This window comes from Cheilinus undulatus, linkage group 3, assembly GCF_018320785.1.
Source record: "Cheilinus undulatus linkage group 3, ASM1832078v1, whole genome shotgun sequence".
NCBI lineage: Eukaryota > Metazoa > Chordata > Actinopteri > Labriformes > Labridae > Cheilinus > Cheilinus undulatus.
In genome coordinates, this window is record NC_054867.1 from 55814896 (window position 1) to 55958775 (window position 143880).

Genomic DNA, 143880 nt, shown 5'->3' on the forward strand with positions numbered 1-143880 from the left:
AAACTTATGTGGAGTTTGCGAGGGAGAAAACTGTTTTGTTGGACAAATGGTGCGCTGCGAGTAAAGTGTCTGATTTTGCGCAGCTCCGTGAACTGTTCTTGCTGGAGGAATTTAAATCATGTCTCCCTGACAAAATTGTTGTTTACTTAAACGAACAAAAAGTTGACACATTGTCTAAAGCTGCTGTGCTTGCAGATGAATTTGTTCTAACACATCGTGTCTCTTTTCCTCCAGTGCGCCGTGAAGTTTCCGCTGGCGGTGTGGGAAAAAATCAGCGAACTTCACCCAAAACTCCTCCGCGCACTAACTCCGTGTCTGCTGAGAAACGTGAGTGTTTCTACTGCCATGAGTCTGGGCATTTGATTGCGCACTGTCCAGCTCTGCAGCGCAAAGAACAAAACCACACTCCTAAAAAGCCTAAAAGTGTTGGTTTTGTTCAGCCTGCTCCTGCTCTCTCTCCTGTCAGCGCAGATGACTCTGCTGAGGTGGATGAAGCCTACCGCCCATTCATCCTCAAAGGTTCAGTGTCGCTGACGGGTGAGGAGGAGGATCAGGTTCCAATCACTATTTTGCGGGACACGGGGGCTACACAGTCCCTTATTTTGCAAAGCATTTTTGCCGTTTTCTGATGAATCGTTTTGTGGTTCTGATGCTCTTTTGTGAGGTGTCAAAATGAGCGTGTTACGAGCACCGCTGCACACCGTTTTTCTGCGCTCACCTCTTGTCTCTGGCCCGGTTAAGATTGGCACTCGCTCTCGCTTACCGGTGCGCGGTGTTGCGTTCATTCTAGGTAATGATTTAGCGGGTAAAAAGGTTTTTCCGACGCCCGAAGTGATCGATAATCCTATTTTTTTTGCCCCCGCTGCTGTCAGTGACTCCTCTGTGTTCCCGACTTGTGCCGTTACGCGCGCCCAGGCGCGCAAGTATGGTGATGTAATGGATTTATGTGACTCATTCATGTGTTTTGATGATGATCCTGTGAAAACAGAAAAAACCTGTTGAGAAATCTGACAAATGTGTGACTGAAAACTTGCTACCAACTGATGCTAACCTGTCTTTTGTTGTTGATAGGGCTGAGTTTGTCCTTGCACAGCAGACTGATCCATCTCTGATAAACTGCCTCTCATCTGCTGCCAGCGCAAGCGCCTAAAATCCCTCCGTGTACTGCATTGATAACAGTATTAATGCGTAATTACTCCCCTCGTCCGGTGATCTAGGTTGGAATTCACTTCAACAATTAGTTGTGCCTCAAAAATTTCGTCCCCAAGTTCTTAGCCTTGCGCATGACAACTTTTCTGGTCATTTAGGAATTAAAAAGAGTTACCACCGCATCCTGCGTTGTTTCTTTTGGCCAGGTTTGAAGAGTGACGTATCCAAATTTTGTAGATCTTGTCATGTCTGCCAGCTTAGCGGCAAACCAAATCAGGTTATTCCACCCGCTCCTCTGCAGCCAATCCCGGCTCTCGGTGAGCCATTCGAGCACATAATCCTAGACTGTGTAGGTCCACTTCCTAAAACAAAGTCCGGTCATCAGTACCTCCTAACTCTGATGTGTGCAGCAACTCGGTACCCCGAGGCAATACCGCTGCGCACAATTAAAACCAAAGCAGTCATAAAAGCCCTGGTAAACTTTTTCTCCACATTCGGCATGCCAACATCCACCCAGACAGACCAAGGTACTAATTTCACATCCAAATTGTTCGCCCAGGTTCTCTCCACTCTGTCCATAAAACACCAAAAATCCAGCAGTTTTCACCCAGAGTCTCAAGGTGCTCTCGAACGTTTTCATCAGACGTTAAAGTCGATGATGAGAAAATATTGTCTCGAGTCCGGTAAGGAGTGGGATGAGGGGTTGCCTTTTCTCCTCCTCGCGGCGCGTGAAAGTGTGCAGGAGTCCATAGGCTTTAGTCCCGCGGAGTTAGTGTTTGGTCACACCGTGCGTGGTCCTCTGAGATGGCTCCGTGAAAAATACCTGTCTGATACCCCAGGCCCAACCACACATGTGTTAGATTATGTGAGCTCTTTTAGGGAGCGTCTGCATAAAGCTTGCGATGCCGCGCGCAGCGCTCTCTCGGCATCCCAAAAAAAAAATGAAAAAGAAATTTGACCAAAAAAGTGTGAAAAGAGAATTCCAAAGTGGAGACAAAGTTCTGATTCTCCTTCCGATTCCTGGTTCCTCCCTTCAGGCAAAATTTTGCGGGCCTTATGTTGTTCAAAAACAATTAAGTGAAACTGATTATGTTGTTGGAACCCCAGATAGGAGGAGGAAGACTCGCGTGTGCCACATCAACATGATGAAGGCTTATTTCGATCGTGACTCGGATGTCATTTCGTCGTCTCCAGCCGTGCTCTCCGTTTCTACTGTCCCTCTGTCTCCCTCTCAGTATTTCCCTGAGAGTGATGGCCTTCGTGTCTCTGTTGCTGACCCTTGCGCTCGTCTCCAAAATTCAGAAATCCTGACAGATTTAAAATCCCACCTTCCCCACCTGAGTGACACCGCCAAAAATGACATCTGCAATTTAATCAATAGCCACCGGTCATTATTTTCTGACACTCCCTCCCGCACTACTGTTCTCTCCCATGACATTGATGTCGGTGATCATGCCCCCATTAAACAGCATGCCTACCGTGTAAACCCCACTAAGCGTGCGCTGTTTCAGCAGGAGGTAACATACCTGCTGGAAGATGGTTTGGCAGTCCCTAGCTCCAGCGCGTGGAGCTCTCCGTGCCTGCTCGTGCCGAAGCCAGACAAAACCCCTCGCTTCTGCACCGACTTTAGAAAAGTTAACTCGGCAACAAAGCCTGACTCCTATCCTCTGCCCAGGATGGAGGACTGTGTTGATCGCGTTGGTTCGGCCAAATTTGTGACCAAACTTGATTTGTTGAAGGGCTGCTGGCAGGTCCCTTTAACTCCCCGTGCCTCTGAAATCTCTGCGTTCGTCACTCCCCAGTTTCCTGCAGTACACTGTCATGCCACTTTTCAGCGGCTCATGCACAAAGTCCTGTCTGGCGTCAATAACTGTGAAATTTATTTAAGTGACATTGTTGCTTATTCCAACACGTGGCAGGAGCATGTAAAAACACTTCACGTTATCTTTGACCGGCTACAGAAAGCGTCCCTCACCCTCAACCTGGCCAAATGTGAATTTGGTAGGGCCACTGTTACTTATTTAGGTAAGGAGGTCGGCCAGGGTCAGGTGCGCGCGCTCTCCGCAAAAATTCAGGCCATCCTTGATTACCCCGTGCCTCAGACTCGGCGCCAACTCCGCCGATTCCTCGGTATGGCAGGCTATTACCGAGGCTTCTGTAAAAACTTTGCTGACGTTGTTGCTCCTCTAACTAGTCTCACCAGTGTCTCTCAACCATTCGTTTGGTCCTCAGCATGCCAGAAATCCTTTGAGTCCGCTAAAGCGCTCCTCTGCAGCACACCTGTCCTCTCTACTCCTGATTTTGCGCGCCCCTTTAAGCTGGAGGTCGATGCCAGCGCTCGTGGTGCTGGTGCGGTGCTGCTGCAGGAGGATGAAAATGGTGTTGACCACCCAGTCGCGTACTTTTCAAAAAAATTCAGTAAAAACCAAGTCCAGTACAGCACCATTGAACAGGAGGCTCTGTCGTTGTTGCTCGCCCTGCAACATTTTGAGGTGTATGTTGGGTCCAGCGCGCTGCCCGTTCAGGTCTTTACTGACCACAATCCCCTCGTGTTCCTGGCACAGATGGGTAAAACGAACCGCAGGTTGATGCGATGGTCACTGCTAGTGCAAGATTTTAACATTGACATCAAATATAAAAAAGGAAAAGATAATGTGCTCGCTGATGCTCTGTCGCGCATACATCTCCCTCCCTAAACTGCACACATTAAGGGGGTAATGTTTTGCTCTTTAGGAATGGGGGTGTTACGGCTGTGGCCGTATTTTGTTGAGTTTTTGTATCGCTGTGTTTTGTAGTTTGTTCTGTTTTTTTGGTGTAGGAGTGAGTGCTCTGTTGCTGTGTGGATCTTTGTCTTGTTTCGTGTGAGAGTGAGTCTTCTGTTCGCCCCATGTGTTCGTGAGTGTGTGGTCTGTCGTGTGAGTGGATCTTTGTTGTCTACAGGTGGTCATGCGTAATTGGTCGCTAGGGTGGCGGTAAAGAGACGCGGCGCTGATTGGCTCTCCACTCTTTAAAATACGGCGGCCTGCAGCTGACGAGGAGCCTGACTGACAGCAGCATCCCCTTGTTTGCTCCCAGCCTCCAAAACCTTAGAGTTAACTGTGTTTTTGCATTTCAGAATAGTTTAGCAGTAGCTTTGATTGTGTTTTGTATTCTTAGTTAGTTCCTTCTGGTAACTGTGTTATTTTTTTGGACACATTTTACTTCTGAGTGCTAGATCGCCTCCTTAGTTTGAATCCAGTCTTTTGTTTGAATTTATAGCCTATTGAGTGGCCTGTTTAATTTAAAAAATTGTAAATAAAAATGGTAAAACTTCTTTAGATTCTGACTGTTAGTTTGGGGACTGGGAAGAAACATTTACTTTTTCTACTTATATTATGTTAGGTACCTTCCCCCTAGACGGGTGCGTAACACACATATTAAAGTCTAGATCTAGTTTTTGTAATCATAAAGCAGTGATTTTGATGCAAGATTAATGCTGACAAGACTGAACTCTTAAAATCCACTTTTTCACTTCTGGAGGGAAAATGTGTAAGTCTGTGTAAAGTTTCAGATTGGTTGGGAGATCATTTCTTGCTTTGATAGCTTTAAAAGAAAAGCAGACTGTGCAAAGGCTGAGCCACGCTCAGGGATACTACAGTCTCCACTGGAGGCAGACCTTGAAGATCTGCGAATGTACTCAGAGCGAAGTTTAACAAAGCTCTTCCGTGGTGGAGGAGCCACATTATGGATTATTTTATACACTAAATGAACATCTGAATGCAGGATTAAATTATCAAAGCTAAGCATTTCATATTTAGCGGGTATGTCACAGTGACGATACTGCTGTGATTTTCTGTCTAGGATTTTCAGGGCTTGTTTGTGGAGTGGCCTGATTGGTTTTAGGACAGTCTTGTTTGCTGAGACCAACACGATATACAGTAATGACAATAAGATAAAATCATAGCATTGAAATGTTTTAGAGGATTCAACTCTCAATCAGTTCCTAATATGTCTGAAGATTGCTGTTATATTTCAATGTTTGACACCGTGCTTGTTACACCACATGTCTGATAAGGTGCACAGCTTAATTATTGTGCCATGTTTTTAAAGGTTCACTGTAAAAAAAATTCCGTTAAATTTACGGTAAAACGCTGGCAGCTGTGGTTACCAGAGATTTACTGTAAAAATTACGGTGAGAATGTATGAGAAAAAACGGTGTTTTCATTCTACAACTGTAAATATTACAGTTCAAACCCTTTTTTTTTTAACTGTAAATTTCTGTTAAAAAAATACAATATTGTAACCGTTTATACAAGGATTTGCTGTAAAAATAACAGTTATACTGTAACCATATTTACAGTAATTTGCTGTACAACTTACTGTAATTTGATGTAGAAGTTACAGCTCTATTACAACATTTTCAACAGGGATTGGCTGTAAAAATAACGATAATGAAACAAACCTGTTTACGGTAAATTACTGTAAAAACACCAGAAATCCTGTAAACCTAAATACAATCTATCTCAGTAATAAAAACAGTAGACCCGTATAATGTTAAACGGTATTTTATTATAACTACTTAAATTTTACAGTAAATTACTGGCAGCTGTGGTTACCAGAAATTTACCGTAAAAAATACAGTACAAAACATGAGAAATTACAGCTGATATTTGCAGATTTTACGGTAGTAGCAAAATACTGCCCAACTTTAAATTTTACAGTAAATTACTGGCAGCAAACATGTGAAATTTCAGTTAATTTGCTAGATTTTTGCAGTAGTGCCCTAATACTCCTACTTTTAACAAAAGATTCAAGCTCTCTGATAAACAATAAGAAACTCTGCAGTTATATGTTTGCTATAAAAAACCTTTCAACACATCTGATAACTTGTCTGTATACTCACAAAGCAGTTTAGATCTTGGAAAAAAAAGCTTGTGTCCATATGTATGACAGGTAGTCCTTGGTGTAATGCATAAAGATGAAACATAAAGTCACTTGCCCCTAAATGATTCAAGAGTAATGAGTCCAGTCTTGACTGAAGAAGGCCTTCCACTTGGGAAGCTTCACATGGCCAAGAAACTTCATCTTCTTGAAGACTCGAGCACAGTTCATCAGGTGTTCTACTTTGGACTGGCTCCATCCTCTCTGCAGGAAGTACATATACAAAGCAAAGTTAGAGTGATTCAGTGCTTCAGTTTAATGCCTACACAGATGTAAATTTGAAAAAACTAGGCTCTAATAAGCCATGCTTACAATCAGCACAACAGAATAAAATAAACAGTGTGTACAGTACATACAGATCGCTTCTATAATAGAATGTGGTGAAGAAACGCAAATGTACCCACAAGTGCCAGCTATTAAGTCAGCAATCACCTAACAACAGCCAATTACTTTTTCCGTTATTGATTATAATGAGACAGTTATGACATATTAATTGCAATTTGCTTTTCCTTTATAGTTTAGAGCTGTGGTGCCCAGGCTTGTATCCACTGAGCTCCCCCCTCCTTCACATATCCAAGAAGATATGGACCCACACAAAAAAGTGACATAGCTATTGCTGTAAAAACTAAACATAAATTTGAATTGATGTCATTATTTAAAGCAGTTTTAATTTTGGCAGATATTTTTAATTTTAGTCTTAGTTTTAGTCTTTAAGTGAAATGAATTTTAGTTTCAGTCACATTTTAGTAATTTCTGTCCATTTAGTTTTAGTCCATAAAAAGTCCTCACATTTTAGGTTTTACTTTTAGTCCAAGCATTTATTGTCTTGCTTAAATCTGGTACCAAGTCATAGTGGGATGTTCTCTGCACCCTGCCAAACCTGGGGTCCCTGCTTTCTACAGCTGAGAGACAGAAGAGCTACAGCTGCATTGTTTTTTGACAGAATTACCCACAGTGGAGAGATATCATGGATTTTGAATGTCTGACGAAAACTACATTACATTCTAGTCAAAAACTAAACTTAGTTTTTGTCAGTTTTAGTCATCACAGATCTATTTTTGTTAGTCTTAGTCTAGTTTTTGTCATGGAAAACAAAGCTGTCAATGAACATTTTTAGTCATAGTTTTAGTCGACGAAATTAACACTGGTTTAAAGCTACACACAATAGCCCAAACCACAAGTGTTAGCAAAAGACCTTGGTATGAACCATTCATAAGGGTTATATTGTGATTTTAGGTAGTTGAACCACAAGATAAATATTTGCAAACTATGCTCTTTATTTATATATTTACTTGTAAGACCACCCAAATAAATATAGAATTTGCTTTTACATGTAAATATAATATATAATTTTATATATAATTTCTATATAATTTCCCTTCGGGGATGAATAAAGTTATTATTGTATTGTATTAGGGTAAGCCTACCCATTAAGCCCAGGCACCATTTAAGCCCACTTGCGACTTTGAAGTCAATTTAAAAAAAAAAAAAAGAAGAGGGGCCTGTCTTATGCTATACATTATTTTGTCCAATCACACAATTTCTTAATTATATGTCAGTTTTTGTTTGACACCAATCACATTTGTAGATATTGAAAAAGGCCCGCCTACATTTGTGCAGTCTCAAGAAGGCTCAGATAAAGTCGCCTCAAAACTTTGGTGTTTTGGGACCCCTCAGAAAGAACCTCTTTTCAACCATTTTCAGCCACTGACTTGTTAAGTACATTCATATTATGTAATTTGAGAGATTATTGATTTGTTTTTTTGTGTATAAACAGGTAGTTTTTTGTAATTTCTTACTATTTAGTTTTATGTGAAAAGATGAGTCATGCTAGCTAGGGTAGCAAGCTAATCACTAGTCAATACATGTAGCCCTACTGATAGATACACTGCTTAATGATTAAAAATGATAAGTACACAAACTAAGTGTTTTCTGATTCATTTTACATAAATCTTACATAAAACTTTGAACAAGAATTCCTTGATAATTCAGAAAGTTTGGCAGAAGAGGAATAACTGTGATGGCAAGTTTTGCAGCATATTTAGCCTACAGGCATTTCTTTAAACATTTGTTTAATTTTGGTGAGAACATATTATCTTCATTTCCCTGGTAGTCACTGTAGTACCATTTAAGCCCATCTGATGTGTTTCAATAGAAAAAAATGAAATTTTGAGGTTTGATAGCTTTTCGCTGTAATCCTGTGTTGGATGTTGTTATACTAACTTCATTAACACGAGTACATCACAGATCACACACTGACCAGAAGAATTGTTATGTCAGTTAATTTTGCATAATTATTTGTTTATAGTGAGAAAAATGCCAACAAAAAAGAGGAATTACAGCAACTGTCCTAAAATCATCATTGTTACAGCCAAACATTAAATCCAAGTTCAATAAGATATTGTTGATTTACTGTAATGTCATTTAATACTTTTAAAAACAAACACATTTTTTTTATTTTGTCAATATTGAATCAAATTTTGTCAATATTAAATAAAATGTTCAATGAAATGTTAAATACTGAAGCCAATGAAAATTAGGTTTAGGCCTACTTAGTCATGTTTGTGGTGGTCCATTGTTACAAGCCAAACATTAAAGCCAAGTTCAAAAATAAATTGTGTTTAACATGTATAACATGTTACTGAATTAATATATGTTTACTACTTGAAAAATGTAATAATTTTTTAAATTTCTGTCAATAAACGTGGTTGTGGGCTTATTTGGAACACACGTGGGCTTAAATGGTACTTAGGTACCAATTAAGGCCATGCCAGACTTTTGACTTTATTCATAACATTTCTTTAATTTGTTCTCTAAAATATGCATAAGTAAATAAATATACCTTCAAATGAGGGATTAATCCTTCATTCTAACAAATGATCATGTTTATAAACCATCTTAGTATCTATGAAAAATACGTGAACTTAGATTTTGGTGGGCCTAATGGGTACACTTACCCTAAATGCTACAAAAGGATTTTGCTGTAACAAAGATGATGGGCGCTGAATTTTAAATCAATCATAATGAAAACATATGACTCACACAGAAAACTGTATTGGCCCCATATGGTGTGATCATCAGAACACTGAGAACAAGCTGGACAAAGCAGTGGCATGGCAGTATTCTGGGTATTTCTACATGACCAGATTAATGCAGTGCTTGGTGTAAACTACATAAAATAAACATAAAATGTCTTCATGTTGCTTAAAGAAAGATTAATCTAAAGAATTTATTGAGGTATGTACAAATGCTGTGCAAGGCTTACCATTATTTTCCTTGATAACTGGCGTCTTTTTAGAAGAGTGGAATACCGGAGACAGTATAAAGTAATGGAGTCCTAGTCACCACTAGCAGAAGAAACAGGACCTTAAAAAAGAGTAAGGAAAAATAGAAAGACAAGGTAAAGCACCAAATCATGTCAACTTAGAAGTTTTGAACACTTATGTATGCACTGATTGCAAAGTACTATCCAATTTTTGAATTCACTCAAAAAAGGAGGGGACCCAATCTCTTCTTGTCCCGTGAGCTGAATGTCTTGTCACATCCCTTGTGTTTTGTGGCAGAAGCTACAGCAGACACAAAATGCAGACATACATGTAGAGTGATCCAGCTGTTAAGCAGTTATCAGACGGGTGTTGCTGTGTTTATATGTTCTTCTAAAATCAACACTAAGCTGTGACTGGTGCTACCCTCTCCACTTAGAGTGTGTGTTGATCCCACAGCTCTGTAAGTCATCTTGCTTGCCCTTGCGCTTTTTCTGCTCACAACAGTTTTGGTTTAGAAAAAAATGCTGCACATCTATTTCTTTTTTGTTTTTTAAATTTGAAAATTTGGATACTATCAAACCTAAAAATCTGAACCAGAATCTTTATTGTCATTGTACACAAGTACAATGAAATTTTGCACAGTTCCATTCAGTGCAATTATTATTACCTCTGCCAAGGAGGTTATGTGATCGCAGGGTTTGTTAGTTTGTTTGTTGGCAACATAACCCAAAAAGTTATGGATAGATTCTGATGAAATTTTCAGGGAATGTCAGAAATGGCAAAAGGAAGAACTGATTTGATTTTGGGACTGATCCAGATCATCGTCTGATCTAGGAATTTTTAAAGGACTTTTCACTATTGGGAGATAGGGCTAATGGCGGAGGTCTGCGCTCTCTGAGTGCTTTTCTAGTTTATTATTGCAACTGCTCTGGGATATGTGCTGTTTTTCAGTCTGTTAGTTTTGGCTCTTATTGTTCTGAACCGTCTTCCTCAGGATAGCAATTGTTACAGGTGACGATAACACAGTTATAAAAATAACTGATATTGTATCATATGATGCACACGGCTGGAAGGAAATAAAACATTTTGCCAGCATTACACTATACCATATAACTACCTCTAAAGAGGAAAAATTATTACCTCTGTAGGAACTCCTGAGTGGATCCCAATGCTGGTCAATGCATAGCATGAGCTGCCTTGAAGCCTAGCAAGAGGCTCCTGGGAGGATGATAAAAGTAGAAAAGAATTACAAGCAAATCATCCATTACCACCCAAATGAGTCTTTAAAGTGTTTCTGAGATCCACTTACTACAAAAAACAATACATGGGGCAGGCTTTCCACTGGTACCCCATCTGGCAAGAATGTTTCAACAAGGCAAAAGAGGTTGTCTTCTTTTTGTCAAACAGGAGAGAAGCCCTTTATGTCCTCTGAGCAGCCCTCCAACTGTCCTCTCTGAATCTTGAGCTTTGTGGCATCCTGCAAAAATCAAGTGAGCTATTAAATCTTTAGTGCCATGACACTGACGTGCACATATCCCCATTGTGCATTTAGGAGGTGCTGGAGCCAACAGGTAGTGCCCAGGACCACCACAGTCCACCACCACACTATCCCCCTTATTCCTGGGGCCGCTACTGTAAATGTGAATATGGGCGAAACTTCCGGTGCCAAAACGGAAGTAGGCTACATTAAATACATGTATTCTAGTACAGCAACTAACTATGGATGCTAACAAAGAACAACAGTTGTTTCAATAGGAATTCTTCTGGAATTTGTAAATATTTATATTTTTGTTATCACATGTTCACATTGTTTGTATTATAAGCTGTAGATAAGTAAATAAGGTGGATACCACATTATTCCTGGGGGTCTACTGTAGCTATGAATGGAAGTGGAACTTCCAGTACAGTAACAATAATAGCAAAAACATGATTTTTCCAAAGGCTTACTAAAGTGATTTAGTGTCAACAGTGGCTGTTCTGAAATAAATAAATATTTGCTGTAATAAATACTGCTTCGTTTTTGTTAAATCAATGAGCTGAAATGTTTTAATCATATTTTCTGTAATGCTCAGTACCTGCTGCTATGTTCATGGTACTAATATTATGACAAAGTTAAATATGTCTCTCACAACATGCTGTCCACTGTCTAAGTGCATCAGGGATGTGATTCTTTTAGTATTAATTTATCATTAACTCTTAATACAAAACTTGACATTTACCAAACTGAAGAGCTGGCAACTTGAGTCATGGATAATTTTATAAATATAATTCCCATATTTAAGAGGGATTAGTTTGTAAAATGAGAATTTCAGCAACTCCACAAACTAGAAATGTATCTTTTTATACCGATATAAAGCTACTAAAGTTAGCTAAATATGCCCTTGTAGGTTATCTAAAGTAATGTCATCAATTTGAACTCTCCAGTAGAGGCTAGAGAAATAATAATAATATTATCCCGTCTGAGGTGAAGCAGTCTAACTTTATGTAGTTTGGTATTAAAATTGCTTTAATAGTCACGTTTAGCATCTCGTTTCTATGCAAAGTCCCGTTTAGATAGAACGGAGCGGAAGTTGCGCCCATATTCATGGAAGGGTAGGAATAAGCTGGAGAGCCTGCCTCAGGGGACTCTGAACACAGATATGAATGTGACTCTGAACACAGATATGAATGTGACTCTGAACACAGATATGAATGTGACTCTGAACACAGATATGAATGTGACTCTGAACACAGATATGAATGTGACTCTGAACACAGATATGAATATGACTCTGAACACAGATATGAATGTGACTCTGAAGGGGAAAAATCCTTCACCTTAGGTCGCTCTGAAGCATCAGTGCTGCGGCGGGACTCTCACTTTTTGGCTAGGGGACATCACGGTCCTCACGGTCACTCCCACCTCATCTGGAAAACTCCGTCCTTTTTCTTTCCCTCTTCCCAGTGTTCCCAGTATCCAACCGCCCATTTTTTGTGCATTTTTCAAAAGTCTGAAGTGGGCGGAGTTAGCTCTGAGCTTGGGGTTCACTTATGGACCCCAACACAGCAAGTGTTAAACGTTCTCCACGCTAAAATGACAGCAAAAAATACAAATCAGACAGCAATGTTGGCTGGTCTAGGATTGAAACAAAATGCCTCCTGACCCATTTAACTTCTACCGATAAACACGTGGTGTTACTGAATGAAAAGAACTCAAGAAATATTTGACACTACGACAAAAGAAGTTCTACATACCTTACCAATAGCTCGTAGGCTGATGCTCCGGGTGACGTCGAATTAATACACGCCAATGTCCTGCTTTGTATTCCATCTTCGTTTGCAGCTCGTTCTACGAGCAGACAGCAACTTTATGAAATATTTCCGCGCACACGAGACCACAGAAGACACGAAAACGCTGTAGTTTACCAGGCAGCCGTTGGCGGTTTGATTTTCCAACGAACCACACACGCATGCGTATAAGGTCCTTCTTTCCCCGCGCCTGCGCGAAACCGTATTCGCGCATGGCAATTGACTGCAACCACAGTGCGCAAACGCATTTCGAGAAAGCAGCACTGTTTGTGTACATGGAGGGAGGCGACTGAAAACTGTTCACTCTGTAGTTCGTTTCCAAATTGTTCCATTTTTAAACACCCAAATCGCTGTTCTAGTACAGACAGAATAGAAATCGTTCCTGTGTAGACAGGGTTGAATGGCGACGGGAAACAGTTTTTCAAAATTATTTTTATATATTTATTTTTTATATTGATACAACTTTATTGAACAGATTCCAATAGTTAATACAGCATTGGCACATGAAACAAAACGTATTTACTGGACATAAATAACCCCACATACAGGTAAAGAGAAGTTTAGATTAAATTACATAAGGTATGAGAAGTAAATTAAAATTTCAGAAACTAAACCATGGTTTCATATTGTTTTTTTTTTAAGAATTTTTTTCCCCTTAGAAATCAATTTGATAGACTATATGTACAGTTCCCATTCATTTTTAAAACTGATTATGGAGGGTTTCTTGTCATTCTATTTGCATTCATGTTTAAGTTATTTAACCAGTAAAAATAACTATTGTATTTATATAATGTATATACTATATATTCAACTGTGTTATATACATATTATATATACAGTATGTATCTCTCTCTCTCTCTCTCTTTATGTATATATAAAATAGTTCTTTCCAATTACCTTGTTATATTTCCTATCGGCAATATGTGTCATCCAATTTCAGTTCTGAAAGATTGACTGAAACATTAAAGTACATCAATGTATTTTGTGTTAGATGCATTAAAGGAAGTGGAATGGCTTTACAAATGCAATGGCATTCTTTGTGAGAGCAATTAACATCATTCTTTTCCAATAAATCAGTTAAACTAAAATAATTGACCACTTTCATCCATCAAATTAAGAACAAACAAAATGATTTTTGGTACCATTCTTGTTTCAATAAGGTTTTCATATTAACTGTAACTGTCCGTTTATTTCACAAGGCAGCATCATGTGGTGTAGCACTGAGAAACAAATGTGAACATAACAACAAATTGGTGCTTGTTCACAGGTTTTGCAGGTTGACAGGTTTTTACTGTATTTTCTACAGAACTTTCCTGATCATGCAGTATTTTTAACCTCTTGTCCCTGCTAAAATTACGGTATGTGATTGCAATTTTTTTCACAGATTTTTACTGTGAATTTAAATGTACATGAGAGAAAAGTCTGTAATTTTAACAAAATACTACTGTAATTTTTAGAGTAATTGCCCGTCTTGAAGATTACAGTATTTTTCCTTTATTTTCACAATCTTCTTTCATTTAAACGGTACAGTTTTGTAATTATTACGTACTTTAATTGTAAAAAATTTATGTTTCATACCGTTGCTTGATTTACAGCAATTCTGTGTATTTTATACAGTAATATATGTTTATTTGTTTTACGGTCTTTTACTGTTGCTATTTGACAGTCTTTTGCCGTATTTTCTACGGACATTTTTTACAGTGTTTGGTCAATTATATGAGGAATTGCTTGCCATTTTCATCCTCGGAGCTTTTCAAAAGTATTGAGGTATCAAATATTTTGACAACCTTATGGTTAGAAACAGTCTCAGCTGTCTCTGGGATGTATAATAAAATAACAGCCGCGCTCCTGTTAGACATAATTTTGGATGGAGGAGACGGATCACTAACACAAGGACTGTAAAACACATAGTGAACAACAGGAGACACTGCTTTCCAGTAGTGAATATTGTCCCTTATTGCATTTTTTTCTCATATGGAAAAATGTGGAAATGCCTGTCCTAGTCCTCTGTGTGTGAACGTGCTCTTTATTATTAAACTCTTATGATTCATAGTTGATGTCTGACTAAAGACACTAAATAAAGCACTATCCCTAAGACACCTGGGCTTTGGCAGAGCACAGGTGAAACAGTTCCTGGTCATCTTCCTCTGCTGCTGCTGTTGATTTTCCAGGATCCCAGTCTTCTCATATGGCCCAGCTCATCGTGTCCTGGGAGAGAGTCACAGGTGAACGGCTGAGAGTAGATGAAGGAAGGCTTCTAGTCAGAAATGCAGACTGTGGACAGATGAATAAATAAATGACTCTTAATTATTAGAATCAAATATTCTTTATTCATGGCAGTTAGACCCAGGCTTACTTATAGTTTACTGTAGTATTTATTTACAAACACCTGTCACAAACTACCCATACCCTTATTTTACACTTGTTCTCTTTCCATGACAAGCGCTTTGTGAGGTAATAATGGAGTATAAAAGGTGTGTATAATTAATACAATTTTACTGATTATCATTCAAAAAAAAAAAAAAAAAAATCCTTAATTGAATTGCAGTAAAATATTCACTAAGAGAATTTATTAACAAATAATGGAAAAAAAGGTTTCAAAATTCATATGAATTTCAAGAAGAAAGGTGAATGAGGCAAGAATATCTATAATACAGCCAGCAAAATAGACAGATACATAAAAATGACATGATCCTAGTCGTGATCAATAACAGAAATATTTTACATTAATATCACGGCTAACAGCGGTGTAACACTAAAGTAAACGTTAACCATCTTTCATTAAAAACCTCGCTAGGTTAGCATACATCGATCGCTGGTCGGATTTTGTCAATAAAACTTAAATAAGCTACTTAAAAACTGGCTAAATACTATGAATAACGTCTGTAAATAAACAGAGAACAAAAAGAGCCATACTCTACGTTTGATTAGTTGGAGATAAAATACATATTTTGCTTTGTTTTCTGTCCTGCTGCGTTTCCTGCCCTGACTGTCATTCAAACTTACTGTAGAAACGGAGTCTCCTTAACTTTACCAAAAAAGGTGAAACAGCGCCCCCAAAACTCCATAGTGGACGGAAATATATTACATCCGTAGTGATAAGAACTACCATGGAGAATAAATGGGAAAAGTTAAGTGAATTAAGGACTGCACCGGTTCGAAACCGGACGGAAACATCTTTATTGTTCTCAGAATAGTCACAGTCTTTTAATGTATGTAAAATTGTGCGTTCAAACAGATACAATGATAACCATTATAATGACAGTGACAATAATAATAGAGGCTCAGTAAGAAAGTTCCAATTAATTAACCTATAACATAAATTTAACATGAAAATAGCCACATACTTTTATTATTGATACAGTGAACCTCATTATCTGCACACATAGAAAGTTATGACAAGACTTACAAACTAAATTCACCTGATTATATACATAAATACACAGATACATACTCAATTCCCATAAATACACATACAGCAAAACTTTGAATAATAGCTGGAGTTTTTAATGACTTCAGTCTGTAAAATATCTTTATTTGGGACAGGTTTCAACATAACTTTTTTTTAAAAATCAAAATCTGACAGGAAGCCTATAAATTGTGAAATCACTAATGGATGTTGCTTGAGCCGTAAACACCAGTGTTTCAGCTGTTTAAAGCTTAAATTCAAACTAGATCCGTGCAGCAGCCTTATTTTACTTTCCCCCTAAACTAACATTAAATAAAGTAAAAAATGTATCACTCCAAATTAAAGATATTATAATTATTATTATATCATCATATATGTCCCTCTGTATTTATCAGAAACCCTTAATGATGGGGTTGATTTACCTCCAAGGATGCTTTATCTAAAGTATCCATTGAGCTGTTTCTGTGCACTAATCTCTATGGATGTACCGTATATTAAACTGACTCAAGGTGGCGCTCTAACCAAGGATATTTTTCTGTTGGTTGGTTAAATCTATCTACAGCTGCTGACAGTCCAAGCTGTTACTGCTACTTCTTTTTCTGATGGGTCTTTGACAGGCTCAGAAAAAAGGTTGGGAGTCAATACACTTATTATTATTATTATTATTATTAATATTATTATTATTATTATTATTATCTGTGTTTCTTACACTGGGTTCACATTTTGCATAATCATAGAATGCTCAAAATGTAGACTTGTTTGTAGCGTTTCTATATTAGAATCACTTCCTGTCCCCCGTGGCGAACTCTCTGCTGCTATAGATCAGTGGTTCCCAAAGTGGGGGTCGCAAGACACTGAATGGGGGTCGCTAGATGGCTCCCTAGAAACAGAGAGTATTTTTAAATGGTTTTAAGTTGTATATTTTGCGCATTTCTGTTGAAATGTATATGCATAAAATTGGTTCCATTGAAAATTAAACATGGTAATTTCTTAAGATTTATGCTGAAATCTAAGCAATGTTTGAAAAGCACATCACGATTCTTGAATGTGCATGACTTTGTTCAACTATGGCACAACCAATCTTAGGAACAGTGGGGGTCCCTGGTCTTCGTCACTTCGTCAATTCTCAGTCAATCATGCTGTTACTGCTCGTGCTCCAAACTCTCCCACCTTTCAAACACCATCATCATGACAGCCACATCTAAAAGAACTTCACACCTAGTAGGATCTAGTGTGATATTAAGGTAAGGTCAGAATCATTTTCTACATGTCTGCAAACATGTCAAAGCCCTCCACAGCTCAGACCCTGGTATCAGTCGTGTGTCTTTACGTCAGTGTATTTGGACCTTTAACCTCCTCTGCTGCTGTTTGCTATAGTTTAAATCACTGCACAGTTTAAACAGGAGCTGAATGACACACTTTAGTTTGTTTTGGATCGGCTGCTGCCGTCACTACCGTGGGTTCACTAAACCCTGAAGGGTCCACGTCACCTTCTGACACCAATTCAAATATGCAACATGTAAGATTTAGACTCAGTCTGTTATTATGCATGGAAAATGTATCTTTAGCTGCAGGAGAAGAGGTCCTAAATCAGCACTAATGATGCATCCTGCTCTAGTTTAGCTGTCAAAGTAGATTTAAAATAGAAGTTGTCAAGTGGCAGGTGGTTTAAACCCAGAGTGGCAGGCTAAAGAAATAGATTTATTTAATAGATTCATTCATTTTAGTCTGACACCCTAGTTCGTCATCTCTAGGCCACAAAATCCTCCCTGTGTCATCTTTAGTGTGTCACATTGGCTGAAAGATCCTATGAGCTCTCTCTTTTAACTGTCTGTACTTTATATGTCCGTCCTGTCTTATCTCCGTCTTCTCTTTCTTTAGATAACTGTTCAAACTCTTTCTTCCCCTGACCATAAACAAGATATGCTCAGATATGATAAAGATTGTGCTGAATTCATTCTCACTTTATGAGTTCTGGTGAGTGAGACGCTCCCTAAAGGAGATTACTGAGCTGAAAAACAGCAGAGCTTTCAGCTAAATGTGAACAACGTGCTGAGGTTGGCCGTCTGTTCAGCCTTTCAAATAGGGGCACTTTAATTTGACCATAAACCAACATGTATGAGCTCATGGTGCAGTTAAGTAGGTTTTTTTTTACCTTTCAACACCATGATATAACTTTAGCAGAAACATAAAGTCTTCTTTATCTTAAAAATCCCTTTTAAATCAGGCGCAATCTGAGCATGCAGGTTGAGGATCTTTGCAAAGACTCTGCGTCTGCACAACAACATTTACTGACACGTGCACAGACAAATCGTTTTGGAGTGAGGTAGAGGCTGTTTAAGAGCTGCTACAGATGCAAGCTGGAAGAGAGTCAGCGACTTAAAAATAATAAAACATTTGTTGGAGCCTGCAGGATGGACTCTGCGCCTGAGAATATTACTAAATGTGGTAAGAGAGAAAGGACGCTAACTTAGTTGGTGAGGGTGGATTATTTTAATAATCCTAATGGAAAAATTTAACCAACGGTGTAGAATTTGGAGCGTGAATTTGGAAGCAAAATAGATCTGAACTAATTTATTGGAACTTTGGAGACATCAGCACCAGAGAGATGAATTGGACCATACTTTATCTGCCGTTTGATGAAGGCGAGGAGGAGAGGACCTGTCTGGAGGGGCTCTTGATCGTCCAATTAAAAATCAGATAAATTCAAAAGCACCGACATCACGTGACGGTGGATTCACATGAAGTGATGGACGTGCCAAAAAGAAAACAAAAACTCTGCTTTGCAAAAAGTTAGCAAGAAGCTATAAAAAGGTTAGAAAAATCAAAGTCTTGTACTGGATAAGAAAAAAAATCTAAGTCTGATTGTTTATCAGACTTGGCACAACGCTCGGATCAAGAATGGACCTAGGAGGCCCAAGGAGACTCAACAGAGCTCTCCTCAGTGAGCATCTTCTTGGACTGTCCAGACCTGACCGCTTTCTGATCTGAACCCAACTCACTCTGAACTCTTGTGAGTTCTGAAGTTACTCTTATACAAGAGGGAGGGGTTTTGGTTTTGAAGCCCTCCCAGTGTTTGATTAAATCCACTCCACCAGATCATCAAGTTAATCGGATAATTTAGAGATAACATAAGATGGTTATTGAAACTCTAGAATACTATCAATAAACTATCACACAAACATTAGAAACACAGTTCATTGTTTATACGCACAATTATACATTAGAAAATGTTTCTGCATTTGGGTGTGACGGAACTTGACCACAAGGTGGCAATGTTGATCCAGGGACGATTTTCAGTCTCTGTTCGTCAACTTGGAGAAATACAACTAAATTATATCATAAAACCATAACTCAGTAAGGGAAGATGCCAGAGATTAGTATGACACGTCATTCTGTTCCTTGTAAACAGACTCAACCAAATATGAACATGTCCTGTTGGAAACATAACATTTGAGACAGTTTTTTGATACTTCCAATCCTTGCAGCTTCATGTGGTCGAGATAACACCGGGAATTTACGACATGCGCCTGCTCTGTGCCACGGCTCTGTAGGAAGACAGAGTCCTTAGATTTATGAGGCGTAGTGCAGAGTTCCTTACAACTTTCCGGAAGACAGGATTTAGTCTGAGGAGGTTCACCATTTGGTCGACCAATTTAAAGATTCAGATTTTAAGGTGTTTATCTCTGTTGGGAGCTGTCTTTCATCAAAATGGCAGTTTAAGAGTCCTACTGCCTGAGGAACTCTTGTTTTTCAAACGTGGTTCCCTGATAAGTTGTCAGCCATCGGGGAAAGAGAACCCCCCCACCGAAGGATCTCTGAAGGTGTAGGTTTAGGAGGGAGAAAGGATCTCTCCCCCCTTGTATCATTATCTTTGCTCCTTAGAGGGTGTGATATCAACAGCCTTAGATTGTGATTTCATCTTTAGTTGTTCTGGATAGATTCTTACTACAAATAGTTGGATGGATGGAGCCCTGGCATTTTTAACATCTGGCATCCTGACTGTTTAGAAAATACACAATATGGACAAAAGTATTTGGCCACATGTTAATTATTGAAACCAGGTGTTTCACCTGTTGCCACCGGAGTATAAATCATCACCTAGCCATGCAGTCTCAAACATCTGTGATCCTAAACAGGCCGTTTTGAAGAGCTCTAGCGTGACTCTGTGATGATGACGCCTTTGCAATGAGACGGTTGGTGAAATTTCATCCCAGCTGGATATTCCACAGTCAGCTGTCAGTGGTATTATTATAAAAGTGGAAGAGTTTAGGAACAACAGCAACTCAGCCATGAAGCAGAAGACCAGGTAAAATCACTGAATGGGGTCAACAACTGCTAAGGGTCATGGGTAAAAGTCTCCAAGTCTCTGCTGATTCCATCGCTGAAGAGTTCTGAACTTCCTCTTACATTAATGAACACTACAACTGCAGCAGGAGCTTCATGAATGGGTTTCCATGGTAACAGCTGCATGCAAGCCTCACATCACCAAGTCTGATGTATGCCGACACTGGACTGTGGAGCAGTGGAGACGTGTTCTGTGGAGTGACCAATCATCTTCTCTGTTTACAGTCAGATGGTGAGTCTGGGTGTGGAGGATGCTGGGAGAACATTACCTGTCTGACCGTGGAGTTTGGTGGAGGAGGGATAATGGTATGGGGCTGGTTTTCAGGGTCTGGTCTAGACCACTTATCTCCAGTGAAGGCTGATCTTAATGCTTCAGCAGACCAAGACATTCTGGACAATGCTATGCTTCCAACTGTGTGGCAACAGTTTGGGGAAGGCCCTTTTCTACTGACTGTGGGAAGCCTTCTAAGAAGACTGGAGGCTGTTTTATTATATATTTAATATTAGAATACATGGATCTGAATGCTAAGTCATTACAGTCCCTGTTAGTCTAACAGTAAGGCGGCTGAATACTTATGTCCATTCTGTGGTGATTCATATTGCTAATGGGGTTAAAATGCGTAGCCCCTTTACTGTTGTTGTGCCACAAAGCCGCACAATCTGCAGCCCTCCTGAGCAGATAGGGTATCTCTGTGTGCCAGTTTAACGTGAAGCCCTGGTTTATATTTGACTGGGATGGATATGCTCACGCTGTGGTCATGTATGTTCAGAGGGATCAGAGACATTTTGTCCTAGTAAACCTGTTCTAAACACAACCAGGTCAAAAACATGATCACATGTTTTTCAGATTATTGAGAGGAAATTCACTTTTTTATTGTCGGACAAAAAAAAAAATCAGATGTAGGACAGGAGCAGGTTAACTGCTCAAACAGTCTGAGAGAAAAGTCGGTATTATTTTGAGAATGCATGTGAAAAACTGAGAATATAAAGAGTTTAATTCACATGAAGTATAAACACCAAAAAGGTGGGACACTGTAAAATAGAAAATAAGCAGGACTACAGTGATTTTGAAAATCCTTTTCAACCTGGATTATGTTGCACGCAGCAAATTTAAATTTATGTTAAAACTAATATGCTGTTTTTAAATTATACACATTTTATGAATATGCAGACTTCAGTACTTTCCAAAAACCTGAGACAGGGGCATCAACAAGATATCCCAACTTTTTTGGAACAAGGTTTTGCACTTGTTAATAGTCAGGCAGAAGAATAAGTATTTTTCTATCTAATATATCACTGTTAGCAATGATGACAAAGAAAAAAGAACAGAAAAATAAAAATAAAATAATCTTTACAATGCTTTCCATAACTATAATGATAATTCTGCTCATGCTTATTATTCTAGTGTCAGTTATGGTGTTCATGTCAGTTGAAATAATAATAATACTCATAATAATGACTGTAGACATCAGGGAGAGGGCTGACCACCTCTAGTCAGAACAGAATTTAGTGCTTAAAAGAAAAAACTCACTTTTTCAGCGATATTTACAATATTTTATCCATTATAATCAATATTTCCAGCACTCTCTGGGGGTAAAATATCTGTTATTGTCTCATGAACTACACATATATATCCAACAAATTTGCCAACTGTGAAAAATCCAACATGTCGGGCTGTTTTTCAGGACATTGTGGTTGTTTTGATCTTAAGTTTGGAAGTATACTCGCTGTTATTGCAAATGCATGATGGCTGCCACACAAACCAGTGTCGGTTTGTGCATGACCTCAAAAACAGAGTGGATGCAGACATGAGATGTAGAAAACATGTGTCTGGAAAGAAGAGGCGGTGCAAACACAGAGAGGATGTGACTGCAGAAACAACAATGAAAGGTTCAAACCACAATCTTCCACTTTTTTATGACATTATTGACACAAACGTGTCCGCCAGTCTCGGACTGATAAGGTCTGTGTCAAAGTCGACATTCAAACCTGTAAATATAAGGGAAATAAGATCGGTGTTACAGCTCAAAAAGGGACCGTGTAAACTGGTGACCCTCAGCTCAGTGCCTCTGTAGCTGTTTGAAATATTTTATTGAAAACATATCTGATGAGCAGATTTTGACACTGCTTGTTTTTTAAGCTGCTATAATGATGAATCAACTAACTTATTTAGCTGAAAGTCACCAGCTAGCATAGTTGCTAAATAAAGGTTGACTTTGAAAAACTAAAGTCCATGCATGGGGATGTAGACGGTGTGTTCAGCCACTGGTCAAAGTGATGTTTATTAGTTTAGAGCTCATAATTATCCCCATATTAACTGTCTTCATTTCTGTAGTTTACGGCCTGAGCTCTCTTAGTCCAGCTCAGACCGAGACGACTGAGACGACCAGTTCACACCACTGCAACTAGAGGAGACGATGCATTCTTGCACAATTTATTTACTGCAGATAAATCCGTCTCTGCACCAGGGACAGCTCTGCATACTTTCTGTTTTTCTTGTGTTTTTGCCATCCAATTTTCCAAATTTAGCTCAGCATCAAATTTCTAATGTATTACCTCGGTGCTTCGCAAGTCTGGTCCAGGGTAGTGTCGGTGAGAGGCTTTTTACCTCACATAAAAACTACAAATTTCCATTTTTCTACACAGCTTATCCATTTAGGGGTCACAGGATGCTGGAGCCTATCCCAGCTGTAATTGGGTGAGAGGCGGGGCACACTGGACTGGTCGCCAGTCAACTGCAGGACTAATTCAGAGGCAAACAACCAGGCACTCTCACACCTACAGGTAATTTAGAGTCACCAATTAACCTAATGAGCATGTCTTTGGTGGTGGGAGGAGCCTGGAGTACCCAGAGAGAACCCACGCATGCACCGGGAGAACATGCAAACTGCACAGAAAGGCCCTGATATGAACCAGAGACCTTCCTGCTGTGAGGCAACAGCGCCAACCCCTGTGAAGGGGAAACTAAAATCAAGACCTGAACAATCATAAAATACTTCATAAATGTTAAAATGCCTTTTTTATAGTCCAAAAGTAACAGAAGATATAACGTACATGTCAGCTTTGGAGCGTTTGGTTTTGCAGCACTGGAAATAGACCTGCAGCGTATCCTCACAGAAGCAGAGTGGAGTGGCGCTCCAGAGCCAGACTGGTGTGTGTGTGTGCAGCAAAACTACAACTGACTAGAGTTGGAGCGATTTGTTCTGCAGTGCATCGGTGCAGCTCTTTTACATGGAAGTCGGAGGTTAGACAGTTTATTTTTCCTGTTGTTTGTCCGTTGATTGTTTTTTTAATTTTTAAATTTTTTTTTAAATACTGCTTTTATGTTTGTATTTGTTGTTTTTTTATGGACTTCTATGTCTGCCAATAAAGATGATGATGATGATGATGATTAAATGGGCTCTCGCTCGGCAGATACAGCCGTTTTTGAGGTGACACGAGACTTTTCTTGCCTTTGCACCTCCTCTCACTGACTCCAACTTGTGTTCATCTGTAAGGTGGCCAGTGTTGGGCACGTTACTTTTAAAAAGTAATTAGTTATAGTTACTAGTTACTCCTCCCAAAAAGTAACTGAGTTAGTAACTGAATTACTCTACTATGAAAGTAACTAGTTACCAGGGAAAGTAACTATTGCGTTTCTTTTTTGAAGTTTAAATATGTCTAAGAATTTTTTTCTAAGCAGGTTTCACACCAGTTGCATAGAGCAGACTTGCATAGACAGGTACTTACACAGAACTTTTAATATTTATTGCACCTCAACAGGCCACAACTGGTAGACATACTGTACTTCAAGCATTTTCTTCATCGCAATGATACACAGTTTAACAATATATCACAGTACAACTACGAAGTGCTTTTAACTCTCACATAGCATACCTGCCTATCATTCCAGTCAGTTCAGTCTGTGTCACAAGTTTTTGTGAAGCTGGAGCAGAAAAATCCAGCTTTAGCCGTTTGGACGACATGGCTCTGAGCTCACGTTAGCCACACCTGGCCCGCTATCATCATCAGCAGTGTCAATGTTAGCTATTTTGTTGTTGTAAGGAAATTCAGTGTCCTGTTAATAAACCGGCAGACTTTTATTTCGAAGGAAAATGGGGAAGTGCAATGCAAAGTGTGTTGTTGTAACTTGACAACTGGACTGACTAAAGTTTGGACCGTTTCGGTCGTATACCCTACTGTACGGTGTTGTTTTCTCCGTATATATACAGTTTAAGACAGGATGGCTCGGTTACATCAACAGCGGTGTTTGTGGCCACTAGTTCTGTAGAATCGTGTGCCGTAGAGATGCTTCATTAGATTAGAGTTGCTTACAACGGACGTGGACAAACACTTTGCTGCTGGGACATAATGTTCACTTCACATGTACGTTCTTGGCTTTTACCTCAGGGAGAATAAAGTAGTGTCTGTACTTCCACTTTGAAAACGCTAACTTTTCCTCCAGACTCGCCATTGCTGCAGCTCACCTCAGCTAGTTTGGGTGTGTACTTGTGTGGTTTGTGTGTAAACTCAACACTGCCTCTGATTGGCTTACCATGAAAGCTTACTCTACCTTAGCCAATCATCCTCACTTATGCCATTGTCTTGTCCCGCCCTCCTCCCTCACTGTAGAAAAAAATAAAGAGTTTTGCAGCTCCTGTGGCGGAGAGCCAAGTTGGATGACAAGAGCTTCAACGATGGAAACAGTAATTAGTTAGATTACCCGTTACTGAAAAAAATAATGCCATTAGAAACGGCGTTTATTTTAACGCTGTTATTCCCATCACTGACAGTGAGTCACAACAGACCGCTTACTGACTGGATTCTGATGATTTCCGCCCTTTATCGAGGAAAAATGTGAACAAACTGCTGCGCTGTGGGAAGAAGTTTAGTTTTTACAATGACGTCATACAGCTGATATGGCGCTCCGTCCCGTAACCGAGCGCGGTTGCATTCACATCTTATCCGAAACTATGCCAGAGTCCACTTGAACCGCGCCCAAGACCACCTCCCCAAGTGGGCCCGGTGCCGGGGCGTGGTTCATTTGCATTCTCACTACCAAAACGACCCGGATTTTGGGCTCAAGTGCACTAGGATCTGGGACTGGGCCCCTAGTGTGAAAGCACCCCTAGTTTTGTAAGCACACAATACAGTTTTAGTTAGTTTTCTTTTTTTGTAAAGCTTGGTTTTTATTTAGTTTCATTTAACTAAAATGATTTTTACATTTTAGTTTTAATTATTTAGTTAGTTTAGTAATAACCTTGGCTCCACTGAAGCTTTAGGCCCATGTGTTCCTTTAGGTGAGTGGTTTCCATGGTTTTCTCTGTGTGAGAATGCTCTAAACAGCTCATGGATCTCATTTAGATGTTTTGAATGCAAAGTCAGTATGTTGATATATGGAATGATGCATATGGTTTTAATCATGCTAATACATACTTCCATTTGCACTGGTGTTAGGAAATTTAAGGGCATTTTTATCAAAGAAATGTCATGAATGTCATTCCCCACTTTCCTCTCTTTTCTCTCTGGTTTCCAGCGCTGTCCTCTGAATCAATGCAAAGCCTGCCAAAGCAGCGACATTATTTCACTTCTTTTTGGTGTCCAGGTGGAATAAACTGTCTGTGTTTAGCTCACATCATTCCTCACTCTGACAGTAAAATGTAAGCAGGTCTGAGTGTCTGTGAAGTTTAGCTGCAGGTTAAATATCCTGGGAGTGTTTTTGTTTTATGACCGCTCACAGCCTGTTGTTTCATACAACACCTGAGCACAGGGCGTTACATAACCAGAGGAGCCAGTATTATGCAGATTCCTGTCTTGTCTTGAGTTGTATTAAATCTGACCCCTGTAAAGTTATTGCATGCAGGGGTCACGTCCAGGCGGGACAGGCAACATGTTCTTTAGCAGGCTCAGAGTTCAAAAACATGACTTCTGAAAAAACAACAAGAGCCCTTCTATATTAGCAGAAATTAGATTTTAAATGTATTAAATCAAGGACTAAACTCAGAGTTAGCATCACAGCGATGCAATTATTATAGACAAGTCAGTTCCAGCTCTACCAGCTGGGTCCTGGAAGGACTGGGTCAAGCTCTTGTTTGAGAAACAGTTTCCTTGTCTCTGTTTCTGCAGTCTGAGCTATCAGATGTCAAGTCATTTTCAGTGCACACTCAGGTATGGCCACATTAAGCATTAAAGATGACCACTTGGTATCTGAATGCCAAAAACTGATATAAATCCCTGCACATGCATCGTATAGTTTTAGATCGTATTTTAAAGCAGATTTGGGGAGTTCATCAGAAGAACCAGACTTTTAAGTGTTATTGCACAAATGACAAGCTTCTCAGCTTGCAGTAAGGTACATTTTTTGTCTTTAAAGACCCTGTAAAGTGAAAATAAATCTGTATTTAGGTTTGTTGTATGACAGCTCACTGTGTTATGAACCCCTAAATCAAATTTCAGTCGGATAAAACATCTCTAAGTTTATAAAATTAAACTTCAAAATCATGAAAAATGAGGCAGTAAAATCTGCTCCAGGATGGTGTGGGCGCGTTTCTTTTTACGAGCTGAAGCCACGCCCACTCTGGAGAAATAGCATCTTCTCAGATTTAAAATGTAACAATGTAATTGGAGGAAAGCTGTCATGCTAGCCCCGCCCCTTGACCTTACGTTGACCTCATGATCAGAGCACAGCTGCCTGGCTCTGGTCCAGAGAAGAGCCAAAGTCTGTTTCCTGTCTCAGACCTCTGCTCTGATGCTGTCAGTGATCCATAGACCACTGTGGCTGATAGATTTGGTAAATTTACCTCACAGTGAAGAAAAAACAGCATTTAACTGACTGTTAACTTTAAAAAAGGCAGAGACATCAGCTAACAACAGACTGGACTGAGATGAACTGCTCTGTGATTTTATATTGGAGTGCTAGAGGGGCGGGGCCATTCCCTACTGTGGGCTGGTGACATCATGAGTCCACATATTAACCCCGCCCACATGAAACCAGCCAGGAAAGAGGTGAAAAACTTTCTAACAGTCTAAATCCAGAGTTCAGTCACATGTAGATCTCAGTGTTTTCACATGTTTACAGAAACCAGATTCACACATTTCTAGAGTGTTCAGACAGACTTTGGATTTCTCTTTACAGGGTCTTTAACAGGCTTAAATCGACTGCATCTATAGTGCTAGCTTGTGTATGTTAAGGTGTTGCAGATAGCTTCAGGTGTTTTTTGTCGTCCAAAGAACATCCAGATGCCCGGTGCTGTTGCTGGTGTGGAAACTCTGATTGTCTCTTAGACATCAGGTTGATGTTATTCAGAGCCTCGAAGCTGTCTGTACATTATACCCTGAGATTTTGAGGTTTATATAAGTTTTATGTGAAACTTGAGTAATGTGCGATATCTTTGTAGTTTTCATTGGTAGTCACTTCTCTGTGTTCATGTGGATTGTATTGTATCATATCCCATGGCATTGCATAGCATCAAACTGCATCATATTGCATAGTATAGTGCCATAGTCTATCATGTCACACTCCATTTTATCACTAGGGATGGGACTGATCCGATCCAATATCGGTATTGGGTCCGATATAGACGTAATTAATAGATCAGATATCTGACTGACGGCACCGATCCAAGTGACCGATCCAAATCCATCCTACAGTTATCAGTAGACCATGAACGCACTGCAGTCTAACAGAGACAGTCTGTGAGTAACTGAGCTAGCATTCGTTAGGATGTTCTTAGTGGTATAATTTCCTACTAGATTAATGTAAATCTATATTTAGAAAAGTCAAAACTAGTCTAAAGATGAGAGAACACAAAGAAGAGTGGCCGTGACGTCAGCCTGATATACTCTCTACAGCGTGGCTAGCACTAGCACCGCTAGTGCCTTCGTTCCTCTTTGCAGATTAATATCATGTTTGATATTTGGCCTCGTTTCACTTCGGGTGAGTAGTCATACGTGAGCTTAACCCTCGACAGCCCACATACCACTTTATTTCCATTTACTAGTTTGGAAAACTGTCGTACCATGGTCTTCCTACGCTAACTCCTTAGCCGTTAGCCACCAGTGACCTTCTGATTGTTTACATCCTGTGAAGGTCAGAGAGGAAGGCTGCGGCCATTAAGTGAAGCTACAGCGGGCTCTAGTGGCGGGAGGTTCATTAAAGAGCATTATAGACAGGGATAAAAAATGATAGGTAATTTTTAGTAGTAGTTCAAATAAATTTGTTTGGAATATGTTTAAATTCAATTCATTTTAATAATTTTTTGCTTTGTAATAAGAGGAGCTGGGTGGTTTACTACAGCCTCATGTGACCTCACACATGATACCAACAACAATAATAACTGTAAAAAATAAAAATAAAATAAAATAAAAAATATATAATATATATATATACATATATATATGTATATATATATATATCGGAATCAGTATTGATATCGGCACATATTTATCGGAATTGGATTGGAACTGAAAAAAGTGGATCGGTGCATCCCTATTTATCACATTACAACAAATTGTATTGGCTGCATAGCACTACATCACATTGCACCTTATCACATCACACCACTAAGCATCTTATTACATTAAATAGCACCAAATTTCATAAACCATTTTGCATTTCATTGCTTTGCATCTTATCCCATCACAAAGCACCAAAGTCATCAATGCATCACAACTGCATCTTATTGGATTGCATGGTATGGCATCACAGTGCACAAAATTGCATTGTCTTGCATCGCATCATGTTGCTTTGCAATGCATCACATTGCACCAAGTTCCATCCACCACATCACATTGCACTGCATCACAAAGCACAACTGCATCAAATTGCATTGGCCTCATTGAATTGCATTGCATCCTATCACACAGATCATTGTTCAGGTCCATGAGGTAGATAAAAATGCAGCCACAGGATATGAACTGCTGCCCATATAAGTAACTATCCCAGAAAAATATGTTAATTAAATGTGTTCAATTTTCTTGTTTTTCTTTATCATTTTGTGTTTTACTGGCTGCTTTTTCACTTTCTTAAATGTGGAGTTCTAAAGTTGTTTTTTCTGTTTTATAAAATTCTTTTTCCTGTAAATGATGTGATCATATATAATTTCATCTGCATTTTTGCCCTTGCTGGGTGCTCTTGGTTTTAAAATGTAACATTTTCACTGTTGCTTCCAAATGTGTGAACATTTTTATAAAGGTTGGCTCCATTTAGAAATGAGTAATTATAAAAGACAAACTTCTAGACTAAAATTCTAGAATAAAAAGTAAAATCACACTAGGGCTTGTGTTGCACTTCAGTTTTAATGAGGTTTTAATTTATTTAAAAGTCTAAGAGCCTCATGGAACAAGCTTCTCTGTGTTTTTTTTTTTAATTCTGAATTATATCTGAGCCTTGCTTTATGCTCCGTAATTAAAAGAAGATTGCTCAATTTTGGCTCCGTCAGCTCTCAGCTCTTTTACCTGTAAAGGAAAAATCCACCTTTATCTGTTCAGAGATTCCCTTTAACTGCTGCACAGCCACACTCAGCCCTGTCTGACCTTTGTCCTGGCCTGGGCGAGCCTCCAACCCCTCAGCCAATGAGCTGAAGGCCAACAGAGGCTCTCCCCACGTCACGCCGCGGCCTGACGATGTCGAACCCTGAACTTACATCACTTTTTAAAGTGGGTCAGAGTTCACCGGCTGCTCCCGGAGGACAAGAGGTTTCCACACCAGGAGAGACGAAACAAAGGGACCCGTCACAGGGGAGGCTGTCAGCCTAAACCAGGGACACGAAGAATAAAAAGAAACAGTAAAGGAAGGAAGTACCAGGATTTTGAAGAAATGTGAGAACATAATAAAAAAAGCATCAAACCTGGGCATTGTTTGACTCTCATTCTTTAACTGCAGTTATGACTTTATCCAAGTTACACTCACAAGCATAGAAGCTCTCTGCATCCAAAAAACATGAATGTTTAGAATCAAAATGTGACTTTTTTCTGTGTTACAGAAGTGTGCACGCTGACATTATTGCTATTACCTTTCGTGCATGTTAACTGTTCCAGAGCAGAATAACAGAAATTCACACAATTGTTTGTTTTCTAATAAAAGCTTCAGTGCTGGTTTGATTTGTATGGAAATTAATGCTTTGCTTCTGAACCTTGGAAAATATTACTAACATTTGGTTAAAGCCCCATATTACAAAACGAGTTACACATTAACATGGTAATTCTGTTTTTTTATTTATTGCCACTGGTGTTAAATAAACTGAAATATACACCAGACAATTGTTGTATTTCTTCCTAAGGTTTCATTGCATTTATTTTGTCATGTTTTAGTTGCACAGAATTGAGTGGGCTGAAACATCTGCATCCAAATTCACATCCCCTAAAGGTCCAAAATCATTCAGTAAAGCATGATATAAAAGCATATTTTCACACATTTGTGAGTGAAATCTTTTGATCAGCTGCAGTCTTGATCAAAACAATGAATTATTCCAACATGTTCAGGAGATTTTAACCCTGTAAATGCCAGTTTTAGTACCTGTAACTAAGAAAATGGAGCTTATTGTGGTAAAAACAGTCTTCAGCCTGGCGAAGGAATATCAACAGCACTAATGCTGATGCATCATTAGTTTCTATACCGTGTCAGAGTTAAAATCCACTATCCTACTGAGTCATTAGTGGACCAAAAAATGTCCACAAATGGTATTTATATCTGACTCTCAGTACTGAGTGTAATCATGGATTCATTCAGACGTTTTTGCCATGAAATGACTCATTAGGGGGACAAATGTTAAACTGGAGTCTGCATAAACCTAACATATCAGTCTTAATGTTTATGAAAATATTTGACACTTGACTGCTAGTCGTCATCATTTATTATGAATAAAATTCTTTAAAAAAATAAAAAATAAAAACAGCAGTGTTATAATTTAATCACCTGACATTTAAGTGTTTAAAATCCTCTAAAAAAGGGACAATGTATCAAATCAAGCACCAAGACATGCAGACTGTTTCTACAAACATTTGTGAAAGAATGGCTCGCTCTCAGGAGCTCAGCAGTGGTGAAATTTCCTGGCTCCTAAATATTCCACAGTCAACTGTCAGTGGTATTATAACAAAGTGGAAGCCATTGGGAACCACAGCAACTCAGCCACTAAGTGGTAGGCCACGTAAATGACGGAGCGGGGTCAGAGGATGCTGAGGTCGTAGTGCGCAGAGGTCACCAACTTTCTACAGAGTCAATGGCTACAGACCTCCAAACTTCATGTGGCCTTCAGATTAGCTCAAGAACAGTGGTAGAGAGCTTCATGGATGGGTTTCCATGGCCGGGCAGCTGCATCTAAGCCATACATCACCAAGTACAATGCAAAGCGTCATAAACACACTCCTAAACCTTGTGGAAAGCCTTCCCAGAAGAGTTGAAGCTGTTATAGCTGCAAAGGGTGGACCCATGCCATATTAAACCCTAGGGATTAAGAATGGGATGTCACTAAAGTTCATATGCCAGTCAAGAAAGGTGAGCGAATACTTTTGGCAGTATAGTGTATGTCAGCATCAAGCCTTGATCTAGTTTAACCTCCTGGTGTGTGTTTTAAAACTAAACAAATGAAGTCAAGTCGACCATAAGAAACTAAATTTGATGTCAAAATGAGCCGAACATTGTTGTTTTTCTACAGAGCAAAATTTAACTAAAGGTTTTATTGCATTTATTTTTAATGTTTGCATGGGAATGAGAGATCTGAAACAGAAAATTAGTCATAAGTGTTTTTCCCTGAATGTCTGTGCTAAAGATCTGAATAAATGTCACGTATTCATTTTAATTTTATTAGATTTTTATTTGGTTTTGTTGGTGTTTACTGTATCAAGTTTGCATAGAAATATGTGCTTTAAAACAGAAAATAAACCCAACCACAGGGAGCTTAATTCTATGACAAAAGGAGCTGCAGAGACTCTTCCCTGTTCCCTGAATGCTGACACAGAGAAATAGTTCCACTCAGGACATTTCTGTCAGTGTTTTGGATGTGATCCCACTCTCAGATATCAGCGTTCAGCTGCAGGCAGAAGAAACCGGTTACATGAAGACGACGTTACGTTACTGCTTATTAATGATTCACCGGCGGCTTGTAACACGGTGTTTTTCTGATCTGGAGGGAACAACAGGTTCATGCAAATAGCTGAGAGGACGAGCCTCCTCGTGCACACACCCTCCCTCCTCCCCCCTCCTCCTGTGGGACATCCCAGGGTATAAAAAGAGGAAACCCTCACCACAAAAGATACAACTGACCAAGAAGGAGAAACAGCGAAAAACTCCTGAGAAACCTCGACTGATGAGGCAAAGCTGAAGGCTTTCTGCTCCAAAAAAACTTAAAGGTAACCTGATGCTCTTTCTCTTTTTTCTTAGTGTGAAATGTGAGGAGGGAAACTTGAACTGTCTACAGAGAGGGAGAGTCTGCACCGGGATGCTGTTGCATCACCCAGAGACTGACATAGAGTTTGCTGAAGTTTTATGCAATGCAATGACGATGTTCTTGTGCAAAACTTCTTTAAAGATCAGATCTAGGGGAGAACAATGGAGAACTTTGCAATCTGAAGAGTATGCTTGAAATTTGTGCACATTTTCAGAACAAAACTGAAAGTGCAAAACTGATGTTTATTTCTTGTCTTTTTCTTTTACTCCTCTTTAAATCCCTTCACTCTCCTCTCTTTGCATCTCTTCCTCCATCTTTTGTCCCACTTCATGATCCTTTCCCCCCACTCTCGTCCACGCTCTCCTCTCCTTGCTTCTCCAGGCTAGTCCACTTCTAGACCTCCTCTTGTCTTTCCTCTCTCTATCACCTTACTCTAGCACCAGATTCCTCCACCATGCCTCCTCAGCTTCAGTCCCAGAGCCAGAGTGGTCCCAGGATCCTGCAGGGCGATCTCAGTGCCCTAAGCCCTGCCGTCAGGGAGTTCGTGGATGCGAACGTGACCCTGTGCCAGCCCGACTCCATCCACATCTGTGATGGCTCTGAAGAGGAGAACCGAGCCATCCTGGCCCAGCTGGAGGAGCAGGGGATGATCAAGAAGCTCAGCAAATATGAGAACTGGTAAGCGGAAAGATCTTCTTCAGGGTCTCTTCCTCTTCTTCTTAGATAATAGCCAGATTTCCCTTACACTGACACAAACATGCCTCAAATGTGTTCTGGACTCTCGGTTGTCAAAGCTGAGGGTTTGTGCTTCTGTGATGAAGATTACTGCAACACAATTGGCAGATTTCCCAGCCGTGTTGTTGTTGGGGACAATGTGCATTCGTCAGTCCTAAGCAGCTGTTTGAATGAATAACATACCAGGAAAAGGTCTGCATTCTGACAAACCAGTATGTCCAGCTCGTTTACTCACATTAAAAGAAGTCGTCAGACCGATGGATGCTCACACAGCATTTCTCCAGGTGTAAGGTCAACTTAGAAACTCGTCCTGAGGCAGGAATTTAGCATTTACCTCGCAGGGAAGACGTTTTCTGCAAACAAACAATCAAACATGTCATAAGGCTGAATGACATGGCAAAAACTATTATCAGGATTATCTTTTAGCTTTTTCCATTAAATAATAGAGCTCAATTTTAGCCCAGTTTTAACTGCTCTGGTTCAAGACAATTCTCCCGATTCATATCCATTCTTGAGGAAAGTCACTTGATTGAGAGGAAGCAGAAACATTTATTTACCCAGTAAAACCTCATTGAGATAAAGAAATCTCTCTTTCAGGAGCATCCAGCAGTAGCAGACAAAGAGTAGTCATTCACAGCCACCTTCGTGGAAAATGTGTACTCTAAATGCACAAGAAAGCAAATTTGTTTAGCAAATATTTGCCAAAATCAACCACATGTGAAATTTATTAAAGCATCTTCAGCCAGATGTGTTTGCCTTGAAGGCCTTTAACCCAGTGGTTCTCAATGTTGATAAGAGTGGTAAGAGTGGTTATTTTTCTGGTTAAACCTCTCCCCTATATCCCCCCTTAAGGGCAACCCTTCTAGGTTGTTCATGGCTGTTTAACCTCCTTCAGATACAGTGGGGGTCCCCAGTCTTTTGCACCTTTTTTTTTTGTGGTGGTGGGGGTCCTGGGCTGAAAAGGTTGAGAACCACTTCTTCAACCTATTTCCATTGATGCCACACACTTCAGTATTTTTTTGGACAAATAGTTTTAATGAGACTACTATCGGCCACCTCACCGCCAGTCATTCAGGCTAATCGGGGCCCAAATTTGGGCCCAAAATCTGCAGTGTTTGTGGCAAGATTTCCAGTAAAGAGGCTGTTAGCTGAGCCACCCCTGACATTCAATTCAGTGGTGTAATACTGGCATTTTCTTAGCAGTTTCTTTGTGTATGGACCATGATAGTTCAGTTTAATTTCTCCTTGGGTCCAGAGAATATTCATGCTATTCATGAAGCAATGCTTTTAAATGCAAACTTGGCATGCAATCTGAATCGCACATTATGTGCAAAAGCTGAAAAGATGGCTGTTGTCCTTGGTCGTGAAATTAGTGGTTGGATCAAACCGTGCAGAGAAAAATGCAAATTCCACTGCAGCCCCCAACAAATCACTTGCTTCTGTCTTATCACTGGTGTTTGTAAAATGTACCCAAAATTGTCCAAATTTAAATGTAAATGTGCCAAAGTGAGGGTGCAGGCTAGATCAGGACTCACCACAACATCCTTAATGATAATATGCAACCTAAATTTCTTCCTTTTTTAAATGATAGCCAGAAGTTTGACATGAAAATGCAGGAGTCTGGACTTGAGATGGAACTAAAGATGTGATGGAACAAAGACAATGAGACTCATCTTTCAAAATTAAGGCACATCATAGACTTTCTGTCATAGGCACACATCTGCAACCAACTGAAAATGGCTCTGGGGTCTACTTTAGGGTCCCGACACACCAGATGAGTATCGAGGGCCTGTGGTTAGGTTGCGCCCCATGTAAAAGAATGGCTGGAGTTAAAGTCTAGCCTGTGGCTTCTTTTGTGACATGTCGTTCTCTGCTCTCTCTTCTCTTTAACTTAAAAAAGCCTAAAAATAAATCTTAAGAAAAAGAAGTCCAAAAACTATTTCTTATGAACTTATCATTCCCTCTCTTGCAGCTGGTTGGCCAGGACCGACCCAAGAGACGTGGCTCGTGTGGAGAGCAAGACTGTGATCGTGACTCAGGACCATAGGGACACCGTACCCACACCTGTAGGAGGTGGAATCAGCCAGCTTGGTCGCTGGATGTCCCCTGAAGAGTTTGACAAAGCCATGGGTCAAAGGTTCCCCGGCTGCATGAAAGGTATGAGGTGAAACAGTTCAGACAGTATCTGACATTGAGAACTTCACCAAGGCTAACCTCCAATTCTCCATCCTCAGGTCGCACCATGTATGTGATTCCCTTCAGCATGGGTCCAGTCGGGTCCCCTCTCTCCAAGATTGGAGTGGAGTTGACAGACTCGCCCTACGTGGTCGTCAGTATGAGGGTCATGACCCGTATGGGAACTGCTGTGCTCTCTGCTTTGGGGACTGACGAGTTCGTCCGCTGTCTGCACTCCGTTGGCTGTCCTCTGCCTCTCAAAAGTACATCAACAACTTCGACTCATTCAGTAATCATTCAGTAAAAAAGCAGCAAGGTATTTCTTGAAACGACAGAAGTTTACAGTCACTAATGTACCTTACCATTCCCTCTCCAGAGCCCTTGGTGAACAACTGGCCCTGCAACCCTGAGCAGACTTTGATTGCCCACATCCCGGACCGCAGACAGATCGTGTCATTCGGCAGTGGTTATGGAGGAAACTCCCTGTTGGGGAAGAAGTGCTTTGCTCTGCGGATCGCATCAAGAATTGCCAAGGAGGAGGGCTGGCTGGCAGAGCACATGCTGGTAAGGAGCCAAGCACTATCCTACAGGTATTATAGCTTCTCCTGCAAAGATGTCCCCATTCTTACCCAAGTTTCTCCTCCTCAGATCCTTGGTATTACTAACCCTGCTGGAGAGAAGAAGTACATGGCAGCAGCCTTCCCCAGCGCCTGTGGGAAGACAAACCTGGCCATGCTCTGCCCAACGCTCCCCGGCTGGAAAGTCGAATGTGTAGGAGATGACATCGCCTGGATGAAGTTTGACGACCAAGGCAATCTGCGTGCCATCAACCCTGAGAATGGCTTCTTTGGGGTTGCACCAGGAACCTCAGCCAAAACCAACCCCAATGCAATGGCAACCATCGTCAAGAACACGGTCTTCACCAACGTAGCAGAGACCAGTGATGGTGGAGTTTACTGGGAGGGGATGGACCAGACACTGCCTGAGGGAGTCAGCATCACCTCCTGGAAGAACAAGCCCTGGAGCTCCCAAGATGGTAAGAGTTCCTTCGTTTTTCTTCTTCAGATTTTGTATGGAATAAAAAGGGACTGAGTATTGTGAAGACAAGAAAAGAAGACCTCACTAAGGCAAACAACAATTTTTAAGACTGGGTAGAACTAAAGATGTGTAATACTCTCTTGGCATAATGGAGTTTGAAATAACTAGAAATGTCTGGAGAATGTCAGTGACAATTAAACACATTAAAGACAAGATATTGTTGGTTAAAGCTCACTGATTGTTCCCTTTCCCCCCACAGGTGAACCCTGTGCTCATCCCAACTCCCGTTTCTGCACTCCGGCTGATCAGTGTCCCATCATTGACCCACAGTGGGAATCCCCAGAAGGTGTCCCGATTGAGGCCATCATCTTTGGAGGGCGCAGACCAGAAGGTGACCACAAACTGGCTTGAAAATCCTTGAGCCTCTAGCTCCTGTAGAAAGACAGGCATTAAGTATAGAAAATGATGGATATGGGTGACAATTCCAACCATGCTTCCTTTGCAGGTGTCCCTCTGGTTTATGAGGCTTTCAGCTGGCAGCATGGCGTGTTTGTTGGTGCAGCCATGAGATCAGAAGCCACTGCCGCTGCCGAACACAAAGGTCGGTATCAGAACTTCTTGATCACAAGCATTCAATGAGGTTTCTCTTCAGTTAGAGATTCATTTCCTTGGGAAATCATGAAGTAGTAATGTGCAACTACAACCATATGAAGGACAACTTCACTGGGCGCGAGATTAGACTTGACCCAACACTTAGACCTTCAACTGAGGAAGGCTTTGAGCCTTAAAGTCTGTTTTGACAATGATGAGACCTGGGTGGATATCTTGGGGGAAAGTAGAGGAATGATTGAGTTGTTTTAAATTAAGGCAAGGATGGATCAGTGGATTTTAGAGCTCTAAAATGACTAAAACCTCTTTATTGACCAAAAAATGTAAAACCAAAAAGATATAGTGAATGACATTAAAAGTCCTTGATTCTAGAGATTTCATTGAGAAAGTCTTCTCTGATTGAAATGGATTCAAAGATTGGATATTGAGGATTTAGGCTCAGTTCTCTCTGGCTGTGTTTGGCACAGACCTAGGCTGGCCTGGAAATCCCCCATAGGGAAGCTGTGTTGATGAAATCCACCCATAGTCTTCTAACCAAAACATGCTCAGTATATTTTTCTTCATGATATCTTTTGGGGCCTTTATTATGAGAGGAGGACAGTGGATGGAAAGTTGGGAATGCCATGTGGAAACCCTGGTTGCCTTAGGGCATGGGTTGCAACCTGCTGGGCCATGTGTGCCCCCAAAGATTAAGTCATGAAGCTCACTTTTGCACGTTAATACCCCATTCATAAGAAGAAATTGATCAAACTAACCTCAAGTGTGAAAAAATATGGTTCCTGCAAAGACCCAGCAGCTCTTCTCTTCTCTGTTTTAGTTTTACCATGACTTACCGCCATCTCTTACCTTTCTGTCCACTTTGTTTCTGCAGGGAAGGTAATCATGCACGACCCCTTCGCCATGCGCCCCTTCTTTGGCTACAACTTTGGACAGTACCTCTCTCACTGGCTGAGCATGGCCAACCATCCTAAGGCCAAGCTGCCCAAGATCTTTCACGTCAACTGGTTCCGCAAGAGCCCCACCGCCGGATTCCTCTGGCCCGGCTTTGGCGACAACATCCGGGTGTTGGACTGGATGTTCAGGCGGATAAACGGCGAGGCCGGTGCCATGCCCTCCGCCGTGGGCTACCTGCCCTGCAGCAGCTCCCTGAACCTCCAGGGCCTGCAGCAGAACGTGGACCTTGACGAGCTGTTCTCCCTGGATCAGGAGTTCTGGCAGAGGGAGGTGGAGGAGGTGAGGAAGTACTTCACCACACAGGTGAACGACGACCTGCCCAACGAGGTCGCCCGACAGCTGGATCTCCTGCAGCAGAGAGTGAACCAGATGTGAAGAGGGAGAGTAGAGAAGGAAAGAAAAAAGTTAAAGCATTTCTAATGTTAGTGACTGTAGAACTGCTAGTTTATAATTCTAGACTTCAAGTAGAAGACTAAGGAACTATAAATTATAGTTAAGAATGTACAATTTGGCATTGTTGACCTCCATTTTTAAAAAAGAAATTCTTTATTAAGCCTTTATTTGGCCTTATGGCTTCATCAAAGAGTGAAAATTATCCTTCACTAACTAATTTTAAGGTTAAAATATCTTCTTTTACTTGTTTTTGTCAGCTAAAAATCCTTCTGCCTATTTTGGCTCAGGATATTGACATGAATGTTTCTCTTCTTGCTCTCATAGCACGTCTATTTTATTCAAACTACCATTCAGGAGTCTGAATTCTACTATTTAATAACTTATTATGAGTGCACAGCATACTGTCATCGCCGTTTATGGCACAGAAAGAGTAAAGGAGTCCACTTTAGCTCATCTCCAGTGTTGTTTTTAACCCCAGGAAATTTGGGGAAATTTATGTTTTCTGTTTGTAATGTTATTTTTTGCTTTAATTTATTTTTGTACTCTGTTAGTATCTCTTGGCCCCCAGTAGGGGAGTAAAAACATAATAAAGTATTTAAAGTCATAAATGGCTCTGTATGCTTTATTTTAAGTCTGGTGTTTTTTGGTTAGCATTATCATTTATTTATTTATTTAAATTTTTTAACCAGTTTAAAAAAAAAAAAAAAAAAAAAAACCTCATTGAGATTAAGAATATCATTTACACGAGTGTCCTGGCCGAGACAGGCAGCAGCACAGTCAAAGACACAGACACAAAAAACAAAGCAGTTACAATCACAGTAAAAACCAAACCCAGAGTCTCCTGAAGAAGATTCCAGGCTGCAGGAACAGCGTACCTTAAACACCCTTCACCCATTTCATGACGGACAGAGTAGGACTTCACCATCCTGGGATTAAGCTTATATAACAGGAACAAGTCAGGGTTGTAGCAAAAGGGCACTTTCAAGTGTCAAAAAGTTAGTTTGAATCATCCATTAACTTTATTAACATAGAATGACAAATGAAGACAGAAAGACATTTGGAGATCTGAGTTTTGGATCCATCCATCCATCCATCCAACCATCTCCATCCATCCATCCATCCAACCATCTCCATCCATCCAACCAACATCCATCCATCCACCCATAATCAACTGATCCATTCATCCATCATCCATCCAACCATCCATCCATCCATCCATCCATCCAACCAACATCCATCCATCCACCCATAATCAACTGATCCATTCATCCATCATCCATCCATCCATCCAACCATAATCAACTGATCCATCCACCCATCATCCATCATCCATCCATCCATTCATCCATTCATCCACCCATCATCCACCCATCATCCATCCATCCATCCATTCATCCATCCATTCATCCACCCATCATCCACCCATCATCCACCCATCATCCATCCATTCATCCATCCATTCATCCACCCATCATCCACCCATCATCCACCCATCCATCCATTCATCCATCCATTCATCCACCCATCATCCACCCATCATCCACCCATCATCCACCCATCATCCATCCATTCATCCATCCATTCATCCACCCATCATCCACCCATCATCCATCCATCCATCCATCCATCCATCCATCTTCACCAAGCTTAACAAGTGGACCCAGACATACAACTCCAGCTTTATCTAATGATTTCCAACTTCAGGGTAGATTTCAAGGAATCTTAACCAGCAGTGCAGGGTGTCTGATTCTTGTCTTTTAGGCTCCGTGTCCATAGTCGACTTATTATGGGGTGGCAGTGTTCAGGACTTCATAACCAGAGCACTTCTTGGCAGTGCTTGTTGCTACAGTACAAAAGAACAGAGTAGGAAATATAAGAAAGAAGACATGCAGAAATGAAAAGGAATCCTGTCCAGCAGCTGCTGACCTGAAAACTACCCTTGAAAAAAGATGAAGAGAGATAAGTCAAAACGTTTTTTCCTTTGTCAGAAGTCCCGCCCCTTTTTGATTGTGATTGGCAAGTGAGGGAGAAGTGCCATTGACAAGTGCGGCGCTTTAAGCTGCGACAAAAACAGTTGATGCTTAGAGGTTTTCTTTCCACCCAGGGCACTAAGAGCGCTGGACTACACTGGCACTGGATTAAAAATAAAATGCTGACAATGCTTGAAAAAAAATAGAAAAAATGTCTTTGGACCCCGGCTCTAACTCTTCTGTCCAGGACGTGTATTCATCTTTTTAAGTTGGGAGTCACATTTTGTAAAAATTAGGTATAAATTCATGTATGTGAGATTAAAATCATCATGTAGAAGTAAGATAACTATTATAGTGCAGCGGATAATTGCATATTTCACAAGAATCGTTCAAATAGTGATACAAGCATGAAATTTGGTACATGTACTCTTCAAGGTCTACTCTTTTCAAAAATAACGCTGGCCACGTAAAAATCCAAGATGGCGGTCATTTTTCAAGATGGCTGCCTTGCCTGACCACATTTTGCTTTATTTCATTTTTTAAAATTGTTGCCTCATGATTTTTTTAAGATAAAAATGTTTCTTGATAACCAGCAACATGAGTTTTGTTTTAGGTTAATAATTTAACATAACATAAAATTTGATTACAAAGATGGCATCCAACATGGTCACCATTAGTTTAAAGTATTCATATCTAGGCAACTACTGAACATACAGAGCTTAACTAATGTATTAGAGCACCTGTCATCTCTGTCTCAGAGACCATCCAGCATCATGAAATGCTTTAATGCGGACTCTTTCATTTTCAGTCAGCTCTCCATGTTTTACCATTTTGAACAGGAATGAGGAATTTCAAACTGAATTCACCTTTTTATACCCAAATGTGAGCCGGCTCACTGGGCTTCTCTGAGAAGTCAGAAATGAATCAAGCATAACATTCAACCACTAAAACTCATTTTTCTGTTCAGGAATGACAGTAAATAACTATAATTTGATATAATAATCAAGAAATATTCATTTGCTTTACTATTTTTTCAGTTTTTTGTAAATCAGTAAATTTGAAAATTCATGGATAACAATAATAATTATATTAAAAATATCATTTTGGGGGCCGTGCCAGTACTCGAGTGGTCAAGGCGCACGCCATGTATGCAGGCGACCCGGGTTCGAATCTGGCCCGTGGCACTATTTCCTACATGTCTCTCCCCGCTCTCTTCCCTGTTTCCGACTCTATCCACTGTCCTATCAAATAAAGGCAAAAAGGCCAAAAATAAATCCTAAAAAAAGAAAAAAAAATATATAAATAACATTTGGGTTAGAGAGCTTCTACATATTGGTGTATTAACCATTGCAGAAACATCAAAATGATTTTGGTAATTACCAATGCTGTTAATTTAGGGCAGCTGTGGCAGAAACCTGACTTTGGGTGGTGGTCTAATACATTTGTTAAGCACTATATACAGGATTTTTTTGTGTGCACATTAGGGATGGGGACCGTTAATTTTCATTGATACAGATACCCTTATTGATACTGTTTATTGATCCGAGTCCTTATCGATACCACTATCGATACTTTTGTATAGTTTGGTGGAAAAACAAAATGGAGATGAATATTTACACTGGAGTGGTCTTAGCTGAGTAGTTCTTGAGTTAAAAAGCTATAATTCAGTCTGTCACATCTATTTTACATCCCTCAAATATAAACACATTCTTCATATTCACAACTGTATTTATTAAGGTTTCTCGTCCAAAACTAAATTTTCGGATTTTTTAGCTCGCAAAGTTTGCTAATTAACTTCAAATCTGCCGATTCCACCGTGGACTAGCTTTACTAACGCTTTAGTATTAGACTAGTAGTTTAGTTTAGTGCCCCAGTGCTGTCTAACAGCCCCATATCAGTCAGCTAGTAAAGAGTAGTTGGTAGTTATTAGATATAGTTAGATAGCCGCACTTGAATTGACAGGGTGTGCCAGCGCGGGAGAGCCGAGCCAAGGGTAAGGGGCTCTACATGACTTGCTCATGTAGTTACCTGGATGGTGTACAGATCACACGGGACTTAAGTGACAGCCTTCCGCAACAAGGGCAAGAAAACTGCCTGGCAAACATGGGGCATTTCTCCAGAGGCCTCCCCTGTCTTCTCCAAGCTGAGCCAGTACCCTCTGGAGAAGTTTGTCATACTGATGTATGACAGGTCCAGCACTGCTGCCACTGTAAACGAGGCCAGACTTGACATGTTTGCCAGAAAGCAGAGGCCTTACGGGGCAATTCAACCAACCAGAGCAGCTCTGCTCCAGCACACCAGGGGTGCTGCCTACCAGGCTGGCCGTGTTTGGGCCCAGGGAACCAAGTGTCAGCCAGAAGCAGAGAGTCCTGCTGACTGGGGTTGGCAGGGGGTTGGTGAAGAATGGCAGGTCTTCTGGACAGCCAACGCCCCCACAGCAAAGAGTTGCTAACAGCGGAAACAAATGCAGCTGCAAATCAGGCTGTGGTGGCAGCTGCAAGTGCTACAGGCTGGGCCTCACCTTACAGCTCTGTGCACTTGCAAATGTGAGGTGTGACTCTTTACTCCTCTGAAATTAAAAAAAAAAAATTCTTTATCTTTATTTCTAAACATGGTGCTTATTTGTACATGTACGTGTGTGTTGTTTCCTATGCACCATCAATAAGATCATCTTTCACTTAGAGAAGTTTTAGTGTTTACAGTATGACCTTGGTGGGTTAGTGTGATGAAGAAATGTGTCAGTTCAGTTCATTCTCTTCTTATTACTTGTTTATTTATTTATTTTTTTAATGCCATGGTGTAACAGTCACTATTGTCAGCGTACATTGGGTAACAAAAAGTTCCTTTTGAGTTTTGACTCTGGTGGTTATTTATGATGGTGGGACCTGCGCTATTCTGAAGGGTTACATTAACCGATAAGTCGATGCCACATTCAAAGATCATTGCTGGTTCTGACCGAGACGTTCTTGATTACTTTGACATCCATAAGAAGTACGATGAAATGAACAGTGTACCGTTGCTGAACTTTGGCCTTCTTTTGGAACTAACATGGCAGCTGACAAAATCTTAACTTTAAGTTTCTTATAAAGTTTTCCTTTGAATCACTTAACCTTGAAAATATGGTTTTAAGCCAGGATATGCATAGACCTGTGTATTGGTTCTTTGTTGGATAAATAACTTTGGAGGGCAGGATCAAACAAAATAGGCTTTTTTTTTTTTTTTTTTAAAGATTTGTTTTCGTACCTTTATTTGGATAGAGGAGGACAGTGGATAGACTCAGAAACAGGGGCGAGAGTCGGGGAGAGACATGCGGCAAAGGACTGAGATATGGTGAAATCTGACTTTTGCGGCAGCCATCTTGGTTAAAGCCTGATATGCAACTGCCATGGACAAAATGACTTTCACTTGCCATTTTAGTGTCCAAAAACCTAGACTTGGACAATAATTGTGTTTTTTTTTTTCCAATTCTTTAACCCATTACAATGGGGCTCGTTGTGATGTGTCGGCCATCTTAGAAAATGGTTGCCATCTTGGATTTTTGCGTGGCCAGCGCTATTTTAAAAAAGAGTAGGCCTTGAGGAGCACATGTACCAAATCTCATGCTTGTATCACCATTTGAACGATTATTTCACTTACGTGCTCCAGTTTGTTTTTTCTCATTTTATTGAATTTTTCATCCATAATTGTGACTAACAACATAACTTGACTGCTGCTTTATGAATTAAGTTTTTTTATTTCTTTTACTTTTGGCAAGTTCTGCTGCTTCATTTATGACAATGTGCAGTTTACATTACTACCCCTGAATAATATTTCATAATGCACTAAGTTTTAATAAATTGCACAAAATGAAGTTTCTTATAGTTATTCACTACCTGAGTAGTCTTTAATAAAGTACTTATTTACTCCTACTCAAGTACTTATTTTTATGAGTACTTTTACTTCTACTGGAGTAATTATTATTGTTAAGTAACAGTACTTTTACTTGAGTACTGTAACTGTGTGGTCTACCCACCACTACTGGTTAGACTTTGAAGGTCAAAGGTCACTGCAGCCTTACATACTGTTCGAGAGCTTTACCTTGTGGAGGAGTATCGGTGCCTAGCGGTTGTTCTAGTGATGAGGAAACAGTCATGAATGTCACAGGAAGTCAAAGCCTTTATCTTTTTGTCTTTTAAAGGAACACACATTTTTATCCACACCTAAACACCACACAGATCAGGAAATCATTTATGTTATAAATGCTCCCTCCTTCATCCCACTGCAGCACACCTGAGTGAAATCCTCAATCAGAGTGGAGGAGGGGTATTTAGAAAAGCAGAGTTTTGGTTTGGTGTCTTTTTGAGCCATGCATGTTTAGATTGCTGTGTTCTGCTATTCCAGTGTGGGCTGCAGACTGCTGGTGGTCCTGTTTTGTTATATTTCCCATAAATCCCTCTGGTTTTAACCATGGTTCATTTAGATTCAGTGTGAAGAGGCTGCAGCAGTCGTCCCCATGTTGTTGTCCTGTGGTGTACTGCAGTTGTTGTGTAAGACTTCAGATAGAGACAGACGGAGGTTAATCATCTCTCAGTTGTTTTTGACGCTCTGACTGGACTCTGTTGTGATGTTCTGAAGTGAAGGTTTCTGGGAATGCGGGAACAAAAACAACACTAAGAACTTTCTCCAGGACTAGGGTGACAAACAAGACGGCACATGCTGTCATAAAAACCAGGACTGAGATAAAAACGCTTCTCAAGAGACGATGGAGGAAACACAGAGGTACATCTCTGAGCTGACGTTTCTTCTACAGTCCCGCCTCCAGTCAAAGCTAACGCCTCATGGTTCAGCATCATGGAATATGGGTGAAAGTGTGCATTCAAAGACAGAGTTTGTAGATTTTACTGCTGAGATTAGGTCCTGTCCATTACAAAGTGTCTGCTGCAGCCGGCTGGCCTCTGAGTCTGGATTAACCTTCACTTAGAATAAAAAGCCTTGTAGCTTCTTGGCCGTATGCTGACGTCTGATAGGAAGTTCTCCTTCTCTGAGACAATCATTTACTCCTCGTGTTCTGCCAGCTCTACAAAGCATCTGATTATTCTTGTTTTTCAGTCTTATCTAGGGAAATTATTACCTCTCAGGCGTGCACAGACTTCCCTTACCGTCTTAAACAGGCTGTTTTTCTGCACACTCCTTATCTTTGTTAAGTGTGCAGGTTATTGTTCATCTGTAAAAATACCTCAGAACTTTGACCATCAGCGTCGGATCAGTGACAGCTGTGGAGCGGTGGCAGGGGGTCGTTCTTAGTCTGGGATTTAACCCAGGCCAGTTTCAGGGCCGGTGCAGGGCTAGAGCTTGAGCTGTTACCAGTTAGTTTACCCGTAGGCCGGCTACACTCTACAGGATTTTAAGCCTGGTGTGAGGCAAGAGTCGCCGACGATCATGGGGGCGTATCCTGAGTGGAGCCTTGTCGCAAACGATAATTTGTCTGAATTATCCTCAAGTGTGTGGTGTCAGCTCAATTGTTTTACTGCTCCAAATCGCGTCTTAGCCTTCAAGACCCTGAATCTTAAATATCAAACATGTTTGATATTTAAGATTCTAGGCCGTAGTTCCTCTGACGGAGTACCCACAACAACCAATGAGAGAGCAGAGACGGTAGCATCACCAGCCGGATCATATGAGGGCCGCTCACAACCATAAACACAACTGTAGCTTCATTCCAGCCAGGATTTCATCCTGATTCTTTCCCTTGTTTTATGATTTCTGCAGCACCTCATGCCAGGACTGCCTGATGAGGAGGGACAGCAGAGGGCATCGACCACAACCTTGCACAGCAGATGGATTCGTCTGTTTCCGTGTTTCTCTCTGGTGAATCCATCTTCAAAGCTCCTGTCTGAACCGTTTGGGCCCGGTTAGAAAGTGACAGGACCAATCAGCGATGAGGGGCGGTACTTTCGGGCGTGGTGGAGTTGTGCCGTAAGCAAGCAGCAACAAGAGGCCGGTGTTGATATTTAATATTTTCAATTTGCATCTGAAAATTTTGGCTTTTTATCTCATAATGTGAATTTTTAAATTCCAATCTTAAATTTCAAATCATGATGATTTCAAATTTAATCTCATATTTAGCTCTTTTAAAGTCCCAACCCTCGACTTCTAATCACATATTTTAACTTTTAAAACTTCCAGTTTAGAATTTCATCTCATATTTTGACCTGTTAGATTCACAATCTTAAATTTTAAGTTATGTCTCAGTGTTTTAAACTCAAAAGTTAGTTTTTATCTCATATTGGGACCTTTTCTGCTCCTAATTTTGATTTGTAATCCCATTTTTTGACCTTTTAAACTCACAATTTTTACTTTCTATCTCATATTTGCCTTTTGAAAACATTATTTTGATTTTGTGCTCTGACCTTTTTTACTAATTTTTTGACTTTTTATCTCAGATTTTGAGCCGGTAAACTTTTTAAATCTCAAAATCATTTACCATCAGTTTTCTCCCCCTTCATGAATTACCAGTGAAAATAAGGTTGACAGTTTTGGGTTAAATCTTGACCCTGTTAGACCCTCAGGTTAGACCTAAATTCAGATTTCAGCCTCTGCTGTGACTGAGTTTGACACCCCTGCTTTATACACTCCTCAAGTTTATTTAAAATATTAATAAATGATAAAATGAGGGGAACATGACAAACTGTGCCATGAATATATGAAAATACAATTATTTCAATAATCACTGTTAATCATTAGTCTATACTAGCAAAGCATTAATCTTATAATTGGCTTTACCTTAGCTGTAAAAATATGAATTTCTGAATGCATTTGTTTGGAAAAACAGGTATTTAAGTAAAATATACTACAATAACTATTAATGATTATACTTATTAAACTTTAAGAAGAGTTTAAAGTGGCTTTAACTCTTTTTTAAGCATATATCACAGTAGAAAGTCTGTCCTGAAGAGTTTAGGTTTGATCCACGATGAACAACAGCGGGCGGCTCAATCAGGAAATAACGTCCTGTTATCTGGACCAAAGCCACTCTTTAACCATCTGTAGAGATAAAACCAGAGCTGTTATCAGCCTGCTGAGGTCAGTGTGCTGAAATGTTCCTACAGCTGTCGTTAAATTATAAAGAAATGTGATTTTATTGTGATGAGGAGGACAAATGAAAGGTGGACGGCTCCGTTTGGACCAGCAGAGATCTTCTCTGTCGTAAGGAACGGGACCAGATTCAGGAAAAATGTCTAAGCGCAACAAAGAAATAAAAATAAATTCAGCAGTATCTATCACACTTTATTCAGTCAGGATAAAATAAAGGATGAAATAAAATTAAAGAAAAGAAATGAGCTTCTCCTCCCCCAGTAAAGGGGAATCAATAATGTTAATAAAGTTAGTTTAAGCCAAATAATCATAAAAAACAAGATATTCCAACTAGTTTTTCTTAAAAAATGAGTTTTTGATGATAAATTATGAAGTGTAATCACCTTCGTCTGCACTGTAAGCTTCTTCATGTTTTTAAAAATCAGTTTTCTTATTTCAACAACACATTAGGCCATGCAAATGCATTTTAAGTTTAATTTTTAAAGTTTAATCCCCAAGTTAAAGTCAACATGAAGATAACTGTGAAAAGGGTTTATTTTTGCATTTATAACTGAACATGTTCATCTAAATGAATAAAGAAGCATTTCAGTGAACGCAGACACTCTTAAACAGCGTTACTCAACCAAAGAGCCAAAGTGCTGAAAAATACAATCGCAAGAGCCACAATCTAAGTGGTGAAAAGCAGCAATTAAAATAAGTTAAAGGTGGCAAAAATGGGCAAAAAGCAGCAAACACCGGGAGAAACGTGGCGAAAAAGGGCAGAATGTGGCAAAAATGGGTGGGTAGTGACCAAAAAGTAAGTAAACGGTGGCAAAAAAATGTCCAAAAATGGCAGAAATCAGAAAACAGGTGAGAAAATGGGCAAAAAGTGGCAAAACACTGGGGTAAAGTGGCAAGAATGGGTGAGAATTGGCAAAAAAAAAGAGTAACAGGTGGCAAAAATGGTCAAAAAGTGGCAAAAAAATGAGTGAAAGTTAGTAAAATGGGCAAAAATCAGAAAAAAGGTGGATAATGGGAATAAGGCAGCTTAAATGGGTGAGAAGTGGCAAAAATAGGCAAAAAGGGGCAAAGAATCGCAAAAAGCAGGATAAAAGTCTCAAAATGGGTGAAAAGTGACAAAAAGAAGTGACAAAAATGGGCAGAAAGCAGCAAAAAGGAGGGAAAATGGGCAAAAAGCATCAAAGAGTGGCAAAATGGGAAATAGGTGGCATTTAATTCCAAAAGACAGTTTAAATGGGCGAAAAGTGGCAAAAAGGCCAAAAAAGGGGAAAATTGGAAAAAGCAGGATAAAAGTGTCAAAAAAAATCGGAACAAATGGAAAAAATGTTTCAGATAAAGACATAAAAGAGCCACAGATCATCACAGAAGAGCCACATGTTGAGAAACACTGGTCTAAAACCTCCAAGAGTTTAATCTGTAAGGATGGTTTAAATAAAAAAAATCCACAAAAACACCAAAAAACAACAAATTGATCCATATTCAAAAATGAATGTAGTTTTACACAAACACAAAGCTTCTTCTCATACCTGCAGACAACATTAAATATGAAAAATAAGAAGTAAATATGTGCAGATGTCTGGGTGAGAACAGAGTAAATGTGGAGAGCCTGCTGAAGTTGTGTAACCTCGCTTTCATCAAAGCTGAGCTCTTATCGGCGGCGGAGCTGAGTGAGTCCACACAGCTGCAGGAGGTGACACAGTGACATCACAGAGGGTCCCGCGGACACTCACCCACCGCCAGACGTCAGCGGTGACGTGTACAGACCCTGGACTCTGATTGGTCACAGTCGATGGCTAATACTCTAGGTGAGGTAGAGAAAAGATCCTCTGCCTTATCTGTGTCTGAATTACTCAACAGACTCTCACTGTGTCATCTCTGCGTTCAGCCTTCAGTTAGGTTAGGCCATTCAGTGTTTTATTTTGAAAGAGCATTCACTCTGTTAAAATGAAGGAAAATTATTAGCTTTACTCACTTGTTTCATTTTGGAAACAGAAACAGTAAAACATAACTGTGATGCATGATTCAGGTTTTACTTTTCATTTTTTAAAAGAACAAAACACAATTAAACCAAGATTGAAAACAAAGCTGAATTTGGTTTTATGTATTTTTCGTTTGTCTTTGTGGTTTGGAAAAGGAAGGTCACATGAGCTGAGAGCAACTGAAATAAAACGTACTTCTCACCTTGGCTTTAATTTTGAAAACTTTACTTTTACTCCCACTTCATGGCCCCGCCCTTTTATTTCTTTACCATCTCACCATAAAAAATAAAAACACATCAATGCAAACTGGAGTATTTCTTCCTAAATTTTGTAATTTAACCATTCGAAATGAAAAAATATAAAATAAAATGAAATAATGGGGCAGTGCTTCCATTTTATCTCCTCTGGTACTAAACTGACCATTAATCTAGTCATTCTCTTCGTCTCACGTCTAAATCCCACCGGATGTGTGTTCAGTCTGTCTCTGCTTCGTCACAGAAACAGATCAGATTAGTTACAGTTTTAGCCAATCAGAGAGCCTCCTCGGCTCCGCTGTGGTCCGTCTCGGCTCCAGCGACCCGGAGCCCCTCACAGCAGATTCACAGGAACCACTGCACATCAGTTTAGCACGGAGAAGACTGGGCGAGGCAGGAAGTTTCGCCCTAACCAAATTAAAATACCTGTTTAAATTTCAGAATAAAATACTCTGAGTTGATGCCAGATTATCTAGGTCAGCGTTACTCAACCCTGCTCAACCAAAGAGCCAAATGGTTGGAAAAAAACCTTTGAGAGCCACGATTCAAGTGGTGAAAAGTGGAAAAAAAACAGCTTTAAGTAGCAATAAAAATAAGCTTATGGTGGCAAAAATAGTCAAAACGCAGCAAGAATGGATGAAAATGGGAGACAAAATGATGAAAGGGTCCGAAAGTAGTAAAATGGGTGAGGAGTGAAAAAATAAGTTACAGGTGGCAAAAAATGTGTAAGAAGTGACTGAAAGGGGCAAAAAGCTGTCGAAAGTGGCAAAAAACTCATGAAAAGGGCAAAAATGGGATAAAAGTGGCAAAAAAGTAGCAAAAATGGGAAAAAGGTAAGAAAAAGTGGTATTTAATGGCAAAAGGTAGCTGAAATGGGCAAAAAGGGGCAAAAAAAATAGTGAAAAAGGGCCAAAGTTTCCCTTTTTTTAAGGTTTTCTTGGTGACTAATATTTAAAATTAAGGCTCTAGAGCCACGCGTTGAGTGTCACTGATGTAGATCGTATTCAACCTTACTACATCTGGAGCTAAGAGGTCAGAGGGCCAAGAAGAAAAGGTCGTTTATCTAAACTGTACTGCTAAAATAAATGATAGTCAGCTGATCAAAGGCGTTTTTTCAGAAATGGGTTACTCAGTCATGGCAGAAGCACAAAAATCCAAATAAAAGGACAAAAAAGAGACAAATCCAAGTCCACCGTTCTCCAGCTCCTGCAGCTGAGCGGCAGCATCACGTGTTTCTGTTTTTACAGTCGTTTCTTCTCATACAGTCATGAGTGATTCTGTCATTTACATGTGAGCTCCTCTGTCCAGCAGTGTGGCCGTGCCGCTCCATGCTAAATACTTAAACACAGCCGTGGGGGTTTCCGGACGGCGGGGTGGTGCAGCCATGACAGACTGAGACAGTCCGGCGTTACGGTTCGGCCTCGCTGAATCAGTCTATCTATATAATTTTCTAATCGCAATTAATTGCAATTAATCACCCTTTTGATCCCATGTTAAAATTCCACTGTTTTGAATCCAGAGCTGTTTTTGGTCAGTTTGGATTTTTGTACTTAAACTAAGGGTAGCTAACTTCCTGTTTGGATCCAGACCTGCTTTATAGCTTCATCAAGGATTCTAACATAAGCGTAACCATGGAAACAGGATCTTGTTCTGGGTCTTAGAGGAAATGAGGGGTCAGTAAGACAGTGAGTGTGTGATAATGAGGTTAAGATGACTGTGAGACTTTAACGGTGGACTGATGTCACATCCCCGTGGCTGCAGAGACGCCGTGTAAGCGCCTCTTCCTGTCTCTACCTCAGCTTACTGAAGAGATCATGCAATCACTTCACTCAGGTTCTACTATTACTACTATGATCTGGGCCTGTTCTCTCTAGTGTTTACCCTGTCTGGAATCATAGATGTCAAACATATTTATGATTTAAGGTCAGCGAGGATGGCGGTGAAACGAGCTTAAAGCTGCAGTCTGCTCCGACAAGCCTGGTATCGAGCCAGGCGTCCTGAATCGATGCCCCACATTGAGCCTAAAACGGTCTGGTGTGCAGCTAGATTTATAAAACCTTGACACTTGGACTTGCCTGGAACAACTTGGACTTGTTCGTCCCATGTTCTCTCAGCTCAGGATAGACCGGGGTCAGTGTTCATCAGCTGTGATCTGCCTGATCAGTAGATTTCCATCCACTTGGACCTGGACCAGTTAAATCCCGATGACTCTCTTGTGTTCCTGCCAAGTGTCCAGATAAAAGTCCACTCACCCATCTATCTGACTCCATGCCCACTATCACACCATAACTGCTCTCTTTCTTGCGACACACTTGGCGCTCTTCCCACTGAATAAACACCACAGAGGAGTTTAATGGCTCACTTGGCCGGAGGAGATGCAGTTACATAAGTCACTGATGTGCTGTAATGCTGGTGAAGAAATAAATGTGGGTTAATCACTGAACTCTTACAAAGATCACTCAGACATTTTTAGCACAAAGGCCTTTTCTTGCACTTCTATTATTGCTGGGAGAAAATTTCCACAACTACAAAACCTTTTATAATAATCTAGTCCTTAGCACGATACAGCAGACAGGAAACGGTACGATGCATTAGGACAGGATATGACAGGCCAGTGACAGCTCTGCAGAGCTCTTACAGAACTTGTAAGTGAACTTCCCTGACAACCTTTCCCCTCAGCCTCAGCTTCTCTCTCTGTTTGTCATAGATTAGTCAATATTAGCATGCATATTTTGGGCTGAACATGGTAAACATCAGAGTCAACATTTTTAGGAGCTTTGGTGTGAGGATGTTTGCACGCTGATGAAGGATTTTAGCTCCAAGCACAGATTAAACTCACTCACACTGCATCACTGAACACTGCAATATGAAAATTCCAACTCAAACACATTTAATAATAATTTCTGATGTCTAAACCTGATTCAAAGAGCTGTTTTTTTCTGTGGTATTGAGTTATTTCAGTCCATCTCAATGTCTCAAAAACTCACAGTGCCTATAAACATATTCTTAGATATTTAACTCTTTTATAAATTAATCATAGTCAATATAATTTGGCTTTTTGACCCAAAAAATCTTTAATGTCAAAGTGAAAACAGATTTCTACAAAGTAATGTCACTGTAGTATAAAGACACCTGTTTCTGGAAGGTCCAGTCACTAGTTGGTAAGTATTCGGCTACCATTACACCATAAGGACAAAAGAACACTCCAGAGAAAAGATGATTGAAAAGTCTAAGTCAGAGGATGGAGACAGAAACATTTCCAAGTCTCTGAAGGTGGCAAATAATGGTCAAAAGGCAACAAAAATGGGTGAAAATGGGAGGGAAAAAATCGAAAAGGGGTCAGAAAGTGGCAAAAATTGGGTGAGAAGTGAAAAAACATGATTCACAGTTGGCATAAAATGGTCCAAAAGTGGTAAAAAAATGAGTGAAAAGTGACTAAAATAGGCAAAAAGCAGTCAAAAGTGGCAAAAATGGGTAAAAAAGAGAAAACAAGTTGTTTTTAGTGGCATAAGGTAGCTGAAATGGGTGAAAAGTGGTGAAAAAGGACAAAAACAGGCAAAAAGTAGCAAAAACAGGAAAAAAAGAGAAAACTAGTGGTATTTAATGACAAATGGCAGCTTAAATGGGTGAACAGTGGGAAAAAATGCCAAAAAGGGCAAAAATGGGATAAGAGTGACAAAAACAAGTGACTAAAATGGGCAAAAACTAGAAAAAAAGAGTAATTTAATGACAAAAGTCAGCCTAAATGGATGAAAATGGGGAGAAAAAAGGGTGAAAAAGGGCAAAAATGAGATAAAAGTGGCAGAATGGGCAAAAAAGTAGGGAAAAAGTAGTATTAATGGGCAATAGATAGCCTAAATGGAAATAAAAGTGGCAAAAGAATGGGTAAAAAATTGCAAAAAAGTGTCAAAATGGGCAAAAAATAGGGAAATGTGGTATTAAATGGCAAAAGGTAGCCTACATGTGTGAAAATGGGGAGAAAAAGTGGTAAAAAAGGGCAAAATTGGGATAAAAGTGGCAAAAATGGGTAAAAAAAGTGTCAAAATGGGCAAAAAGTAGGAAAAAAGTGGTATTCAATGGCAAAAGATAGCCAGAAGTGGCAAAAATGGGTAAAAAGTGGCAAAAACTAGGAAAAAAGTGGTATTTAATGACAAAAGTTAGCCTAAATGGGTGAAAATGGGAAGAAAATGGGTGAAAAAGGGCAAAAATGGGAAAAAGTGACAAAAAATGGGTTATAAAAAAAAGGGTCAAAATGGGCAAAAAAGTGGAGAAAAAGTGGTATTCAATAGCAAAAGATAGCCTGAAGTGGCAAAAATGGGTAAAAAGTGGCAAAAATGGCAAAACTAGGGAAAAAGTGGTACTTAATGACAAAAGTTAACCTAAATGTGTGAAAATGGGGAGAAAAAAGGGTGAAAAAGGGCAAAAATGGATAAAAGCGGCAAAAAATGGGAAAAAAATGTCAAAATGGGCAAAAAAGTATAGTGAAAAAAGTGGTATTAATTGGCAAAAGTTAGCCTTAATGGGCAAAAATGGGATAAAAGTGGCAAAAGAATGGGTAAAAAGTAGCAAAAACTGTCAAAATGGGCAAAAAAGTAGAAAAAAAGTGGTATTAAATGGCAAAAGATAGCCTGAAGTGGCAAAAATGGGTAAAAAGTGGCAAAAAATGGGTTATAAAAAAAAGTGTCAAAATGGGCAAAAAAGTGGAGAAAAAGTGGTATTCAATAGCAAAAGATAGCCTGAAGTGGCAAAAATGGGTAAAAAGTGGCAAAAATGGGTATAAAAGTTGGAAAAAGTGGTATTAAATGGCAAAAGGTAGCTTAAATGGGTGAAAAGTGGAATGAAATGGTGAAGAAGGGCAAACAGTTTCCCTTTTTTAAGCTTTTCTGGGGAATGATATTTAAAATTGAGACATAAAGAGCCACACGTTGAGTATCACTGATCTACAGCTTCAGACTGGAATAAGCAGGCAGTGGAGGGTTGGAGCTGGTGTATTCAACATTTATTTTGTCATTTTAAAAACCGTTTGAGGACAATCAAAATATAAATACATCTCTCTCTCATTCACACGCACACACCCAGACACACAACAATCCCCCTCACACACGCACAGACACACAACAATCCCCCTCACACACACCCAGACACACAACAATCCCCCTCACACACGCACAGACACACAACAATCCCCCTCACACACACCCAGACACACAACAATCCCCCTCACACACGCACAGACACACAACAATCCCCCTCGCACACACACAGACACACAACCCCGGCCCCTGATTTCAGAGTCAAAAGGTGCAACAATCAATCTTCAACAACAACGTGATCATCAGAAACGTTCAGAATCAGAGCCTGCATCACCATCACCATCATCATCATCACCATCACCATCATCATCATCATCATCATCATCATCATTCAGATTCCAAGAGCTTTGAAACACAGAGAGAGCAAATAGCAGGTCAGTAAAGGTGTCTTTTTACAGCCATAATACTCCAGATTTTCATGTAAACCTGCAGGAAAAGAGGACGTTTGTGTTCTAACTAACAAGCCTTTAAATTTGTGTGTAAGTCATCCTTCAAACATCCTCTTTAAAGAGCTTTCACCAAGTTTGTCTTCAGATGTTGGACTCCAAGCACCGACCGGTGGCATATTTGAATAAAAGTATGTCAGTAATGGAACAAAACTCTCCAAAGAAAAGGACAAAGTTATCACTCGGTACGTTTACATGCACGGCTAACTGAGCTACATTTAAAGCTCAGTTAGGATATTTAGCTGACTTCTGTCCTCAATACAAGCACCAAAGGAGAACTGACATATCAGTGGAGGTCTGCTAGACAGTGATATACCACCTTTCAGACAGTCAGCTCTGAAGGGTTTTAATGTTTCCCCTCTGTCTCAGTAGGAATGTGTTTGCACCAATGATGAGATTAAAGGATGTTACAGAGCCTGTGAGCAGTATCAATTATTAATTTTTAGGTTTCTTTTTAAAATACAGAACCAGGTTTTTACGTAGCAGGGAGTCTATTACCCTCCTGATTTAGCACAGACCTTATTCATGCTGCAGAGAGAAGTGGAAGTCAGCTTTCATATACAGATGCTGGTAAGATGTGCTCTGAGACAGAGGCAGCCAGTGGAAAATGCAGATGTGGACAATTGTGCTGTCTGACTTCCAGAACAATGCTTGGCTGGAGCATGCTCAGAATGAATGGTCCAGTTTGGGCTTTAGACTTGCACGTTTGTCCCTCACAGCAGGTAGTCTTCCTGCAGATTCCCATCCGTCAGGTGAGGTCAGTGCCAGCAGGGTGTGAACTGATGTTTCTGCTCAGTTCATCCTGATGAAGTCAGGAAGTTTTCAGGAGTTAGTGCAAGTGTGAACAGGTTGATTGTAGACGTTTGGTTTGGTACACTTCCAGACAGACTGACAATAACTCGGCTTTTACTGACGGCATGTAAACGTACTGAGTCTGAAGGTTTGAAAGGTTTCAGAGACAGAAGAGTGGGGAACATCAGGAATTAAATCTCACAAAAAAGCCCCAACATGCTAAAAAACCCTGCTGAATCCAATCCACTGAGCTGTAATCTAAGGAAGTGTAAATCTGTATTACTGAGGTTGTTTTGCATGTTTTAGACCTACATTTGCTGCATTAAATCACACTTTTCATCCAGTTTTCATCTCTGAACATTATCGTATCATTTACTTTGATCATTTTAGGTTTGATTTAAGGATTAAAACAGAAAGTGTATGAAAAGCTTTGCTGGTTTGTGCTTTCAGAAGTAATAAAGAACAGAAAATTGGGAACAAACCTCAAAAGGCACTAAAAAAACTTGAAAGTTGAATTTTCAGGAGTAAATGAAGAAAAAATACAAAGCTATAAAAAGGGCATGACTGATGATGACAGTTTTATAAAAAGTTAAAGAAAATAGAACTTTGACTAAAAAATTAGGTTTGATTGACATTGAAATCGACCAATCACAGCCGGCTGATTCCATGTGATGGAATAAAACAGGTAATTTTCTTTATTTAATCTATGAAAGACAACATTTAAATAGCAGCAAAATCATCTAAAAAAATCAGTAACTGTCCTTTAATTTCAAAATGCAAACAAAATATTTACTTTTTCTAGTTTTAATAATTTAAGGTGGACTAATTTTTGTTGGTGTTGGAAATGTTGTAAATAATTTTATTTTGGATGTCTGAGTGAGCGATTTAATGCACGTTTAAATCAATAAGTCCATTCTTTAAACATGTTTGGATATGAAAGTAGGTCAGAGCATTTACTGTGATTTAAAGATCTAAAACATGCAGAACCTCCGTTAACTCTCCAGAAAACGTCCCTGTAAGCGCCGCCGCCCCGCTCAGACTGTTTCTGTCCGTCTAACACTCTGGAGGTTGAAATAAAGACCGAACTGTGGAGGAACATCTGGCCCTCATACAGAGACTCCACACATGAATCAGGAACATTTCAGCGTGAGGCCACCGTTTCCACGCCGTCTCTCTGCGGTCTGGAGCTTCCTGCGGAGCTCCCTTTCATTTACCGTAGGATGATAACGGCACTTTGAACGTCTCAGAGCTGTTAGCTTCCCTTTAAAGATTCCCCACATCCACAGAGTCAATCATAAAACACCAAACAGAAGCACATGGTCTGACCGCAGTCCTGCAGGGCCGTGGAGTTCTGTTATCCCAGCAGAGAACAGAAGAAGCCCAAAAACAACCACAGATTTATTCTGAGTGTTTCCTTCTGCTCTCTGAAGCTGTGGTGAAGGAGTCTGTGACACCTGGAACCCTCAAACACGTCACAGACCAGAGGTCACAGGTCAGATCACATGAAGAGGTCGCTCTGAGTCACTCCGGGGTCTTCTGGAGCTTCAACTGTTGGAACAGTTCTTAAAGATATCTGTCAGAGGTGAGCTGCATGTATGGACAGAGAGAAAAGAGCTGACTTTGACTTCTTCCTCCTGCTCCGGAGGGAAATGCCGCGTTCAGTGGTGGGTGCAGTTAACGGGCTAAACCATTCCAGTCAGAGCGGCTGGTATCAGCATCAGAATTACTGTCAGTCCATCTAATCCTGCAGATTTCCATCAGCTCATTCCTGCAAACTCTGCCTAACTGAAGTGGATCCATCTGTAGCAGTCCATGCCTACTGCTGGAGGATTCTACAGTCCAGATGTAAACACGCACATTCAATGGAAAACCCTGGAATAATTTAATGAGAGCAGCTCAGTCTGGCAGGATTCTGGTCCAGAAAATGAAGTTCTGGTAACATTAGCCACACTTGGCTAACCCTTTTAGCACGGTGTTCCTGCAGACACTTGTTAGATAAACTCTGATCAGTTTGAACTCTGTATTTTTACTAACATTAGACCTGTCAACTAAATGCAATATTTCATAATGAAATTACTCCAGTGAACACAGATTATACTCTAGAACATTCCCTGTGACCGATCAGGAGGGGCGGGGCTTATGGCTACTATCACACATCCAGAGTGGTCATCAAGCATGATGAAGCTGCCTTCTCCTCCTCTTCTCTCAGATACAACCTTTACACTGCTATGTTGATTCTATTTAACCTCAAACAGCACAGATATGACCGCTAAACACTCATCCCAGTGGCAGGATCACCGCTTCCTCTGTTATTTTGGATTTCTCTCGTCTTTTGTCCTGTGACGTGTGTGAAATGTGACGTCTCCTGTTTTTCATTTTGGATGTGGATGAACTGAAGTGAGGTGCTTTGTATCGACGAGCCTTCGGGCTGATCATTTTGCCTGACAAAAGTCAGATCATAACATGTCCATATAGCAGATTTTATTTTTACAGCACTTTTCCACTTTGTGAAAAAAGAGCAGCAGGAGAAGTCTGAGCTCTGTCTGCAGTTGGTAACCTGACACGCCAGATGGATTAGTTTGAAAAAAAAAAAAAACTCAGAGGGTTATTGGATGAATGTTCTGTCCTCACATCTTTACGGGCCAATCAGAGCAACAAAACACATGACGTAGCCGCGACCAAGGACTAAACTCCATAGAGAGCTGCATAAAGGCCGGCTCAGACTACACAATTTTTTTGGTCGTTCACGGTGGCACCATGACAGACTATGCAACCAAAATCTGGTCCCATCTTGGCTGACAGCCTGGCCACACTACAAGAGTGGTCAGGACTGCTCCCCGTATGCTGACGTCACCACTGTCTCCGCAACTGAGTGCGAGTTCACAGGTCGTCGGGGGGCGGGCCAAAGAGTGTCAATTACTCTGCAACAGAAGTGCTATGTGTGATTATATCGGTCTTTCTGCTAAAAAAAAAAAAAAAGGAAAATAAGAAACAATTATGGATTGGGTTATGGAAATTAAGTATGGATGTATCAAGGGGACAACAATATGGACTGGCTCTTTTTCAGATAGAACTTAAGGTATGCATGTAATAATGTAAATAAAATAAAATGTACATGTTAGTTTTTGGGAATAAATGGGGATAAAAGTGGTAAATCTAGTAAATGATGATGCAAAAATAAGGAGCAAATGCTCTCCTGTTGTTAGACATCAGGATTCACGTCGTTAATGTCAGGTCAGGGTGTCAAACTAGACGATGACGTATGAAAAATTCTGACATGCTAGTCTTATTGAATCATGGTCGTGAGGAATCGTAAGCAGTCTTGGACGCGTCGCTAATTATGCCACACTACAAGACGGTTTGTCGTTCCTGACTCTCAAAATTGAGACCGAGTTTTGACGACGAGCTGGGACGTTGCAGTCGGGCTTAAATCTGGCTGAATTTGTGTAGTCTGAGCCGGCCTTAACGCAAACCATGGCGACTGTAGACATGTCAGTACTCGACTTTTGTGGATTTTGAAAAGAAAACAACTCACTGTGTTCTTTGTTCTTCTTTTAACAAAGAAATGTCGTCAAGTTCTGATAAAACTGGTGCTTTAGCAGCATCCACGCTAATCTCTTCCGCCATAATTGCACCAGCCTCTTGTTGCTGCTTGCTTATGTCTCGACTCCACCATGCCCGAAAGTACTGCCCCTCGTCGCTGATTGGTCCTGTCACTTTCTATTCGGGCCCAAACGTTTCACATGGGAGCTTTGACAAAAACAAACTAGGTATTATTTTCAGGAGATTTGCTCTGAACGAGCCTTAAGTTAAAGAAGAGGAAGTTTAAATCAGTGGTTCACAACTGGTGGATCGGGACCCAAAAGTGGGCTGTGGAGCTGTCTTTGGTGGGTCTTTTAGTGCGTTTGTTCCACTTTTTAAGCTTTTGACAGAAAAGGAAATAATAAACATTTTCCCCTAAATTATTCAAAAATATTCAGTATGAATTTACTCAAACTTATAAGAGATTTATGGAAACTTAAGGTAATTTTTACAAAAAGAAAGAGGAGTTTTCCTAAAACTTTTGGGGGAGTTTTCTTTGGGCATTTCCTCTGAAACTTTCGGTGCTCTTCTCTGGGACTTCTCTAAATTTTAACAAAATTTCACAAAGAATAAGAGACTCTCAGGACTTTTCCCAGAAACTTTTAGCAGAATTTTCAGGGAGCAGGGAATTTTCACATGATTTTATAGATTTTATCCTGTATTTTTCTGATAATACTTTCAAGGATTTTTCTTCTTTATTCCTGGTATAATACAATAATTTCTAATTTTCCTCAGTCTCTTTGTGCTGTATTCTCAGGCTCTAACAGCCCCATCTTTAAATAAATAAATCAGACTGATTGATAAATACTTCAGAGGTTTGGGTGGTGGTCTGTCGTTATGGATCCTGAGGTGGATCCCGAGGCTAGACTGTTGAAAACCACGGCTGTAAAGAACTAAAACCTGAGTGGAGGTGAACAAAAGGAGCAGACAAATGAGACTCATCTATTTCTCTCAGGCTTTGGCTGCAGATCATCTGCTGCTTAAAGTCAGAAGGAATGTGGCTTTTTAAACACGTATTCTAAAATATGGTCTGTTTAATGTGCCGGTCTGTTTTTAAACAGAGGAAAAAGGGTTGAGGTTTTCTGAATTCCATCTGCCATGGCTGCTGTGAAGAACACCGCTGACTTCCTCAAATGGTCATTTTTGTCTTTAACTGAGGAGTCTTTTAAAGAAACCTGAATAAATAAGATTTATTTATTTAAAAGCAAACCAGTATTTCCTTTAAACGTGGGATTACCATCGTATGATGGAGAAAAGCTGGTAAAAAGTGGTGCTACACCTAGATGGTCCAGTAAGCTGTGAAGCTGCTGTACTCGATGACTGGGTGCAGGTTTTGATAGCGTGCAGCTGCAGTGATGACAGCCACGTCTCGATATTTTATACTGGGAAACTGGTTGTGCTGGTAGACAGGACACAGGCAATGTTAAGATTAAAAAAAAAAAAAAAAAAAAAAAAGATATGTCATCAGATCCACCACAGATCCCCTCACTATCACATCCACCACAGATCCCCTCAGTAACATTCAGAGAAGCAAATGAAATGACAGAAACAGGATCAACTTAACGTGAATGTTTTCTCAGGAAGCAGCTCTCAGTCTGGGTCTGAATGGATGAAGTGTCTCAGCTCAGGTTTAATCTCATAAAGTCTCACTGATGTCTTTTTACCCTGTCCTGTTAGCTTCAACTTCAGCAGCCAAAATAAAGACCCCCCAGTCCCAGAAGGGTCCTCTGCAGTGATTTTACACAACAAAAAAGGGACAGAGGAATTTAAAAACTGATGTAAAACCTCCCCGTCTCTCTGATTTCCTTCAGCCGTGGTGTTTCCTGTCAGACTGAGTGACAGAAATACAAACTGCTTCTTCAACTCTTGTCCTTCGTCTCTTTGTGTCTCTGTGTCCGTGTCTTGGTCTGTGTTGCACCTTGGAATCCAGCAGGGGGCGCTGTTAGGACGTCTTTCCCAGCTCTATCTTCTTCTGGATGACCCGAGCCGAGTGGTAGATGAGCGAGTCGATCAGACCGGCGACTGTAGGGAATGTAAGCAACAAATGAGGAGAAAAACCATCATTTTTTTAATATATAAATATATATATTCATTTATGTGTCACCAAAGAGATCACTAAATCACATTATTATCACACAGAGTCAGGATGGAGGCACTGACCTGTAAATACACCTCCAATAATGGCACAGACTCCTGTTAGAAAGTGTGTAAATGATCTGAAGAGAGAGAGAACACTTAATCGGTCACTGAGTGGTAATAAATAAATATTCGAACATGAAAACATGACTTAGGTTAATAAAGTATGGTCAAAGCCCAGCAGGACATTCTTTTACAAACGGAGCTCCTCCGTGGTCTCCTACCTGTGTTTCTCTGTGAATTTCACCATCATCGGAGAAAGCTCGTATAAAACAAACACCCCAGGCAGCCCCTGGTCCCCTATCAACCCGTTAGCCACTTTCTCATGCCGTGTGACTGAAAACTGATTTGTTTTTACCACCTGTTGAAGCCAAAAGACAAGGGAGGATTAGAACACTTGGTTTGGGATTAAAATCTCATCCTACCCTATTCCAACAAAGATCAGGACGCCCTACCTTTATAGAGGTAAAACAGGGATTAGATCAAGTAAGATTTTAGTGGAGTCAACTAAAATAACTGAAAATATTTAACTGGATAAATGTGTTTCAGTCTTATCTGAAAGCTAAATAAAGATTTTGTTATAAATGTAGATATCAGCAGAACCTCCAGGCTGAATAAAGACTGAGATTAAGGAGGATGTTTGTGGAATTCAGTCAAAATAAAGGAAACCACACTCACCTCTCCGTCAGTCTTCATATAGATGGTCGGAACAATTTTCACAAAATACTGGTACATCATCGATGCTGTGGGGGAAGTAAAGCTGTTAGACTGAGATAGACCCAAAGAAAACACTTAATATCATTCTTTACCAATGGTTTTAGTTATGCTCATAAGACAAAAATAAATAAGGAGAGACAAAAGGCAGCTTTAAAGAAGAAACCTAACAGAGGAGTTAAAATAGGATGAATTATGAAATAGACCAAAATATGAAACAAAAGGATTTTTCAGTCAGGAGGTTTAACATGTTAAACTTTTATGTGCATGATAGTTTATTCTATATTCCTGTAAATTATCCCTCAGATGGTGAAAAAAAATATATTACATATATATTATAAATGTATAATATTACTCTATGGCAGTGGTTTTCAAAGTGTGAGGCAGGCCTCCCCTGGGGGGCGCCACAGAGCTCCAGGGGAGGCGCAGTACCATAAACCTGAAAAAAGGGGATTTGCTTTGCTAACCTCTGCTGTGCATTGAAGAAAATTGAATAGACTTAGTTCATGAAGGGACTACGCTATAGAGCACTGTTATTCAACCAAAGAGCAAAGTTGTTGAAAAATACCTTTGCAAGAGCCACAATCTAAGAGGTGAGAATTGGCAAAAACAGCTTGAAGTAGCAATTAAAAATAGGTTAAAGGTGGCAAAATGGTCAAAAAGTAGCAGAAATGGGTGAGAAGGGACAAAAAAATGTGTGGAAAGTGACCGAAAGTTGGCAAAAAGCAGTCAAGAGGGGCAAAAATGGGGAAAAAATAGAGGAAACAAGTGGTATGTAATGGCAAAGGGTAGTTTAAACAGGCATAAAGTGGCAAAAAATTGTGAGAAAGGGCAAAATGGGAAAAAAATGGCAAAAAGAAGAGGCAACAATTGGGAAAAAAGGAAACAAGTGGTATTTGATTGCAAAAGGTAGCTTAAATGGACGAAAAGTTGCAGAAAATGGTTAAAAAAAAAGGGCAAAAAACTGCATGGAAATTAGGGAAAAAGTGGCAAAAAGATGTCGCAAAAATTAGCAAAGAAATTGGGGAAAAAAGGGATATTTAATGATGAAAGGTAGCTTACATGGGCAAAAAGGTGAAAAAGGGCAAAAATGGGTTAAAAGTGGAAAAAATAGGGAAAAAGAAGCAAAAAGAAGTTTTAAAATGGCCAAAAAATTTGAAAAGGGGGTATTTAATGGCATTATAACTGAATAAGAGGGGAAGGCAGATGTTTAGGACATTTGCAAACCAAAATATCCAAAATATATTAATGTTAAAAATGTTTAAAGATCAGACATAAATGTTTGAAAGGTTTTTTTTTTTAAAAATCTGAATCATTTTGAGGGTGGGGCCCACCGAATGAATAATTTCTTCTTGGGGGAGGCTCAGTCACACACTTTGAAAACCCCTGGGTTAGGATAACCGCTGGGTGGCGCTGTTTGTTCCCTCCTCGTCATTTCTCTCCTCTTTATTTGACTCCTCTGTCTGTCCCTCCTTCCTCTATCCGGTTATGGAGGTCTGCCCAAAAGACATTTAAACGCTGCTGAACTCTAAAATACGATCAAATTCCAGTTAGAAACCATAAGACCAAATACATTTGAACACACAGCTCAAGGTAAGATCGACTTTAGAGCGTTTCTAGAGGATTCGTTGGTGAAAGACGTCAGTAGTGAGAGAAAAGTCTCCGTGTTTATCAGTCAAGGCCACAGGTGACGTTAGCCTACTTAGCATGCTAAGCTAACGCTATCAACTACAGAGACTGCATTAAAAAGAGCCTGAATGTTTAAACTCTGGTTCTGTAACCATTTAAACAGTTTAATCGCGTTAGATCGACCAGTGTGGGTGTTTTATGTCAGTGAGCTCGCTGCTTTAGCCTAGCCTGGTTCAGTCTGATAACACTGCTGTCATTAAGCTGCTCTGTTTAATCAACACTACCGTCAGGAGCAGACGGCAGGACTGACCTTTAACCCCTAGCTGGCTCTGAAGTGGCCAACATTTAGAGGGTTTACTAGACTGGGAGGTAAGATGAGTACCAGTTATTACCCTAAAGATGGGCTGAAACAGAGTAAATGGGTCAATGTTTGAGTTTAAAGCTGAAACTCCAAATGACAGTGAAATAATAAAAAGAGATCTCTGCTTATTTCACTATTGGCTCCTACAGAATGTGCTTCATCCTAATATGAGGTAGATTTAAAGCTGTAGAGTTTTCATTTATGAGGAAAGGCAGTGCAATCTGGAAAGATAAGGGTTTTATTTCCAAAAGAGGCACTGCATTTTCATACCTTTAATTCATACTATCTTTCTGATCAGTTTTAAGTGGAATTTCACTTGGAAATGATGAATACTGCTAAAGAAAACTTCAAACTACAACACTGAGGAAAATAACTACAGGCTGGATAAAAACTGGAATTCATGGTTAGATTATTTCCCCATTTTTTAAAATGACTAAGGACCAAAAAAGTACAAACTCTTGAAAAAATTAAGTCTATATCCAAGTGTTGTGTTTTAGAGGACTAAATGTAAGAGTAGGAGTTTTCTGGCATTGTTTGTATTTAACCTCCTGAGACCCGAACTTTTCTTTGGAATGCAATTTTCCATATAAATTCCACACAAATTCCCTAAAATTTCAAAGAAAATACTATAAAATTTGGCAAGATTCTTAAGCATATTTTTAAAATAACCCATAAAAAGCACCTCAAAATTTCCCCCCAAATGCTAAACAGTACAATAAAATGTTCCCATCAAGAATCCGTGTAGTTAAATTTCTGAAATCTTTCAAGAGAAGTTCCCAAACATCAGCGTACATTCAACCTAAATATCACAGCAAATTCCTAAAAATATGGAAGGACATTCCTTGAAATTCTCCATGAAAATGACAAAAAAATACATCCAAGCAAATTATCTTAAATATTTTCCTTTTTTTTTTCAATTTTATCTTCCACCACCCATAAATTCTCAATGAAATTCCCCAAAAATTAAAAATAAATGTCCAAAATTTCCATGAAAAGGACAAAAAATTAAATAAATAAAAAAAAAATTAAGAATCCCCAAACAACTTTCCCAAATTTCCATAAAAAAGGCCAAAATTTTCCTCAAAGCAAAGTTCTCCTAAACTTTCAATGAATCTCTACAAATTTCAGAAATATATACCCTAAATTTTCATGAAAATACTATAAAATTGCAAAGCAGATTCCCTGAAATATCCAAATAGCAAATTCTCCATTTTAAGGAAACTACTTTAACTTTGACGGACATTCAGACATACCTCAATAAGACATAAAAGAAACACGGGCGATGGTACAAAGGTACAATGAAAGAATAAACACTGCTAAAGGAACAGCTTAGAATCCTAAATTTATGAACATTTTTCTTCCGTGTTTGTGATTTGCTTAAGCTTATTTTCTTTTAAACTGCGTTTAACTTAATTCACAGTGACTTTTAAAGTAATGCTATTTATGCCCGTCACTATCTATGCCTTAAATATGAATGTCATAGAGGCATATAATCCTCCCTCTGTCCCACAGCGCTGAAATACACTGAGAATTTACAGAAGGGAAGGTAATATGCTGTTTCAGCATCAGTATGGATGTTAACACAATGACAGCCAAGCTTCAAGGCCATGCACTGTGAAAATGGCTTCTGTATCAGTTAATGAGGATCAGTAACTGTTCCTGTTTTAAAGTTAATTATTTTGATAGCTGGTCTACTAAAAGCAGAGCAGTACGCTGCAGAGAGAAGTTTATATAATTGTAACTGTGCGGTACTGAATGAACATTACTTCCTCCACACTGTTTACTGAGGGACTTGTATGGCTGGATTTACCTGCTGAAGCAAACTGTTGGGTCCTGTTTCTTACTTTTGTGTGTGCTGTATTTACGGACATGTATTTTACTTGTTAGGTTTAACACAAATAATGTCAGGAAAATGTGCAACATAAGCTTTAATATCAGCTGCGTCTTTCTGCAGGCTGAACAGTGCTTTGTTAAAACGGCTCTCCTTTGGTCTCTTCTCTGCAGATGCCCGTGGCCGTAGGTCCGTATGGTCAGACCCAGCCCAGCTGTTTTGACCGGGTCAAAATGGGCTTCATGATGGGGTTTGCAGTAGGCATGGCTGCAGGTGCCATGTTTGGCACTTTCTCTTGTCTAAGGTAAGTCTGAACTGAGCATAAACCCAAAGTATTTCACACTCTTTATAGTTCCAGGAGGAGATGAGACACTGTATTTGTTGCTTTTCAGATCAGCTGTCAGAGTTAAGCATTCAGTTTGAGCTGTAAAAATGTCTTTTACTGTGGTCCTGACGGTTAAGTATGATGTGGATAGGATCATTGGGGGGATGTTACCTGGAGCGTTATAAAGTATCTGTACGCAATTAATGTCATGTTTATCTTAGTTAACATGAGCAAACATTCAGATTTTCAACAAAACAATCAAGACATGCATCCAAAAATACATAAACATTTATATTTGATAGTAAAATTCAGATTGAGTTTTGTTTTCAGGTACTAGAGGAAGGGGGATAAAACTACTGGTAGTTGGCCGTCAGATATTAAAAATCTTTAGTTGCTATAATCGTCTACAGCACTGATCATCAACCGGCGGCCCGAAGGCCAAATCAGAAGATTTGAAGATTGCTAAATTCAGAAAAGGAGGAAAAGAAGATGTTCTGATTTTAGGAGAGTCTTTTGGCTTCAAATGTCTGCAGCTGTTAAACCCATAAAAAAATACTACTGAAATAGTTTTAGAATGATCTGATGTTGATCTGTTTTTACAATAATTCACTCGTCATTCATTATTAGTAAATATATTAATGGGTTAAGACTGGCAGAAATGTTGCAAAAATGGCCAGAGGAAGTGATGAAAAGGAGTTAGAGAGTGGCAAAATGGGTTTTGGAGAGGCACAAAGGGGCAAAAATGTGCAGGAAAAGAGGTTAAAATGTGGCAAAAAAAATGCAAAAAGTATAAAAAATGAGTTATTAGTAAGAAAAATGGTGCAAAAAAAGTAATGAAAAAGGGTTAAAAAGTGGCAAAAATGGATACAAGAATGGCAAAAAGGGGCATATATGTGCAGGAAAATTGGTTCAAAAGGGTTGGAGAAAAGAAAAATGGTTTTAAAGAGGCAAAAAGTTATCAAAAAATGAGTTATAAGTGGCAAAAATATGGCAAAAATAGCCTGGCAAAGTAGTGAAAAGGGGTAATAGAGTGGGACACGGGAACAGTAATTGGCAGGAAAGTTGCAAAAATGGGTTAAAGAGTGTCAAAATGGGCAAAAATGGCAAAAATTGTTTTAAAAGTGGCAAAAATGATCAAAAATAATTTGAGGTGCAGAAAATGTTGCAGAAATGGCCAAATGAAGTAATGAAAGGGGTTACAAGCGTCAAAAATGAATTAACATTAGTGCTTAATCACAATTAGGGGAGCCCCATTATTTGGGATTTTCAGGGCCCGGACAGTCCTGTGGGCCGGCCTGTCTCTGTGTGGCCTGCTGCATTATAGATAACAGGGATAGAGCTCACTGCAATACCTAAAAATTTCCTGCATTTTGAAAAGAAATACAAATACTAACACAATAATATTATAATCAGACCAAAATATTAATTTAATTTAATTTTGATTAATCTTGATTTAATTTTTGTTTATTTGAAAGTCCGGCCCCCAGAGTCTCTGTCGAGACTAAATCTGGCCCTTGTGCAGATGTGGTTGATGACCCCTGACCTACAGTCTGGATTCTTTTGTCTTAACCAAACAGATCAAGTCTGGTACTGGACTACTGACTCACTTAGACCACTCCTGTACTTTTTCACAGCAGTTTTGAATGTAAATATCAAGTTTGCTTAAAACTGTAAAGCTAGGGTTAACTAAATCCACTGGGCTACCCAGCAGTTATCCTATCCAGTTTCTTGTTTAAAGTTTTAAAGAATGAATTTAAACAACTTGCCGGTTAAACTGTTGATATTCAGTCCCAGTACTCTAAGGACGCCTGACCCTGTAACTTGCTGGTTAATAATAACTGTCTCTTCTGTCTGCAGGATCGGCATGCGTGGCAGGGAGCTGATGGGAGGAGTGGGGAAGACCATGATGCAGAGCGGGGGGACGTTTGGCACATTCATGGCCATCGGTATGGGAATCCGCTGCTGAGGAAGATGAGGAACGGCCTTCTCTTCCTTCACACACCTGTACAGCTATGGGACTCTTCCTGTTATTACAACCACGGCTCTCTGTCTGCTCGATGCTGTCGCAACCTCAACCCTCAGTCTAGTTTTGTCAATAAAAGTTCAGTTTGTCAAAGGCTTCTCAGAGTTACTGTGACACTTTCTAACAACCGTTACTAGGTTTTAGTTCACTCCACATCTTTACATCACACTCTTGCTCTGTGTAAAAAAGGCCACACAATCTGGAGTTTAGGGCGCTTCAATTATAACCAACCCCTGAATGAACATGACACATTTGAGTTTGTTCTTTTTTTAGACTCGACAGATATACGTGTCAGAGAAAATTCAAAGCAGAAGGAAGATGATAAATTATGAGACTTGGAGCTAAATGCTAAGAGTCAACTTCAGATCCTGTTTTATTCCTGCAAGCATCAACAACGTATCACAACCATGAATCTGGACTGACCTTGTTGTGCTGTGACGTCTGTCCCGTCCAGCGGGTTAACAATGCCGGGGTAATCCCTTCCAAACGACAGGTGTTTTATCAGGTGGGTCATGTTTATCTGCAGGCCAACAGATGAGATTACAGTTCAGCAACAACGTTCACAAAGGAGCAGACGTTCTGCTTCAGTTTGAATCACAATTAAGAACCGAAGTTGGATAGTTAATGCAGATTAAATGCATTTTAACTGCTTAAGATTATGTTATTATGCAGTTCAGGACTTTTATTACGTCAGTATTAACAGTGTAAATCAGATCTTTCCAGTGTCTGGCTCTGCAAATCTTTTAAAAGCAGAAACATTATAGCGTTAGCCTTACGATGATCTAAATAAGCGCTGCTCTGCTTCACCTGTGTGGTCTGAAACCAGGACTTAATGCTAGGAGACAGATAAACAGTGCTTATTCTAGCAAACATTCTAACTCTGTTAAACATTCAGAAATATGCAGGAGTGCATGTACAAAATGACTCACTGGCATCCAATCACTGTATGACCAATTATTTATGAAAACATACACTTAAATTTAACAGTAGTTAAGTTTAGTACCTGTTTTATAAAGTTCTTTACAGTTAAAGTCCATAACAGGTCTTAAAAATATATATTTTTTTACTAATGAAGGGTATTCAGTTTTGAAAGAATCACTGACTTTGATGAGCCTTTATCTAATCTTTGTTTTCTTCTAGGGCTGGGCAAAATCACAATATGCCCTGCTGCAATTTTCAAATTGCAAAAGGTGCAATATTTCTTTGACCTGAAATTTGTGTTAAAATACCAGTTTAAACTTTTTTTTGCAGCAGACATGTTAAGCATGACATATGCAATCACTCAGGTGCCATTTTTTTTAGAATAGTCAACAAAAAAATTCTATCTTCTTACTTTTAAAAACTTTTTTTCTAATTAAATATAAGAATGACAAAACCCCTTCGATGCAACAATTCATATCCAATTGGCAAAACGAGTCAAAATCATTAGAATGCGATATTTTTCAAGAATTGTTCAGCCCTAGTTTAGGAATAAAAGAAAGTTAAGGAATAATCCTGTATCCGTCCTCTTTATCCATTGACGTTTCATTAACATTAAACCAGATCTTCATCTCTTTCTGGTGCACTGAGAAATCTCACGCCTTTTATTTTAGACTGTTTGCGGCACAAATAATAGTTTAAATATTTATCAGCTCAGGTCTTAATAAAGGTCTTAAATGTGTCTTAAATGTGTGAATGTGAATAATTGTCAATGCTTACAGGTAATTAAAGCAAAGGAGGAGCTTATAGAGAAAAATGGTTGCAGGGTTACTCACGTTGTCTAAGCCGAAGCTCTGCAGGTCGTGGACTGCAAACACAAAACAAGACAGGAATGTTCTCACTTTGGTTATTTCATATTCTTCAAGTGCAAACTCAGCAGAGGGAAACAGTACTTGTATCTTAAAGAACTGTTAGAAGAGTGAGTTATTGATCAGGTTGTGTTGATTATTGCTTATTGATTCAGGTGTTTAGTTGCTTTAGTGAAAGGGAGCACACACAGCTGAAGGCAAACTGTCACACAGAGTTAACACTAGTCACAAACATGATAACATCAGGGTGCTGAGGTCTGAGATTCAGCCAATGCTCAGTTAGACTTCAACACGTCATCTTGACCATGCCTAAATGTAGCTGCTGTGTGATTGGATGATTGGACATTTACATCAGTGAGCAGGTCAACATGTATACCTGACAATCTGTGGGTGTAAATCTGCCTTACTTTTCCATTTTTCTTTCAGACGGTATTGAACTACAATGAAACTGTAAACTCCTATTAAAGTTTAGATGCTCTTACAAATACGAAAAACTGCAAATAAAGATGGACTTACTTTCCACAGCGTGCACTGCAGAAAGAAGAGAGAAGAGTCACTAAAACGGTGCAGGTAGACAACAAACCAGGTCACGTTCATGTGTGGGAGGGGGGCTGTTGGGGCTGCACAACGCTGACAAATATTTAACAAACGGTATCTTGGTTTTATTATTTTTATTTTAGACATGATCTGTAAAGCATCAGGTCAAAGCTTTGGAATCTTTCATCAGTTCTGACTATTAAAAACTCAGTGGATTGATTTACAGGCCTGAGATTTAACAGAGTGGGATATCCCATCATAGAGGATTATCTTTTGCTCTAACGGCAGAGCTTAGAGAGACTTCTGTCAGGGTAGTCCTGCAGCCCCAAGCACCATATGATACTTCAGGTATAGTCCTAGCAAAGGGAGTTTGGGTGATAGTAATTCTTTTATTTAAAGTTTACTGTTTAATCCTCAGCAGCAGTGATTCTTATCTCTTATTTCTGCTCTTTAAAATCCTAATATAACACTATAACTGATAAATTATCACAGATGTGGATGAGAGAGGGAGCTCCTATTCAGAGAAGGATTTTAACAGTTGAAGCTGCAGTTTCTTTCACTTTTCTATCAACCTAAAGATGTGTTTAAAGAACACAGTTTTATATCTAAGAGCTGAAGGTTAGACAAACTTACTGACCGGGTGAAACAGAGACTGGTCTGTTAAAGTTAGAAGCAGCCAGACAGGCTGTCAGTTCTAGAGGATTTATAAACACAGCTAGATGAACTGTAAATTCCCTGCTCTGGTTTAATATAAAAATAAAGAACATTTTAGTCAGATAAAACAGAAGTCAGGTCAGAATCACACCAGAAGAAAAACAGACACCAAATCAGCAGCAGCAATCACTGACAGAGACGATGAAGGGAAAATCAATGTGCAGATGGAAAGGCACACAAGAACAAAAATAATGCTTTTAAATAATTGTATAATAAACGTTTTATTAGGGATGCCCCTGAACCTATTTTCATTTCAAATGCACGAGCAGAGGATAAGAGGTGATGCATCAGCCACCAAAATAGCTCTCTAGAAGTTAACCCTCTGATACCCCTTGTGCCAAAAATGCACACTTAGTTTATATTTTTTTGAAAAACTTTGTCCTCTTTCACAATTAATATTATCATGTATTGTATTTTTTGTTCATTTCTGCACATTTTTTAAAATTCTGTCCCAGCCACAACAATCAGCCCAACATAAATAAAGTAAACCTTTTTTATAGCGTTAATATCCCTGCTGTGTAACAAGTCCCCATTGAAACCCATTCAAACCACTTCTTCTGATCCATACGCCATGAAGGCATGAATCATGCATTTTCTGGTTTCTGGGCTTCATTTGAGAGTTGGGGCTTTACATTTGCACCTGGACCATTTTTTTTACCCTGTGACGTCATTTTTATCATATATAGGCGAGGGCAGGAAATACATGTTTTTCCCCCAGATTTCAGTGTTATACTGCCCTCTGCTCCCCTTCTCACTAACTCTCTGAGGTTTTTTTTAAGTGCAGATCAGTGTGTGAGTCTGTGAGTGTGTCTGTGCAATAATCAAAAAATAAGTTATCTAATTTTCATGTAGTAACTTGCAAAAAAATCATTTTTTGTGTATTTTGCATCTAAAAATGCAGTGACATCATCAGTGAAACATGGCATGTAAAAGGTTAAAAATGAACAAGTATTTGACATTGATGATTAGGGCTGACTTTAGATGAGAAAAATATAATTCATTAACAGTAAAACAATTTTGAAATGTATATTTATAACATGATTTAAAGGTCTGCATTTTTTGCACAGAAGGGTGAAAAACGTGAGTATTTTAGAATAACTGACCTCACAGAAAAATAATAATGCATTTTAACCAATGTTGCTATAATCAATGACATATGCCAGGCTGCAATCATCCATAAATAAGTTATTCACTTTCAGTGTAGAATCTTGAAAAAAATCAATTTGTGTTTTTTTTCATCAAAAAAATATTTTTGTTTACATTACAAACATGGCAATTAAAGAGTTAAAAGATGTGACAATTATTAAGTATTTGGTATTTTTGTTAATGGCACAAGTTGATGAAACAAGGAAAAAATTGAACAATTAAAAATAAACTAATATAACTTTTTATTTACGGTAATAAACCCCCTGTGCATTTTTTGCACACTAGGAGGAAAATGAGGCAGCAATTTGTAGAGATACCAGAGGGTTAACGATCCCCTTGTTTTCCCCAGCCCTGTCCTGGGATAGTTTGTAGTTTCTATAAGGTGTAGTGCTATGGCTATGCCCCCAGCCTTTAGCACCGATGGATCGCTTTGTTAGGACTCCACCCTTCCACCTGTCCCACTACGGTGACCCGGCCAGGACGCTGATCTACCAGTCGTGCTTTTTAAGCTCTCGCTGGTATAGCTCTAGGGATCGCTGAGCCCCCCCAACCACGGCAGGGTGTCGATCCTTTAAGGAGGCTCATTGAAGCCTTCTGTCTCAGAGAGTACGTAACTAACATGTACAGTTAATAAATCCCTGCAGAAACACTTCAGTTGCATTCAAATGTTCTGATTTTGACTCACAGACTTCTGATCTCACTTACATAACCTTTATAAACTGAACATCAGTCAGACCTTACTGTACTGTGGCATCATCCTCACAGTGATTAAGGTCACAGAGAAATATCTTTTAAAGCCAGAAGACTTTAAATTCTCTGCTTCATGCTGGCATAAAGCTTAAATCTAAAACTGTATTTGATAGTTCCCTGCATGCAAGATTAGGAGAAAGATTTTAAAGCAAAGATTAATATATGTGCACCTTTACTTTCTTTAATATTAAACATTTTTGGTACACGGGGCACAGAGGGGGCTGTGCATGACATACATTTGTTGATCTAATCCTGTTTTCTTAGCTTTAGAAGACTCTAAATTTCTGACAGATTTATTTGTGCACACTGATTTGACTCTGGAATAACCATGGATGCTAGATCAGGGCAGAAAGCATGGGTATTTTTACTGACATTAAGATCTCTGCTGTTTAGCTAAATCATTCACTGTAAACTTGAAAAAATTAGCAGCAAAAACAACAAATAAGTGAAAAACATTAAAGTGCCAGTGGATGACCCAATCATCAACATGATTTAACAGCCCTGCACTACGATTCACCCCCAGCTTTGCGGGAGAGCTTTTGGTATCTGTTTCAATATTAAGTTTAGAATATTATCAGTCATTTGGAGGCTGAAGATCTGAACATTTAGTAAATAACCAAGCCAGCAGCTCAGATAAACAGTCCTTAAGGTGTTGCCTGATCTTAACCATGTCAGTGGGTGAGGGTCATCGTCCTAAATATTCAGGATTTATTTACAAAAGCTTCTCTAAATTAAATATTTCAAATACTAAAATAAAGATGTATATCCATACCATTATGGTTCCAGCACAATTAAAGCAATTCATTCTGACTTTTAAAATATAAGCATGCAAAAAAAGTTTGTGTTCAGACCAGGGTTACGATACAGGAAAGATTAGTGGATTAATTTAGTGAGAAAGGATGAATAATGAGGAGAAGCAGAGACACAGTCACAATCCAACATTTCTGAACACCCTTTATTTATGTTAGCTTGTATTTCATGATGCATCTGACTAAAGCAGAAAAAACCACAATAAACCCAAATCACAGGATGCAAAATGGAACAAACATTTTCTTCTGACCACTGTGGCCCATCCTAAATCCCTCTGACTCCCCAAGCCAGATGAACCCTTGACCGTAGCATATGCATGGCACAGGGGTGTGAGGGTTTAGCTATGGGAGCCAATAAACACAAACAGGAACCAGTCATTGAGTCTGGGAGTCTGGAGGCGAGGATTCAGCCTGTTTATATGTGAATTCAGGTTTAACAGAGTCTCAGAGTATTTAAGATCACTGAGCTCCGTGAAAGATTGATTAAAGCAGTGGTTCTCAACCTTTTCAGGCCGCGATCCCAAAATAAAGGTGCCAGAGCCCGGGGACCCCCACTGCACCTGAAGGTGGTTGAACACAGCCAGGAACATTCAAGAAAAGTCGTGTGTAGACAAGGGTGCCCAAAGGAGTTATAAAGGGGGAGGTTTCTGGGACCCAGCCAAACTAGAGATCCATGGAGGTCAGCAAAACCATGGTCTATTGTAAAGTAAAGCTGTAAAAAACATATTTTATATTTGACCTGAATACTAACCACTCTCATCAACAAACAAATATCTTTTTATTCATTTAGCCTTCTTTAGATGAAAAAACTTTTGTTAAAAACATAATTCAAATGGGTTAAAATGGCTAAAATTTGTTCATATGGATAAAAATGGTAAAAAGGTGGTAAAATTGGATTTTTAAAGAACATAAACGGGTTAAAAGTGGCAGAAATTTGATGAAAGTGGAAAAAATGACCAAAAAAATGGGTTAAGGTGGCAAAAACAGGCATGAAAAGTGGTAAAAGGTTATTAAAAAGTGGCTGAAATGGCTATAAAGTGCAAAAAAAATGGTGGAAATTGGATGGAATGGGATAAAAAATTTATATAAACGGGAAAAATGGGCGAAAGGATTGAAAAAAAGTTGATAGAGGCAATAATGGGTCAACAGAGGGAACAACAGGCAGAAAGTGGCCAGAATTGGTTTAGAAGTGACTAAAACAGGCAGAAAAAAGTGATGGAAAGGGTTTCAAATTGACAAAAAATGGGTTTTAAGGGGAAAAATGTGCTAAAATTGGCAAAATTGGTGTTAAAAAGTGATGAAAAAGGGTTAACATTTGGTAAAATTGGTGTAGTGGCAACAGCATAATTTAAAAAATATATATTCTTAGTTCTTTTAAGGTATCTGGCAACACCCTCTCAGTGTCTCGTGACCCCCAAGGGGGTCCCGACCCCAAGGTTGAGAAACACTGGATTAAAGGAGTCTATGTTTAAGTTCAGAGACTATAAAATCAGCTGATGTTTAATCATAGATCTGCCCCACAGATCTCTACCGGGGTGTTCAGAAACCTTGCTGTGGTTGTGTGTGTGTTTGTGTGTTAATGATCAGGATGGATCGGCAGCAGGTCTTACCGTGAACATGAGACTGCTGGAAACTTTTCCCAGGAGCAAAGTGGAAATTTCCTGCAACCTGAGACACAAAGAGAAGAAGCAGATTAAAACCTGATAACAGCATCAGACCATAAAGACACTGGCAACAGAAGTACATGTAAAGAAAGGACAAATCTATGTATTTGAGATAGCAGCAAGGAAAGAAAAAACCCTAAAACATGTCTGAAGTCCATGTTATTACACTTTTGAAGGGCTGTGTATACACCTTAACAATCTGTGTAATCTTTCTCTGTAGATATTTTTGCAAAGTTGATATATTTAAAAAAAAATTCATCATAATGTACGATCAAGCATACAGCACAGAGGATGTGTTAGAAAAGAGCTTACTGGAAAAAAATAGAAACAACAGAAAAAAGGGTATTTCTGGAGCTCTTCTTATTCCCTATATTCTGCTCTTTAAGGAACTGAGAATTAGTTCATTTCATCCACTGCTGAAAAGTAACTGTTTTTGGTCTTACTAATTTATTTTGGGGATTTGCATGCATTTATTATAAAGATGGGACGATGGACAGTCATGAATTAAAAAGAGAAAAGGGTGAATGAGTGGATGTGGAAAAGGAACTAAAAGGTTGGATGTGAAACACCCACTTAGGGGACAACTGCACATGAGATGTTAGCATTAAATACAAGGCCATCAATGCCCCAATTATCATCATTTAAAGAAGTTTTAGGGGTTTTAAAGTTTCTAAAGGTCACATTTCTAACATGCATGTGTTTGTTGCTGAAAAAACACTCCAGTGTTGGATGTTTGCATGTCTAAAAACCCCCCTTTTTTCTGTGTCTGTGGCTTTAAATGTTACTGAGCTGTCTGACTCCGCCCCTCGCAGGACATGGATGTGGTGCTCCCGATCCTCCTCTCAGCTGGCAGCTGAGAGGAGGATCGGGAGAAGAGGGCAGAACTTTCTTCCAAGAGGGAGGGCCAACCAAACCTGGGGGCGGGGGTTGGTTTTCCAAATGACATCACGAGGGGCAAATCTGTGAATAGCTTGTATCAGCACAAATTTTCTGAAAGCTGGGGAAAGAGAGGGGGTTTTCTGATTCTTGGGGGATTGTGGAGCACATATTTTGTTAGAAAAGCCTGAAAAAGTGTTTTTTGCATAATATGTGACCTTTAAAGTTTTACCCAGCTGGCAGTCACAACACCAGAATATTACATTTCAATACCATTTCAGTAAAAAAGAAATGATTGATGATCATTTCTATACCACAGGAACAAAAATAAAAGTTTTAGGCACCTGGCATTTAGTAAATTCTTATTTTTACTTAACAGAAAACTTTACTTTTTACATAAACCTGCAGGCATACTGTTTAAATTAGCAAAGATACAGTCGCAGTGATACACTGCTGACAAATCTGGCACTTCTCTTTCCCTGGCAGCATCTTTTGGTTAAAGATTTGTGCATCTACAGTTTTCATTCACTATAAATACTATAAATCACTTAAATAACAGTAATTGTTCCACAGGTTTGTGAGTAAATCACTGAAATCAGACATTTCTTTTCTTGATGACAGCACTTTTTACGTACAAATAAAACTCCACTGATAACGACTGCAGTACCTTGTTGACCTCCAGGACGCCGTAAACCTGGCAGCCTTCGTTCTTCTGCTCCTGCATCTTCTGGGTGAAACCCTCTCTCTTACACTGCTCAATGGTGTCTGCGCTCTTGAACGCCCAGCCTCGCCGCCGGTACGCTTCTCGCACATCATCACAGGTGTTACAGCACCTGAAAACACATGGAGAGTAGCAGGAATAAGTGCTAGGCTACTCAAAAACACAAAGTCCTAGAGGAGAGGATTGGCTCTTACTTGAGGTCTTCGGTCTCGGCTCCGTAGCAGCTCTCACATCTGTCTGGGTCCAGGGTGCTGGGGTCAAACACTTCTCCATCGTCAGCCTGACCAAGCTCTGCATACACAAGAAAATAAAAAACTCAGCCCTGGTTTAGAGTTTGGAGACTTCAGGATTCTGGTCATTCAGATCTTAACCTCAGAGACTAAGACATGAATCTGTTTCTGCCCTTTCTTGTGGTTTTGTGAAATGCTACCCTGGGCTTTAAATCATTCAGAGAAACTGGACAATCTGGATCATTCTTCTTCTACATCCTGGACAGGTTTCTTCTAGGGATGCACTGGTCTGACTCTGGTTCTAGAAATCCATCACATCCTGACTCAAACAGCTAGACCAGTAATAATGCACTGATCCTTCAGGCTGACCAAACAGAACATGAACTTTTAGTTCAGCTCCTTAAGGACCTGATGATTCCTGTGGCCCACTGTTGACCGCATTTCCAGGAAGAGTATTCCAATCGGGCATCCTGACTAAGCCGGTTTTATAAAGAAGTGTAGGCGCTCTACATGGCCTCTACAAGAACAGATCCCAAAGCCCTGGTCTCAGACTAATAACTGAAGCTAACAGAGGTTGATTGCTAGTTTCTATCAGATAGATTCAGCCTGAAAGCGTGAAGTTCTAGTGAATCATGAATGTGAAGAGGTCAAATGTCAAAGTGAGGGCCATGTTTACCGTGTTTCTCTGCCTCGTCTGTGACGGGTTTGAGGTCTTTGTCCAGCCGCTGTTTGAAAAGATTGTGTTCAACGTCCAGCTGCTGCTCGCCGGCCACATCCATTGCGTCTATACTGAGATCTTAAACAACAGAGAAAGGTCAGAGTGCTTCATATGCTGGTAGAAAAAGCTATAAACAATCAATTTCAACTGCAAAGTTAGACGTTCAAGTATCGAGACCTTAAAACTGTGCTTTAGTTTCAGCATTAATTATTGATGATTTTATTCCTCTTTCAGTCTCCTGTCAGATTTAGTTTCGGTAATATTCAGAACTATAGGTAACTTATGGAGCAGTGCAGAGGTGTTCCTGAAAATCTGCACAGGGAAAATTGCTCTTAAAGGCGGGTGTACACTGTGCGATTTCAAGCTGACCATACCACGGTCAAGGCAGAATGTCATCTCATACTGTGCGACTGAATCATTTACGACGCATGACCATCGTGCACGAGTTGTGTGCTCACACTGTACGATCCGACGGTCATGCACGACCTAAGTGCTCACTCTGTGTAACTGAAATCGGGACGGACTGTGGCAGAAACCTGCAGAGTTTCCTTTTTTCAGGCTCATACATTCCGGGTGAAGCGTCTCCAGTCATATTCTCTCTCTCTCTCTCCCACTGTCTCTACCTGTGTGTGTGTGAGACAGGAAGCACCTCTGTGTCTGCAGCTGCAGCAGGTCAGCGGATTGGAGTATTTCCTGCTCGTTTATTTACTTTGTCATAGTGGGGTGCAGCAGAAAGTGATTCTAGTCGTTGTCATGGTAATTTAGGACATTGTCTGACCCTTTACAAAGGAAAACAATCCCCCAAAGTTGTTTATTCTGCTCGTGTTTCTGCTCTGACTGTGAAGTGTCTGGAGTCATACGACCAAAACATCAGACATGCCAGAAATCCTCCCGACCAGCTGGGAGCTGATCATAAGTTCGTAGTCGGGGCGTGGTCGGCCGTTGTAGCCCCCTGTACACAGCACGAGAAATGACGCCTGATCCAACTGAGAGTTGTGCGACTCTAAAGGGAGTCATGCGACTCTAAATTCGTGGCCGAATCGTGGGAAAATCGCACAGTGTACACCCGGCTTTAGTGTGAAGCCTCTCTCTCTGACACGGATGCTGTAGCTGTGTTTGTGCATATGAGTTTACTCCTGGCTGACGTCTTTGGAGCATGTTAAAGAAGCATCAACAGAACATAAATACTGACTATCCCTCTGGGGTTTAATACAGTATATCTTCTTCTTCTATATAAACACAGATTATCAAAACCGTATAAAAGTTTTATCAGTCATAATGACCCCAGCTGGTCAGGTCTATTATCCTGACTCTTAAAGTTAAGGCACATGTTGTGGCACTTACAGGCACAGGGCATGTGGGGGAAAATGACGTCGATGTTTATCTGCAGCTTGTCTCCTCTCGATGTGTCGACGTACAGCTCAGGGTGAACCTGCAGGACACAAACCGTTTTAATACAGCAGCCATGATGCTGTGGTGACGTGCTTAACTTCAGCTTTATTGTCCCCTGAGGGAAATTTGGTCCGCAGTCGGGTAAAAACATAAAACATGAGAAACACAATCACACAAGTTTAGACAAAACCCTGAAATGGATAAGTACACAAATACCTAGAAGGACATCTGAGAGCAGAACCATCATTACAACAGTGAAAATAAAGTGCATCATAACTGGTCATTTTTTAAATTTAAATTTAGTTGTGTGATGGCCTGAGTTCTGAAGGAATTTTTCATCCTGTTGGATTTACCTTTGGTAATCTGAATCTCCTGCCAGAGGGTAGGAGCTCAAACTCAGCATGGAGAGGATGAGCAGGACACTGCATAATGTCCTGAGCCTTAGTCATTACTCTCATGCAAATGTTGACAAATCAGGTAATGTGACATCAATGATTTTACCAGCAACGCTACACACATCAGTGTTTTCATTAAAAGACAGCTTGTTGTTGATGACCCCACCAAGGTACTAGGGGTTTAACAATTCATCGATCCGGATCAATATATCGAATGTCTGAGCAATGATTCAATCAAATCGATTGAAAGTATAATAATCGATTTCCATCACCATTTTTACCTTACGCTTTAATTTTGAAAGTCCCCCCGTGTGCTTGGTTACGACAGTTCCGCCCAGCCACGAGTCACAATGGAAAGTGACTAAAACGGGCAAAAAGCAGTCAAGAGTGGCAAAAATGGGCAAAAAAGAGAAAACTAGTGGTATTTAATGGCAAATGGTAGTTGAAATGGACAAAAAGTGGCAAAAATGGTAAAAAGAAGGGGAAAAAATGTGATAAAAGTGGCAAAAATTGTGAAAAAGTGGTAGAAAAATTGTGAAAAAGGGCAAAATGGAAAAAACTTAGAGGCAAAACTTGGGAAAAAAGGAAACAAGTAGTATTTAATGGCAAAGGGTTGCTTAAATGGACAAAAAGTTGCAAAAAATGGTTAAAAAAAGGGCAAAAAATTGCATAAAAGTGGCAAAAATTGGGAAAAAGTGGCAAAAAGACATCGCAAAAATGAGCAAAAAATGGGGAAAAAAGGGATATTCAATGATTTAAGGTGGCTCAAATGGGCAAAAAGGTGAAAAAGGGCAAAAATGGGATAAAAGTGGAAAAAATGGGGAAAAGTGGCAAAAAGAAGTTGTAAAATGGCCAAAAAAATATGAAAAAGGGGTATTTAATGGCATTTTAACTGAATAAGAGGGAAAGGCAGATGTTTAAGGACATTTGCAAACCAAAATATCCAAAATATGCTAACGTTAAAAATGTTTAAAGATCACACATAAATGTTTGAACTGTTGTTTAATTTTTTTTGTGGGGTGGTGGTCCATCGAATGAGTGATTTCTTCTTAGGGGAGGCTCACTCTTCCACACTTTGAATACCCCTCCCTTAAACCTTTGGCAATAAAATTATCAAAACGTATCAATATTGTGTTTATTTCCTTTACGTGAAAAGTAACAGATTGTGGTAAATGGGTTCACAATATCGTCTGATATCGATCGCAGGCCTCTAAATCAAATAGAATCGTGGCAGACTTTGTGATATCGTCAAATATTGAATCGTTGTTCTGAGAATCGATATCGTATCGTGATGAAACTGGTGATTTACACCCCTACAAGGTACTTAAAGGTGGTGACGCGCTCCACAGTTCCCCTTTAGTTACAATAAAAAGTGGTGGGTTTGGGTTCCTTCTAAAATCTATGCACATGTCTTTGGTTTTTGTCACATTTAGGTTTAAAAAGGAGTCATCGCACCACTGGTCCAGGAGCTGTGTCCTCCTCCTGTAACAGACTCACTATGACTGTGTCATTCACAAACTTCAGGACATGTCTTCCTGGATGTGAACTTCAGCAGTCGTCAGAGTACAGAATATATAAAATGGGTGAGAGGACACAGCCCTGTGTAGAACCAGTGGAGGAGAGGAGGACGTCAGACAGAGCACCGTTCACTTTAACGCTCCAGGATCTGTCTGTGAAAAAATCTAAAATCCAGCCAACAATACTAGGACACAGGTTAAAAGAGTGGGGGAAGAGCTAAAACATTAGCCTGATGCGCTCTTATATTTCAGTTTATTAAGTTAGTTATATAAATATCGAGATGATGAAAACTATTGTTTTACTGCTTTCCAGCTGAACCACAAAAATAACAGACACCTTAAATCTGAAAACATGATACTGAAAATAGTTTAACCAGTCCTTTATTTAATTTTCAGTGTCTATGAAGAGCTGTAGAAATCATAGAGTTTAATACAGTACAGAATACCTTCAGCTCTAAATAGTGTTTGAGTTTTAAATGTGATGTGTTAACTACATATAAACCCAGATATGTAGATGAGAATATCTGAAGAACACAGACACATTCTTCAGTCTTAACCTCACAGATACTCAGCAGCCTGCTGGAGTCAGAGTCAATGTTTGACTAAGCAGACTCAGACCGGTTCAACAGGAACTGTTTCCTGTTTAACGTTAACCTCAGGCCATCTTTATAGCATTAATATTTAGTGAATAATTTATTTAATCATTTATTTCTTTAACCACTTTAAAGAGAGTCCTGTCTATTGACCATGAACATGTTTTCATACACATTACTTTTATTCTTAACACGTCTTAGATTTCAAGAAGGGCTGAATGTTTGCAAAAATAATCTGATTGCATTTTAATATGCAATTATTTTTAAGTTCATCATCTTATATATTTTTCAATAAATACAAACAATAAATCATTCTAAACTATAATGTGCACAATATTAGATAAAATATAAAACAACTAAAAACAAATATCTAATTGCAATTATTTTGGCTCATATTTCAAATTTGACATTAACTGCTATACTGAAGGGATAATCATTTTCATGTCATTTTATTTAACAAAAAGCAGGAACTTTTATTCTAAAAAAACGTGAATTTTTGCATGATGTGCATAAAATCTCTGCTGCAAAAAAATACTAAACTGGTATTTTTACACATTCAAGTTAAAGAAAAACTGCAGCTTTTGGGATATGTAAATTGCAGCAGGCCATGTTGCGGTTTAATTTCAAGCTAAAGCAGAAAACATGAATTCAAAAGTCCATCACCAGCCTCATCATACCCTCCATCTCTGAGTGGAGCTTCAGGCTTTGTCTAACCTGCTTACTCAAAGTAAGTCAGGGTATGTTGAGCTTATTTCATGAGAACCCCCCAACCCTATGGTGGTGAATAAAACTCCCTGCATCCTTGACCTTTTAAAAATCATCCTCTTACTTTGCATGTGTACATAACATTTGAGTTTAAGAGGTTTAAAACATTCAGAAGCATTTTTAGTGCGACATCATTTACTCAAGCATGTGAGTAAAACAGCAGTATGTTATTTAACCTGTATGATCAGTGAAAGGAGCTGGTGTTAATCTGAAGACAGTACAGTGATTTAAATCCATTTCAGCACCACTTTTTTTGAAATACACACACTTAGCTATTCCAGCTGTAGTTTTCTGTCCTGCTGGGGAGGATAACAAATAATCCATTCACTCACCTCTTTGGTGAGATAGTACTGCAGCTCAGAGACAAACAGGATGAACATGATGACGCCGCTGATGATAGTCACTGCAGAGACAGAGGAGCGGTGTTAGAATTCTGCAGAATTAATCTAAACTCTGAGCAGGAGGTCAAAGAAAAATCCCACTATCAGTCTTCATGATTCAGATTTCAACTTGAAGGGGCAGGAGCTGCAGAAGCTGACTTCTTTCATACTTCCACCTTTTTTACCTCACATCAGCGTGAGATCATCTGTTTAAACCAAGTGTGAATAGAACATTCCTGAATTTACTGGCAATTCTGTTGTGGAAAAACTCAAGTTTTACACATTACAGGCACAAAACTGATGGTTTACTGTCATCTTCAAGTGAAAGACCACTCCTGGGGAATCAGTCAATAAAGAAAGCAAAGTCAACTCTAACTACTGCCAGGCAGGTGTATGTCTCTGAGGGTTAAACAGCTGCTGGAGAGCAGAAATACAGCGGTGGATAAAGAAGAAGGGCTGGGCTGGTTTCTGGAGTAATAGGACTGTAGAAATCTTAGAGTAAGGGACGATCATGACGCCGGGACTTTGGCTCTCCAAAATAAAATCAGTTCACAGTGGACTTTAGTGCAAACTTTAAAGAAAATCACTGCAAGTGTTCTTGAGACATTACGAGAAGAATGGCCGGGAAGGGACAGACAACCAAAAAACACAATGCCTCAGTCCTCAGCTATCTGCAGAAGAAAGGGTTAAAACCTCATCTATTCTCTAGGAATGTTTCAGGGTGGAAGCGTGTTTGCTCGCTGCAGCACGTGTCTGCTTTAACTCTCGCCATCACTGCTTTCATACAGGGTGTGTTCTGCATGTTAGCTACGTCTTTCCACTGTCTCTTTCCACACGTTTATCTCAATGATTCTCCATGCAGGTGTCATGATTCACTGAATAACTGGGCAGGAAAACATCCGGAACATAAAGCATCCTGTACAAATGAGTTAAGTTCAAGTTTTATTCATGAAGAAAATGAGGAAGGAGGATATTCTGCATTTAACTGTTGGATGATTAGAACAAAAAAATCATATTTATTCCAGGTATGCATGATGTTATTGGCAGATATGGACATGTCTGTGGATATTTACGTTTGATGTATCAGCTGTTAATTTCTGCTGAGTGTAGAAAAAAGCCTGTGAAGGTTTAGACAGTGACAGTGAAATCTCCTCTCTTTATCCTCTTTAAAGCATGGCTTCAGGACTCTTTCTGAAGTACATTTTTATGACTGTTGCTGTCGTCTGAATTACATTTATATATCAGCATCCATATTAGTATTGACCAAATTAATCTATAAATATCATTAGATAATACTGACAAAAATCAAATATCATGCATCGCTGATTCATTCATAAATTTACTTCATTTCTTAAAATAAAAGATGGCTTGATAGTTTAGTATAATCCCATCCTTAATAAACACACAAAAATATGAACTGTATTAGCTTACATCTAAATTACTTTGTACTACATCATGCAGCTACTTCTATTTTGGTTAAATATAGTAAATAAAACAGCAGTTTAAACTGTAAAGATCTTTAGACATGTAATAAACAAATCCTGACCTGTAAATCTGCACATTCACTCTTCACTAGGGAATGTTAGAACTAGATCATTCTGTCTTGACTTCACCAACTGTCAGCGTGCATGGAGGATGAATAAAGGTGTTCTCTGAACTACAAGTGTTGCTGGAGCTTTCTGTTTTCTAGAATTATTAGCAAAATTGCTTCTTTTGAATTTATTATTATGTGCAATTGGACGCAGTGCAATATGGATCAATGCAATATAGGGATATGTGCAATATTAATCGGTGCAATACAGGAATCTGTGCAATAGGAATTGGTGCAATATAGGGGTAGGTCCAATTAGACTCAGTGCAAAACAAGGGTATGTTCACCACAGATCAAGTCTGGCTCATCTGATGTGTTATTGTTGTTTGTTTGTACTAACATGATCCTTCAGTCACAGTTTTTGTTCTTGTTCACGGTTGTGTCCTGTGTGTAAATATTTTGAGTATATGCTTTATTTCTCACATCAACCTGCCAGGGGGTCTGCGGATGGAAATTAGCCTTGGGCTACAATCTGGCATATTTACATTTTTTAAAATGTTCATTAATAAGTATTGTTCCCCCTTTAATAAATAAATAAATAAATAAATTATTCACAGAGGGAAAAAACAGTAAATGTATTTTTTTTGACTGAATTGTACCCACATATAAAAAGATTTTCCACAACTAATGAATGCATCAAAACTTTCTGGAAACTCCAAAAGTTTTCATTCAGTTTGGGTCCCAACCTCCTCTGTGGTCACCAGGATATGCTTTAGAGGCAGAGGCAAGGACTTGAAGGGAGGGTCTAGGACAGTGATACTCAACATGTGGCTCTTTTGTGATGATTTGTGGCTCCTTTATGTCTTAATTTGAAACATTATTCCCCCAGAAAACCTTTAAAAAGGGAAACTTTGACCTCAGAAATTATCCATTGAAGTCACTTTAATCAGTTTGAATCCCCACATTTATACAGTTGGCTCTAATTGTCAGCCTTTACTTTTTCTCTGTATATTTCCATCTTGTTTTCAATTTTTTGCCAATTTTAATCCATTTTCACTGCTTTAAGCCCACATTTGCCATTTCTTTTTGCCCATTTTACCACTTCTGTCCAGTCTTTGCCACCAGTTTTTTGCCTCTTTTATCCTGCGTCTGTTATTTACGATTTTTTCCCTTCTTTGCCATTTTTCGCCCATTTAAGCCAAGTTTTGCCATGAAATGCCACTGATTTCAGCATTCTTGCCACTCTTTGCTGCTTTTTGACCATTTTTCTCACATTTTAGTCCATTTCAGTCACTTTTACACTCACTTTTTTTGGCCATGTTTTTGCCACCTGGATTGAAATGTTTTTCCCTTTTCACCCCTGTTCTGCCATTTTATGCCTATTTCTTCCCTTTTTGACTTTTTTAGTGCCACTTTAATCAGTTTTTGCCACTTTTCACCACTTACATTGTGGCTCTTACAAAGGTATTTTTCAATAATTTGGCCCTTTGGTGGAGCAGGGTTGAGTAACGCTTGTCTGTTCTTTCCGACTCAGAAATATTGCTCAACTCAGACACATTGTTTCTACAGCTCAGATGGAGATGGTTATTCACACACTCATTTCCTCCAGTTTAGACTACTGTAACTCACTTTTCACCTGTCTCAGTAAAACACCTATAAACCGTCTACAACTAGTTCAAAACGCTGCAGCCAGACTACTTACCAAGTCCTCAAAAAGGTCACACATCACACCAATTCTGTATTCTCTCCACTGGCTTCCCGTACATTTTGGAGGACATTTTAAGATCCTTATGTTTACTTTTAAAGCCCTGCACGGTCCGGCACCAGCCTACATTACTGAACTCTTAAAACCGTACAATCCCAGCAGGACTCTTCGGTTCTCTGATCAGGACCTGCTGGTTGTTCCACACTCCAGACTGAAAACTAAAGGAGACTGTGAGTTTAAGGTCATTGCTCCAGCTCTTTGGAAGTCACTTCCATTGGGTTTAAAATCAGTAGACACCGTTGATTCATTTAAAAAGCAACTTAAGACCTACTTGTTTGGTCCGGCCTTTACCTAGTTTGTTGTGTCGTACTGTGTATTCTTTTATTGTACCTTTGCATCATTGCCTGTGTTTTCCTTTATCTCCTTTATAAAGCACTTTGTGACTCTGTTGTTCTTGAAAGGTGCTTTATAAATAAACTTATTTTTATTATTTGGAAAACAGAATCCCATAAACAGACATATCTGCCGATCCGACTATCAAAATAAAAGAGAAAAGGGGAGGTAAAAGGAAAGGAAGACTATCAAGAGGAAATGTGTGACATATTTGGTATTTTTGGTAAAAGTCAAGAAAATTTCAGATTTTCTTTTTAAATATAACACCTGTGTAGGACTTGAACAAAACCCCTTTAACACTGTGATTACTGACTCATCCTGAAAACGAAGGTGTTAAGGAAACTCGGTGAGTGTATTCTGCCTCTGGTTTTGAAGATCAGCTTGGACTGTCTCAAAGATCTACCACTACATCAGGATAAACAGTCTGGCTGTTTCAAGTGTGTGCCACTTCTAAAATCAGTCCCTTGAAATGTCTATTTTTTATTTGTAAGTTATAAGTTTATGTAAGTTTATAAGTTATGTTGCTCCAACAACTGCTTTAATAATCATGATGCTGTAACAATTAAGGATGCACGATATTATCGTTCTATCGTATCTGCAGACATTAGCTTAAAAAGTAGGGGTGCACTGATCGATCAACCCAACAATCGGCGCCGATTTCCTTAATTTTGGGGGATCGGCCGATACTTACATATGAAACCGATCTTATCCACCGATCTTATCTGCCTCTACCTACTAAAATGTGAAAAATGAAAGACTAAAGGAACTGATATAATTTAGCAGTTTGGACAGCAATGCTCTGAACTTTACATTTATATTTGAGAGAACTACCTCAGCAGTTAAAACAACAAGTTTGTATTGTTTCACGGGTATCAGCCAAAATCGGCAGGTCAGGCTTTTTAAAGATCGTCCAGAAAAAATTGCAATCGGTGCACCCCTATTAAAAAGGCAAATACCAGTGTCGATATTTACATCCAATAGTTTGTCTGTGGAGTTCAGCATATATTGACTGTAAATGTTGTCCACAGGTACTAATAAGTGAGTGGAGTTTTAGGCTGAACTGACAGACCTATGTCAGTATAGGTCTATTTCTTTATATATCCTCATTCTTTACACTTTTAAGTGTTTTTTTAGGAACTAAAGTCTGTTTTCTTGGTCATCCTCAGACCTTAAAGTGTGTCCAAAAGGACTAAGATTTCTTGTCCGGAGAGTGTCTTTAAAAATCGATATCGGCTAAAATAAATAAATATAATAAATATAAATATCGGCATATCGGATATCGGCCGGTAACAATCAGCCTGATGGGAGAAAAGGACATTTCTTATATTAAATGAACCCCTAAAATATGACTGTGAATTTCCCTCTGATGGTATAATACTCATGTTTGTGGCACTTAGGTTAAGAAAGGCCATAATTACTGAGTGTCCTTCACAAGTCAGGGAAATGACATAAAAAGTGACATTTCTCCAGAGAACAGATCCTCACTGTGGATATTTATGGTCATTTTACCAACAGCTCTGTCGTCATATGAACGTTTTACTGAATTATAAATGTTAAACGTGTGTTTTCTGCTGTTATTCAGACTCCACATGTGCTAAAATGCTCCTGTTGAACCTGAAGTTGTTGTGTTTAATATAATATTTGGTCTAAATAGACAGATGATGAGGTTAGCCTTGTTGTTAGCCGCAGCGGCTAACAGCCTGTCTGAGTGAATGGCAGCAGCTCTGGGATAAATTAAAGCCTCTCACCGGTCGCTCCTCCCCACGTCTTCACTCGGAAATCCTCCAGAGTTTTGGGATAAGCGTCAAACTGTTTCAGTTTATTTAAAGTTTCCATCTTTGACACCTGAAATCCGCCGCTGAGAACAAATACTGCCGACAGATTCCTGCACTCCAGCGACTCATCAGTCCTACGCTTTCACTTCCGGGACACGCACGGAACGAAGGACGGCTCAGCCAATCAGAGCCGGCCGCGTGAATCCATCCTGTTTTTTGTTTTGTTTGACGAAGTAATAAAAGAAACAGAAACGAAAATTAAAACAAATGAAACTTTGGCACAAAAATTAAATACATGAATAAATAACTTATCTAAAAAACATGACATTTTCTCTTCTATCAGAGAGGATCTGAGAGTGCCGCCATATTTAAAAAGCGATATAAAATCTAATTTATTCAAATGTGATTCTATAATTTGACATTATTGTTCTCATTAATATTTAACTTTGTTCATTCCTGACTTTAAATTAGCAAGTTGGAGTGTAAATCATAGAGTTTGCATTTATGTCTATTTTTTTTTTGCGACTTATTTTATCATCAGTTTATCATTTTATTTATTTAGTTTAACCGGCATGTTTTTAATTGAATATTTATTTTTCAATTATTCATAATTATTTCATTTTTTCTGGCTCATTACTTTACCATCTCTGCAAAAACACTTTGCAAGAATATCTTTTATTTGAATTCTGGGAATATTAAATTAATATTCACCCAGATAGTCCAGGTGAAGATCGCGTTTAAAGGTGTTACAGGCCAAAGGACTGAGGTGTCTGTAATGTGAAAACCACCTACAGAGTTAGAAATACAGATTAATCACATTTCAGGAACTTCAGTAGAGTTAGCTTTCTTCACTGACTGCTGTTTTAACTCTACAAGTAATTCAGGCCTTATTTTTACCTTTAATATACCAGTGTAAGGCAGTGGTACTCAACCTGTGGCTCTGGAGCCACATGCGGCCTCTAGTGATTATCTGTGGCTCTTTTATGTCTTAATTGTGAATATCATTCCCCAGAAAAGCTTAAAGGGAAACTTTTTGCCTGTTTTTCACCATTGTTTTCCACTTTTCATTTTCACCCATTGGCATCCTTTTGTCAGTAATTACCACTTTTTTACTACTTTTTGCCCATTTTTGCCCATTTTTGCCACTTTTTCCCTATTCTTTGCAACTTTTTCCAATTTTTGCCCTATTTTACAATTTTTTTTGCCACTTTTCGCCCATTTAAGCTACCCTTTTCCATTAAATACCACTTGATTTCTTCCCTCCCATTTTTGCCTTTTCTTTTAGCCATTTTTTCAAATTTTTTTTCCTACTTGTTTCCCATTTTCCTACTTCTTTTAGGCACCCTTTTTAAAATTTTATTTTATTTTAGCCCTTTCACCATTTCTTGCCCATTTAAGCTATATTTTGTCATTAAATACCAGTTGTTTCTGATGTTTTTGCCCCCTTTCGCCACTCTTGACTGCTTTTCTCCATTTTAGTCACTTTCATTTTTTTTTTGTTTTGTTTTTGCCACTTTTGGACCATTTTTTTGCCACCTGTAACTCATTTTTTTCGTAACTTCTCACCCGTCTTTTTCCACTTTTATCCCCATTTTTGCTGCTTTTTGACCATTTTTGCCACCTTTAACTTATTTTTTTTGCTACTTGAAGCTGTTTTTTCCACTTTTCACTACTTAGATTGTGGCTCTTGGGACAGTATTTTTCAAGAATTTGGCTCTTTGTGAGAGCAGGGTTACACTGGTGTAAGGCACTCAGCATCGGTTCTTGGGTAGCTGCTGATATTCACATGTGAAATTCAATTTTTCTGGCTAGAAATAGATGAAAAAAAAAAGCTCAGTTTAGACTTCTTTTTTGACATGCAACACACCTTTTCCTGTTATGGAGAGTCCTAAATACTCATAAGTGTTTTTTTTTCCAATGAATAAAATTAAAATATGAGCGCCGACCTGCCTTAACCCCTAAATGCCCATTTATCATAGGGCTGGGTTGTTAAGAACCTCACGATTTGATTCGATACTGCTTTAAATGCGTCGATGTCGATTCAGTAAGAAGTAGAAATACACAAATAACCTGCTGACAATTTGGTAATAATTATTTTCATGCCCATGTGAACATATTTGGTGGGTCACCTCACATTTTTGAGCAATAAAACATCTGGAAATAAAAATGTGCACAATAATAACTTATCTGAGCATAAGGAGAACAAAAGTAAAAAAACATGAAGGTTCTGTATAAACACTGAAAAACTAAAGTGCATGTAAACTTCAATAATATTTCTTTCCTCTTGTAAATTATAAATCACTTTTATGGGAACTCTATCTAATCAAAATGAGCAATAAATTCCTCAAACATATTATGGGGACAGACAGATAAATTATAAAAAAGCCTATAGTGGATTATCGGTGGCTAAAACACCTTAATGTATCAAATGTGCTACAAAAAAATACATTTATGTAATTTTATAGAAATTTTTCTATTTTTGGATTTGGGTAGAATGATAAATAAATATTTCTGTTACATAAAATGAGAATTTTCTGGCTATTATTTGAGTTAACAGGCTTTAAGGGGTTCAACTACAACCTGTCTTTGATTGTTGTCAGGGCTGGAACAAGAAGGGCCAAATATCCAAACCCAGACTAGGACAGCCTGGGGCGATGCTTCCAGAGGAGCTCTTTGTTTATCAGGCAGTAATAGAATCAATATTTAAAATATTGATTCTATTACTGCCTGATAAAATAATCAATATTTTATCTAAAATATTGATTCTATTACTGCCTGATAAAATAATCAATATTTTATTTAAAATATTGATTATATTACTGCCTGATAAAATAATCAATATTTTATTTAAAATATTGATTCTATTACTGCCTGATAAAATAATCAATATTTTATTTAAAATATTGATTCTATTACTGCCTGATAAAATAATCAATATTTTATCTAAAATATTGATTCTATTACTGCCTAATAAAATAATCAATATTTTATTTAAAATATTGATTCTATTACTGCCTGATAAAATAATCAATATTTTATTTAAAATATTGATTCTATTACTGCCTGATAAAATAATCAATAGTTTATTTAAAATATTGAGTCTCTTACTGCCTAATAAAATAATCAATATATTATTTAAAAATTGATTCTATTACTGCCTGATAAAATAATCAATATTTTATTTAAAATATTGATTCTATTACTGCCTAATAAAATAATCAATATTTTATTTAAAATATTGATTCTATTACTGCCTGATAAAATAATCAATATTTTATTTAAAATATTGATTCTATTACTGCCTGATAAAATAATCAATATTTTATCTAAAATTGATTCTATTACTGCCTGATAAAATAATCAATATTTTATTTAAAATATTGATTCTATTACTGCCTAATAAAATAATCAATATTTTATTTAAAATATTGATTCTATTACTGCCTGATAAAATAATCAATATTTTATTTAAAATATTGATTCTATTACTGCCTAATAAAATAATCAATATTTTATTTAAAATATTGATTCTATTACTGCCTGATAAAATAATCAATATTTTATTTAAAATTTAAGATACAAATGATGGATTTGAAAGGTCTACAAATGTTGATGTGATTAAGGCAAAAATGACACAGTTAAGTCTAAAAACAGCCTTTGGAGTCTGTTTTTAAGCTTTATTTATTTGCTGTAACATGCCCTCATCATTCTACAGTAATAATAGATCATATAGACCATCAGACATTTTCACTTCTGCCTCCTGAAACGGTCTGAATTCTGTATTTTCAATGACATGTTAAAGGTTAAGGAGGAATTTAGCACAGAAGTTCACAATCTGAATTTAAAAAAGTCTCTCTATCAGCATATATAAATATAAGGACTGAATGATTGAATGAAGTTTGTCTGTTTGCATAATCAGGATCCATTTGTTTATCGTCGTGCGTCTGTCATCGTTCAGCAGAAATACACTCTGAGTCGGGCTCTACTCATGGTTATAATCTTTATTTATTTATTTATTTAACTAAATATCAGAGATAAATCCCCCCAGTAATAAACATCTGGTAATCTAATACGCCAAAGGATGGACACAAGCTTCAAGAACTTTAAGATAAAAATTTACTTTGTACAGAAAATAAAAATGCCAAAATACAGCTGAACAACATCCTCCTAAGACCCCGCGTCCACATATGAGGACATGACATTTTTCTTCTCTTCTCTTCTGAGGGATTTGTTTGAATGCTTGGAGAATTTCCTGTTTGGATATTTTAGAGAATTTGCTTGGAAGTTGTCAAGTTTTTTAGTGGAAATTTAGAGGTTACTGTATATTTCAGCTTTTTGTTTGTTTGTTTTTTGTTTTTTTCTATTTTCAGGGAAATATGGGACATTTGTTATTGGATTTAATATTGGAATTTGTGTTTTGGGATTGTCCTTTGAGATTTTCAGGGGTTTCTTTAGAAAAAATCAGGTTTCCATCATTTTTATGGAATTTTGGAGAATTTTTTTGAACATTTCTAGAATTTGCCTGGAAATTTAAGGTGGGATTTGCTTTTATATTTGGGGGATTTGATTGAAATTTTTCATGAATGTGCTTGGAATTTTGGGGGAAAATTTTATTGGAATATTAGGGCTTTATGAGGAAGTTTCAATGAGAGATTTGAGAACTATCTAAAGAAATATTTGGGTTCTTTTCATGGGATACGTTGGAAAAAATGTTTAAGAATTTTCAGAGTATTTATTTATTTATTTATTTATTTATTTTTTAATGGAATTTGTTTGGGGTTTGGAAAGGAAAATGTCCAAGAAATTCCTGTTCAACAACAAGGCTGATGTATGAACTTATCAGACAGGACTTATCCCAAATAAGTGGGAGGAAGTAAAAATGCTCTCCTGAGGAGGTTATGGATGACAAACCAAATCACAGAACAAATTCTGATCTTTAGATTAGAGAAACTTTAAGTTTTCACACAGCCTCGGCCTCATTTCCTAAACCCTGAAAACGTCAGCCAGCTGTGCTGCTACAGGCTTTCATAAGAAAAGTGATTTATTTAATTTATTTTACAACAGGAAGCTGCATAAATGTGAACCGTCCATGTTAAATCAGCAGTCATCAGCATCTCTCCTCCTCTTCCTCCACCCTGAGCTCTACATGAAGGGCCAGGTTGTGATCCCCTCTCTGGTCCCTGCTGGTCTTCAGTCCAGTTCTGATGATCTCCTGTTCCACCTGAAGGTCAGCCACGGCGGTCTGAACAAGCCTCAGACGAGACTCTCTGAGGGAGCGCCTCAGCTTGGCTCGCCGGTTCTGAAACCAGATCTGAGAGAGATGAAGAGGAGGGGTGGTCAGAGAGAGCAGGAGAATTAATATAGAGAGTTTTCACTGCCTTAGAGGTCTCTTTAGTTCAGGTTAGAGGTCTGAGCTGTCTGGACCTGGATTCTGTCCTCGTCCAGCTCCAGCCTCCTGGCCAGCTGCTCCCTCAGCTCAATCCCAGGATAGCAGTTCATCTGGAACACCGACTCCAGGACTTTGACCTGAACCAGAGACAGAGAGATCAACAAAGGGGAGCAGGTGACCCTCAACGTTGATATAGTGAAGTACCGCTCACAGCAGGAGAAGAAGAGGAGGGGGACGGTCTTCAAACAAAAGAATAAACACAGGTTAAAGTATTTTTAGGTTCATGAACGGCTCTGAACTACAAACTAAGCTTTCTATTTTCATGATAAATGTCTTAATCAAATGTATTCTTTAAAGGGTCTGTCTGAAAGACTCACTGATGGACTGATTGGTTACCTGGCTGTTGGTGAAGGCTGTGCGGGGTCTACGGCCGATGTACCAGCTTGATGTTGGTCTGCAGCTCAGCGGCTGAGGAAGATGATGCTGTTGTTGTTGTTTAAAGGACACGCTGCTTCCTCTGTTCTCCTTCTCTACATCGACATCTGAGTCATGAGGAGGAAGAAGAGCAGAGCAAACATTCAACACTTTTTAACATTAGAAGAAGAAATATTTTTAATGTAACAGTGATAAATATAAAAACACTGATGTGCAGGTTTGCTGTAAATTCTTCAACCAGCTGAGACCTGATCTTCTGTTTGAATATATTTTTAGTTTCTCCCTCTTAGGTCTCAAACATTTAAAAGCTCAGCCTTGGCTTTGAACAGGAAGTAGTTTTTACCAAAATAAATGTCCACAGAGCCCCTGAAGGTCCAGTTTCTGCAGAGAGCTGGGTCGGTTTTAGAGCAGATGTTCAACCACTTATTCAGGCCAAGCATAAACAGAATTCACACTAAAAGCTCAGAATTTCACACATTTTTCCCTTTCCCAAATCAACACAAATTACCTGAGATTTTAAAGAAATTACCGGAAAATTTCTGTGGAAGTTCTTACTCATCTTTTCAAAGGATCCCATGAAAGTACCCCCAGATTTTCTCCCTAAACGTTTCAGTCAAACTTTATCAGAAAGTCTACACATTCCAACAAAAATGTGTCATAAGATTCTGAGAAAAATCCAGAAAATTACCCCTAAAAAAATCTTGTCAAATTTCCCCCAGAAATGAAAAAACATTGCTCATAATTCTATGAAAATGTCAAAGCCCCCGTCATTCCCAATATCATTCTGAAACATGCAGAAATATATTTCTAAGAAAATACCAAATCAAACTCCCTAAAATTACAAATGCACTTCCCACATTTACCTGAAAATTCCTGAAAATTTCCTAACAAGTTCCCCCAAACACCAAAACAAAATTCCCAAATTCACATGAAAAAAAAAAAAAAAAAATCCCCCTAAACTTCCAATGAAACTCTCCTAATATAAACTTATCTCCCAAATGTCCATGAAAGACTTAAAAATGTCACATTTAATTCTCTCAACATCCTGAGAAAATAAATCACAGTTCATCAGGACGAGTTTGTCAGAAATTCTAACATGCAGGTCTGAGGAGGAGAAATGATGACTTCTTCTACAGAGATGTTGGAGCTCATAGAGGATGTCGCGCCTCGGTGATGGAGAGGAAGGCTCTGACCTTTTCTAGAAACAACACCGGCCAAACTGTGGAGATAAAAACTAAAACTAACACCTCCATCAGACTGAAGTTCACATGATCCACTTTATAAGGACAGTTCTGTATCCTGACTGCAGCTAAACCAGGGGTGTCAAACTCAAGGCCCGGGGGCCAAATCCGGCCCGTGGTCCAGATCCTATCATTTCTTTATTCTAACCGGCCCACCGGTTCGAGGTCTGCAGATTCCCCCCAGTTTAAAAATGTCAACTTAACCATGATGATCTAAAATATCCTTGTTAATCATTAGAGAAAGTCAAAAGTTCAAATAATTAGATAAAAAGTCAGGACTGTGGCAAAATACATTTATGTTTTCATGTCATTTCTTAATTTTGTATCTCACAGTTAGTTTTTGGTTTTGACTTTTTATTTTACATGTTGACATTTTCAATTCACAATTTCGCTTTTTATCTTATTTTTTGACCTTTTAGATCCTCAATTTAAAATTTTCAAGTAATATTTTTAACTTTTAAACTCTCCATTATGATTTTTTCTCATGTTTTGATGTTTTTAGCTTCTTATTTTGACTTTTATCCCATAATTTGACCTTAGATCCTCAATTTTAAATTCAATGTCAAATTTTGACCTTTAAAACTTAAAATTTAAATGTTTTTCTCACGCTTTGACGCTTTAAACCGACGATTTTGAATGTATCTCATATTTTGACTGTTAAGAATCATGATTTTAATTTTCTATCTCACATATTTGCCTTTTACAAACTTTATTTTGACTCTAAATGCCATGTTTTGAACTTTTAGAGCTAATGATTTTACATTTTTATCTCAGATTTTGAGCCTTTAAATGAATCATTTTGACCTTTTCAATCTCAAAATCCTTCATCATCACCAGTGCTGAAGTTTTCCCCCATAATTCTCTGCTGTTGAAGAGAGTTTATGGTTAAATTTGGACCCTGTTAGGCCCTCAGGCCTCAGAACTGGGCCCCTGAGTCTGACACTCCTGAGTTAAACAGTGGTTTATATTCTGATCCGTCTTTGTGGTCTAACTCCAGTTTGAACCAGCAGACGCCGCCCTGGCAGCCACGGCGGTGAGATGAGGAAATAAACGAGTCATTTTTGACACTGAACTCATCAAAATTAGAGTTTGCACTAAAATCCTGACAAAACACATAAAATAGTTTTGCTAGTGTTTCTGTTGTGCAGATGCTGTGGTGCTATTTAAAATCAAACTTAATTTAGTTCATGTTTGCACAACTTTAAAGGATAATTCCGCCTTATTTCAGCCTCCTTATGCATTATTAATGGGGGTCATTTTAAATCCATGTAACTACAACAATGACTTGATTTGTCAGCTTTTTAGATTTTGCAGGATTGCTTCAGACCTTAACCACTGAGGAACATCTCAGTCTTTCCCTCCTTGCTAACTTTGTTTAGAAGAGTTTCTCCCTCACCTGTCCAGGGTCGGTGCAGTTTCAGGAAGTGTCTGGGTCTCTCCTGCTGCAATCCCAGAATCCTCTCGATGGTAAACACCGGCCTGCTTTCTGCTTTAACAGGAGCCTGAAAGGACGCCATGCCCTAAATAGATAAACGTCAAATGCTAAAAACTTGTTAAAAAAAAACAAGTCAAACAAAACTGGTCAGGCTTCACTCTGCAAACACAATCAGAACTCAGCTCTAAAAATCCATCTAGCTGTGATAAAGCAAACAAACATCAGCAGAGGAGTGAGGAGCGTGAAGACGTCTGCCTGCTGGTTTAAATGGGAGAGGAGGATTTACACTGGCCACCAATTAGAACCAAGAAGAGATTTTTCCATGAGAATAAGACCCCTGAGGTCCCACACAACAGATAATCTCTGCAGTAGAGAGGAAACAGAAATGTAAAAGTTTATTTACTTCAACAATGAGATGCAACAACTCTGCAGAGAAGGAGAGTCTGCAGACTTTGTTAAAAACATCCATGTGTGTCCACATTTCCCTCTGTGCACGTTTGAGATTAGAGCAAACAAAGCATGGCCACGGCCTTTTCTTCTGAATTACCAAAGTAGAAAATCAGTTCAGTGTAAAAACCTCCTTCAGCTCTCACTGAGGTTGATCTAATAACAATAACAATCACAGAAATAATTGCCACAGAGATGCTCTAATGCTATTAGCCTAATCTGTGTGTGCTGTGATGCAGATGAAGCTGGGAGTGTGTGAATGCAGCTGAAGCAGCAGGGAGGAAAACCCTTTCAGAATAAGATAATCTCCTAATGAAGGCCGTTAAACTAGCAGCACACTTGTTTATTTAAGGCGGAATGAAAGGAGGGACGTGACGGCTGCAGGCCGACAGGAAGTTCATTTAAAATCAACTCTGGGGACAGATTGATTCACTTCCTGTGGAAGAGAGATGGTTATCAGTCTTTACTAAAGCGGGGCGAGGACGGGGATTTGATCTGGTTTAAATAAAGATGATGTAAAAACAGCTATTCTTTAAATCAGATTTAATGCACAAAGAAAAAAGATAATAGATCCCTGTAGTTCCTGTAAATCAGGGGGGTCAAACTCAGTCACAGCAGGGGCCAGATTCTGGATTCAGGACTAACCTGAGGGCCTAACAGGGTCACCTTTAAGACCAGAAACTGTCTAGCTCATTTCACCAGTAATAGAATATGAAAAACGTAGCACTGATGAAAAACGATTCTGACATTTAAAAAGTTTAAAAGATCAGTTTAAAGGCTCACAGTCTGAGAAAAGTACATTTAAGTTCAAAAAGGTCAAAACATTAAATTGAAATGGAAAAATTATGTGTTTTTTTTTTAATGACGAATATATTAGAAAGAAAGTCAAAATCATGAGTTTAAAAGGTCAAAATACTAAATAAAATTTCTAATCATGAAATTAAAAGTCAAATATGATTCAAAATTTAAATTGTGAGTCTAAAAGGTCAAACTGTGGGATTGTGAAGTCAAAGTTTGGAGTTGAAAATATGAGATAAAATACAAAATAATTGGTTAAAAAGGTCAAAATATCACTTAAAATTTAGAATTATGAATCTTAAAGATTAAATCTTATATGAGAAGTCAAAATTATGAATTGAAATGCTCAAAGTATGAAATTAAAAGTCAGAATCCTAAGTTTGAGTCCTGATTGTGAGACGCTAAACTAAAAATGTGAAATTAAAACACAAATTAATTTCTTTTCCTACATTCCTGACTTCTCATCTAAATATGTTTACTCCTAACTTTTTCAGATTTTGTGACTTAACAAGAATATCTTAAACCATCAGGATAAGTTCACATTTTTATCCTGGAGTAAATCTGCAGACCTCAGACTGATGGGCCAGTTAGAACAGAAATATCAGATCATCTTGTGGGCCGGATTTAACTGTTCCATGGACCGGATTTGGCCCCCGGGCCTTGAGTTTGACACCTGTGCTGTAAATGATGGGATGATTTCTGATAATAAGAAACTTCCCTGTTTTCATAAAAATGGTGTAAATTTACAGTTTATAAAAGATGAAGAAAGTAACAAACAAATGTGTAAATCTTTGACTGTAAACGTGTTTCAGTGTTTAACCGTGAGCCATAGCTCTGTAGAAACTGTCACTGATTTATTACTGCATTAAACACATGCTGATGGTGTCACCTTTTACAAAGTCATGACAGATTGATCACATTAAAACCTAATGAACATTAGTTAGTTACTTTGAAACACTTTATGCATGAAAGGCCAGATACCAGGAGGAGAATCATGGACTTCCACAAGTCTGGTTCTTCCTTGGGTTCAGTTTCAAGATGCCTGAAGGTTCCATGGTCACCTGTTCTAACAATCATACACCAGTATAAACACCAGTATACGACCAGTTTAAACACCAGTATAAACAGTATAAACACCAGTACAAACACCAGTATAAACACCAGTATAAACACCAGTACAAACACCAGTATAAACACCAGTATAAACAGTATAAACACCAGCATAAACACCAGTATAAACACCAGTATAAACACCAGTATAAACACCAGTATAAACACCAGCATAAACACCAGTATAAACACCAGTATAAACACCAGCATAAACACCAGTATAAACACCAGTATAAACACCAGCATAAACACCAGTATAAACACCAGTATAAACACCAGTATAAACACCAGTACAAACACCAGTATAAACACCAGTATAAACACCAGTACAAACACCAGTATAAACAGTACAAACACCAGTACAAACACCAGTATAAACACCAGTATAAACAGTATAAACACCAGCATAAACACCAGTATAAACACCAGTATAAACAGTATAAACACCAGTATAAACACCAGTATAAACACCAGTACAAACACCAGCATAAACACCAGTATAAACACCAGTATAAACACCAGTATAAACAGTATAAACACCAGTATATACACCAGTATAAACACCAGTATAAACACCAGTACAAACACCAGCATAAACACCAGTATAAACACCAGTATAAACAGTATAAACACCAGTATAAACACCAGTATAAACACCAGTATAAACAGTATAAACACCAGTATAAACACCAGTATAAACACCAGTATAAACACCAGTATAAACAGTATAAACACCAGTATAAACACCAGTATAAACACCAGTATAAACAGTATAAACACCAGTATAAACACCAGTATAAACACCAGTATAAACAGTATAAACACCAGTATAAACACCAGTATAAACACCAGTATAAACAGTATAAACACCAGTATAAACACCAGTATAAACACCAGTATAAACACCAGTATAAACAGTATAAACACCAGTATAAACACCAGTATAAACACCAGTATAAACAGTATAAACACCAGTATAAACACCAGTATAAACACCAGTATAAACAGTATAAACACCAGTATAAACACCAGTATAAACACCAGTATAAACACCAGTATAAACAGTATAAACACCAGTATAAACACCAGTATAAACACCAGTATAAACAGTACAAACACCAGCATAAACACCAGTACAAACACCAGTATAAACACCAGTATAAACAGCAGCATAAACACCAGTATAAACACCAGTACAAACACCAGCATAAACACCAGTATAAACACCAGTATAAACACCAGTATAAACACCAGTACAAACACCAGTATAAACACCAGTACAAACACCAGTATAAACACCAGTACAAACACCAGCATAAACACCAGTACAAACACCAGCATAAACACCAGTATAAACACCAGTATAAACACCAGTACAAACACCAGTATAAACACCAGTACAAACACCAGTATAAACAGTATAAACACCAGTACAAACACCAGTATAAACACCAGTATAAACAGTATAAACACCAGCATAAACACCAGTATAAACACCAGTATAAACACCAGTATAAACACCAGTATAAACACCAGTATAAACACCAGCATAAACACCAGTATAAACACCAGTATAAACACCAGTATAAACACCAGTACAAACACCAGTATAAACACCAGTATAAACACCAGTACAAACACCAGTATAAACAGTACAAACACCAGTACAAACACCAGTATAAACACCAGTATAAACAGTATAAACACCAGCATAAACACCAGTATAAACACCAGTATAAACAGTATAAACACCAGTATAAACACCAGTATAAACACCAGTACAAACACCAGCATAAACACCTGTATAAACACCAGTATAAACACCAGTATAAACAGTATAAACACCAGTATATACACCAGTATAAACACCAGTATAAACACCAGTACAAACACCAGCATAAACACCAGTATAAACACCAGTATAAACAGTATAAACACCAGTATAAACAGTATAAACACCAGTATAAACACCAGTATAAACACCAGTATAAACAGTACAAACACCAGCATAAACACCAGTACAAACACCAGCATAAACACCAGTACAAACACCAGTATAAACACCAGTACAAACACCAGTATAAACACCAGTACAAACACCAGCATAAACACCAGTATAAACACCAGTATAAACAGTATAAACACCAGCATAAACACCAGTATAAACACCAGTATAAACACCAGTACAAACACCAGTATAAACACCAGTACAAACACCAGTATAAACACCAGTATAAACACCAGTATAAACACCAGTATAAACAGTATAAACACCAGCATAAACACCAGTATAAACACCAGTATAAACACCAGTATAAACAGTATAAACACCAGCATAAACACCAGTATAAACACCAGTATAAACACCAGTATAAACAGTATAAACACCAGTATAAACACCAGTATAAACACCAGTATAAACACCAGTATAAACAGTATAAACACCAGCATAAACACCAGTATAAACACCAGTATAAACAGTATAAACACCAGTATAAACACCAGTATAAACACCAGTATAAACACCAGTATAAACAGTATAAACACCAGCATAAACACCAGTATAAACACCAGTATAAACACCAGTATAAACACCAGTATAAACAGTATAAACACCAGCATAAACACCAGTATAAACACCAGTATAAACACCAGTATAAACACCAGCATAAACACCAGTATAAACACCAGTATAAACACCAGCACAAACACCAGTATAAACACCAGTATAAACACCAGCATAAACACCAGTATAAACACCAGTATAAACACCAGTATAAACACCAGTACAAACACCAGTATAAACACCAGTATAAACACCAGTACAAACACCAGTATAAACAGTACAAACACCAGTACAAACACCAGTATAAACACCAGTATAAACAGTATAAACACCAGCATAAACACCAGTATAAACAGTATAAACACCAGTATAAACACCAGTATAAACACCAGTATAAACACCAGTATAAACAGTACAAACACCAGCATAAACACCAGTACAAACACCAGCATAAACACCAGTATAAACACCAGTATAAACACCAGTATAAACAGTATAAACACCAGCATAAACACCAGTATAAACACCAGTACAAACACCAGTATAAACACCAGTATAAACACCAGTATAAACAGTATAAACACCAGTATAAACACCAGTATAAACACCAGTATAAACAGTACAAACACCAGCATAAACACCAGTACAAACACCAGTATAAACACCAGTATAAACACCAGCATAAACACCAGTATAAACACCAGTATAAACACCAGCATAAACACCAGTATAAACACCAGTATAAACACCAGTATAAACACCAGTACAAACACCAGTATAAACACCAGTACAAACACCAGTATAAACACCAGTACAAACACCAGCATAAACACCAGTACAAACACCAGCATAAACACCAGTATAAACACCAGTATAAACACCAGTACAAACACCAGTATAAACACCAGTACAAACACCAGTATAAACAGTATAAACACCAGTACAAACACCAGTACAAACACCAGTACAAACACCAGTATAAACAGTATAAACACCAGCATAAACACCAGTATAAACACCAGTATAAACACCAGTATAAACACCAGTATAAACACCAGTATAAACACCAGCATAAACACCAGTATAAACACCAGTATAAACACCAGTATAAACACCAGTACAAACACCAGTATAAACACCAGTATAAACACCAGTACAAACACCAGTATAAACAGTACAAACACCAGTACAAACACCAGTATAAACACCAGTATAAACAGTATAAACACCAGCATAAACACCAGTATAAACACCAGTATAAACAGTATAAACACCAGTATAAACACCAGTATAAACACCAGTACAAACACCAGCATAAACACCTGTATAAACACCAGTATAAACACCAGTATAAACAGTATAAACACCAGTATAAACACCAGTATAAACACCAGTATAAACACCAGTACAAACACCAGCATAAACACCAGTATAAACACCAGTATAAACAGTATAAACACCAGCATAAACACCAGTATAAACACCAGTATAAACACCAGTATAAACAGTATAAACACCAGTATAAACACCAGTATAAACACCAGTATAAACAGTACAAACACCAGCATAAACACCAGTACAAACACCAGCATAAACACCAGTACAAACACCAGTATAAACACCAGTACAAACACCAGTATAAACACCAGTACAAACACCAGCATAAACACCAGTATAAACACCAGTATAAACAGTATAAACACCAGCATAAACACCAGTATAAACACCAGTATAAACACCAGTACAAACACCAGTATAAACACCAGTACAAACACCAGTATAAACACCAGTATAAACACCAGTATAAACACCAGTATAAACAGTATAAACACCAGCATAAACACCAGTATAAACACCAGTATAAACACCAGTATAAACAGTATAAACACCAGCATAAACACCAGTATAAACACCAGTATAAACACCAGTATAAACAGTATAAACACCAGTATAAACACCAGTATAAACACCAGTATAAACACCAGTATAAACAGTATAAACACCAGCATAAACACCAGTATAAACACCAGTATAAACAGTATAAACACCAGTATAAACACCAGTATAAACACCAGTATAAACACCAGTATAAACAGTATAAACACCAGCATAAACACCAGTATAAACACCAGTATAAACACCAGTATAAACAGTATAAACACCAGTATAAACACCAGTATAAACAGTATAAACACCAGCATAAACACCAGTATAAACACCAGTATAAACACCAGTATAAACAGTATAAACACCAGCATAAACACCAGTATAAACACCAGTATAAACACCAGTATAAACAGTATAAACACCAGTATAAACACCAGTATAAACACCAGTATAAACAGTATAAACACCAGCATAAACACCAGTATAAACACCAGTATAAACAGTATAAACACCAGTATAAACACCAGTATAAACACCAGTATAAACACCAGTATAAACAGTATAAACACCAGCATAAACACCAGTATAAACACCAGTATAAACACCAGTATAAACAGTATAAACACCAGTATAAACACCAGTATAAACACCAGTATAAACAGTACAAACACCAGCATAAACACCAGTACAAACACCAGCATAAACACCAGTATAAACACCAGTATAAACACCAGTATAAACAGTATAAACACCAGCATAAACACCAGTATAAACACCAGTATAAACACCAGTACAAACACCAGTATAAACACCAGTACAAACACCAGCATAAACACCAGTATAAACACCGGTATAAACACCAGTATAAACAGTATAAACACCAGTATAAACACCAGTATAAACACCAGTATAAACACCAGTATAAACACCAGTATAAACACCAGTATAAACAGTACAAACACCAGCATAAACACCAGTACAAACACCAGCATAAACACCAGTATAAACACCAGTATAAACACCAGTATAAACAGTATAAACACCAGCATAAACACCAGTATAAACACCAGTACAAACACCAGTATAAACACCAGTATAAACACCAGTATAAACAGTACAAACACCAGCATAAACACCAGTACAAACACCAGCATAAACACCAGTATAAACACCAGTATAAACACCAGTATAAACAGTATAAACACCAGCATAAACACCAGTACAAACACCAGTACAAACACCAGTATAAACACCAGTACCAACACCAGCATAAACACCAGTACAAACACCAGTATAAACACCAGTACAAACACCAGTATAAACACCAGTACAAACACCAGTATAAACACCAGTACAAACACCAGTATAAACAGTATAAACACCAGTATAAACACCAGTACAAACACCAGCATAAACACCAGTATAAACAGTATAAACACCAGTATAAACACCAGTACAAACACCAGCATAAACACCAGTATAAACACCAGTATAAACACCAGTACCAACACCAGCATAAACACCAGTATAAACAGTATAAACACCAGTATAAACACCAGTACAAACACCAGTATAAACACCAGTATAAACAGTATAAACACCAGTATAAACACCAGTATAAACACCAGTATAATCACTGTGGGAATGTTCGGCCATCCCAGCGCTCAGAAAGGAGGCGGTTCTGTGTCCCAGAGATGAGCGTGCTTTAGGTCCAAATGTGCGCTGAAGAAGCGGTCAAACCTGACTCAGTTCCACCAGTTCTGTCAGGAATGGGACAACATTCCAGCCAACTGTGGAGAGAAGCTTCTGGAAGGACCCAAAACATTTGACCCGAGTCTGACGGTTTAAAGGCAACGCGGCCAAACTCTGAGGAGATCGATGTAAACATCTGACTCTGAAGGAGGGAATAAAACATCGACCTGATTAGACGCTCCATGGACAGGATGTTGGAGGAGCAGGGTTATGGAGCTATCCTGGCAGGATTCATCAGAGACTCTCTGGAGGACGTCTACCCTTTGTTACATAAATGCAGGTTTTTCATCTTTCCACTGTGGTCAAATGTGACCATTATTTGCAGGGCCATTTCTAGCTTTGTGGAGGCCCTGTGCAAGATGCTGACTGGGGGCCTCTAATTTGTCAAACCATGATGGAGAGATTCCTAATCCATAAGATGATCCATGAACACGCCACAGTCTGTTACTCTCCACGAACAAAACAGGCTACAGCCCTGATAACAGAATTAAAGACACTCAAGCAAAACAGCTGATAAAAATGATAATACAAGGAAAACAACAAATCTCTATGTCAATAAATAAACTGGATACTGAGTGTTTTTAAAAGACGTTTACTTGTGCAAGAAGACAACTTAAGTTTTCATGTGACATGTTTATTTTATTTTAGTAAACCCTGAAGCTGGAGCTAATGAGCATTTACTGGAGAAGAGGTCTACCATCCAGCTTTGGGGCCCCTAGTGGCCCCAGTGTGGAGCATAGTCCGCATACAGCAGGAAACAGCCCTGATACTTTGCTAAATAGAGTGTGATTCACTGATTTACACTCATATAAAGGGATTAAGGCCATAAACTTATTTGGACCATGTTTATTTATGCCAGGGGTGTCAAACTCAAGGCCCGGGGGCCAAATCCGGCCCTTGGTGCAGTTATACCCAGCCCACCAGATCAGATGAAATTTCTATTGTAACTGGTCCACCAGTATGAGGTCTGCAGATTTCCTCCAGTATAAAAATGTAAACTTAACACTGATGATTGAAAATATCCTTGTTGAGTCATAAAAACTAAACAAGAGTTAAAATAATCTGATAAAAAGTCAGGAATGTGGGGAAAACATTTGTGTTTTAATTTCCTATTTTCTAATTTGCATCTCACAATGACTTAAAGTTATAGTTTTGACTTTTTATACCATAATTTGACCTTTAAGAATCACAATTTTGACTTTTATCTCATATTTTGACACTTTAGATTCATCATTTTAATTTTAAGTCATAATTTGACATTTTAAACTCATGAATTTAAATTTTATGTTACATTTTGACATTTTCAACTCCTAACTTTGAATTTTAATCCCAAATATTAACCTTTTGATTTAAAATCTTATCTCATATTTTGACATTTTAAACTTAAAAATTTTCGATATTACCTCATATTTTGACCTTTTAAACTTATGATTTTTTAATTTTATCTCAAAATATGATCATTTTAAATTCATAATTTTGAATTTTATTTAGGACTTTATAAATCTTGATTTTATCTTTTAACTTTGTTAAAATCTCAAAATCATTTATCATCAATATTCCCTTTTTTTAAATCTATAATTTGCTAGCGGTGAAGATGAGGATGACAGTTTTTTGGAAATGTTGACCCAGATAGGCCCTCAGGTTAGACCCAAATCCAGAATTCTGCCCCTGCTGTGGTTGAGTCTGACACCCCTGGTTTATGTGATGGATCAGATGTGAGGTCCATGTTCCTGCAGGCTATCGCCCCCTGGTGGCTGTTAGACGCTGTTGGTGCTTCAGGTACACGATGGCAGCTGTGATAGATTTAAGAAGTCAGAAAGTGGAGAGGAAACTAAGTCACTGCTGAAGTCATTTATTTCCACAGTAGATCTAAACAAGAGGAACTCAACAGCAGCCTGACAATATCGGCAGAGTTCTCGTCTGAATTCATCATAAAAGTGAAGGACATGAACCAACAGGTGTGAACGTTTGTGAAAACCTGCTGTAGGAGCAGTAGGATGGAGATGATAGTGACACGTCTAACATCTTCAAACAGATGCTATAATCCCACCTGTGATTTTCTCAGAGCTTGGTAAAGTTTGTCTGCTGTTGGGTAAACAGAACTCCAACAGAGGGTTGTTCATTCATCAGTTTATTAAATATTTACATGACAGGTGGTCAGACAGCGATCACTTGGCAGCATTGAAGAGGTGAGCATGAACAAAAACAAATCCCCACACAGAGAAGTTTCCTTTAAGATAATTTATTTTGTACAGTAAAACAGACGTTCAGAGGCTGCCATGGATCCATGGAGCGGCTTCGTGGAGGACAAAGAGGATTTACATAAACGCAGAGGTCAACCTTTCCTAATGCTCCCAACATTATTGGATATTTTACAAGGATGGATAACCAATCAACTTCTCTGTTCATTGAGACAAAGTTTCTGATACCAGATGTCAAGATGCAGACTGCTGACAGCGACGACTTGATAAACAAACTTTGTGAAGGGTGCGTTCAAGGACGCCACAACTCTCTGACAAACCGGCCAAACGATTATCTCCATCATCACGCCGTTAACTAAAATAAAGGCATTTCTCTGTAGGAATAAACATCAATACTCTAGAACTCTATCTCCTCGTAGAAAGGCATGTTTGTGTGTCTGTTCTTAATGAGGTGAGTGTTGCAGGGTCGTTGAACGCAGCCTGATAGCATGTAAGCCCCGGTAGGGGTGTGTTTCTTTCCGTTTATTTGGGAGGCTTGTAGGCGATCTTCCTGCTCTTTAACACGGACCACCTGTGTCTCTTCATGTAGTAGATGAGAGGGATGAGGATGGCCGAGCCCAACAGCAGCTGGAGAGAGAGAGGACACATTAACACCGGCATTAACCAGTCGTTTTCTCATGTTCAGCTGTTTCTGAGTGATCTAATGATCTTTTCTCTAGCAGCATGGGGTCCCAACATTTTAGACCAGGGGTCCTGGTTTAGGGTAGGCCATGCTTTTTATGTCTAGTGTGTTTAAGAATGATGTAAGGTCACAGGGTTAGCACTGAGGCATTTACACAAGACCATGTCTGCAGCAGGACTGCTCTTTAAAAGAGGTTTTTAATCTCAAGGTTTTCTCCTGCTTAGATAAATAAATAAAAAAACTGACACATGAGAATTGTTGGTTTCATCAGTGCTTAACTAATGAAATTAGGGCTGAATGATTCAGGGAAAACTGACATTTCCTCTTTCTATGTTCAGACTCTGCTCTGTTCTCTGACGGGGATTTAGACAGACAGATGCACAGATGAGCCTTTACTATCAGATCTCTGATGGACTTTTAGTGTAATCACCGGAAAACTTGTAGTTGTGGTTTGCATCAAACATAAAAATGCTTCAGGTCATGTGACCAACATCCCATAACCTGTAATATGCCTACAGTACCTGAGCAATCACGACTGAAAAGGGATTATTATTCAGTCCCTTTTATTTAGTCATTTATACTCATTTTAACAGATATAACAGTAGTCTTTCCTGCAGTGGCACTGACCTCTTAGTTAAACTAATCCTTCTAATTAACAGCAGGTTTCCAGAGGGATTCCCTGAGGCAATCTGGACAAGGGGCTTTAAACCAGGAGTTCTCAATCTTTTCTGCCCGTGACCCCCAAGTTAAAGGTGCCAGAGACAGGGACCCTGAAAGTAAAGGTGCCAGAGACTGGGACCCCCAAAGTAAAGGTGCCAGAGACCGGGGACCCCCAAAGTAAAGGTGCCAGAGACCGGGGACCCCCAAAGTAAAGGTGCCAGAGACCGGGGACCCCCGAAATAAAGGTGCCAGAGACCGGGGACCCCCAAAGTAAAGGTGCCAGAGACCAGGGACCCCCCTAACCCTACCTGAAGGTGGCTGAACACAGCCATGAACATTCTAGAATAGTCATGTGGAGACAAGGCCGTCCATGAGGGGGGAAAATGGGAGAGCTTTCTGGGGCCCTGCTAAACTGGGGTCCAGCAAAATCCTGGTCCATTGTAAAGTTAACCTGTGGTATTTTATGTTTAACCTGAATAAAAACCACTCTTATCAAAAAACAAACAAATTTTAATTCATCCGTTTAGTGAGTAGTCCTCTGAAAAATGTAAATCCTTTTTTATCCATTTAAAACGGAATTAAAAAAACATTCAAAAGAGCGAAAATGGTTTAATAATGGCAAAAAAATGGTGGGAAAGGTGTTGAAATTAGATTTTAAAAGAAGCAGAAATGGGTTAGAAATGCCAAAAATTACAGAAAAGTGGCAAAAAGTGACCGAAAAATGGGTTAAAGTGGTAAAACTGGGCATATTAAGCAGTAAAAAGGGAAAAAAAGGGGCTGAAATGGCATGAAAGTGGCAAAAAAAGGTGGAAATTTGGTGAAATGGGATGAAAATTGATAGAAACGGGCAAAAGAATGGTTAGCTGAGGCAGATATAGTCAGAAACTGGCAAAAATGGCCAAATCAAATAGTGAAATGTGGCTTAAAAGTGGTAAAAGGGGTTAACAGTGGCAATAATGGGTCAACAGAGCCAACAATAGGCAGAAGGGTAGAAAATTTGGTTTAGAGGAGGCAAAAACAAGCAAAAAAATGGTGGAAGGGGTTTAAAATTGACAAAAAAGGGCTTTAAGTTGCAAGAAAGTGTTAAAATTGGCAAAATTGGTGGGAAAAAGTGATAAAAATTGGTTAAAATTAGGCAAAAATTGTGTAAAGTGGCAACAGTGTAATTCAAAAATGTTCTTAGTTTTTTAGGGCATCTGGAGACCCCCTCTCAGTGTCTTACGACCCCAAATGGGGTCCCAACCCCAACGTTGAGAACCCCTGCTTTAAATAACAATAACATATATTTTCCAGAATTAAATTAAATGTTGTTCAGACTCTTTGATGTTTAAGGAATGAGGATAAAAACTGAAACAGAGTGAAGCTGAGGGAGGACTACAGCTTCACCTGTAAACCTGCCGATGTAAACAGCCAACAAATCAGCAGAAAGCTTCATATGTGCCGGTAAAACGCAGATATATTGAACATTCCTTCTTTATCTTATTTTTCCAAAAAAAGAAGGGTAGGTTTGTTTGTAAGATTTTTAAAAGTCCTTCAATAAAGGAATAGAAATCTGTGTAGCTAGCATGCGGTAGAGCAGTAAATGTGAGTGTTGGTGTGCTACCTTCAGTCCCATGCGTTTACGTTGGTCGTGCTCCGGCTCTGCAGCCCATCTCAAGAAAGTACACACATCTTTAGCAACCTGGCTCATGGTGGCAGGGGTTCCTATGAAAGACACAACAATTGACATTTTTACACAAAAATATGATGGACTGACCTGCCAGACTACTTTCTTATCTTCTGTTGTAGTTCTAAGTAAATGTTCGATACTAAAGACTGTCATAGAAATCTTAGATGGGGAAAATAAGGGCTGATGATGATGTTTGAAATGAATATTTAGTGGATTTCAGTTATCATTTTTTTATTTTGGTTTCCCACATTACCAACAGTCCTGCCATGTTTGTTAATCAGAAATATTCCCATCCTCACTGAATCAGGAGTTGTGTGTACCAGAAGATGTTAAATTAATACAACACAAGTGAACTTCTGCTGCTGACATCTTCTTATACCGTCAGTATTATCATCACACTGAGACGCTGACGTCTGTCAGAGCCCACATTAGTCAATACTGATGTGAAATCAGTGCATCCCTTCTTTGACCCCTTCTTAACTGTTACACAGCTAAATGGAAAGTCTATTTTTGTTTTAATAATAGAGAAAAATAACAGAATTCTTTGCAAACTAAACAGCAGAATACTAGACAGCATCACCACATAGAAGCAGACTTTTACTGCCATTTTATTCCTTTATTCCTGGAAAGACTGTAAATTTCATATTTCTTTATGTTAGTTATCAGAAATGGCTTTGCATTTCATGATCAGGCGCTCAGCACCATGTCAACCTTTTTTTCTTCCCTTGCCCGTGTCAAGATGAGGGACAAAGGCAAACAGAAACAGGGTGATGGGGTCAAACCCTTCATCCTGGCTGCACCAGTGAGGTCACTAATAATAATAGAAATACGCTGATTTTGCTTTAAGAAACAAAGATTTATGATTGGTGCATTTTTACTCACCGTCCTCGTACTCCAGCACTTCGTTGTAGATGGGCGGAGCCATGCCGATGGCCTGTCCGGGGAAATATGGGTTATAATACAGTCCCTCTCTCACGGACACTCCTGCTGGAGGCTCGCAGTAACCTGTCAGCAGGCTGAACACGTAGTCTTCTCCTCCATGTCTGCATGGAAACACAGAAGATATCCGGGGTTTTCACACACAGCTGTTTACCTGCTTTGTCGCTTATGTTTTTGGTTGATCTGTTACCTGGCATTGACGATGTAGCTGAGGTCAGGAGGCAGAGCTCCGTTGTTGGCGACCCTGGCGGCCTCAGGGTTCGGGTAGGGCTTTGGGAAATAGTCTGAGAGCTTTCCTGGCCTGGTGAACATCTCTCCAGTCTCATCAGGACCATCCACCACCTCAACCTGTGCAAAACAAGAAACAGATTTTAGGAATACATTAACAATGGTTAACAGAAGACACGGCCGAGGGCGCCATCTACTGGCTGGACTAAACAATCACAGCTGGAAATAATATTCAGGAGTGACGAGTGTGGCCTTTTCTAAAGCTAGAGAAAAGTGTTGGGACACAGATAAACATGGCCGCCATCTGTCCAACACCTTCGCTGTGCACTCATAAATGACAGCGACAGACATGAGCTGCAGTATGAAAGACTGGAGGAAGAGACAGAGGACATGTGGATGTGACAACTTAAACAACAACAGCAGGAAGTAATGAACAGCTGGTAAACTATTCCTCATTTATCCTCATCTGTATGATGCATCATTGATGCACAAACATTTCTACTAAGCCTGGACAGATCAGGTCTGTTTTATATCTGAAACAATCAGTGTTATAATAACTGATCCTAGTAAACTGCTGACTTTTATTGGATGCATCCACTGATTTTTCACTAAATGCTTATCTGATAAGTCCATTTTGGCAGAAATGACAAATTAAACAAAGAGGCGTTGCAGGGATCTTTTCTGATTCCAACAGCTGCTGCAACGACAGCACAGATGCATGTGGCTTAAAATCACCAGTTAAAGCCATTTATTAAACCATCTAGTCCTGAATACACAGCCTCTAAAGCAGGGGTGTCAAACTCGAGGCCCGTGGTGCAGTTATACCCGGTCCACCAGATCCTATGATACTTTCATTAGAACTGGTCCACCAGTCTGAGGTCTGCAGATTTCCTCCAGTATAAAAATGTAAACTTAACCATGATGATTGAAAATATCCTTGTTGAGTCACAAAAATTAGAAAAAGTAAACAGTAAAAATAATTTGATAGTCAGGAACGTAGGAGGAATTAGTGTTTTCTCTATTTTTTCAATTTTGCATCTCACAGTTATGACTAAAAATTATGGTTTTGACTTTATATTTCATATTTTAGCCTTTCTGTCTCATAACTTTTACTTTTTATCTTTTGGCCGGTTTCAACAACTAATTTTAAATTTTATCTTAGTTTTTTACCTTTAAAACTCACGTTTTTTTTTTACATTGTTTCATATTCAGACATTTTAAAACTCATGAATTTGAAATTAAATCTCATATTTTGACATTTTAAACTCATGATTTCAATGTTTATTTCACATTTTGATTGTTAAATATCTTGATTTTGAATTATATCTCAGTTTTCTTGACCATTTTATCTCCTAACTTTGACTTGTAGTTTATTTCTTTTTACCTTTAAAACTCATGATTTTGAATTTTATTTCATATTTTGACCTTTACAACTCATAATTTTTACTTTTGTCTTTTTTTTAACCTTTAAAACTCAGGATTTCTAAAATTGTTTCATATTTTGACATTTTAAAACTCATGAATTTGAAATTTGATCTCATATTTTGACATTTTAAACTCACAATTTCAATAATTTAACCCACATTTTGATTGTTTACCATCATGATTTTGATTTTTTTCTGTTTTGCTGACCATTTCAACTCCTTAATTTCACTTTTAATGCTCTTTTACATCGGTGTTAATAAGGCTTCCCTCGCACGCTTACAGTTAGTCCAAAATGCTGCTGCTCATCTTTTAACAGGTACACGAAAACATGACCACATCACCCCCATCCTGGCGTCCCTCCACTGGCTTCCCGTTCATTTTAGAATTCATTTTAAAATGTTAATGTTTGTTTTTAAATCTTTACACGGATCAGCACCCCAGTACATCTCTGACCTTTTAAATGTTTATACGCCCTCCCGGTCCTTGAGGTCTGCTGATCGCCTTCACCTCATCGCCCCAAAAACCTGAGGTGATTGAGTCCTCTCTGCGGTGGCTCCCAAATTGTGGAACGAATTGCCACTCGAAATTAAAACATCCCCCACCCTACCGACTTTTAAATTGTGTCTTAAAACTCATTTTTACTCTTTGGTTTTTAATTCAGCATAAGAGTTGTGTGATCTCTGTCCTTTAATATCTGTTATGGTCCTAATGCCTGTGTTTTTATGGCTTTTATTTTTTTACGTTTTTATGTGTTTCATTTCATTTTAAATCGTTTTATGTTGTTCTTGCCTGGTTTTATTTCTTTCTCTTAATGTTTCTCCTTCTGCAGTGTTTGTAATCTCTTTGATTTTACTGTGCAGCACTTTGTTAAACTTGAATGTTTTTAAAATGTGCTATATAAATAAAGTGGATTGGATTGGACTTTTAGCCCATTTTTTACCTTTAAAACTCAGGATTTTGAATTTTATTTCATATTTTGACATAATAATCATGGTTTCGGAATTCTAGCTCATAATTTACCTTTTAAAAACATTATTTTGACTTTGAATGTCATGTTTTTACCTTTGAAACTTGTTAGTTTGACTTTTTATCTCAGATTTTGAGTTTTTAACTTATCATGGTGACCTTTTACTCTCAAAAGCATTTAGCTTGACAGTAAATGGTTAAATGTTGACCCTGTTAGGCCCTCCGTTTAGACCCAAACCCAGGATCTGGCCCCTGCTGTGATTGCGTTTGACACCCCTGCTCTAAAACCTATACCATGCAAAACGGCAGACTTTCAATGGTTAATAAAACCTTTAGTAAGATAGAGACACGAACTAACTACAGAAGAAGCATCTATCTGCATATTGAAGCCAAATTTTATCTTGCATTCTTCCATATTCTTCTTCTTTCCTCTATCATCTTTGTGGTTTGTTAATGTTCATCTAAACGGTTTCATTTAAATACAATCAACTGTCACTTTAACAGCTCCTTTTTTCCCTGATAGATCAGTAACTAGACGTTGTCAACTTTATAAGTATCCTATTACGTCTCATTTCAAGTGCCTAACAAAGAAGAAATAGGCTTGTTCTGATATTTTGTGGCCTTATGGTTGAAAAAAAATTAGACTTAAAGCTTTTCCAGAGGTTAAAAGGAGATGCAGGAACCCTGTCTTATGTGTCCTTTGGAGGTATCCTCCACTAACAGCAGTCATAGGTGCTCTTTAAAATGACACTCATGACTCAAAAAGATGATTCAAACAGCACCTATGTCTACAGCTATCTCTATCTCCACCAGGAACTCACACTCATTCATATCATCACACAGACTCACCTCCTCAGCGAGAGCTTTGACCTCCGCCTCTGTATGCGACACTCCAACCAGGTTTCTGAAGGCCAGGTACTCCATACTGTGGCAGGCTGAACACACCTGCTTATACACCTGGTACCCACGACGAATGCTGCAGGAGCAGAGCAGGGCACAGGAAAGAGTTAGGGCTTTCATTCAAGAGAAGAACATGTTCAAGCTTCAACCAATTAGGATACATGGGCCAAATGTTGAACAGCAATAAAAAAATCTTGTAAAGCACAACTAGGGGTAAATGGTGTCCTAATGCAGGGGTCATCGAGTACATCTGCACAAGGGCCGGATCTAGTCTCAACAGGAACTCTGTGGGCCGGACTTTTAAATACATAAAAATTAAAGAAATGTTTATGATTTTAGTCATTACCAGTGAGATCTATCCCTGTTATCTATAACGCAGCAGGCCACAAGGAGAAAGGCCTGACAACAGAATAGGCCGGACCCCTGAAAATCACGGAGAATGGGCGCTCCCCAGTTGTCATTTAGCACCAACAGTAACCAATTTTTGACAATTTTAACCTTTTTGATAACCTTTTTGCCCCCTTTTGCCTCTTTAACACAATTTTTGAAAGATTTAAACCCCATTTAAACCACTTTTTATGCATGTTTTATCCCCTTTGTGACACTCATCAATTTTTGCCACTTTTATTTTTGCCAGTTTTTAAACTTCTTTTCATTACATTCTTTCAACAATTTTTGCAACTTCAAAAGCAATTCTTGCCACTTTTAACCCATTGTTGATAATTTTGGCCTCTTTAACCCAATTTCTGAAAGATTTTAACCCAATTTAAAACACTTTTCACGTGTTTTATCTCCTTTGTGACACTTATCAATTTTTGACACTTTTCTAATTTTTCCTCTTTTTAACCCCTTTTTATTACTTTTTAAATATTTTTTGCTACTTTTAAACCAATTTTTGCCACTTTTAACCCATTGTTGATAATTTTTTCCAATTTTTGCCTCTTTAAAATAATTTTTGAAAGATTTTAACCCCCTTTAACTACTTTTCCTGCATGTTTTATCCCTTGTGACACTCTTATCAATTTTTCTACTTTTAACCCCTTTTCATTACTTTCTTGCACTATTTTTTGTCATTTGTAACCCATTTTTGACACCTTTTGTGCCTTTTTCCTCTTTTATCATTTTTTTTTGCCACATTTAACCTCTTTTTACTACTTTATCTGGTCATTTTTGCAGCACTTCTGCCAATTTTAACCCTTTTAAAAATACTCACTAATAGTGACAGTAAATATCTGAAAAATAAAACAGATTAAATCTTAAGTCATTCTAAAACTATTTCAATGTTATATTTTGTGGGATGGATTTAACAGCTGCAGACATTTAAAGCCAAAAGATACCCTTAAAATCTTCTTTTCCTCCTTTTCTGAATTTAATGATCTTTCGGGGGCCGGACAGGAAGCTGTGGGGAGCCTGACGTGGCCCTGGGCCGCCAGTTGATGACCAGTGTTTTAATGGAAACCTAAACTGTGCAGCATTTTAACAGTTTTGGGTTAAAATCAGACAATTTTCATCTTACCTGAGTTGAAACCATGTGTTGATGACAACTGTGTCATTTTACAACATCAGATTCTTACTAAATCACTGACTCATTTTCTAAAAAAGTGTGCTAACTTTTTCAGAAATCCTTAGAGGTAAGATTTCAATAAACTTCAACTTTCTGTGTTTCATCAGACTATTTGACAATTGTCTGGATGATGCTGGTCTACAGTCATTTTTAGGGTAGTCAACCTAAATACTTGCATGTTCAAACTCGTCAAAGTTTTACCTGCCAGTAAGTGGAGGAGTGAAAGAAGTGAAATACAGAAAAATGCTGCCGTTTGCATTCATAAATGCATCTAACTCTGGCTGAAAATATCCAGGAGGTTTCGTGTCTATCACACCTGGCATGGTCCAGCGATGACAGAGGTCCAGCGTGGCTCCAGGGGTACTGAGGGGGGTGGAGCTCCAGGTCCGAGGCTTTAACGGAGTGGTGCAGCATCAGGGCGAGCCCGGCCCCACCGGCTGTGATCACACCAAGAGTGGACAGGGCGACCTTCTTACTCCTCGACAAACTGGCCATCGACATGTTGGCCTGCAGAGGAACACCAAAACGAGACAGCAGTTATACTGGGTGGTTCTCTCACAGTTACGAGTACTCCAGGCAAACAACATTTAATTTTTTCATTACGGTTGACAAATTAAATTAACCAACACAAAATTTATCCTAGAGTTATTCTGTGAGGTAAAAACGATGAAAACACAGTCTACATCCCATTTTTTTCAGTCAAATTGGTAGAACAACCCTGGATTCTTGGACAAAGTTAACCATCTTTCCTGCATGTCTCTCACCCACTCTCCCCCTCTATCAATAACAGCATGAAAAGTCCAAAAGAAAATCTTTCACCCATTTCTATCAAAATATGGATTTTTTAAATAATGTTAGCAAGCTGAAAATTGGAATGATTTCACATGCATTACTTTACATTCTTACAACCTACTTCTCAATGACCGATGTTATCTAATCTATAAAGTGTGTATGAAAACACCATAGCAACTTTAAGTCATAGTTTTTTTGTATTACTAAAAGTCTAAAATCATTAATATCCTGAAAATCCAAAAACCAGACCGTGGATGAGCAAAGCATCCCACTTTAGAGATTTCCAATTACAGTGATTTTAACTCAAAAAAGGGGGACAAATGAGATAATCTACGTCGTTCATTACTGGCTTTTATTTGTTAATAACCATGGCTTAGTTTTGAATTGATTAATCTAAAAATGGTTGAACAGAAAATAACACTGTTTTTGTTGACGGTCTGGCATTGTGGATGTTAGACCCAGCCTTCTAACGGATCTTTACAGTACAGATACATTCGGCTGTCCTGCTTGTTCTTATGAAACTGTCCTTCGCTGGTTCTATAACCGGTCGGCTGGTATCACATGACAGCATCCCTGTACCAGTACACACACACACACACACACACACACACACACCTCAATGCCCCAGAAACACTCAAGGAGGGTACCCATGGGGAGAGGGCTGATATCAAACCAGGTTTTTAAACTTTAAAACACTCCTGCAGACACTCTGTGGATACCTGCTTTACTACAACACTAGTTTGAGATTTTTCACTTTTGATTAGAAATGCAGGAAAACTTCTGCTCACTGTCAGAAATGCACCGATGTTTAAGTTCCAAACATCTCAGCTCAATTTCTGTTTACCTATTACAACTTTTAGTCAAAGATTTGTGGGGCTTTGGAACTTTGCAACACAAACATTCATATAACATTAACTGTATTATTTAAAAGCACACGGTATGAAACTATCAAAAATGTTCTAAACCCTTCAGACTAGATAGACAGATAGATATTCTATTAATCCTGAGGGAAATATAACTGCCATAAGCACAACAACATCACCCCAGCTAAAACTGAAGGAGTGTAGCTCAGCATTCATCACATACAGTATAAAGCCAGGTGAATAATATTGACAGCGTAAGGGGAATACATGTTCTTTGACAACACTTCACTAAACATTACTTTGTAATTGTCAAAAGCGCATCGACCTTCACAGCAGTTCAGACCAGCTTCACAAGACGCCAAGAGGTGAAAAGGAAGGATGCCCAATATTGGAGTTTATCTATACGCTGAAGTTTTCAGACTCTTTCAGCCTCGAATTTCCCTCAAGATTACAGTAACTACGGATATATTCACACTTTCTTATTTTAAAAAACAGCAAGTTTCTCCAAAGCAAATAGTCATTGTGAGCTGAGAGTGTAGTGGGAAATGGACCGTCTGATAGATGTTTTACAAGGTTGTTCACAGTTGTTCCTTTGCCAATATTCATGGTTAATATATCAGCTGTAAATATCAGCAGAAATGTCCATATCTGCTCCTAACAATTTGACTTTTTAAAATTTAATCTGCAGATACAGAGAATACTGTCTAAAAATTAAGCTATACCATTACTTGTTATGTTTCGGTGGAAAATGTGTCGTGTTGCTACATGACAGAAGACCAATTATTGTTTCTGCTAAATTGCACAGGAACGTTAAAACCTTTCTAAATGTTGTAATCCTTGATGAATACAGTCCTCTCTAAGGCCGTGTATGTATGAAGCAGATGGTTTGACAGCTCCTCATCATTAGAGGATTCAGATCATGATCATTCAGAGCACGGAAAAGTGTAAAAAAGTACCGGAAACACTGTCAACCTCCACAAACAGAAGAATAGCGATAAACAGCATGTGACGTCACCGGAAGTCCTCACAGTCCTTGAAACGCTAACCAGTTAGCAGGATATTTACCAAAGCTACTTTAGCCTGTGTTTTTCTACTGTGAATATCACAAAACTTCCATCCTGTCCTAACTGGTGCATTACTTGGACCGTAAACCCAAAGAATCTTATTTTCACACCATGATTCGCAGTTAAATATTTATTTAAAAGTACCATTATCTGTCAGTTTGCCGGCTGGTTGACGCGGCATCATGTGTTAGCTAACCGGCTAGCCTGCTCTGTAAAGGTTTAGCAGCCAAGCCGTAGAGATCTTCGGCATCGGATATCCTGAACTTTAGACTTTTAGATTATTACTATGTAAAGACTTTTCAAGATTGAGAAAATAAACAATGTCACAGCCGCTACATACGTCCTAAAAACTGCAGGAACCCGAGTGACCTTGCCTCACCCCACAGACTGAGATCAGGCTAACGTTAGCTCAGAGCTAGGACACCCCACTAAACAGACAATTTACCGCTTTACCGTCATTGAAACACTCCATTAATGTCCATCAATAAAACAGTCATTCATCGACCTACCGTCTGGGTCCTGATAGTTTTCGATGTGCTAAGGAGAGCCCTACCGCTCCCCGATAGCACCACGACTCGTAGCGCCGCCATCTTCTCTGCAGTTCTCTGAGCTGAAAGGATCGACCTGCCCGGACCAGCCTACAGACGGACACAAGGCACATCCGGTCAGCGCCTTCAAAATAAAACAGACTCTGTAAAGAGTACGGCTTCGTTTTGAAAATGATCCCCGGTTACGGTTGACAGAATAAAGTCCACAGGGAAACATTTTCATCTCTTCTCGATTGTCTGAAAAACAAAACTAATTCAGGGCATATACAGGAGCATCTGAATGAATAAGAAAACATAATATCTAAAGATGAGCCCCTGTATAACATCTTGCCGCCCTCATTTAATTAAAAGAAGTGAAACCTTCACAGCACATACAGAGAAACATTCCGAGCCATTTCTGTTTCTTGATGATTTTGACTAACAACTTACAAAACCAAAATCCAATGGAGGATTTACACGACCACACCACCAGCCTTCTAAAAACTAATTTATCTTCTCAGTGTTTGGTTGGGCGGACTATTTGGTTTGGCTTGTTTATATGTCTTGTCTTTTATGAATAGTGTAATTTTACGATTTTAACTGAATGTCTGCATTATTCTATCATTGTAAATAAAATTTGGTTATTGTTTTCTAAATTTAAAAAACGGCTGTGTGTATTTTATTGCTATTTTAATAATAAATTTACTCGCTGGGACTCGTTTCTCCCCAATCGCTTTCGCTGCTCTTATTTTGACACTCACACGAACCGGAACTTCCAAGACAAGCTTCTGCTAGCTAGCTTAACGCAAACTTACACAACTTGATTTTACACAACCATTTTTCTGCATTGTTTTGTAACATGTTACCGAACAAAGGCAGAATATAAACAAGCTGTTGTTCTATAACGTCGCTGTGATGTATGACACATCTAGCCGTTAATATTCGTATTAAAGTGTTTTTTGTCGGACTGTAACGTAAAGTCTCCACCCAGCGGCAGCACCGCGGCTTTACAACACATTTGACCTACATCATGAAGAATCTTAAAGATTATAAATCTAAAACAGCATTGTCATGGGTTTATCTGATACAGGAGCTTATTTAAGTCATCGTTTGCTATTTAAAGCTGTTCCTGAGGACTGTCTCAGGGAGATGAGGACAGGAGCTCCTGTTTTAACCGCCAGTCCTTCGCCTTAAGTAACTTTTGAAGGAGAAAACTTTATTGAAACGCTGAGCAATGACGACAAGCTCCCTTTCATTGTGGACATTAGTTACTTACATTTGTTTTTCTGGATAACTCACACAGACCAGCACCCTTTTACCTGTTATCTTTGTTTTTCTCCATGTATTTTGACACAATAAAAAATATTAGTTTCTCTGGGTGTACGACCTCTGAGAGGTCAACTGTTTTCATAATTAAGATTCTAAAAACCGTGAGACATTTCCATCAAACGTTCAGATTGAATTTTACAGCAAACACACATAAAATTTGACAATAAAGCTTTACCTTGCTATATTTAAAAAAACCCATCCAGACAAAAAAGAGATCTTCAAGGTTTCTGACCTTTTCAATGCTGACCACGATAGAAATAAGTGATTTTGCTCAGAATTAATTGTAGGAGATCTAAAACATGGTTAAATGAAATTTCTCCTGGGCTGGAAAAGAACAATATCAGAACAATTCTGTAAGGTATTTATTGATCTTTTTAGCTCCATGGTCATTTATATCGAGGACAACAGTTTTAAAATGTCAGCGTTAGCAGCGAAACCTGTTTAAATGAACATTTATCATGGTTATATTGTTTAAGGTTCACCTGAACTGCCATGAACAGCCTCTATGTCCTCACAATGATCCAAACAGGACAGAGGTGAACCTGCTGTTCCACAATCATCCAGAGGATGGCAGCACAGAACCAACAACAGATGCTACCCCCTCCAACAGTACAGACCAATGAATTTCACAATAACCGCCTTTATTTTGATTAATTAGACCAATTATGAACAGAAAGAATGATTATTACACCTGTTTAAAGGGATAAACCGTGTATAAAAGGAAATAAATCTCAGTGTTCTCTCTTTTAACTTTTAATTTGGCGAATTAAAAAGGAAAACACAGGTAATGTACTAAGATGAGAATAATCTGCTGCCAGGTGATGTTAAGGAAATGTCCTGTGGAATAGTGAGGTGATAATTTAAGAGGAAGTTCAATTTCATGAACCTGTGTGAAACAGTGAGAAAGTCCCTGTGAAACAGAATATTGACATAAAACATGTTTAACACATTTCTGTTTAAAAAGAGCTTAACGAAATGATTCTGACAGGGTACCATGATGAATAAATCTCCCCTGGTGTTTGATCAGAGAGGGACCCAACTGCAGTCAAGATGGCCGACATGGGCGTCGCTATACATCCAATCCATGCCAGAAGTCCCAAGCGGAAGTTTCTTTTTTGTGTTGGACTCAGCTGCCAGCGTTTGTCAGTCTTCTTTGTGCCTAAGCCTAACCCTTGGTGCTGGATCTCAAATATATCACCTTCCCCACTGCCTTACCCCGAACCTAACCACTCGGGTTTTAATGCCTAAGCCTGACCTTAGACGTGCTGACTTCCGGTTGTGTGTTTCCTATGCAAGTCCAAGTCAAGTCTCAAGTCTCAAAGCTTTGGTCACGAGTCTAAGTCAAGTCTACTCACACTAGAACCACGAGTGGCGACCCCAGAGCGCTATGCTGGAGATCCAGAGGGGTGCAACCCTTTTATTCCAAACGGCTCCATCCTGTTCGCCCTGCAGGTCTAACTGTGGCTTCAGAAGAGGCTAAAGTGGCGTTCACCATTAACCACCTGACTGGGAGGGCTCGCCTTCGGGACACTGCTGAGTAGGAGAGACGTACGCCAAGCTGCTCTTCCTTCCAGAAAGAACTTCAGAAAATCTTTGGAGTGGCATCCATGGGACCCGAAGCCACCGGAGGACTTTGGGTCTTAGCCAGGGAAACCGCTCAGATGTGGACTATGCTATTGATTTCCTAGGCTAAAACCCCCCTTACAGTTTCTGTTAGCCACAAACCTCAGAGTGTTAGCCACAGGTGATCGTTTTGGTGTGAATGGTGATCAACAGCATGAATTCCAATCTACTGATCATCTTTAATAAACAATAATCAGACCATCTCAAAAACATTCAAAGGTTTCAGAAAAGAAGAACTGACTAAAACTGCTCTCTAATGACTCACAGGCTCTATAGAGAGGGTAAACAGTGAAGAAACCAAAGCATTGTTACATCTTTGAATAAAAAAAGATGTAAGAAACCTTCCAGAAGAACAAAGAGGTAAGTCGTACTCTTCTGAGACGTAGACGGAGAACACAAACAGGATCTAAATAATGAAAGCAGGAACATCCAGAGCCTGAAATAATAAGATGCTAAAAACTCAGAGCTGGTCTGAATGAGCTGGAGTCAGCCGTGTGAGGGTGGAGATGGATGTTTGCTGTCTGACAGCAGGAAGGGAATAAACTATTCATCAGCTCCAGCAGAGACGGTCACCACCGCCATGTTTGATGGACAGGAGGGACGATCCTGTAGCGATGTCTGCAGGTACAACAGACACGGACGAAAACGAACGGACGGACGGACGGACATTACTCGAAGCATCTGCAGCCAGATGTGTCTGCCTACAAGTCCTTCAGATTTCTCTTTAGTGTCCAATCAGATTAGTTCACTGAGTTTCAACTCTTGTGTAAATTTTAAAAAGGGGGTTTACACTTTGAAAAAGGCTGGATTATACCACAGCATTAACAAATGAAATTCATGTTTAGTTGCTTTGACAGTGATTATTATTGAGGATAATAATAAAATATATGCTACCACCTTTTTACAATCTAGGGGTAACTAAAATGAGAGGGACCTGGATGCATCGGATTACCTCCACCTCACACCGGAAGTCAGACGAGCGCCGCCATATCTCGTCTTCTGATACCAGAATTCACTTGAACCAGGGTCCAAAACTAACTTTTTTTTTTTTTTTTTTTACCAGCCAGGCAGATATTTTACCAGCCAACCAAATAAAAACTGCTTTTAAGTGTTGAAATTTGCTATCAGTATTATTTAACATGTCATTTGGGTCTTGTATGTGATTCTCAATCAGTATTTTCATAGTATGCACTAATACTAGTGATAATACCTGGGCACAGCAGACAATGCAGAACAATAATTTTTCTTCAGCAGAAAATTTCAGCCATGATCTATTAGCCCGCCATCTCCCTAAGAAATGGCAAAAATGACTCAAGAGAGATACTTTAATTTTTATTTCTAGTTTATTATTCTATTCATTATTAAATATTTTATTATATATTTATTTTTCTATTTTCCTTACGTTTAAACCTCATGGTCCACTTAAAAGCCTACAACAAATCCAAGTGAAACATTAGCATTTTAACCATAACAGTTATAATAGGTTTTTTTTTGTTTTTTTGTATACAGTCTTCATTAACAACCTAATTGGAGCAAAAAGAGAAAATTTTGCAGTCTGAACATGTAGGGGTGACCCTCTCCTGCCCTGACTGCTGCGTACTGGGCTGTCTGTGAGTGGATAGGAACGGGGAAGGGCCCACGGCAGCAGCCGCTACTCACTGAGAGAACAACCGTATGTGTTTTCCCGTCAGAAGCTGGGTTTCCATTACACTCGGAAATGCGCAAAATCGAAATAGCGCAATAAAAAACTGGCAATGGAAACACCTGAATTTTGAAAAAACCCTAAAATATCGCTAGAAAGTTTTTATGCTCTCATGAGGTTTTTCAGGTGTTTCGATATAGAAATATATTGCAAAAGTCTAATGGAAACACTTTTTCCGCATTTACAAGTCATGGGACGGGAGGTATGGTGTCACATGACCAGTCACTCAGAGACAACATGGCGTAGTACGTGTGGTCAGGAGAGGAGAGGAGACTTTTCTTTACATCATACTTCTACCCTTACACGTGGCTTTTGCCGTACGTACGGACTTTACCTCTGAACTATCATCCGTTTCCTTCGTCTTTTGTTCAAAATTATCAAGGCAACCGCCGCAGATCTAACCAAAACCGTACCAACACGCAACAGGTTTTGAGCGTCAAGCTTCCCTGCGGCGGATTCACGCGAGATGAGATTTTACGAGAACTGCAAGGCCTATGTCCAAAACTCCCTTCAATGGAAATGCATTCAAAGCGCTATTGTACTTAATCGAAATTTAAGAAATATCACTTTAATTTTGTGAAAAACTGTAATGGAAACCCAGCTAGAGTCTCCAGCAACACCAAAAAAAGTAGCTAGATTTGTGGTTAGTCGCTTTTTTGAGAAAGAGTCACTAGAGGGGTCTGAAAACTCGCTAAATATAGCGACAAAGACGCTAATTTGGCAACACTGCTCTTCGTCTACAAGCAGAGGTACGGCTACAGTAACAACCAGCTACAATCAGAAAAGAAAAGAAAGTTACAACAATCAGATTATATTATATATAAAGAGCCTGAAGTGCTGGCTTGGGAGTCCTTTATAGCAGTGGTCCCTAATGACCGGGCCGGGGACCGGTACCGGTCTGTGGGTCATTTGGTACTGGGCCGCACAAAAGTAATGAATAACTTATTTAATTTCCAATTTATTGGCTAACAAAGTCTGAAAGACTTTTTTTTGAGAAACTGCCGGATTCTCTTCTGTTATGTGCTCGTGACCTTTTGACCACTCTTGACACGCGACGCTTGCTTTGGTCACGTGACACCCAAAAATTAAACACACAAGCTGGCTAAAATGAGTAGGAGACAAACATCGCCAAAAAGCTTCTTTTCACAGGGGAAAAGGCCAAATGAGGAGACCGAAGAACTGCCAAGAAAAAGAAAGCTGCATTTAACAGACAGGAGTCCTACTTAAAGTACGGGTTTATTCCAACAGATGGTTCTCAAGCACCCTCTGTGCAATATGTGGTGACAAACTATCAAACCAGGCAATGAAGCCCTTAAAACTCCTTTGGTACCTGGAGACCAAGCACTCTGCATTAGAAGACAAGCCTTGGAGTTTTCTGATGTGACTGCAACCAAGACAAAATAACGGAGCAGACTGGACATAAGGAACACACTTCGGGTGTCATTATCTCCTGTTACCCCTAGATGGGGCCGTCTCATCGCACAGAAACAAGCTCAGTGCTCCCACTAATTCAGCATTATGGTGAGTTTTTGTGTTTTTCTGCACTTTGCTTTTATGCCATTCTTTAAACAATTTTAATTGGTGGAATTTATCCAGCACACAATGATGAAAATGTTTTCTTTCATGAAACCAGTCCATGGCACAAAAAAGGTTGGGGACTGCCGCGTTATGAGCCAGATCAGCCTCGGCTGCTGCAGACTCCTGAGGTCCGGCAGACCTGAAGCACAATCAGGGTGAGACAAAAACTCAAGAGTCACCCAAAAACATTCTCTGCCTCATCAGAAGCCGTAACTTTGGGTATCACAGCTTGATCTTGCTGACCTCCGTGGCCCCCAGGGTTGGCTGGGCCCCCTTTATCCCCCTTTATGTGTGTCCTTGATGGGGTCCCTCACATTTTAAAAGTGTTTCAGTGTGAATCAGGCTTTAGATAACGGCTGAAACCTGCCTGGTTCTGTTGTTCTTATTATGAGTTTAATCTAAGCATCGTCCTCTGTCTCTGCTGTTTTCTCCACAAGTGTACGGTTCACACGAGACCTCCACCCACACTGACTCCTAACAGGTGGTCTTTAAACGCACCATTCAGAGAGCAGGCTGAATGAAAGGTTCAGTGTTCCCATCACAGAGCGTTCCTGCTGTCAGGGTCTGTTAACCTCACAAACATGCAGCGCTGCAGGCAGGAGAACTTCACAGATAAAAGCTCTGTTGTCAGGCCTGCTGCATGATAGATAACAGGGACAGATCCCCCTAATGCCTAAAAATGTCCTGCGTTTTGACAGAAGATAGAAATACTACTACAATAATATGTTAACCGGACCAAAATATTTATGTACTTTTTGTTTATTTGAAAGTCCGGCCCCCAGAGTCTCTGTGGAGACTAAATCTGGCCCTTGTGCAGAGGTACTTGATGAGCCCTGAAGTAAAGGCTGTCCAGTGGGTCAGTACCAAACCATTATGGCTGTCCTAATCTAGAACATGTGTTGGGAATTAAACACAGCTGCAGGCATGGAAAGCGTATGTGGAGACCAAGCAGGAAGTCTTCGCAGCATCTGGTCCCTCCCAGTTTCAGTGATGTCGACTGACAGACTTTCAGAACACCAGTAGTTTCAACTCGTCTTGTTGCAAATCTTCGTTCTGAGCTTGACCTGACTCAAACATTTAGGCAATTCTAGGCTAAAAAGGACACAAAAATAAAATCATGTGGATAAAAAATACTTTCCTCAGCATCATTCTGTGCCTGGGAGGAAACTGTACAGACTAAACGTGAAAAACTCACGAGTACAGCAGACATGGTCCCTACCCGCTGCTGTAAATCATCTCAACAACCCTTTAGACTTTTCTTGCTGTGCCTGTGGGGAGAACCCGCGCTGTGATTGGCCGGAGCTGTCCCATCTACACATTCAGGCACCCAGCAGGACGGAGGAGCTGCTGTTGATGTCGATAGTGATTACAGCAGTGGCTGAAACCTCCTGAGCTGCTGACAGACTGAACCTGGAGCTCCCTGCAGGCCGTCGTCACCTTTAACATGCTCCCATAATGGGACCTGACAGGGACAAGCAGCCAAGGACAGGAGGACAAAAATTCACAATACGACCGCCATAGTTTAGTTCTTACCCCCTACTGGTCTCTTCTGATGAGAGGGTGAGGCAGAATCTGTTTGGAGAGTCTCACCTGGTTTGGTTCTTTTGCACATCAGTTATTTAATACTGCATCAAAAATACGTGCATGGCATCAATATGCATGTCAGCAAAAATTCTTATGAGCTTCTTTTTTGTCTGCTCAGCAGGAATTATCCAAATGAATAACCACATGAACATGAAAGGGCTCTCCTCTCAAAGATTACCAGGATGAGTCTTTTGTTTTCATGTTCACTCTCAGTGGAGCCTGCAGGAAGTCTAACTCTGCCAGAGTGTGCTACAAGAAGAGCATCTTTCCATGAGGAGCCCCCTGGTGGCCAAATTCACCCTCTGGGCTGTTACATCGGGTCTTGACAGTTCAGGTTTGTGTTTTTTCTGATGCTGGAGCCAAACCAATACTTTAAATGATGCCTAAACAGGGCCGGAACTGATACTATGGCTGTATCTAGATGCTGCATGGCTGCACGGCTGCTTAGCTGCTTGGCTGCACAGCTGTATGGCTGTATGGCTGTATGGCTGTATCTAGATGCTGCATGGCTGCACGGCTGCTTAGCTGCTTGGCTGCACAGCTGTATGGCTGTATCTAGATGCTGCATGGCTGCACAGCTGCTTAGCTGCTTGGCTGCATGGCTGTATGGCTGTATCTAGATGCTGCATGGCTGCACGGCTGCTTAGCTGCTTGGCTGCACAGCTGTGTGGCTGTATGGCTGTATCTAGATGCTGCATGGTGGTGCATCACTCACATGCTGCCAGGATGCAGCTGATGCTTGCTGCTGTTGTGTGTAGTTGGGTTATGGGGTTAAACTCTGAATAAGCTTTAGAGAAGCTGCAGCTACATGCCAGAGGAACAGGATCTACAAAGATGTCATGGCAACAGAACAGGAGAGATCCATCCCTGACTGTGGGGCCTCTTTCCCCCTGACTGAGACGGACAGATAGGCAGTGATCTTAAAATGAAAGTAGAAATATCAGGTGTCTTTAAACTCCTCCTAATCTGTTTTACTTTTGATTTCATTGTGAATGCTTTCTTTTCTTTAGTTTCTCTGAATGACACGTCTCAGTGAATCATAAACTGGTTTGTCTGCCTTTTTAAAGGGTTGAGCTCTGCTGTGAGCTCTGCTAGATGCAGAAATCCTTTCTCCGCTGTCTCTATTATTACTGTAAAGACTGTGAACCACACCAGAGCTTACTTCACAAAGACCAGCTTTAGATACAGTGATACAGAAATGCAATAATCTCAACAAACAGATCAGCACAAACCCCAGATGAATTTTTCACTCTGAAGTTTTATTCATACTTCATAAATCAGTTCATGCCATCCTAATAAAGTTCACAGACTCATCAGATACACACCATCCTATAAACAGAGGTTTCCCTCGGCTCAGTGCTGCCCCGACACTCCCTGAAAACCACGGGACAAAAGCTGAATCACTAATTATTATTCAAGTCAAAGCAATAAAAACATCACATTATCACCAAAACCCTCAACAACCCATTTACACCATCATCACCAGCAGTATCAGCAAGATCATTACCAGTTAAAACACATAAATAAGAGAATCTCATGAAGTCAACCCTGACTGAGCTGTGACCCTAAAACCAAGGTAAGAACCAAACCATGACCTCTGTGAACCAGTAAGCCCCTAAAAACCCTTAAATAATAGTAATACATTTTATTTGTATTGCACTTTACATTTCAGCAATCTCAAAGTGCTACAGAGTGGAAGAGTAATACCTTAAAGGTGCAGTGTGTAATATTTAGCCTAGTAGCATTTAGCTGAACAAACTTGGGAAAATAAAGCAAAACATTTCTAAGATGGTCTATCTAAATAAGTGTTCAGTCATCTAAATCCAAAAAAAGCTATTTTGAAAAAAACAACTCAGAATAAACCTTTAATTCATACATAGGGAGGGTCCCCTCCATGGATATGTTTCCATGGTAACATAGAGGAAAAAAGGAAAAAATGATAAATAAAGTTATTGTATTGTATTCACATTACATATACACATTAAATTCAACTGGTTGCCACAGTTTCCAGCAGAGAAATGCGATCTAGAACCCACTCTAGATGTTGATATTCAATTTTACACACTGCACCTTTAATACCCCTTAAAACCCAAAAACCTTAAAACCCTTAAAACCATTAATACTCTAAAAACCACAACACCCCTAAAAAAATATAAAACTCTAAAAACCCTAAAAGCTCTTAAAACCCTCAAACCATTAAAAACCCTTAAAAACCCCAAAACCCTTAAAAACCCTCAAACGTTTAAAACTCTAAAAACCCTAAAACCCCCCAAAAAACCCTTCAAACCATTAAAAACCTTAAAACCCCCAAAACCCTTAAAAACCCTCAAACGTTTAAAACTCTAAAAACCCTAACCTCCCCAAAAACCCTTCAAACCCTTAAAAACCCTTAAAAATGCTAAAAGCCCTTAAAACCCTCAAACCATTAAACTTTAAAAACCCTAAAACCCCCCAAAAAACCCTTAAAAACCATAAAAACCATTAATACCCTTAAAACCCTTGAAACCCTAAAAACTCTTAAAAAAATCCTTAAAACCCCTAAAAACCCAGAAAACTCCTAAAACCCCTTAAAACCCTAAAAACAAGTCTACATGATTTTTCTTCCCAAAGACACTCTCAGACCACCGGGCTGGGAATCAGTGATCTACAACCCCAGTTCCATAAAAGCTGGTACACTGTGTTGTCACTGGTTGTCAGATCTCATAAACTCATATTTGATTCCCAACAGAACGTTAACAATTACAGCTGAGACTTTTACCATTTAATGAAGAATATTAGCTCATTTCAAATTTGAAGGAGCATCACGTCTCATAAAAGTAGGGACAGAGCCATGTCTACCAGTGTGTAGCATCCCCTCTTCCTTTAACACAACCTTAGATAATCACTCTGTTTTCATTTATATTTTACACATCGTCCCAGCTTTTTTGGAATTGGGGTTGTATTTCATATGCAGTTATCTCAGTATCAAAGATGCATGCCAGTACATGTTTACATGAAACACTAGAACTCCTGAGCAGCATTTCTATCTAGCATCATAAACTCTGATCCAGGCGTAAACGTTTCCATGGGAACACAGACCAATGATTGAAAGATTAGATTTAGCATGGAAATATTCTGTGTGTGAGCTTCTGCACACTTTACATCCTGCAGAAACCTTTAGAACACCTGAAGTGGGAACGTGGTGTTGGTGTTGAAGTAGGGAAACATCGTCTCAGTGAAAGTGTGCCTGAAGGTGTAGATGCACGTGTTGGTATCAGAATCATAAAACCACAACTTCCCTTTATCGTAGTCCAGTTTCACTTGGATCCTGCGGAGCTTCTTCACCGAGAGAGGAGTTTCTTTCTTGGTCTCTGGTCCTGTTGGTGACCATGCTGAGTACTCGTCCCTGTATAACAGGATCCTCCAGAGTCCAGACTTTAAGGCCACGTCCCCCTTTCTTCTGACTGACTCTGCTGCTACACCCAGGATCCACGCCGGACTCTTTCCAACTTCAACCACCCAGCTGTGAGTCCCTGAGTTAAAGCCTTCAGAGCCCAGGACAGAGATGCAGGAATCAAACCGCTCCAGGTTGTTGGGACGCCTCTGGCTCTCTCCGCATCGGACGCTGGTCAGATCTTCAGACAGGACGAGTTCTGGATGAGCAGAGTTTGGGTCCAGAATCACAGAGGAGAAGGAGGTCACCTTGACCATCCTCACCCAAACGTTGCGGCTCAGGTTGCCCAGGTGTTCGGCCTCTTCTATCAGAGCTCCAGGGACCAGCTGTGGATCAACCGACAGGGGGCGCTGCAGGACTCTCCTCACTGCAGCCTTGTAGTTCAGCATGAATGCGACGTCGTCAGCTCTCAGCTCTGCCTCTGTGGCTCTGACTGTGTCTGACAGAGCTGCTATCTCTCTGTTCAGAGCCTCCATCTTCTCCTTCATCCTCTGACTCTTTCTTTCCTCTTCCTCCTTCAGAGCAGAGATCCTGGCCCTCTCCTCCTCAATGAGAAACATCTGAAGCTTCAGGAACTGCTCCTGAATCCTCCTCTCTGTGATTGTAGCCTGTACTTTAATGTAATCTGCTGTTTCATTGCAGTTTTCTTTAAAACGCTCGAAGGTCTTCAGCTTCTCTCTCACAGGCTTCAGGGTTTTCCGGAGCTCTGCCCTGTGCTCCTGTGCGACCTCTCTGATAGTTCTGACTTTGTGTCCAGCATGAGAGTCTGAATGGAGACAGACGATGCACATGGGCTGCTGATGGTCCAGGCAGAAGAGTTTGAATTTCTCAGCGTGCAGACTGCAGAGATCCTCAGACTCTGCTGGAGCTCTCTGGTCCCTCTCAGACAAAAAGGCCTCAGACAGGTTCTTTAGAGCCCGGTTACCAGGTGGATCCCTGTGTGGAGATATTTCCTTACACAGTGGACACTCCTCTATCATCTTCTCTCTCCACCAGCTCCTCACACAGTCTCTACAGAAGCTGTGGCTGCAGGACAGAACCACAGGCTCCACAAAGATGTCATGGCAGACCGGACAGGTGAGCTCCTGCTCCATCTGTGAGGCCATTTCCCTTAAATGAAGTTTGAAAGGCAGGCACAGATCTTAAATTTAAAGCAGGTGCATCAGGTCAGTAAACTCCTCCCAGGAGATTGTTGTGATGGAGAATGCTTTCATTTCTCTGAATGTGTGGCACATCTCAGTGAATCATAAACGGGTTTGTCTGCATCTTTGGGGAGCTGAGCTCTGCTGTGGCCTGCCTCATTAGTGCCGATCTATTTAAAGGAAGACTGACCTTCCTACATATCACCTCATCATTCAGTGCATTTGATTTCAATTTGTGAAAAATGGCTTCACAAGTGGGATTGTTTAGGGGAGCTCTAAATTTTTTAGGTATTTTCGTGAAAATTCAGGAAAGTATTTTGATTTTTTTTGGTCATTTGACTGGCAGCTGTTGGACAGGGTGTTGTCATTTGGAATTTTCACAAATCTCCATATAAATTTGGGAAATTGTTTTAAATTTGAGGGAATCTGATTTGGCTTTTGGGGAAAATTTACAATGATTTATTTTTGTAATTTCATGTGAATTTGGGAAATTTACAGTGGCAGGAAAAAGTATGTTAACCCTTTGACATTTCTGGCCATCAGATGTGATCTGATCTCAGTCCCAGGTATAGGACAAGAAACCATGAGAGTATTTCACATCTTTATTGAACTGTTAAACACTCACAGAGCTTTAAGGAAGTCAACCCTTAGAGTAATGACTCTAAAACAGGGGTGTCAAACTCAAGGCCCGGGGGGCCAAATCTGGCCAGTGGCACAGTTACACCCGGCCCACCAGATCCTATCATTTTTTTATTCTAACTGGCCCACTGGTTCGAGGTCTGCAGAATTCCTCCAGTTTAAAAATGTAAACTTAACCATGATGATCTAAAATATCCTTGTTAAGTCATTAAAAAAAGAACATCCAGAAGGGCAACCAGGAGAAAGTTTGTTGCTGTTTTCTGTGATCTTCTTCTCTCTTTTTGTACATTTCCTTGGCAGTGTTATAGCGCCACTTACAGGCTTGGCATTGATACTACAGCATTCTCAGTGGTTCTCAGTGGTTCTGTGCTTACGTTCACATTCCCTAAACGATCCCGTGTTTACAGAAAACTTTTTCAAAACAAAATGGAACTAGAATGGCCGTCTGAGGCGGCAGACCCACGCCTAAGCAGCGCCACTGAGGAACTCACGCTCCCATTGATCACTATGGTGTTCAAAATTTGAAGTCTGAGAAAAACTGAACAGGTCCGTGGATCATCACCGAAATCTAATCGATTATTCCCTGTCACTATCCCAACATTCCCTGAAAGTTTGGTGAAGATCCAACTTTCCGTTCTCGAGTTATCTTGTACACATACAAACAAACAAAGATACGGAACCCTTTACATAACCCCCTGACGATTTCATCGGCGTGGGTAAATATATTGTTTTTGTCTCTGTGTGGACAAGGCCTAAATCTACAACAGCAGGGCTTCAAACAAAGAAAATCCACCTTCTGGACTGGCCCAATCAGAGTTCAGACCTGAATCCACTGGTGATGCTGTCACCAGTTGACACCAGACATCCTAAGAATCTGGATGAAGCAGGTCTGTGAGGATGAATGGTCCTGAACTCCTCCTGAACGTTGAGCAGGTCTGATCAGAAACACTTGGTTGAGGTCAAAGAAGCTTCAACCTGTTCTTGAATTCAGGGTTTACTTACTTCTACAGGAGCGTGGTGAATGTCAATGCTGAGCTCTTAAAGTTCTCAGGTCCAAACGTGGGAGAAACTGAAAACAGATGCTCAGGTGTGTCTGACAGACCTCCAGGTAGATGGAGAGATGTCATTGGCTGAACCAGTAATGAGATGATCTCTGCAGGTCGGTGTCCTCGTACGTCACGTCGTCCCTCCTGTGACATTCTGCGCTAGTTTCTAGGAGTTCACTTTTGAAAAAGCCTCCAGTCTGCCGATCCAGGGTAACAACCAGGTGATGCATCGTTACCATCAGCACAACCTATCGATCGCTCTGAGTTATCATTTGTCAGAATGGCGGTGGCGCTGGTACGGCTCCAGGATTGGCTGCAGTAGCTGCTGGTCATTGATCCGGCCTTCTCTCTAATTGAATACACACATTCCTGGGGACACACAGTCCTGGGCGTCAATAACAAAGAGCTCTAATTTGATTCAACAGTGGCGGATATCGATCAGTGGAGCTGATGATGTTATTAAGCAGCAAGGAATATTGATAAATGAGAAAGGAGGGAAGTATTGATAGATAGTCTGCAGGCTCAACAAGGTGAGGTCATGCACACTTCAGTTATCGCTCAATAAAGCCGTTTAGTTGGACTACCGTCCTTGTAGGAGTCTACAAGCACCAGGGGGTGGAGTCATTGATGCAAGTACGTCTGATTCCTTTGGGGATGTGCCCCCTTCAGCTGGACCGTCATCCGCAAATCAACTATCAAATGAGCAGTGGTTCACTGGTTGTAGATCTACAGTTCAATGTTTCAGACAGACTCTGTGATTCTCAGTGATGAGACCAACGAGAAGCATCAGCAGCAGTCTCCTCATCTGAGTTGGTGTCTTTGTCTTCATTTCTTCCACGCTTTCTCTTTTTACACATGTATGCTGTTTGACTTGAAGCCCAGCAAAGGAGCTGAGGAGCGTGCTCAGAAGGTCTCGGCCTGTGTGGGGTCTGCAGACGTCCGATCCTGCCTGGACGGTAACAGGGACATGCCAATAAAAACTCCTGTCCACTAATGCAGAGTGCAGGCTGCATGGCACATTTGGTTCACAGAAAGGGAAAGTTCATGCATTATTAAGTGAGGATTAAAAAGTTCATGTTGTGCAATATTACATTTGATTAAAGATAAAAACAAAGCACAAGAAAAGTTCATTCAAAGTGGGTAAAATCATAAAAAAACATTTAAATACAGTTAAAACCAGTTCAATGTCAGGAGAAATAGCTAAAATACCAAAAGAGTGTGTAACATATACCCAATTTACTTCATTCTTTATTGTTAGATTCAGATTTGGTAATGTTGGGGGTAATTTTCCTCAATGCTGCAGGAGAACGAAGCTGCATAATGTGTTTGAAAGACGTTATTTTAAAAATATTCTTATTCATGCATTCAGCATTAGTTAGCAAGAATTTTAGGCTCTAAAGCATCTAAAGATACGGTGTGTAGGACAGGTGTAAGTGTCACCCTGCTGTGTCTGTCTGCTGGACTGTGAAGGACCCGTCCCTGTTTTTCTGGTGTCTCTGATGCAGGACGGACACTTCGACCACACAGGAGCTGCTCTCACTCCTCTGTCTGTGATTCTGCAGCCTGTGCAAAAACAACATGACACAGTCATCAGGACTGCATGGGCTCATCTATTCAGCATCACTGCAGCTTCCTTTATGAGTGTTTCTGTGTTACATCATGAAAACTATTTTAGTTCAGAGTTATCGTACATTTGAAAATACATCTACAGTCATGGATGAAAATATTGGCACCCCTGGAATTTTTCCAGAAAATACACTATTTCTCCCAGAAATTGTTGAGATTACAAATGTTTTTGGTTTACAATCTGAAGAAAAAAAGACACAATTGACATAATTTTACACAAAACTCAAAAAATGGGCCTGACAAAATGATTGTTAAAACTGTGGGTAAATCATTTTATTTCCAGCATGTGATGCTCATTTAAACTCACCTGTGGCAGTAACAGGTGCTGGCAATCTAGAAATCACACCTGAAGCCAGTTAGAATGTCTAAAAGTTGACCCAGCCTTTGTGTTGTGTGCCTGTGTGTGTCACACCAAGCATGGAGGAGAGAAAGAAGAACTCAAAATTGTCTGAGGACTTAAGAAGCAAAATTGTGGAAAAATATGAACAATCTCAAGGTTAAAGGCCATCTCCAGAGATCCTGAGATTCCTTTGTCCACTGTGTGTAATATAATCAAGAAGTTTCTAACCATGGAGCTGTGGCTAATCTCCCTGGATGTGGACGGAAGAGAAAAACTGACAAAAGAATGCAACGCAGGATAGTTGGAATGGTGGATAAACATCCTCAGTCAACTTCCACACAGATTCAGGCTGTCCTGCAGACTCAGGGTGCAAAAGTGTCAGCTGGGACCATACGTGGTCATCTGAATGAGATGAAGCGCTATGGCAGGAGACCCAGGAGAACCCCACTGCTGACAAAGAGACAGAAAAAAGCCAGACTGGAGTTTGCAAACATGTACCTGAGTAAGCCTCAATCCTTCTGGGAGAACATTTAGTGGACAGATGAGACTAAGGTAGAGCTTTTTGGAAAAGCACGTCATTCTACTGTTTACAGAAAACAGAATGAGGCCTACAAAGAAAAGAACACAGTACCTACAGTCAAACATGGAGGAGCTTCAAGGATGTTTTGGGGTTATTTTGCTGCCTCTGGCACTGGGTGCCTTGACCGTGTGCAAAGAATCATGCAGGACTTGACCGAGGTTCAGGAAGACGTTTGGCCCCTCCTCCAAAAGGCTTCCATTCTAAAGAGACTGGGGTAAGAGCCAGTGTAACGGGGGTGTTTGGGGTATAGAAGGGTAGCATTTATTTGCTCCTGCAGAAGACAATGAAAACACTTAAATTGCCTTCTGGTATCTGCTCCTAAACGTACAAGATGATAAAGTTTACACTTTGAAATTGTTGCAAATGTTACACCAATCACGTAGCAATGGTGGACACGTTCCGTTTCTAGGGCGCCAAAAACGCTACGTTAAAATAGATTTTAAAGTAATATTTTGCTATCAAAAAAAAATCCCGTTGACTGGTGATGGTCATAAAATGAGCATGAAACAATACACTCTTAAAATTCAACTCAGACAGCGAATTTTTCAAATAGCACAGCAATTTTTTCATACAACTTACATAACAGCTCTGTGAGGGAACAACAGTAGGAGCTACGGTAAGCCAAGAGGTACAGAAACCACAAAGGGCAAAAAGGGTTGGTTCCAAAAGAAACATTAATATAAAAAATAGCAGACAATAAAAATGACTCATTGAGTTAAAATTCACTAATACTAAAATATTTCTGTAAACAAAAGTAAATAATTATGTGCATTTTTAACTCCGTTGCACTAGGAATCATCTCCTCTGCTGACACTGATGCTTCAGTGAAGCAGGAGAAACCTCAGCATACAAGACTCGAGTTTATCCCCTCATGACAACAACGGGATCACGATACTCTGAAATACTAGTCATCTCAGAGGTTTTAAGTCTGTATTTCTGTGTCAAATTAAACATGAGACTATAGTTTCTGACCATCTGCAACACTTCTGCCCTTTCTGGCTGCATCCAAGAGTTTCTGGTAGAAGATTTTCTCGTAGCGTCTTAAAAAACGACGTCAGGGAAAGGAACCTGCTTTTACATCTGTCTGTGCTAGCATGTCTGTCAGCGGTCCGTTCTTCTGATCCTAACATCCATCACACCGACAATGAGAGCAACACACAAAGGTCATCTTCGCTGCTTTAAGCCATACGTGAATGTTTTTAGACCCTCCCAGACATAAATGATATGCTGACATCCTGTTACCATGGCGATACTACGTAGCTAGCTAGGTTTATGTTTTCAACCAATGATATCTGATAATGTTTGACACCACTTTTAGACAATCATTTGTTTGCCAATAGACTGGAACTCTTTAAGTATTAGATGTTATGTTACGTTCAGGTGCAACTCCAAAAAAAAGGACAAAAGCATCTGGGTTGAGACTGCACAGGACAGGGCCGAAATATAAAGCCGGAGATGTGGCCCCCTAATGATGATGGTTGGCTGAGAAGTACCGGATGATCTCAAGTGTAGAATATCTTTCAAAATAAAACACAATGCACAGACTCCTGATCGTAAATCATCTCTATATCAACATTACGTCTCATCCTGCAGCGAGAGCAAAGGGTCACCGAGAGGTCAGTGGGTCACAGAGCTACAACTGCGCCACTGACGAGGAAAAGTTAACTTTTGAGGACATTTAGCTAAAGGATTTTACATAAAACCACAGATCCTTTAAGCAAACATGAACCTTTTAACTTCCTAATGTTCTCACCCCGTAGTGGCAACAAAAAAACAAAACCTTCTTTGCCACTTCTTGCAGGACATGAAGTTTTCTGACTCGTGCGTTCCACCTATGATCCAAAAGAAGAAAACAGGCTGGCGTAAAATAAAGCAGTCTGTCTCTTTATTCCAAAAACAAAAAAAAAACAAAAGGTTGCAAAATAAAGTCGTCAGTTAAAGCTTTCTGTGTCTTTATATCCAAAAATTAAACGGCAACTACTAAGAAGACACAACGACTGTCAGAAATACTGTTGCTCCCTGTCCTGCTTAGTTGAAAGTCCCGCCCCTCCGAGCAGGTGCTTTGCAGGTGTCCTCACATCACTTTTACTACACTTGGCTTTTTTAAAAATATAAGTATGACTGAAAAGTATGTTTCTGTAAAAACAGATCGAATGTTAAGTCATTCTCAAACTGTGGGATGGATTTAACATCTGCAGACATTTAAAGCCAAAGGATACTCTTAAAACCACAACATCTTCTTTTCCTCCTTTTCTGAATTTAATGATCTTTCAGGGGCCGGACAGGAAGCTTTGGGGGGCCTGATATGGCCCCCGGGCCGCCAGTTGATGATCACTAGTCTAAATGTTCTTAGATTAAATGTGTGGAAACACTGAAGCAGTTTTTAATCCCTTTGACTGAAGTTCTATGAAGTTTTATTTTGTACTTGGCTCTTTTGTTTTCACCCTCTCTCTTCGCTCACTCTCACCTACAGCCACTCCTCACAGATAAACGCACTCATTTCCATCCATGGCTGCTCAGCTGGATCATTTCCCTCTCAGTCCTTCATGCGGAGCGGGGGGGCTGTTACCGTGGAAATAAACGACCTCCCAGGTCTCATCCCCATCTCTCAGGATGAAGAAACCAGCAGCAGACAGCTCTGTGTGAAACCAGACGGATCCTGGAAGCCAGTCAGTTCATCCATTGATCTTTCCAGGGTCTGAGACCATCCAGGAAATATCGGACATAAGGTGATTCTAAAGGTGAGGAGACCCACGGAAGCCTGTTTCCTACAGAGCTGCTAATGTGAGTGTAAATAAAGTAGAATGGAACAGGACTACACGTTTATTATGAGCACATTTAACCACTGGATTATCGCTGAAGGGCCGTTTTATAATGACCTAACTGTGGTGCAAATCTCTTCAAATATTCAAGTTTCCATTACTGTGATAAGTGTGACTCTGTCATGCTGGTATAAGCACTTTAGTGTCTCGTAAATCAAACACCACAGACTAAGAAGGAAAGAAGGAAACGCCACCGTGCTCCATGCAGCGGTCGTCTGTGTGGCAGACTTCCTCAGGCTCCAATAGAGAAGTTAAATAAAAGACAGACTCCTGAACAACCAGAGAGGATGTGACAGGCAGACAAAGAGAGACGGTCAAATGAAAGACGAGGTGTGGTGACGAGAGAAGACAAGCTGCCACCGACGCTCACATCCAAAAAGCTCACACACACACGTGTGTGTTTGTCCGTCTCAGAGCGAGCCTTTATACCAAATCTTGAACGTTCAAATACAGTACAGTTCAGAGTTGAAGTCTCACATGGTCCTTTTTAAAGGTCTCTGCAGAGGGAGAAAATGTCTTCCTATGTTTTCATCGTGTTCAGTCAGTCTATGGTAGTCGAGCTCCCAGCTAAAACTGACAGTTATGAAGCACAGACCCACAGTCTGAGTCTAGCTGCACACTTTGGTCACCAGCTTTAACCGAGGGGTCTTTCCAATGAAACCAGCACTCTACACCGTGACTTTACTCAACACTAGACCGCTGTTTCCTTTCAATGCAGGATTCATCTAACCGAGGAGGGCTGTACAAAGGTGATGTAGTAGAGCGTGGTGCTCAAAGTCTCTCGTCTCCTCTAAATGCAAGGACAGCATTATTCCAGAGCCTGGTCAGCTCTGAGTGACCCCCCCTCTCCTGTCAGACCCCTGACACCCGTGGTTGCAGGGCTTTGTCGCCCCACAGCTCAGTCAGAGGTGACGAGGCCCCGGCCGTGCTCCACATCATAGCTGAATCACCTCTTCTGCTCCGTGTGCAGCTGTGAGGATGCCAGCTCACATCAGACCAGGTCAGTGGAAGTCCAAGACTGGGCTGAAAGCAAGACTTCTGTTTTGGTCTTTAACTGGATGTTTGATATGACCTATGACCTTTGATATAAGAGGCTGCTGCAGAGGTTTCTGCTCTACCTGACGGCGTTTAGAGTTCTGACCCAATTACGGATGTTTCAGATGGGCGTAGCGAGGGCCCCCAGAAAGAATATTACACAGGGCCCCCCTTAACCAGCTAGCCAGCAACAAATGTTGTATCATGATATCAGTGAATTTAACCCTTGCTTCCTTGTAATTTTTAGCTCCATCTGTCGTTGTTTGTCCAGGAAACAGACATGCAGAAAGGTGTTAATAAAATAATCATTTTTCAGAATATTTTTTTTTACTTTCACTGCTTCAAATCTCTTCAACAACTTCAACCCTGACCACTTAAAAAAAAAAATTTAAAGTTACAGCCTTTTTATGCCAGTTATTGTCCACTGTGCCTATGACTGTGATTCAGTGAGATAGCGTCCATGCTAACCACATGAGTCCTTCAGAGCCAAAAACACGCCAGTGCTACCCTCCTTTTCTCAGCCTCCTCCTCTACCAAATCATATGAGAGTGAATGCATTTGTTCATGTTAGGTTTATTTTATGTACAGGCATAAAGAATCAGGGGAAATATGTAGGATATGAATCACAAACACACGCATGTCCACCTCTAACCAAAATGTGACCACGATTATGTTCATTACATGCATATATAAATTTACTTCATCTTTGAGATATGATATATTCTCTCCTATTGATGAAAGGACCCGTGCATCCTCATGCATGTCCATCCACTTGCTATGAAGTGAGGCCAAAGTTAAAATTGTCCAAATGTCCCCCTTTCTTAGTCCCACTCTGCAGAACTCAGAAGCAGCATTACCGACTGTAAACACTCCACTTACGGCATGTCCGGTTGTAAACATAGACGCAGATTCACACCTGAGCACACACGTAGGAGCACACACACTTTTCCCCACACATGTAGCCCACTCTCAGACATCCATATCTAGTGGCACCAATCGTTTCATTTAATTCTGATGATGTTTAGTGGGTGAAATAGCGCTTCAAACACTCTGAGTCCAGGGAAGAAGTCCTGCATGTGCGTTGCTGAAGGGGTTAAAATGGTGCACTGGCACTATCTGCTGGATCACTGTGGGATGGTGAAATTTAGAGCCGTGGTGATGGAGTGACTGCATAGAAAAGGTTGCTATATGTTGTTTTGGTGCCATAGATACACAGTCAAAAAACCCTGTTTTTAATGGAAGTCTGTTGTCCAGATTTTAGACAAACAAAGATGGATGGAGATATTTGGCGTCAGTAGAGTTCTAGGGGCAACACTTTTTTTTTTTTTTTTAATATGAAGAAAAATAATAACTTTGGCCAAATTTGATTCCTCAATCTATAAAAATGTGACTATCAACTCAAAAAAAAAGATGATTAACATGATGAATGCCCTCAAAATAGACATAGTAGGATCCGTGAGTTAATTGTATTTTTAAACCAAGATTTCTGGGTTTATGAGCAATAACTTTCAGTGGTAAAATTAAATTGGGCTGTACCATTTGGACATGTTTGAAGCAGGAGCAGGGGCCACCAACATTTAATTTTACTCTATTTGAATCAAATATTCTGTCTGTTGACCAATTCATTTGATGAACCGTCAGTCTTCTTGACTCATGCTCAGCTTCATTGAAGAGTTTATCATCACATTTGAACACAGTGGTTCTCATTCTAAAGCCTGTGGACTATAAACCAGCTGGAGCTTTAAACAAGTAGTCTGTTTTATTTTTATATCAGAGTTCCTCCTGCATTTTTATAGACGGCCAAAATAAGAAAATATGAACATATTCTGATTAATTTTAACCTTGCAAAGCAGATGGATACACCTGTTTCCTTGTTTCTCACTGGTGAATCCATCTTCAAAGCTCCCATCTGAACCATTTTGGCCCAGTTAGAAAGTGACAGGAACAATCAGCGACGAGGGGCGGTACTTTCAGGTACAGCAGAGTCGTGATGTAAACAAGCAGCAGCAAGAGCTGGTGCAGTTATGGAGGAAGAGATTAGCGTGGATGCTGCTAAAGCGCCAGTTTATCAGAACTTGATGACATTTCTTGGTCAAAAGAAGAACAAAGAACAGCAGTGAGTTGTTTTCTTTTCAAAAACCACAAAGGTCGAGTACTGACATGTCTATAGTCGCCATGTTTTGTGTCATTCCCTGTAGCTTCGCATGTGCAGCTTGACAGCGGCTACGTCACGTGTTTTGTTGCTCTGATTGGCCCGTAGAGATGTGACAGACACAACGTTCATCCAATCACACTCCAAGTTTTTTTCAAAGCCTCTGCCTTTTCTCAAACGTTTCCTGTTGAAACTGTCCAATGATCAGTGTTTCAGACATCGCTGCCTCCTAGAGACGCTGATATTCTACATCAGGTTATCAGGTCCAATAAAACATCTTTAACAGGAGCTGAAACCCTCTAAAAGTCTCTGTGCATCCCTGGAGCTGAAGGGTTGACTTCAGAACAACAAAGGGGATTCTCACAGATCTCATGTCTCCACCTTTTAACCCTGAATCTTTGAGAACTCATCCATCTTAGTCACCACCAACATCCCAGCAACAATCTGTTGACTT

The 143880-nt window shown here is 39.4% G+C and overlaps 6 protein-coding genes across 7 annotated transcripts; 2 read left to right on the top strand and 4 right to left on the bottom strand.

The window, feature by feature from the left end:
• The first annotated feature begins 32615 nt into the window (after positions 1–32615).
• Positions 32616–39248, top strand: pck1 (phosphoenolpyruvate carboxykinase 1 (soluble)). The gene is made up of 9 exons (XM_041783930.1): positions 32616–32706; positions 33126–33422; positions 35452–35636; positions 35714–35917; positions 36031–36218; positions 36303–36690; positions 36952–37083; positions 37198–37293; positions 38173–39248. The coding sequence occupies exons 2-9, from the start codon at positions 33199–33201 to the stop codon at positions 38628–38630; spliced, it is 1875 nt and encodes a 624-aa protein (XP_041639864.1). The 5' UTR covers positions 32616–32706; positions 33126–33198; the 3' UTR covers positions 38631–39248.
• Positions 39249–59907: 20659 nt separating this feature from the next.
• ergic3 (ERGIC and golgi 3) lies at positions 59908–89385 on the bottom strand. Of its 2 annotated transcripts, XM_041783243.1 has the most exons (14): positions 89229–89385; positions 83804–83874; positions 80154–80241; positions 78768–78887; positions 78056–78152; positions 77808–77973; positions 76211–76268; positions 71161–71175; positions 70612–70643; positions 69281–69377; positions 62653–62717; positions 62199–62335; positions 61999–62054; positions 59908–61860 (listed from the first exon to the last, which is right to left on the bottom strand). In XM_041783243.1, the coding sequence occupies exons 1-14, from the start codon at positions 89314–89316 to the stop codon at positions 61781–61783; spliced, it is 1170 nt and encodes a 389-aa protein (XP_041639177.1). In that variant the 5' UTR covers positions 89317–89385; the 3' UTR covers positions 59908–61780. The 2 variants fall into 2 exon arrangements, with proteins under 2 accessions (XP_041639177.1, XP_041639178.1); XM_041783244.1 differs by lacking the exon at positions 71161–71175.
• On the top strand, positions 64150–68955 carry romo1 (reactive oxygen species modulator 1). The gene is made up of 3 exons (XM_041783245.1): positions 64150–64281; positions 66683–66813; positions 68692–68955. The coding sequence occupies exons 2-3, from the start codon at positions 66683–66685 to the stop codon at positions 68798–68800; spliced, it is 240 nt and encodes a 79-aa protein (XP_041639179.1). The 5' UTR covers positions 64150–64281; the 3' UTR covers positions 68801–68955.
• A 4977-nt stretch (positions 89386–94362) lies between the features above and the next one.
• hesx1 (HESX homeobox 1) lies at positions 94363–97837 on the bottom strand. Its single transcript, XM_041783635.1, has 4 exons — positions 97717–97837; positions 95041–95186; positions 94680–94781; positions 94363–94566 (listed from the first exon to the last, which is right to left on the bottom strand). Exons 1-4 carry the CDS (start codon positions 97835–97837, stop codon positions 94363–94365), a joined length of 573 nt encoding a protein of 190 aa, XP_041639569.1.
• A 10704-nt stretch (positions 97838–108541) lies between these two features.
• LOC121528386 (cytochrome c1, heme protein, mitochondrial) lies at positions 108542–120914 on the bottom strand. The gene is made up of 7 exons (XM_041815832.1): positions 120778–120914; positions 117866–118056; positions 115935–116061; positions 112657–112814; positions 112410–112570; positions 111462–111562; positions 108542–109143 (listed from the first exon to the last, which is right to left on the bottom strand). Exons 1-7 carry the CDS (start codon positions 120856–120858, stop codon positions 109039–109041), a joined length of 924 nt encoding a protein of 307 aa, XP_041671766.1. The 5' UTR covers positions 120859–120914; the 3' UTR covers positions 108542–109038.
• Positions 120915–131767: 10853 nt separating this feature from the next.
• Positions 131768–133150, bottom strand: LOC121507353 (E3 ubiquitin-protein ligase TRIM35-like). Its single transcript, XM_041783636.1, has one exon. It carries the CDS (start codon positions 133148–133150, stop codon positions 131768–131770), a length of 1383 nt encoding a protein of 460 aa, XP_041639570.1.
• Positions 133151–143880: the final 10730 nt, after the last annotated feature.

Excerpts from the sequence above, each read along its gene's own strand:
- pck1 (XM_041783930.1), top strand. The coding sequence starts at position 33,199 with ATGCCTCCTCAGCTTCAGTCCCAGAGCCAGAGTGGTCCCAGGATCCTG. Across the intron at positions 35,918-36,030 it reads CTGTCCTCTGCCTCTCAAAA|AGCCCTTGGTGAACAACTGG; the intron begins GTACATCAACAA and ends TTCCCTCTCCAG. Across the intron at positions 37,294-38,172 it reads TGCCGCTGCCGAACACAAAG|GGAAGGTAATCATGCACGAC; the intron begins GTCGGTATCAGA and ends TTGTTTCTGCAG.
- LOC121528386 (XM_041815832.1), bottom strand. The coding sequence starts at position 120,858 with ATGGCGGCGCTACGAGTCGTGGTGCTATCGGGGAGCGGTAGGGCTCTC. Across the intron at positions 116,062-117,865 it reads TCATCGCTGGACCATGCCAG|CATTCGTCGTGGGTACCAGG; the intron begins GTGTGATAGACA and ends CTGCTCCTGCAG. Across the intron at positions 109,144-111,461 it reads GTAAACGCATGGGACTGAAG|CTGCTGTTGGGCTCGGCCAT; the intron begins GTAGCACACCAA and ends CTCTCTCTCCAG.
- hesx1 (XM_041783635.1), bottom strand. The coding sequence starts at position 97,837 with ATGGCGTCCTTTCAGGCTCCTGTTAAAGCAGAAAGCAGGCCGGTGTTT. Across the intron at positions 95,187-97,716 it reads ACTGCACCGACCCTGGACAG|ATGTCGATGTAGAGAAGGAG; the intron begins GTGAGGGAGAAA and ends CTCATGACTCAG. Across the intron at positions 94,782-95,040 it reads CAGCCTTCACCAACAGCCAG|GTCAAAGTCCTGGAGTCGGT; the intron begins GTAACCAATCAG and ends TCTCTGGTTCAG.
- romo1 (XM_041783245.1), top strand. The coding sequence starts at position 66,683 with ATGCCCGTGGCCGTAGGTCCGTATGGTCAGACCCAGCCCAGCTGTTTT. Across the intron at positions 66,814-68,691 it reads GGCACTTTCTCTTGTCTAAG|GATCGGCATGCGTGGCAGGG; the intron begins GTAAGTCTGAAC and ends TTCTGTCTGCAG.
- LOC121507353 (XM_041783636.1), bottom strand. The coding sequence starts at position 133,150 with ATGGCCTCACAGATGGAGCAGGAGCTCACCTGTCCGGTCTGCCATGAC.
- ergic3 (XM_041783243.1), bottom strand. The coding sequence starts at position 89,316 with ATGGAAACTTTAAATAAACTGAAACAGTTTGACGCTTATCCCAAAACT. Across the intron at positions 78,888-80,153 it reads CCCCCACATGCCCTGTGCCT|ATCTCAGTATAGACGCAATG; the intron begins GTAAGTGCCACA and ends CTGTTGTTTAAG. Across the intron at positions 62,336-62,652 it reads ATATGAAGACTGACGGAGAG|GTGGTAAAAACAAATCAGTT; the intron begins GTGAGTGTGGTT and ends TGGCTTCAACAG.